Raw genomic sequence first — 144,179 nt, forward strand, 5'->3', positions numbered from 1 at the left:
TTCGTTGCGAGGTTTTGACCTCTATATGAGACGTTTTTCAAAGACTGCATTCATTTTTAAACAAACCATAACCTTTATTTCATCAATAAAGGTTTAAAAAGCTTTACGTAGATTATCAAATAATGATAATCTAAAATATCCTGTTTACACACGACCATTACATAATGGTTTACAATACAAATATGTTACAACAAAATAAGTTTCTTGAATGCAGTTTTTACACAATATCATACAAGCATGGACTCCAAATCTTGTCCTTATTTAAGTATGCGATAGCGGAAGCTCTTAATAATCACCTGAGAATAAACATGCTTAAAACGTCAACAAAAATGTTGGTGAGTTATAGGTTTAACCTATATATATCAAATCGTAACAATAGACCACAAGATTTCATATTTCAATACACATCCCATACATAGAGATAAAAATCATTCATATGGTGAACACCTGGTAACCGACAATAACAAGATGCATATATAAGAATATCCCCATCATTCCGGGACACCCTTCGGATATGATATAAATTTCGAAGTACTAAAGCATCCGGTACTTTGGATGGGGTTTGTTAGGCCCAATAGATCTATCTTTAGGATTCGCGTCAATTAGGGTGTCTGTTCCCTAATTCTTAGATTACCAGACTTAATAAAAAGGGGCATATTCGATTTCGATAATTCAACCATAGAATGTAGTTTCACATACTTGTGTCTATTTTGTAAATCATTTATAAAACCTGCATGTATTCTCATCCCGAAAATATTAGATTTTAAAAGTGGGACTATAACTCACTTTCACAGATTTTTACTTCGTCGGGAAGTAAGACTTGGCCACTGGTTGATTCACGAACCTATAACAATATATACATATATATCAAAGTATGTTCAAAATATATTTACAACACTTTTAATATATTTTGATGTTTTAAGTTTATTAAGTCAGCTGTCCTCGTTAGTAACCTACAACTAGTTGTCCACAGTTAGATGTACAGAAATAAATCAATAAATATTATCTTGAATCAATCCACGACCCAGTGTATACGTATCTCAGTATTGATCACAACTCAAACTATATATATTTTGGAATCAACCTCAACCCTGTATAGCTAACTCCAACATTCACATATAGAGTGTCTATGGTTGTTCCGAAATATATATAGATGTGTCGACATGATAGGTCGAAACATTGTATACGTGTCTATGGTATCTCAAGATTACATAATATATAATACAAGTTGATTAAGTTATGGTTGGAATAGATTTGTTACCAATTTTCACGTAGCTAAAATGAGAAAAATTATCCAATCTTGTTTTACCCATAACTTCTTCATTTTATATCCGTTTTGAGTGAATCAAATTGCTATGGTTTCATATTGAACTCTATTTTATGAATCTAAACAAAAAAAGTATAGGTTTCTAGTCGGAAAAATAAGTTACAAGTCGTTTTTGTAAAGGTAGTCATTTCAGTCGAAAGAACGACGTCTAGATGACCATTTTAGAAAACATACTTCCACTTTGAGTTTAACCATAATTTTTGGATATAGTTTCATGTTCATAATAAAAATCATTTTCTCAGAATAACAACTTTTAAATCAAAGTTTATCATAGTTTTTAATTAACTAACCCAAAACAGCCCGCGGTGTTACTACGACGGCGTAAATCCGGTTTTACGGTGTTTTTCGTGTTTCCAGGTTTTAAATCATTAAGTTAGCATATCATATAGATATAGAACATGTGTTTAGTTGATTTTAAAATTCAAGTTAGAAGGATTAACTTTTGTTTGCGAACAAGTTTAGAATTAACTAAACTATGTTCTAGTGATTACAAGTTTAAACCTTCGAATAAGATAGCTTTATATGTATGAATCGAATGATGTTATGAACATCATTACTACCTTAAGTTCCTTGGATGAACCTACTGGAAAAGAGAAAAATGGATCTAGCTTCAATGGATCCTTGGATGGCTCAAAGTTCTTGAAGCAAAATCATGACACGAAAACAAGTTCAAGTAAGATCATCACTTGAAATAAGATTGTTATAGTTATAGAAATTGAACCAAAGTTTGAATATGATTATTACCTTGTATTAGAATGATAACCTACTGTAAGAAACAAAGATTTCTTGAGGTTGGATGATCACCTTACAAGATTGGAAGTGAGCTAGCAAACTTGAAAGTATTCTTGATTTTATGAAACTAGAACTTTTGGAATTTATGAAGAACACTTAGAACTTGAAGATAGAACTTGAGAGAGTTCAATTAGATGAAGAAAATTGAAGAATGAAAGTGTTTGTAGGTGTTTTTGGTCGTTGGTGTATGGATTAGATATAAAGGATATGTAATTTTGTTTTCATGTAAATAAGTCATGAATGATTACTCATATTTTTGTAATCTTATGAGATATTTCATGCTAGTTGCCAAATGATGGTTCCCACATGTGTTAGGTGACTCACATGGGCTGCTAAGAGCTGATCATTGGAGTGTATATACCAATAGTACATACATCTAAAAGCTGTGTATTGTACGAGTACGAATACGGGTGCATACGAGTAGAATTGTTGATGAAACTGAACGAGAATGTAATTGTAAGCATTTTTGTTAAGTAGAAGTATTTTGATAAGTGTATTGAAGTCTTTCAAAAGTGTATAAATACATATTAAAACACTACATGTATATACATTTTAACTGAGTCGTTAAGTCATCGTTAGTCGTTACATGTAAGTGTTGTTTTGAAACCTTTAGGTTAACGATCTTGTTAAATGTTGTTAACCCAATGTTTATAATATCAAAAGAGATTTTAAATTATTATATTATCATGATATTATGATGTACGAATATCTCTTAATATGATATATATACATTAAATGTCGTTACAACGATAAACGTTACATATATGTCTCGTTTCAAAATCATTAAGTTAGTAGTCTTGTTTTTACATATGTAGTTCATTGTTAATATAATTAATGATATGTTTACTTATCATAATATCATGTTAACTATATATATAACCATATATATGTCATCATATAGTTTTTTTACAAGTTTTAACGTTCGTGAATCACCGGTCAACTTGGGTGGTCAATTGTCTATATGAAACCTATTTCAATTAATCAAGTCTTAACAAGTTTGATTGCTTAACATGTTGGAAACATTTAATCATGTAAATATCAATCTCAATTAATATATATAAACATGGAAAAGTTCGGGTCACTACATTGAGGACCTTTTGGACCGACTTACTTGCTTGCTTACCTCGTATCGACTTTTACCGCACTTTCACTGTGAGTTATAGCTTCCCTTTTTACTTATACTATTTTTGGGACTGAGAATACATGCGCTTTTTATGTTTTACTTACTAGGTACGAGTACTTAAACTTTTTATATGTGTGGGTTATATAACGGCATAAACTTTCCCCTTAGCTCGGTAACGTTTAGTCATTGGTTTTTGAACCAGTGAACGCGAATCTTAGATATGGATCCATAGGGTTTGACATCCCCACTCGAGCTAGTCGCGCTAGCATTTAACGGGTGTTTAATACTTCAAGAACATACGCACTCGCCAAGTGTACGTTTAGGGGGTAATATTACGTTAAGTTAGTTACCGGGTGCCCAAGGATAAGCATATACTTTATCATATTGATTTGAAATAATGATTTGAAATGCTGGTTGAAGCACTGAAATCTCGTGGTCTGCATTACATTATTGTTTACAAACATGATGGAATTCAACATAATAACAAGTTGCTTAATGTTAACTTAATCATGAAACCAATTCATTTAGAGTTGTAACAAGCGGAAGCATAATTATTAAGAAAACAAGTTTATATGTTAAACCATTTAATTGAATTCCATGTAATATCAAGTCTTGAAATTATGCTTACAAATTTAAGAACAAGAGGAGAAGATTTGCATTTACCTCCTCAAGCTAGTTGAGGGTTGTTTAACACAAGGAGATGATGAACAAGTGTGTTAAAGCTCCAAGCTTTTGATGCACCAACACCACCCTTGAGCTTAGTTATGTATTAGACACTTAATCACCTTTAAACTTAGCTTGGAACCCACTTCTCTTGCACCCTAAAAACTGGACAGCAGCTTAAGAAAAGATGAAGGTGAATGGAGTCTCAAAACAATGAAACCTCAAGAGATGATACCCCAAACTTGTACCCAACACCTAGTGCTTTGGTTAGGATTTAATAACACTTGATTATCACTTGAAAAACCAAGCTTGGAACCCTCTTTTGCTGCTCAAAAATCACGGCCAGAAACAGCAGGTTTGGAGCAGTTTTGTGCTTGGTTATCTCACTAGAATATGTGTGTTTGCATGTTGTTTTAAGTCTCCAACAAGTCCTACCTCTACCTCCCATGCTCATAAGGAATTGTGCTACTTAAAAGCAACAAAAGACTAAGCATGAGTGGACTTCTTGGAGTCCCAAAATCTGCCCACTATGTGACTATTATAACATTATTGTAATTGTTTTATAAAACTAGTTAATACAATTACAAACTTGTTAAATAAAACATGCATTATTTATGTTACTTACATTTTATAAACCTTTTATAAAATATAACATAATATAATCATTTAAACCTATAAACAATTATATATAAATCATCCAAATAATTTATCTCAAGTGATAATACTTTAGAAAACCGATTTTCTAAATTTCAAGTGTCGCGTATTTATTTAACGATCCAACCGTTAAGATTAAATACTTATAAGGTGTTGGTAAGTTTGTTATTGGGTATGACCCGACTTGGATCATAACACGTTAGCCACGTTAATTTAATATGTCTCTCGGGCATACGAAATACCTTCAATCTCCCACTTGCACGAGAAACATAAGAAATTAATGCAAGTGATGGATACAGCCTAACACACCGTCCATCACCCCTAATATGTTATGACTTTGTGCCATTCAATAACATCATTCCTTTCGAGTTCCCATCTCGAATATGATTAGGTGAATCTTTCATTATATCCTTTCATCCTAGATGTCATGTTAAATCCAAGAGATATAGAGTGATCACTCTCTTATAGATTTAACTTTATCAGGCCTTAGACATCTGACTCTCAACGAATAAGAGGGACAAATTCCATCTTGATTACATACGTCCTAGACACTACACTTCATACCATACCTGAAGTCTCCCTTATGAGCTACCATTTTCAGAATAGCGAAGGAAAGAATCAAGGCACAATATTTGGTGAATATCTGAACCCTATATGTATCTCAGGTCAGAGGATACATTGATATTCTCCTTTACTCAAGATTACATGTGATCAACCACAAAGGCTCCATACAGTAAATCTTGAGAGCGGGTCTTCCAATATTTGTATCCCACAAATATTTATGAACCTTGGTAGCAACCTTGCCCCACATTCAGTCCATGAATGTTTACCAATCCAAGTTCATAATAGTCTAAACCTCACATTCATTCCCACAAATGTGATCGACTACGGAATTTAGAATAATAGCTTATTCATGGATAAAAATATGCAAAATAGGAACATGACTCAAATAAATAAACACCATAGTTATATTAATGAGTTTGAACCACTTTGTTCCGTTACAATACTTAAAACAGATCATGACCAATCACTAGAATATCGAAGCCCTAATGCACAAACATGTCCTTCATGTTTTGCTCCATGTAAGAGCTTCGTGAGTGGATCCGCTATATTAAGATCTGTGTGAACCTTGCGAATACATATCTTTCCCTTTTCAACTTCATCCCTTATGTAGTTGAAACTCCGCTCAATGTGACGGGTCTTTTGGTGAGCACGAGGTTCCTTGATTTGAGCAATCACACCCTCGTTATCACAAAAGATCTCAAGAGGGTCCTGAATGGAAGGGACCACTCCTAAGTCGTCGATGAATTTCTTCATCCATGCAGCTTCCTCAGCTGCCAATGAGACGGCGATGTATTCTGATTCTGTAGTGGATAAAGCAACAACATTCTATTTTTAACTCTTCCAAGAGACCGCACCTTTAGTTTGGAAGCTCGCGTCCACGTAACCTTTTACAGCGAGTTCCTCCTCACCAGACCCGTATATATGAAACATATCCTTAGTCCTTCTAAGGTATTTCAATATACTTTTAACCGCAGTCCCATGACTATTTCCCAGTTTATTCTGGTATCTACTTGTCATGCTAAGAGCGCATGACACATCCGGTCTAGTGCATATCATCGCATACATGATTGACCCAATAGCAGACGCATATGGGACATTCTCATGCTTTCTTGTTCATCTTTAGTGGTGGGGCACTGAGATGAACTGAGAAGCGCTCCTCTTTGAAAAGGTACCAACCTTATCTTAGAGTTCTCCATCTTGAACCTTTTAAAGACCTTTTCAATGTATGCACTTTGATTCAAACCTATCAATTTCTTGGATCTATTCCTGTAGATCCCAATCCCCAAAATGTATTTTGCTTCTCCAATATCCTTTATGGAGAAGCAGCTACTTAGCCAAGTCTTAACTCCTTGCGTTTGTGGAATATCATTTCCAAATAATAATATATCATCCACATACAGTACAAGGAACATGACAGTGCTCCCACTAGCTTTCTTGTATACACAAGCTTCATCACCATTTTTAATGAAGCCAAATTTCTTGGCTTCCTCATTAAAACGATGATTCCACATTCTAGAAGCTTGTTTCAGTCCGTAGATTGACTTCTTTAGTTTACATACTTTGTCAGGATGTTTTGGATCAACAAAACCTTCAGGCTGAACCATATAGACATCTTCCTCAAGATATCCATTTAGGAAAGCGGTTTTGACATCCATTTGCCATATCTCATAATCATAATGTGCAGCAATGGCAAATAATATCCTGATAGACTTTAGCATTACTACAGGTGAAAAAGTTTCATCATAATCAACCCCTTGAGTTTGAGTGAAACTTTTGCTACAAGTCTAGCTTTGTATGTATCTAAGTTTCCATGTATGTCGGTTTTCTTCTTGGAAATCCATTTACAATCAACTAACTTGGAGCTAGTAGGTTGTGTAACCAATTCCCAAACTTGGTTGTCATACATGGATTGCATTTCAGCTTTCATGGCTTCCAGCCATTTATCTTTATCAATCCGTGATAAAGCATCTTGGTAGTTTGTTGGTTCATCCAAATCAACTGTATAGCAACCATCTATGAGATACCCATATCTCTCAGGAGGGTTACTAATTCTACCAGATCTACGAATGTTTTGTATACCTTGATCACCCATGTGATCATTCTCAACATTTTCATGTTGAGTGCTAGTGTCAACCAATTGTGTATCATCTACTTGATCTTGAACCTCTTCAAGATCTTTCTTCCTTTCACTATTTCCTTCCAGAAGGAACTTAGTTTCAAGGAATTCAGCCTTCCGAGCAACAAATACATTCTGCTCGGATGGATCATAGAAATAATATCCCATATCATCCTTGGGATATCCTATGAAGATACACTTTGTGGATCGAGCATTCAATTTATTAGGGACGTAACGCTTAGGGTAAGCTTCACATCCCCATACCTTTAAGTATGATAGAGATGGAGGTTTTCCAAACCACATCTCATGAGGTGTTCATTCCACTTTCTTGGTTAGGGCCATGTTTAAAATACGAGCCGCGGAGCATAGACAATAACCCCAAAATGATAGAGGTAACGAGCTTCTTGACATCATAGATCGAACCATATCCATTACGGTTCAGTTTCTCCTTTCGGACACTCCATTAAGCTAGGGTGTTCCGGGTGGAGTAAGTTGTGAGATAATCCCACAATTTCTAAGATGATCCTGGAAGGCATCGCTGAGGTATTCACCTCCTCTATCGGTACGAAGTACCTTAATTGTCTTGTTGAGTTGATTTTGTACTTCGTTTTGATATTCTTTGAATGCTTCAAAAGTTCCATCCTTGTGTCTTAATAAGTAGACATATCCGAAACGACTGAAGTCATCAATGAAAGTAACGAAGTATCTTTCACCATTCCTAGTCATGGGCTTAAAAGGTCCACATACATCCGAATGTATTAATCCTAATAAGTCTTTAGCCCTTTCATAGGTCCCTTTGAAAGGTGCTTTAGTCATTTTGCCTTGTAAACAAGATTCACATACATCAAACGAATCCAGCTCACTTGATTTTAAAAGACCATTCTTTTAAAGTGTATGCATTCGATTCTTGTTTATGTGACCAAGGCGACAATGCCGTAAGTAGGAATCACTCAAATCCATTTTGAGTTTCTTGGTGCTTGCTTGGTATATTGAGCTATCGAATGATGTGTTATCATGAACCAATTCATAAATACCATTCAAAGGCGAAGCCTTAAAATAGAACATATCATTCAAGAAAACATGGATATCATCATTAATAAAATTAAGATTAAAACCACATTGTGTTAAACGGGAAACAGAAATAATGTTTCGTGTTAAATCAGGTGCATACAAAACATTTTTCAATATAAGCTCCAAACCACTTGGTAGCTTTAAAACAAAGTCTCCTTGAGCTTTTACGTGCACCTTTGCACCATTTCCCATATAGAGACTTGTTGTTCCCGCATTTAGTTTACTTCTTACGAACCCTTGCAATGAATTGCAAATATGAGTTCCACATCCTGTGTCTAATACCCATGTATTAGAAGAAGTAATACTAAGCTCAACGTATATCATGTATACATTACCTGAGGTTTGCCCTGCATCCCTCTTTGCATTCAACTCCTTTAGGTAGACCGGGCAGTTGCGTTTCCAGTGACCTATCACACCGCAACCAAAGCACGGATCTTCCTTGGGGTTTGCTTGTCTGGCAACCTTTTACGATTTAGTGTTGTTGGTTGGGGAAATCAACTTCCCTTTTCCTTTGCCCTTGTTGGTGGGTCCTTTCTTCTTAGCCACCATTGGCTTGGAAGAGGATTCATCCTTGGATCCACCTTCTTTGATCATGAGCATGGGTGAAGCCTTTTTACCCATGCTTTATTCATCCGTCCTTAGCATGGCATGTAATTCGCCAATGCTCTTATCCCAATCATTCATGATGTAATTCAACACGCATGTGTCAAACCTCTTTGACAGAGAGTTGTGGATAAGGTCCGTGGTTAATTCATTAGACACGGGACAGTTGAGACGGTGCAATCGATCAATGAGGCTTTTCATCTTTTATACTTTAGATGAAACGGATTGGGAGTTATTTTCTTTTTCGAGGATGGACCTCAATGATAGGTTATTAAAGTTGATTGGTGCGTTTTGGAATGTTGTTGTTATTGGCGGCCATCTACAAAATTTACAAAGTTCGTTTAAGTATCGATTTTAATTTAACAATCAATACCCTTTAAATCCAATTGAATTATTAAATTCTAGAATCTAACGGTAAACCAAATTTCGGTTAGGTGACCTTTATCCCGCAATTTGATTTAGCTAGGTAGTCAATAAATGACAATTGCAATCCATTTGCAACTTCTAGAGTATGGGATCATGCAATCCTTTTGCATGGCATATTTATCCCATCAACGCCTATTTGTTCCTCATGCTTCGGTGACCCTAAGTTCATGATTCCCAAATCAAGTCGTCCTACTTGTATAGACTTGTAAATTTAACATACAAGTGGTTAGGTGACCTTTATCCCACAAGCATGCGAAATTTACCTTAATCATATTAGCTTGCTCATAACGGTTAGGTGACCTTTATCCCATCATGAGTTTCGTAATACTTTTAAGTGTCACACAATAGGATGGCGTTTAAACTTGTTTACCTTGTTTGTAAAAGGGATTTTAAGTTTTCGTTAATTCTAGTTTAAGAAAACTATTGTACCATACACCAACATGCATTTAGTGTATGGTTTATTTGAAAATTCATTTTTCATGTCATGTAATAAATCCAATATCATCACTTTGATATAAACCATTTTTATATGTGTGATCCGTTCTTGTTCTTTAATAACCATTTATTAATGTCTTTATCCATTTCAATTTAACCGATTAAATTGTAGTTTGGTACATTTCATGTTGTAAATAATTTAACCAATTAAATAGTAGTTTTGCTTGTTGTTAACTTGTGTGATAACATGTTGTAGTAACATACACAATCCACAATCATACAAGAATTTAAACAACCACGCATGCAAAACAAATGTTCACAATCAATCCTTTTGGTAGACATTTTGTTTAGCCGAAAACAAAATGCCACCGGTCAATGGGTAAAACACAAAGTAAGAGGTTTTAACCTCCCACTTAACTTTGCATCCTTATGCTTCTTGTGTTCTTCCTTGTGATCTTCATGCAATTTCATCTTGTTACAAAATATATCCTAATACATTTTGTCTAGAAAATGAAATACAACCTAATCTACTTTACATACCAAATATAAAATAGATTACATAACCAAATGAATGAATATTACAACCAAATGAATAAATTATTATTACATACCAAATGAATAATACAAATCATTCAAACACACAACCAAACAAACACAAGGTCTAGGCATTGATTGTGAACAACAACATAGAATAAAATTGACCAAATGACAAGTTCCAAACCCTTTTTGGAACCCCAATAATTCGGCCAACTTACCAAACCCACCCAAACCCGAACATTTTTACATTCCATATTCATGCATGTACTTGGAATGCAAATATAGTGGGTTTAAAGACAATATACGAAGCATAATCCATAGACTTCGGCTCTAGATACCATTGATGGAATTCAACATAATAACAAGTTGCTTAATGTTAACTTAATCATGAAACCAATTCATTTAGAGTTGTAACAAGCGGAAGCATAATTATTAAGAAAACAAGTTTATATGTTAAACCATTTAATTGAATTCCATGTAATATCAAGTCTTGAAATTATGCTTACAAATTAAAGAACAAGAGGAGAAGATTTGCATTTACCTCCTCAAGCTAGTTGAGGGTTGTTTAACACAAGGAGATGATGAACAAGTGTGTTAAAGCTCCAAGCTTTTGATGCACCAACACCACCCTTGAGCTTAGTTATGTATTAGACACTTAATCACCTTTAAACTTAGCTTGGAACCCACTTCTCTTGCACCCTAAAAACTGGACAGCAGCTTAAGAAAAGATGAAGGTGAATGGAGTCTCAAAACAATGAAACCTCAAGAGGTGATACCCCAAACTTGTACCCAACACCTAGTGCTTTGGTTAGGATTTAATAACACTTGATTATCACTTGAAAAACCAAGCTTGGAACCCTCTTTTGCTGCTCAAAAATCACGGCCAGAAACAGCAGGTTTGGAGCAGTTTTGTGCTTGGTTATCTCACTAGAATATGTGTGTTTGCATGTTGTTTTAAGTCTCCAACAAGTCCTACCTCTACCTCCCATGCTCATAAGGAATTGTGCTACTTAAAAGCAACAAAAGACTAAGCATGAGTGGACTTCTTGGAGTCCCAAAATCTGCCCACTATGTGACTATTATAACATTATTGTAATTGTTTTATAAAACTAGTTAATACAATTACAAACTTGTTAAATAAAACATGCATTATTTATGTTACTTACATTTTATAAACCTTTTATAAAATATAACATAATATAATCATTTAAACCTATAAACAATTATATATAAATCATCCAAATAATTTATCTCAAGTGATAATACTTTAGAAAACCGATTTTCTAAATTTCAAGTGTCGCGTATTTATTTAACGATCCAACCGTTATGATTAAATACTTATAAGGTGTTGGTAAGTTTGTTATTGGGTATGACCCGACTTGGATCATAACACGTTAGCCACGTTAATTTAATATGTCTCTCGGGCATACGAAATACCTTCAAAACAAACTATAGCTCACCAACATTCGTGTTGACATTTTTAAGCATGTATTTCTTAGGTGCTTAGACGTTGATGTTAGACTTGCTGTTATAGTCTTGATGTTATAGACTTGTTGTTACAGACTCGCTGTGTTAGACTTCCGCTGCATTGTTTAGAGATGTCTCAATCATGGAACTTTTATTTTGCATTCACAACTTATGATATTTACGAGCTATGGTTTGTAATGACCTTTGTGTCACGTACTTATATTAATGCTTTCTATTCGTAGAAGCACGTAAAACATTTGACGTTGATAAAGACTTCACCTTTTGTAAAACATTTGACGTGGGTAAAAACGTTACCTTTTCATGAATGCAAAACTTGTTTTAAAACAGCATATAGTATTGTAATCTTGTAATGGACCTATTGTTGATGATCCGTACACATTGATTTTGCACGGGGCGTCAAACAAACTGGTCTTAACCACATGATAAAATAACACTAAACATTTAATTAAAAAAAAGTATAATAATCACACAATTATGCATAAGAGCGAAAAGGTTATCTACATCTATGCCCGATCTGAGGATGTTACACACATCCTCAAAATTCACACTCAAAAATTGTACACAGATTACTTTTAACTCCACCCTTTGTTCCATGTTCACCGTTGTTTTTCCTCGCTTCCATTACTATCGCTCTTGGGAAATCGCGATCAAAAACGATATAATTTTGTAGTAACTCAGCCGACTCCTGCAATGCAGGCGTCAATTTTGGACACTTATCACGAGTACTAACTCTTACGTCACACGGTTGCATTAAAGAGGGAAATAAATCTTTATCGACCCAGAAAAATTTATGTTGCCAATGGTGAATATTCCCTTTAATACCCGTAAAAATGGCACCCCGCCCCTTTCGCACACAAAAATTAAACCATTCCCCGAAGGCAGAGAAGCCATAAAAATAACGAAACACCTTTAACTCAGGTTCTATATGAAGAGCACCACAAAGCAACTCGAAACACAATATTCTACGATAAGCGTTAGGGTGAAGTTGGGATATATGAAAACCATATTGTTTCAAAACATCTTTTAAGAGATTAGAAGTTGGAAAGCAATAGCCGGCATGTAAAAAATCTAAGTAAAAACCCACCTTGTCTGACGGAGCATCAATAATAGTCTGATTCTTCTTAGGAGCTTCCATGTTTAAAAAATCAAGTTCATATTTATTACTTAAAAATGCTAAGGCAAAAGGAGTTAATTTTGACACACATTTACTTCTAAGCTTCATTTTTACCGCATACAAACAATCTAGTTTTAAATACACATAAAAATAAATAAATAAATAAATAAATAACGAAAACAATAAATAAATAAATAAAAAGTAAAAATGATACAAGTTCAAAAGGGAAAACTTACAGTCTAAGGAAGAAGATGGAGTAATGGTAAAAAGAGGGTGAGATATAGTGAATAAGAAAGGGACTTAAAATATACACTTGACAACACACAATATAGACATGCCGCCCAACCTATGAACTTCTATTACCATAAAAGTTAGATGGCCCACACCCACATATACGAACACAGTATCACTTTGGGTAACTTTTTATAAAAAGTCTATTATAAATTTAGACTTAATAAGAATAACATTACTTATAACATTTGTAACACATATAAATAATAAAAATAATAAAATATATATATATATATATATATATATATATATATATATATATATATATAAAGACTATGCATGTATATGATAAAAGTTAATACATATAAAGTCTAGGGGACTTAATAGAGTTAGTATAATTAATAGTAATAAAATACATTGATGATACAACTTTGGGTTAGTATAGTTGGTATTAACAAAATATATTAATGATACAAAAACATCTTTTTTTATTTTATTTTTTTTTTTGAAAAGCAAACTTTTATTAAATTCTCAAAAATAAGTACACAAGAGGAAGCCAACAAACAAAGGCAACCCCAAATAACAATCACAAAAATGTACAAAACAAGATGCTAAGATGGCATCAAAAGACTAAGGCTAATTACATAAGAAAACTAGAAGGGTTATGAAACCAATTATGCCAATCAAGAACCTTTGTTTGAAAGCGCTTCGCAACCCATTCGTAGCTTATTATTTGTATCTCACTCAACGCATTTGGAGTACTCCAACTTTTATTTTTAAATGTCACTTGATTACGATTCTTTCAAATAAGATAGCAAGTAATCCAAACCACCGCTTGCCAAATGTGTTTACCTTCAACCGACCCATGTTGCATCGCACCATCTTGGAGAAGATCATCTAGATTCGTAGTCGACGAAGAGCATAATCCCCACCAAGAAAAGACTTTTTTCCACACCTCCTCAACCTTTTTGCATCCAAATAACGAATGATCAACCGACTCGACCTCATCATCGCATAGAGGACAAAGAACCGAATTAAGATCGACCCCTCGTTTATCAAGCTCAAATCGCACCGGAAGCCATTTTTTCCTTGCTCGCCAAATAAAAACCTCCACTTTTTTCGGAACTAAATTGTTTTTTAAAGTCTTCAATGCGTTTGTACCCGCACAAAGCGTCTTCTCATTTATAAACATTGTAAGATTGCAAGTAGTGAACCTCTTGATATTATTACCTGTCCATTCCCATGAGTCACCCCTTGAAGGGTTCATAGGAATCGATCTCAGCAAGGAGTCAAGAGCCGAAACCTCACCCAGGGATCGACCCGTGGGCGGTCTGATCCAATAGAAAGAAGGGATCGTAGATGATCCATCCCATTGAATTCGGTCACCAACACTCATATCCGGGTTAGTTTCCAATCTCGCAAGCCTTTTGAATCTTTCTTTGAGTGTAGTCTCACCAAGCCAAACGTCGTTCCAAAAAGAAATAGAAGAACCATCACCAATCACCCGAGCAAATAGATTTCTGAAATTCACTCCCAATGATTCGAGATGATTACCTGTATCAATCACATTTGCCCAAACAGTTTTGTATGACGAAAAAGGGCATCGAAAACCAACATCAAGACCCCCAGAAGGACCATAGATGCTCGAAATGACCCTAACCCATAAGGAGTCGGTCTCGGTTTTAAACCTCCACCACCACTTACCGATTAGGGCCAAGTTTTTATTTTTAAGAGACCCCAAGTTTAACCCACCCAACCCAAAATCAAGTAAAACATCTTCCCATTTAACCCATGAAATAAAAGATTTTTTTCCCGAACCCCCCCAAAAAAAGGACCGTCTTACACTCTCAAGTTTTTTGATCACACATGGTGGGGTACAAAAAAGCGAGAAGAAGTACAACGGCAAACTATTCAACGCGGATTTTACCAGGGTCAAGCGTCCACCATAAGACATCGAACGTGCTCTCCATTCGAACAATCGTTTCTCAAACTTATTAATCACCGGCATCCAACTTTCATGTTTATTAATTCTACCTCCAACCGGAATCCCAAGATAGGTGAATGGTAGCATTCCGGAGTTACAACGGAAATATCTAGCCATGTTCTCAACAATAGTTTTATCAACACAAACACCATAAAGAGTACTCTTTTGATAGTTTACTTTGAGCCCCGAAGTGAGTGCAAAGCATTTTAGGATCAACATAAGATTACGAAGGTTTGACTCACACCAATCACCAAAGAAAATGGTGTCATCCGCATATTGAAGGTGGGAAATATGAACGTTATTGCCACCAACATCGACACCCCTAAATAAGTTATTTCTAATCACCATTTTTGAAAGAACATTAAGACCTTCACCCGCAAGAATGAAGAGGAAAGGGGATAGGGGGGCCCCTTGCCTCACCCCACGTTCAAGTTTGAATTCGGATGTCGGAGAACTGTGACGACCCGGAAATTTCCGATCAAATTTAAACTTTAATCTTATATGGTTTCGACACGATAAGCAAAGTCTATTTAATTAAGTCTCAATTTGTGGAACAGTTTACATGAATTCTTTTGACCTTTGACTATTACCGACGATTCACGAACCTTTAATCGTAAATAGAAATATATATATATATATATATATATATATATATATATATATATATATATATATATATATATATATATATATATATATATATATATATATATATATATATATATATATATATATATAAATAATTATATATTATAAAATAATTATATTAATGAAATATTATGTGCTTTAATTATATTGAAGGAAAACTTAAACATATATAATTGAAAATGAAGAAGTAAATCGAATGTATAAAAATTATCAATATTAACTAAGTAACAAATGTTATACTTTGAGATTAATTGTTTAAACTATATCTAATGAATTTATTAAAATGCGTCGACGTCATAATATTTATATATATATATATATATTTTTGATCTGATGTAAATGTCCATAAATTTAGTGATACAAGCACGGATTATACATGGGTCTGTGCCACGTACTTGAAGAATATGGTTATACCATTTGCCTATTAACAATATGATTATAATTCACGTATATGTGTGTATACTCCACATAAATCACAATCAAATGGAGAGCACTTGCTTTCTCTTTTCTCTCTTTAGTGTCGACTAACAAAATACCCAAGGAGTCCCACAAGACTATTCACATCACAATAAAAACAAATAAATTTTTCACTTGAATGCTAAGGTAGATATTTCAAACCAAAAACAAAATATGGGTAGCTTTGTGTCTGCATATTGAAATTCATGTACATATAATAGTATTCTCAATCAATAAACACACTACTAAAACATCTATGATCAATAAACCATTCTCATTATTTTCCTGCCATACAACCACCACTAGTTTCCTGTTTACTAAATCGAAACCACCCCAAACCTGCCACACGGCTTGTTACAATCTAAGGCTACTATTCTCTTCTACTCTCAACCCAACCTCAATCACCTGCGACTGATGTTAGTTAACTCTGCTAACCTATTATCGATCACTCCTTAATACTTCATGTCCTCTGCCTGATCACAACCAACCCGATCACCATATATTAAGTTGCTTCTGGTTCACCATAACCACAACACCATCATTCAACCACCACAAACCGCTATATGCTACTGCTTACCACCATTTGCTGGTCGAAACCAAAAGTCAAAGATATATGTAGCAATCGACACAATTATTGTATCGTAGTTGTTATGATGAAAATGAAGAATAAAGATCATGATAATATATTGATATTGATATAATTATGATTATGAATAATGAATATGAATACGTTACTTGTTTCGGTTATGCCATGGCTATCTCAAAAATCATTAACTCGAATCAACAACCACCCTTTTAGCTAACACTTGATCCTGTTTTCCAGCTTCTGCTTGATCTTGTTCTACCTGCAATACTTACCCAACAAAACTCTATCATATTGTTAATACCATCGAACACCAAACCCAAATTCACCACGAACTGCTACTAATCATGCTTCTACTTCTTTTCTGTTCGAATCCCTCTCTGCTCAAAACCCCATCAAACGCTTGCACCTGCTGCCAAATTGTTGCAGCCCAAATCACCATCGATCAACCTGTTTCTGTTTTGGGTCTGGTTCCACACAAACAAACAAAAACCTGCAAAATGTTCCAAAATCTTGTTTCTATTCAATTAGACTCGAGACCAAACCATAACTAAATACCATCAAACTATCTTACTATTTTTTCTATTTCTGTTTCGAATCAAAACACAAACCAAATACATTAACTTTGTTTACCTACTCCTAATTAGATTATCCAATTGCTTCTCTATTCGAAAGTACAGACCAGGTGAAATTTGGTACCGTTTTGAATCAAGGTTCAAAACCCCAAATTCAACTGCAATCCAATTAAATAAACAAAATTGTCATACCTAATGATAATGATGATCAACGATGGTGACTGAGAATGATCAAACAAGGAGGATGACAATTAGATGACCTGCTTGCTGCTTGATTGATCTATTAATGATTAAGATGAACGATGAATTTTTACTGCTACTGCTACGAGTTGTTTTGCAGCCCTTCTCTAATTCTTGTCGAAACTGTATGTTTCTGCTTAGATGTATATCGCGAAGAAGGAGATAATTGATGGTGATTTTTACAGTGATGAACAATGGACGAGATTATGATGATGGAAGGTGCTGAATCATTGGATGATGAGGAAACCGTCGGTGTTTGTTTCCTTTTGGTGGGCCGAATCAAACACTAAACCCTTAATTTTTTTTTATATTTAAGGTATATTTATATTTATTATTATTATTATTATTATTATTATTATTATTATTATTATTATTATTATTATTATTATTAGTAAATCAGTATTATCAAAACTATCATTTTTAACAAGATAAATATTTTGTATATAAAAATATACTTATTACATATACTATAACTATATTAGTATTTCATATAACGTTATATCAAACCTATTAACATTATTTAACTAAATGAATGGATATTAATCATTTTAATATATATATATATATATATATATATATATATATATATATATATATATATATATATATATATATATATATATATATATATTTAAATGCCCCGTCCTAATCCATCTGGACGAAGTCTTCAACAGTTGGTCCCATTGCGAGGTTTTGACCTCTATATGCCATAAACGACTCCATGTAATATGAACAAATGCACAGCAGAAGATTTCTTTCATACCTGAGAATAAACATGCTTTAAAGTGTCAACCAAGAGGTTGGTGAGTTCATTAGTTTATAGTAATCATTTCATTTTCATCATTTTAATAGACCACAAGATTTTAAATATTATAAAATGTACAGAAGTCCCATTCCAACTGTACAAAAAATATCTTTCATATGAAGAACACCTGGTGAGGTTTCAAAATATAATAGTAACCATCTGTGCCGGTCTTTCACCCCACGGCTGAATACATGTGCCTTCAAAATATAGAACCTCTGTGCCGGTCTTTACACCCCACGGCTGAACACATGTTTATAAAATATAGGACAACCGGTGCCAAAATGTCATAAATAATAAACTATCCACCCGGCTCGGGATCTCATACGCTCTAACTTAAACCGGGGGCTAATGCGTGTCATAATAATCAACCCCAATCCCAGATAATTCTATCATAGAATGCAGTTAAGGTACTTGTGTCTATTGTGTCAAACATTTATAAAAGTGCATGTATTCTCAGTCCCAAAAATGTAAAGAGTAAAAAAGGGAATCAAATGAAACTCACCTAATGTATTTTGGAGTAAAAATACATATGACTATATTGAACAACTGAACAATGCAGGGTTGGCCTCGGATTCACGAACCTATATCATTTATATATATTAACACACATAAATGTAATCGAACAAATTTATATATCGATTTTAGCGATATAATTGTTTTATGCTTCGTTAGTTCCTTTATTAATATTAATAAAAATAATTTGTTATTAAGGTAGTTTAATAATTTATTTATAAAAATAAGAACTTTACATTAGTGTCTTTATGATAAAAATATATAGTTTAATTAATAATATTTTATTGTTAGAATATAGTAATATGTAATATTGATATAATTGTAAAAAAAATATCTATGTGTAATAATACTAATAAGAATGATAATAATAATGATAGTAATACTAATATTAATATTAATTTTTAAAATGATAATTTTAATAAAGATAATAACGATAACCTTTATAATAATGATGATAATATTAATTTTATGAATAGTACTAATAATTATATTTTTGATATTTGTAATATCCTAATAATTATAATAATAATTAATGATAACAATAATAATAATAATAAAAATAATAATAATAATAATAATAATAAGTATACTACCTTAAAGAATAGTTTCCTAAAAAGATGTCGCAGGCCAGGCTCGAACCCATGACCTCTCGCGCACACACAACACTCCCTAACCATCGGACCATTTCTGTTTTCTCTGAATTAAACCACAACTTTATTTATTTAACCTGTATTTTTCTTTTTCAAGCCCAATCACAAACACTTGGCCCAACTGTAACTAGATTAACATATATTAGCCCAATCCATGATCAAATCTTCACAATCCCTCGATAAATGATTCGGCAAGTAAAACCCTCGAGCCATTAGTTCACCCACGATTATGGCCAGTCACAAAATACGCTGCTTTTACCTTTGATTTAGGTTACAGGATCATCATCATGTATCATTGCGTCATCACATCATACGATCCTCCATATCTCCGGTTCATTAATATATTATCGAATTATTATTAATCCTTTGATCACTATCATTATTCTAAATTTTGTTATCCATCATTATCACGAATTACCATCTAGTGGGTTTCGTTCATCATCCACATCATAAACATAACCATAATCGAATTATCATCATCATTTGGCATTACTTATATCGTTCCCTAGCTATATCATCTATATCATCGTTATCAAGTGCCATCCATGGCCCAAGTAACAAATAACGGACCAACTTCCTGTTTGTTTACACGACTCAAAGGAATATCAAAAAAAAGAATTTGAAACAGCTCATGAATTCATATCATGTGGGGTTTGTTTGTAGGTTGTCGGCCACAAAGGGGGAAAACTAACATGCACCCAACACTAGTATATGTTTATTAGCAAATGGGTTTGGAAAATAAAAGCAAAAAAATTGGCGGTTAGTTGGGGTTTATTTGGCAATCGAATAAGACATGAGCTGCAGTAACAAGTCGACATGTAACAAAGCTAGCCCGAAGGGTTCTTGGTAATAGGAGTGGAAATAAAGGGTTTCGTTTATGGGGTTATAATAATAAAAACTTTTGAATACACATGCTAGTGTTTGTTTGGGTGATTTTAGAATAATACGAAAACAGAAAAAGAATAATACGTGTGATATTGGTGGTCTTCCCTGAGGTTTGAGATAGAAAAAGAATGATACTCTTGACCCAACATACAATCCTCGGTCCAACGTACCAATTCAAGCTCGTGGCCCAAACGACATCATTACTCTCGGTCCAAAAGGTTGGTTAAAGAATTTTACAGTTATAAATCTGTAGTAGTACTTGAGTTTAATTATTGTGTCAATTGGGGTAGTGGGCCATGAATCATGTGATCACAAGAAGTGTATGCGCTGAATAATCATTTACATCACCACCTTTACAGCTCATGAAAATAATGTATTCCTTATTTATATCACCGAAATTCCTTGTTTGTTAACTACTCCATCACCATTTATATTTATATTTATTATAATAGAAGCAAAGAAATATCAGTTACAGGAGATTGCTTCCTGATCGAGACGGAAAGAACAAAAGGGTCGTGTTTTTCGGTTGTATTGGTGACTGCTTAAAAGTAACAGCGAGAAGAGAAGAAAATAATGGGTGTTGGGTTTGTTGTGATCAAAACAGGAACAAAAGAAGGAATAAAAGTAGTAGTAGTGAGGTGATTATGTGTTAATGGGTGTTTGAGTCCTGGTGTTTGATCAAAAGAACGAAACATAAATTTTGAAGGTGGTTTGTAAAGGTGGTAATTCTTGGTGGTGATGAAGATCAAACAAAACAGAATTTGAGTAGTTTGAGCCGTTTGAATGTGGTGTCGAGTTTTGTTTTGGGATGTTTGTGATTGAGGTTTTATAATGGAAGGTCGACTGTTATCAATTAACACTGAATGTGATCGCTTATAATATGAATTGAGGTTGACAGAATGATTCCCACAAGAAGATAAAACAAAGAGCAAAAGAAAAATAAACAGATAAAGATATCGATCGTTAACAGCTTATTGGATTATTCCCTTGGTTGTATTGTGATTGGTACTAATTTTGGAAATCAAAAATAGTATGATAGCAATGTGAAACAAATTTGAGACACAAACAAATTCATTTACAAGCAGATAGTGATGGACAATGAATTGTAACAAACTATAAGCGTAATTTATTTGTCATTGTAATTCTGTTTTAAATCCTTAATTATTATAAATTTACTGATTATGTTATTAAATCAAACATACTGATTTGTATATTGAATCAGTATATAATACATACATGTGTATATATATACATATTAGTATATAACTGTAATTATATAGCTATATATATATATATATATATATATATATATATATATATATATATATATATATATATATATATATATATATATATATTTTGTATAATATAACTAATCTTATTAATTTATAAATATAACTATAATATTAATACTCTTAATGTTATAATTAATAATAATAACCATTTAGAATAAAACTAATAATATTATTGAAAATAATAATATCTATAAGATTTATAATAATATTATTATTAAAGATAATAATATTAAATACTAAATAATATTAATATTATTAATGATAGTAATAATGAATTGTATCATTTTAATAATAATAATAATAATAATACAATAATACTTAATAATGATATTACTAGTAATAACTTTAATAACAATAATATATATTTCTAATTTATATTTCAAATTATTATTATATATTCATATATTCAAATATATATGTATTTAATTACAAATATTGGTTCGTGAATCGTAGGGCACAGTCAAAGGGTAATTGATTACATGAATATAATTCAAAGTTTTCGAGACTCAACATTATAGACTTTGCTTATCGTGTCGCAAACATATAAAGATTAAGTTTAAATTTGGTCAAAAATTCTCGGGTCATCACAGTACCTACCCGTTAAAGAAATTTCGTCTCGAAATTTGAGTGAGGTCGTCATGGCTAACAATAAATATGTTTTCCTGACGAATATGAGTTGATAAAAGAGTTTTATTACTATAGAGTAATATGGATAAGATAATTCGATTACTCAAAAAAATATTAATGAAGCTATCACTACATGGTGAAACGAGAAGGACTAGTTTCATCATAACTTCTGACTAGTCATGGTTGGATTTAGAAAATAAGATGTATTTTAACTTTTGACGTTGTCTTGGTTGAATTCCGGAATTCAAGGGATTTAAATAAATCTTCAAAATCTGAGAGATTTGATTCTTCGGTGAATAAGGAGATTAAGATCTCTATAATTAAATACGGTGATCTGTCTCGATTACTCTGTCTGATATTTCCATTATAAATTAAATTCCTCCGTTCCATTATTCTCACCATTCCTATACTTTCTTTCTTAGTTCTTTCATCCAAAAGATTGTGAAAATGTTTAGTCTAGTTCTAATTCTGAATATTATTCTGGTCATTACAACAATAATTCTTCTTTTTCATTTGCCACCAGAAGAATCTGTTTACTTCTATTACGCTCTAGGGATTATTGTATTCCTAATCCTCCCGTGTCTTTATCTTGCTATTCGCATAGACATACGCAGTTTATGATCATTCTTGTTTGCTGCGATTTATACTCCAATTTGTATTTCGAGGCTCCATGTTTTTGTTTTCTCCCTGACCTGAAGTAAAGCGATTAAGATGTCTCAAATTCGTACGTATAAAATTTCGAATGAACATAACTTAATGTTCTAAGCGGAAAGGAAAGGTAATAGCACGATTTAATTTGTTAAATTACCAGAAGTTACGGAACAGACATAACCATTAAGAAAATATTTTCTTGATATGTTTAGAGGTTAAGTAGAACGAAAGAATCGTGTAACATGGCACATAATGATGGTACTGTGAATCATCACATTCCATTAGAAACTCAGCATGACTTACTGTAATATAATCACGTTGATCAAGTGTCATTATATTATACTAACTCATGCATCAGTTCCCAACATTACTTCAATAACATTCATATTTTAAGCTCGAAAGTTTACAGAATATAGAAACTAATAGTTTCTATATGATGTAATACTGATAGCACGAAAAGATTAATGATTTTAGATAAGAATAATTATAAAATATCTCCAGAAATATGGAGGATATTTATAATGAAAGATACGATAATATCTCGGAATATATAAGATCAGAGGATGATAGAAACTATTATCTGCAAGGGTTTAGAGTAAGGAGCAAGATATTCACTAAAGACATTAGCAGATATTGAATCATTTGGATTCTTTGAAGTCAAACTTATTCTTTGTGATTTGTCCACGGCTTTCTTCATAGTTTCGCATAATCTGCTTTTCGGTACAAAATTCTCTAAAGATTTCAACGGATCCAGAATTACCTGAACCCTTTGAATATAGGGTTTGGTCTTTGTATTTGTCCTTGGTCTCCTTCATGGGTAGTTCAATCTGTTTTTTTTTTCAATACCCAATTTTCTATCGAGCATTCCTAACACTCATTTCTTTCATCAAACTTTTGGCCATTTAGACCATCTACCATTTTTCTATCTCCTCTGTATTTAATGCTATGATATCTGAATCATTGGTTATTAATCCGAGGTGGTTTCAGGAGAATTGTGTTTTTAGTTGATTAAACGTCGATGGTAATATGGTGGAATATGAAAGGTTCCCTAGTAACAATACAAGAGCACACATATAAATAAAGGTTATAATAAGGTTGTTTCGAACGAAAAGTCGAAGTTGATTTGCTGGAGCTGTGACAAAATTAGCTACCTCGAACAGGAGTTGTAAGGTTATTTTCGGTAATAATAACGCTAAAGAAGCTAGCACAGATACGTGTTAAACGTTTACTCAGGCTTCGAGTATTTTCAGGTGCATGACTATATGCATCAATCTTTTCTTCCGTAGATGAAATGCGATTGATTCATTCTCTCGATTGAGATGTTTTCAAGAATCATGAAAGGTTTGAACGCAGATTGTAATTGTCAAGATACAAATGAGGTTTAAGATGAAATCAAGTGGCAAACTTGAAGAATTGTTTAGTTTCATATGTTATAATCAATATTTTAATTCATTTTAATTGTCCATTGTTGGTAGTCCTCAGTTGATTAGTCCACAGTTACCTAGGAACAGTTAGCTAGGATTTTGTTAGCGTGGATTCTTAACAAAATTTCTCATAATTAATTTGTTTGTTTCTAACAAATTTTATTCCATTAAATGTTTTCTTCATTATGCCACTTGTTGGATTCTGATAGGTCAAAATCCAAATATGAAATTTGAATGGAAATGGTTATTCTGTGGTGAACGGATTCATTTATCTGTGGATGTAAGTAGGATAGGAAATGACTGTTGAATCAGATTTGAAGAATGCACAGTGTAACTTATCAATGTGAAATCTTAAATATTCCTCGGGTATTACCTACCCGTTAAAATATTTTCATCATTAACAGTTTGTACGAAAGAATTTTTAATCACAATCTTTATGAAAATATATTTACATATATATTTTCTTCAGATGTAATCATGGATTTATTGAGTTAATATGATATTAATCTCATTTGGTTTACCGTTAGAACTAGAATACATAATCTCTAAAACATTAGAGATTACTTAATCGCCATAAAGAACGAAGATAATTGTTGTAGAACGATGATTATACTCGAGGTACAGAATGAGATGTTGAGGCATGTAATGTTGAAACTTGGGTTGTTGGTGGTAATGGTATTGATGTTAGTGGTACTGTTGGTGCCGGTGATTTTGTTGAAGCTGGTACGTTTTGCACCATATTTTCCAGGGCTACAACTCGGGCGCGAAGCTCGTTAATTTCTTCTATTACACTGGGGTGATTGTCGGTCGGAACGAGTGGATGAATGAGGTTTAGAATTTTGATATAGTATATGATCGTGATGAGATACTCTGGAAGTGAGAGAAAAAATGGTGTCTCGAACAGGTCCGCCGGTAAGCGCCTCAGGTTCATTGTCAAGAGGTGAATTTGGTTGGTGGAAGGGATCGCCTTCTTCGCGTCTCCATTGATTAAGTCGACTACGAACTCAGCCCCATTTCATCCAGAATTGATGATGGTTGATTGGTTGATTCGTTCCGGTGATGCTGTTTCCGGAGCTTAGGTGAACATCCATGTCGGAATAGCTGTCGGAATAACTATCGGAATATCTATCGAAATCTAAGGGACTCGAACTGGTTGAGTGATTCATCTCGTACGATCAGATGAAGGATTTTTGATAAGAAATAGATTATAGGATGTAGATTAGTACCCTGCAATACATAATTTACATATGCATATATAATACTAAAATCCCATAAATTACGGAGGAATCTACGGAAGTTGTCAGGCAAAGTTACAATAACAGATACGCTAAGATATGAAGTAGCAGATACGCTAAGATATGAATTTTATCTATACACTATTCATGCAGTCAATGCAGTAAAATGTGTCTAGACTAATAATGATAAGCAAATGATTCTCTAAGAATGATAAGCAAGTAATTTTTGACACGAAATGATAAGCAAAACTTTTGACATGCAGACACGGTCGAAGTCCAGACTCACTAATGTATTCAAATAACTATCAGTTAGACACACTAAGGCAAGACCTGGTTCGCTAAGACCAACGCTCTGATACCAACTGAAATGCCCCGTCCTAATCCATCTGGACGAAGTCTTCAACAGTTGGTCCCATTGCGAGGTTCTGACCTCTATATGCCATAAATGACTCCATGTAATATGAACAAATGCACAGCAGAAGATTTCTTTCATACCTGAGAATAAACATGCTTTAAAGTGTCAACCAAGAGGTTGGTGAGTTCATTAGTTTATAGTAATCATTTCATTTTCATCATTTTAATAGACCACAAGATTTTAAATATTATAAAACGTACAGAAGTCCCATTCCAACTGTACAAAAAATATCTTTCATATGAAGAACACCTGGTGAGGTTTCAAAATATAATAGTAACCATCTGTGCCGGTCTTTCACCCCACGGCTGAATACATGTGCCTTCAAAATATAGAACCTCTGTGCCGGTCTTTACACCCCACGGCTGAACACATGTTTATAAAATATAGGACAACCGGTGCCAAAATGTCATAAATAATAAACTATCCACCCGGCTCGGGAGCTCATACGCTCTAACGGAAACCGGGGGCTAATGCGTGTCATAATAATCAACCCCAATCCCAGATAATTCTATCATAGAATGCAGTTAAGGTACTTGTGTCTATTGTGTCAAACATTTATAAAAGCGCATGTATTCTCAGTCCCAAAAATGTAAAGAGTAAAAAAGGGAATCAAATGAAACTCACCTAATGTATTTTGTAGTAAAAATACATATGACTATATTGAACAACTGAACAATGCAGAGTTGGCCTCGGATTCACGAACCTATATCATTTATATATATTAACACACATAAATGTAATCGAACAAATTTATATATCGATTTTAGCGATATAATTATTTTATGCTTCGTTAGTTCCTTTATTAATATTAATAAAAATAATTTGTTATTAAGGTAGTTTAATAATTTATTTATAAAAATAAGAACTTTACATTAGTGTCTTTATGATAAAAATATATAGTTTAATTAATAATATTTTATTGTTAGAATATAGTAATATGTAATATTGATATAATTGTAAAAAAAATATCTATGTGTAATAATACTAATAAGAATGATAATAATAATGATAGTAATACTAATATTAATATTAATTTTTAAAATGATAATTTTAATAAAGATAATAACGATAACCTTTATAATAATGATGATAATATTAATTTTATGAATGGTACTAATAATTATATTTTTGATATTTGTAATATCCTAATAATTATAATAATAATTAATGATAACAATAATAATAATAATAATAATAATAATAATAATAATAATAATAATAATAAGTATACTACCTTAAAGAATAGTTTCCTAAAAAGATGTCGCAGGCCAGGCTCGAACCCATGACCTCTCGCGCACACACAACACTCCCTAACCATCGGACCATTTCTGTTTTCTCTGAATTAAACCACAACTTTATTTATTTAACCTGTATTTTTCTTTTTCAAGCCCAATCACAAACACTTGGCCCAACTGTAACTAGATTAACATATATTAGCCCAATCCATGATCAAATCTTCACAATCCCTCGATAAATGATTCGGCAAGTAAAACTCTCGAGCCATTAGTTCACCCACGATTATGGCCAGTCACAAAATACGCTGCTTTTACCTTTGATTTAGGTTACAGGATCATCATCATGTATCATTGCGTCATCACATCATACGATCCTCCATATCTCCGGTTCATTAATATATTATCGAATTATTATTAATCCTTTGATCATTATCATTATTCTAAATTTTGTTATCCATCATTATCACGAATTACCATCTAGTGGGTTTCGTTCATCATCCACATCATAAACATAACCATAATCGAATTATCATCATCATTTGGCATTACTTATATCGTTCCCTAGCTATATCATCTATATCATCGTTATCAAGTGCCATCCATGGCCCAAGTAACAAATAACGGACCAACTTCCTGTTTGTTTACACGACTCAAAGGAATATCAAAAAAAAAGAATTTGAAACAGCTCATGAATTCATATCATGTGGGGTTTGTTTGTAGGTTGTCGGCCACAAAGGGGGAAAACTAACATGCACCCAACACTAGTATATGTTTATTAGCAAATGGGTTTGGAAAATAAAAGCAAAAAAATTGGCGGTTAGTTGGGGTTTATTTGGCAATCGAATAAGACATGAGCTGCAGTAACAAGTCGACATGTAACAAAGCTAGCCCGAAGGGTTCTTGGTAATAGGAGTGGAAATAAAGGGTTTCGTTTATGGGGTTATAATAATAAAAACTTTTGAATACACATGCTAGTGTTTGTTTGGGTGATTTTAGAATAATACGAAAACAGAAAAAGAATAATACGTGTGATATTGGTGGTCTTCCCTGAGGTTTGAGATAGAAAAAGAATGATACTCTTGACCCAACATACAATCCTCGGTCCAACGTACCAATTCAAGCTCGTGGCCCAAACGACATCATTACTCTCGGTCCAAAAGGTTGGTTAAAGAATTTTACAGTTATAAATCTGCAGTAGTACTTGAGTTTAATTATTGTGTCAATTGGGGTAGTGGGCCATGAATCATGTGATCACAAGAAGTGTATGCGCTGAATAATCATTTACATCACCACCTTTACAGCTCATGAAAATAATGTATTCCTTATTTATATCACCGAAATTCCTTGTTTGTTAACTACTCCATTGCCATTTATATTTATATTTATTATAATAGAAGCAAAGAAATATCAGTTACAGGAGATTGCTTCCTGATCGAGACGGAAAGAACAAAAGGGTCGTGTTTTTCGGTTGTATTGGTGACTGCTTAAAAGTAACAGCGAGAAGAGAAGAAAATAATGGGTGTTGGGTTTGTTGTGATCAAAACAGGAACAAAAGAAGGAAAAAAAGTAGTAGTAGTGAGGTGATTATGTGTTAATGGGTGTTTGAGTCCTGGTGTTTGATCAAAAGAACGAAACAGAAATTTTGAAGGTGGTTTGTAAAGGTGGTAATTCTTGGTGGTGATGAAGATCAAACAAAACAGAATTTGAGTAGTTTGAGCCGTTTGAATGTGGTGTCGAGTTTTGTTTTGGGATGTTTGTGATTGAGGTTTTATAATGGAAGGTCGACTGTTATCAATTAACACTGAATGTGATCGCTTATAATATGAATTGAGGTTGACAGAATGATTCCCTCAAGAAGATAAAACAAAGAGCAAAAGAAAAATAAACAGATAAAGATATCGATCGTTAACAGCTTATTGGATTATTCCCTTGGTTGTATTGTGATTGGTACTAATTTTGGAAATCAAAAATAGTATGATAGCAATGTGAAACAAATTTGAGACATAAACAAATTCATTTACAAGCAGATAGTGATGGACAATGAATTGTAACAAACTATAAGCGTAATTTATTTGTCATTGTAATTCTGTTTTAAATCCTTAATTATTATAAATTTACTGATTATGTTATTAAATCAAACATACTGATTTGTATATTGAATCAGTATATAATACATACATGTGTATATATATACATATTAGTATATAACTGTAATTATATAGCTATATATATATATATATATATATATATATATATATATATATATATATATATATATATATATATATATATATATATATATTTTGTATAATATAACTAATCTTATTAATTTATAAATATAACTATAATATTAATACTCTTAATGTTATAATTAATAATAATAACCATTTAGAATAAAAATAATAATATTATTGAAAATAATAATATCTATAAGATTTATAATAATATTATTATTAAAGATAATAATATTAAATACTAAATAATATTAATATTATTAATGATAGTAATAATGAATTGTATCATTTTAATAATAATAATAATAATAATACAATAATACTTAATAATGATATTACTAGTAATAACTTTAATAACAATAATATATATTTCTAATTTATATTTCAAATTATTATTATATATTCATATATTCAAATATATATGTATTTAATTACAAATATTGGTTCGTGAATCGTAGGGCACAGTCAAAGGGTAATTGATTACATGAATATAATTCAAAGTTTTCGAGACTCAACATTATAGACTTTCCTTATCGTGTCGCAAACATATAAAGATTAAGTTTAAATTTGGTCGAAAATTCTCGGGTCATCACATATATATATATAACATATAATTTAAGATATAATATATGTTTTTAAATGGAATTTAGTATAAATTCTACATAACTACAAAAATATATTTAAATTACAAAACTTAATTACATTAATATTTCTATATATAAAAATGAAAATATATAAATAAATAATGAAACTTATAAATTATTAAATATAACAAATATATCATTAATAATAATATATAGAATTATTCGATTACAAGAATATGTTTTAATATATAAATGAATGATATAGGTTCGTGAATCCGAGGCCAACCCTACAATTGTTCAATGTCGTCATATGTATTTTTACTACAAAATACAGTACCGTGAGTTTCATTTGCTCCCTTTTTAAATGCTTTTGCAATATATATTTTTGGGACTGAGAATACATGCACTGCTTTTATAAATGTTTGACGAGATAGACACAAGTACTTAAAACTACATTCTATGGCTGGATTATTAAACCGAATATGCCCCTTTTTAGTCTGGTAATCTAAGAATTAGGGAACAGACACCCTAATTGACACGAATCCTAAAGATAGATCTATTGGGCCCAACAAGCCCCATCCAAAGTACCGGATGCTTTAGTACTTCGAATTTATCATGTCCGAAGTGAGTCCCAGAATGATGGGGATATTCTATATGCATCTTGTTAAGGTCGATTACCAGGTGTTCACCATATGAATGATTTTTATCTCTATGCAGTTTGCGAAATGCCTGATACGAGATGTATATTTATGGAAAAATTGAAATCTTGTGGTCTATTAAAATTATGGAAATGATTGATTATGATAAACTAATGAACTCACCAACCTTTTGGTTGACACTATAAAGCATGTTTATTCTCAGGTATGAAAGAAATCTTCCGTTGTGCATTTGCTCATTTTAGAGATACTACCTAGACTCATTCATGACATATTTCAAAAGATGTTGCATTCGAGTTGTTGAGTTCATCAAGATTATTATTAAGTCAATTATAATTGGATATATTATGAAATGGTATGCATGTTATCAACTTTCGATGTAATGAAAGTTTGTCTTTCAAAAACGAATGCAATGTTTGTAAAATTTATCATATAGAGGTCAAGTACCTCGCGATGTAACCAAATGTAATGTATTCGTCCAGATGGATTAGGACGGGTCACGACATGAACCATTAACAAGAACCGAAACTGTGGCGATATTTAAACAATAAAGAATCCACTTAATCCACCTTTTCCCAAAACCGATAATCGACATAATCTCTTCCAAGTATTCCCAATTTAGACAATCAAATGTCTTTTCAAAGTCAACTTTAAAAACAAGACTCTTCCTACGATTATTCTTTAAAAATGAAATAGTTTCGTTCGCAATTAAGGCACCATCCATAATGTTCCTTCCCTTGATAAACCCACTTTGCTCAAAATTAACTAGGTTAGGAATAACTTTTTTGAGAAGATTTGAGAGCAACTTCGCAAGGATCTTGTAAAAACTTCCAATTAAACTAATTAGGCGATATTCTTTAAGATAAATCAGATCCGAAACTTTAGGAATTAATGTGATAAATGAAGCATTACATCCCCTAGATATTTCCAAGATTCCCAAAAACTTTGAATTGCAATCACAAGGTCGTCTTTTATAATACTCCAGAATTTTTTGAAGAACCCAATATTAAACCCGTCCGGTCCCGGCACTTTCGAACTCCCACAATCATTAATAGCACCCCAAATCTCTTCTTCACAAAACTTGGCCTCTAAACTCTCAGCTTCCTGTTTACTAATTCGATTAAGGGATGTATGATGATTCGTATCAGAAGCAGAATTAGAAACAGACCCGTTAGCAGGGGGTGCAGGCCTAGGAGGCCCAAAAGGCCCATTATCTGAGTAGACTGGCAAGTGATAACCACCCAGGTCAGCAGGCCCAGTGGATACAGGCCCAGAAGGATCAGGCCTACCTAAACAGTTGATAAAATTAGGCCTGTTAAAGTTCTTTTCTTTAAAAACATCTCTAAAATACTCCATTATAAATGGTTTCACAACATCCGAATTTTCGCACCATGACCCGTTGATATTTAAACCTCTAATATTACATTTGGAATACTTTCTCCGGATGGATGAATGGAAATATTTCGTGTTTTCATCACCCTCTAAAATCCACTTGACCCGAGCTTTTTGACGCAACATGTTTGACTTAACCTTTTCTTTATCTAACCACTTCTTCCTAGTATCCAACCAACACTTCCTTTGATTACTATCTAACCCACCTTGTTCGGCTAATAACTCCCACTTATTCACTTCAAGTTCGAATTGTTTGATTTCATTGTCGATATTGGAGAATTCACCTTTACACCAAGATTTTAGATCATTCTTCACATTCTTTAATTTATCTCTAAACGAACAATCATTTTTCCAACTAGACACACTTTTTCCCCAAGCATCTATGATAATCTTATCTACCCCTTCTTTATTCCACCACTCATCCAAAACCTTGAATGGTTTTGGACCATAGTCAATAATTTTGTCTCTAAGGACAAGAGTACAATGATCCGACGCCCTTCTATCCAAAGCAATAAACGAAAGATCTTCCCACAAAATCATGAACCCCTCATTCGCAAGAAACCGGTCAAGTTTACTAAATTTTATCCCATTGTCACAAATACGAGTGAATCACTTCCCATTGATCGAGATGTCAATCAACGAATTCCGATTCATAAATTCATTGAAAAGACGAACCCGAGAGGGATTAAATACACTATTCAAATGTTCCGAACTAAAGCTCAACTCGTTGAAATCTCCACATAACAAACAAGGTAAGATATTGTCTCTAAGAAGGTTATCTAACGAATCCCAAAACTCCTTTTTATCTCTATCATTATGAGGCCCATAAATGTTAACAATCATGGACTCTAAACCCGATCCCACCCATTCCCCTTTTACCGTAATAAAAAAATAATTAGCCATCGCATTATTTGAAGCGACCCATCCTAATCCATCTGGACGAAGTCATCAACATTTGATCCCAGAGCGATGCTTGACTCCAAGTAATGTCCTTAAATGAGCAAATGTACAGTGGAAGATTTCTTTCATACCTGAGAATAAACATGCTTTCAAGTGTCAACCAAAAGGTTGGTGAGTTCATTAGTTTAACATAAATAATCATTTCATAATTTTAATAGACCACAAGATTTCATATTTCCATTTCTCATAAACATACGTCCCATACATAGAGACAAAAATCATTCATATGGATTGAACACCTGGTAACCGACATTCACAATATGCATATAAGAATATCCCCATCATTCCGGGATCCTCCTTCGGACATGATATAAATTTCGAAGTACTAAAGCATCCGGTACTTTGGATGGGGCTTGTTGGGCCCGATAGATCTATCTTTAGAGTTCGCGTCAATTAGGGTGTCTGTTCCCTAGCTCTTAGATTACCAGACTTAATAAAAAGGGGCATATTCGATTTCGATAATTCAACCATATAATGTAGTTTCGATTACTTGTGTCTATTTCGTAAAACATTTATAAAAGCAGCGCATGTATTCTCAGTCCCAAAAATATATATTGCAAAAACATTTAAAAAGGGATTAATGAAACTCACGCATATAAATATTGTAAAACAGTTATTAAAACAGTGCATGTATTCTCAGTCCCAAAAATGTAAAGAGTAAAAGGGAGCAAATGAAACTCACCATACTGTATTTTGTAGTAAAAATACATATAACGACATTGAACAATGCAGGGTTGGCCTCGGATTCATGAACCTATATCATTTATGTATATATTAACACCCATATTGTAATCGAACAAATTTATATCATTTTTATGTTAATAACCTATATGTTTTCATATATTCATTTTATGTATTTAAAATAAATAAAAATATAAATTTTGTTATGTTACGTGTATCAAATATATATTTTTTTTATATATTTATATTACAATAATACTAAAATAATATTAGTAATGATAAAAATAATAATAATGATAATAGAGTTAAAATTTATACTTTTAGTATTAATAATAAAGATGGTAACTTTAGTAAAAATGATACTTTTAATTAAAATGTTAATTTTAATAATAATGAACACTAATAATAATAACTATAAAAATAATAATTTTACTAATAATAATAATGATACTTTTAGTAACACTAGAAATTTTATGAAAAGATAAGTTTAATAATAATGATACTACTAATAGTTTTACTAATATCAATAATCCTAATCATATTACTAATAACTCTTACTCTAATACTAGTTATAATAATAATAATGATAATAATAATACGAAATAATAATACTTGATACTAATAATAATAATCATAACATTATTAATAATTAACAATAATAATAATATAATAATTAATAATAATAAGATAACAAAATTACTACCTCACATAAAATAGGCTTCAAAAAGAATGAAATAGCATTGCCCGGACTCGAACCCTCGACCTCCCGCTTAACCCAAAACACCACTAACCATCTGTCTATTTTTGGTTTTCTAATTAATGTCACTACCCATATCTATATAAGCTGTTTTTTCTCCCAATCATAACTGGATCCTAGCCCAATACTGCAAACGAACCCACGGCCCAATCCTCTTTACATAAGCCCAATAGATTCGATAGCCACAACCTTATTATATACGGCCCAAGTTGTTGTAGTTTAAGAAAATAAAAAAAAATTATGCAGATAGGGATTGAACCCACAACCTCTAGCTTAAACACAACACCCTGAACCATTGTTCTGCTGACTACATTTCTGTTTTAAACTCACAGTTTATATTCATATAACTCGTATTTCTGTTCCTTGTTCTTCTTCACCTTCATAAAACAAAACCCGGAACTATTCATCATCATTAACATCTTCACAAACTCGTCATCTCAGTTTCATTTCACCATCATCCAACCGTAACCATCATATTTATCATCGTCTTTATCACATCTTCATCTTGAATTCATGATCAAGTATCGCCACCTTTATCAAGTAATCACGTCATCATCTTCGTTTTCATTTCATATCATCATCGTCAATCATTAAGAATCACCATCACCAACTTCATTATCTCGTAAGTCTATCACATCATCTTTCCCTCGTCGTTGTAACAGTAATCATAAACAGAAAAAAAGTTCTTACAGCTGCAGTAGCAGCTGATTAACCAACAACGAAGGAAAAAAATATAAATAAATTAGCGATTTTTCCAATATTGGGTGTGGGTTTGTCCGGCAATAGCTACAGCGAAACAGTAATAACCAGCGAGTGTACGATCTATTTTCGACATGAAGTATCATCTTTAAGCTTTCATCATCAAAATTTATCACGCTGTATGTATCATTATCAACATCTCGTCTTCCTCGTTCTCGCTTAATTAGTAACAGAAACAGAAAAGAAAACGAGGTAAGAATAGCGGTTACAGGTTGTTCGTAGGTTCGAACAGCGGGTTTGTAGAAGTAAGAGAGAGAACAAAATGGTGAGTATGGTGATTCTTGTATGGTGGTTTAAACGGGTTTAACAAAGAGGAGAAAGAAAGAGTTATAGAGAGAGAAAAGAATTGTTGGTGATTACGGGCGTGGTGGTGATGAGGAGAGTGGCCGGTGGTTGTGATGGGTTGTCGATGGGGGTTGAACAACAGAAGCAAACAATGATGGAGATGGTTTGCGTTGGTGTTTGAAACCGAACCAAAACATAAAGAAAGAAAAGATCAAGAAAAGTGGTGCTTGATGGTAGATGACGATGGCATGGTGGTGGTTTCTGTGCACGACACAAGACATAGGAGAAAAAGAGAAATAGTTCACTAAATGGCTTATGGTTGTTGTAGAAGGTGGTCACGGTGATGAGGACCGTAGGTGATGGAGTTAGGGTGGTAGCGGGTGTTTGTTGAACCGAACAAGAAGTAGAAATAGGCGTGAGTAGTAGTAAGTATTGCAGGGATTGGGTTGGGTCACTTATACATGCACAAGAGATAAAAGAAGTAAATTGCTTGTGAATTATTATGAATCAGTCAAGAAAAAGAAGCAAGTGGCATTTTTGTGGAGTATTATAATTCATGTGCATGAATATGCATATATAAAGTTGTGATGAACTTTAAACACAGTACACATATAAATAATATAATATTACATCTCTTTAATATAAACGTGTGCCAACAGGTAGCCATCAAATTATTTGGATTGTTTCTACCGACAGTTTCACGGGGCGTGTCCATTGCTAAACAGTTAACGTATAAAAATGTTCCTAAAAATCCTAAATTTTTAGGTTAAATATAATTAATTATTTCACTCATTAACTGTTTGAAACCTGATCAAAAAGGTTCGAAAATTATTTATTTTCTGTTTCGATTTATATGTACGGAGTACTAATATTTAAACTTAAAAAGGTAAAAATACATTTAACAAATCTAAAATTTTTGTAATCGATTTACAGTTCAACTTTTATTTTAATCCATCATAAACATGTACAATATCTATATTAAAACTAACAAAACATCAACCGAGTGTTACTGACGTTTACTAATTAAGCTCGAAATCAATTATTTTTAATATATTCTCTTTCTATATATAAAGAGTTTTAAATAGCAAGTTTTATTACACAATTGAATATATTAATTATATATGTTAAGTAATTTAATATAACAATATATATATACAAGTAACATTCATATATATATATATATATATATATATATATATATATATATATATATATATATATATAATAATAGTTTATTAATTTAATTCAAGTTATTATATATATATACATGTACATATATTTACAAGCAATGGTTCATGAATCGTCGGGAATAGTCAAGGTCAAATGATTTCATGAAACAGTTTGAAAATTTTAAGTCTCAGTTTAACAGTCTTTGCTTATCGTATCGAAATCATATAAAGATTAAGTTTCAAATTTAGTCGGAAATTCCCGGGTCGTCACAGTACCTACCCGTTAAAGAAATTTCGTCCCGAAATTTGAGTGAAGTGGTCATGGCTAACAATAAAAATGTCTTCATGACGAATATGAGTTGATAAATAAAGTTTTATCATCATTGAGTAATATGGATAAAATAATTCGATTATTCGAAGAGCACAAATGAAGCTATCACAAAAGAGTGAAATAGGAAAGCAAAGATTCATCTTAACTTTTGACAGAGTTAGGGTTGAATTCAGAAAATAAGGTACATCTTAACTTTTGACGTTGTCTTGGTTGAATTCCGGAATTCAAAGGATTAAAGAAAATCTTCGAAATCTTTATAAGATTTTATTCTTCGACGAGTAAAGAAATTAAGATCTCCATTATTAAATACAGTGATCTGCCTCGATACCCTGTCTGATATTTTCATTATAAATTAAACTCCTCCGTTCTATTATTCTCACCATTCTTATACTTTCTTTCTTAGTTCCTACATCTCAAGATTGTGAAAATGCTTAATCCAGTTCTAATCCTTGATATTTTTTTAATTATCATTTCTGTCATCCTTCTTTTCAATTCTTCCATCAAACAAATCTGTTTACTTTTACTATTACTTTAGGGTGATACTATTCTTAATTCTACAGTGTCTTTATATTGCTATTCGTATTAATATCCACGGTTTATAACTTCCGTGTTGTTATTGGGCTTTATATTTTCTCTTATATTTTGGAGCTCTTTGCCCTTTTATTATCCTCCCGATCTCTAGTAAAGCGAGTAACGGTCCAGAATTCGTAAGTATGGAATTTCGGATAAACATCATGTTCTAAATAAGAAAGAATGTATTAGCACGATTTGATTTGTCAAATTATCAGAATCACTGAGAATAGAACTATCAAGAATATATTTTCTTGATATGTTCAGAAGTTAAGCAAAATGAAAGAGTTTTGTAACATGTCACATGATGACGTTATAATCTGTGAATCATCATGTTGAATTTTAGAAACTCAGCATGACTTACTGTAATATACTCACGTTGATCAAGTGTCATTATATTATACTAACTCATGCATCAATTTCCAACATTACTTCAATAACATTCATATTTTAAGCTCGAAAGTTTACAGAATATAGAAACTAACAGTTTCTATATGATGTAACACTGATAGCACGAAGAGATTAATGAATTCAGATAAGAATAGTTATGAAAATATCTTCAGAAATATGGAGGATATTTATAATGAAAGATACGATGCTATCTTGGAATTTCTAATATCGAAGGATGGTGAAGAAAATTTGTCCGCAAGAGTTTGGAGTCAGAAGTAAGGTATTCACTAAAGATTTCATCAGAAACAGAATCATCAGGATTCTTAATGTACAAGTTTAGTCCTTGTGATTTGTTCATAGACTCCTTCGTAGTTAGCTCAATCCGTTTTCCAGTTCCAACGTTTCTGAGCTTTTCCAACATACTAATCTTTATCATCAACTTCCGATGATTAAGGTCGTTTACGGTTGTCTACGGTTTCTGCTGCTTCATTACTCTTTTTCAACATTCAGAGTATGGATTTGTAGACTGAGTGTTTTTCAGGATTTCAGATGAAAGATCCTAATTCTAAGAGATGAATGTTATACATATAACTGTTGATGTAGATATGCTGTGAGTTTTCAAAGTACAGATTACTGATTCCCGGTAATTGGTATGTCAGTTCTCGTTACAAGATGCGGATGAGTACATGATGAGACTTCAATAGATAAATATAGTGATTTGTCGGAGAGATTTAAACCAAGGAGCAACGAGGTTGCTGGTACATCTTCTGGTAATATAATGGAATATCAAAGGTTTCCTGGTACAATAAAAGAGCACGCATATATTATAATAAGGTTGTTTCGAACGAAAAGTCGAAGTTGACTTGTTGGAGCTGTGACAAAGTTGGCTAATTTGGAAAGAGATTTGAAAAGTTATTTTCAGTAATAATACATTAAAGGAATTAGCACAGTTGCGCGTTACACGTTTAGTCAGTTTCCGAGAGTTTTCATGTGCATAATTATATGCACCAATCTTTCCTTCCCGTAGATGAAGTGCGGTTGGTTTATCCTCTCGATTGAGGTGTTTTCGAGAATCATGAAAGGTTTGAACGCAGATTGTAATCGTCAAGATACAAATGAGGTTTAAGATGAAAATCGAGTGGCAAACTTGAAGAATTGTTTAATTTCATATATGATAATCAATATTTTAATTCATTTTAATTGTCCAATGTTATTAGTCCACAGTCGATAGTCCACAGTTGACAGTCCAATAATTCATATATAATTTAATATATAATATTCGAATTAATTAATACATATCGTGACCCGTGTACATGTCTCAGACTCGATCACAACTCAAAGTATATATATTATTATAGAATCAACCTCAACCCTGTATAGAGAACTCGATCATTACTGCATATAGAGTGTCTATGGTAACTCCAAATAATATATATATGCGTCGATATGATATGTCAAAACCTTGTACACGTGTCCCGATATTTAAAGTGCGTAAAATAAATAACAGAAATTAAATGACGATAAATAAAGTGCGTAAAGTAAATAACAGAAATTAAATGATGATAAATAAAATTGCGAGAATGTAAATTGCGATAATTAAATTGCGATAAATAAAATGTAATACGGAATTAACAGTTAGCTAGGAACAGTTAGCTAGGATTTTGTTAGCGTGAATTCTTAACAAAATTCCTCATAGTTAATTTGTCTGTTTCTAACAAATTTTATTTTGTCAAATGTTTTCTTCATTATGCCACTTGTTGGATTCTGATAGGTCAAAATCCAAATATGAAATTGAATGAAAATGGTTATTTGGCGGTGAACGGATACGTATATCAGTGGATGTAAGTAGGATAGTAAATGACTGTTGAATCAGATTCGAAGAATGTACAATGTAACTTATTAATGTGAAATCTATATATTCCTCGGGTATTACCTACCCGTTAAAATATTTTCACCATTAACAGTTTGTACTAAAGAAATTTTAATTACCATCTTTATGAAAACATATATACATATATATTTTCTTCAGATGTAATCATAGATTTAATGAATTAATATGATATTAAACTCATATGATTTTCGGTTTGAGCTAGAATAAGTAATCTCTAAAACTATTAGGAACCACATATTCTTCGCAGAATATTTATGAAGTTATGGATCGATACTTCATCGTTAACTATTGTTGTTGGTACTCCTTGGTATCTATGGTGCGTATGATGTTGATGTTTGTGGGACAGAATGTGATGTTAAGGTGTGTGTTGTTGTGGTTTGTGTTGTTGCTGGTGGTACTATTGATGCCGTTGATGTTGCTGAAGCTGGTATGTTTTGTACCATATTTTCCAAGGCTACAACTCGGGTGCGAAGCTCGTTGACTTCTTCCATAATTCCGGAATGATTGTCAGTTGGAACGAATGGATGAATAAGGTTGAGAATTTTGGATATCATATTATCATAGCGAGATATCGTAGAAATAAGAGTGAATATAATGTATCGAAGTGGTTTACCGGTAAGTGCATCAGGTTCTTCGCCAAGAGATGAATTCGGTTGGTGGAAAGGATCGCCTTCTTCGCATTTCCCTTAATTAAGTCGACTACGAATCCATCAGGTGAATTGGGGATGGATGATTGATTGATTCATTCTGGTGACGCTGCTTTTGGAGCTTAGGTGAAACTCCATATCGAAATAGTTGTCGGAATCCGAGGAATTCTAACTGGTTGAGGGACTCATCTCGTACGATCAGATGAAGGATTTTCGATAAGAAATAGATTATAGGATGTAGATTAGTACCCTGCAATACATAACTTACATATGCATATATAATACTAAAATCCCATAAGTTACGGAGGAATCTACGGAAGTTGTCAGGAAAAGTCTACAGTAACAGATATGCTAAGATAAGAATTAGCAGATACACTAAGATACGAATTTTTGCCTATACACTATTCATGCAATCATTGCAGTAGGATGTGTCTAGACTAAGAATGATAAGCAGGTAATTTTCTAAGGATGATAAACAGATGATTTTCGACTAGAAATGATAAGCAAAACTTTTTGACATGCAGACACGGTCGAAGTCCAGACTCACTAATGCATCCTAACGACTATCAGTTAGACATACGAATGCAAGACCTGGTTCGCTAAGACTACCGCTCTGATAACAACTGAAGCGACCCGTCCTAATCCATCTGGACAAAGTCATCAACATTTGATCCCAGAGCGATGCTAGACTCCAAGTAATGTCCTTAAAATGAGCAAATGTACAGCGGAAGATTTCTTTCATACCTGAGAATAAACATGCTTTCAAGTGTCAACCAAAAGGTTGGTGAGTTCATTAGTTTAACATAAATAATCATTTCATAATTTTAATAGACCACAAGATTTCATATTTCTATTTCTCATAAACATACGTCCCATACATAGAGACAAAAATCATTCATATGGATTGAACACCTGGTAACCGACATTCACAATATGCATATAAGAATATCCCCATCATTCCGGGATCCTCCTTCGGACATGATATAAATTTCGAAGTACTAAAGCATCCGGTACTTTGGATGGGGCTTGTTGGGCCCGATAGATCTATCTTTAGAGTTCGCGTCAATTAGGGTGTCTGTTCCCAAGCTCTTAGATTACCAGACTTAATAAAAAGGGGCATATTCGATTTCGATAATTCAACCATATAATGTAGTTTCGATTACTTGTGTCTATTTCGTAAAACATTTATAAAAGCAGTGCATGTATTCTCAGTCCCAAAAATATATATTGCAAAAACATTTAAAAAGGGAGTAATGAAACTCACGCATATAAATATTGTAAAACAGTTATTAAAACAGTGCATGTATTCTCAGTCTCAAAAATGTAAAGAGTAAAAGGGAGCAAATGAAACTCACCATACTGTATTTTGTAGTAAAAATACATATAACGTCATTGAACAATGCAGGGTTGGCATCGGATTCACGAACCTATATCATTTATGTATATATTAACACCCATATTGTAATCGAACAAATTTATATCATTTTTATGTTAATAACCTATATGTTTTCATATATTCATTTTATGTATTTAAAATAAATAAAAATATAAATTTTGTTATGTTATGTGTATCAAATATATATTTTTTTTATATATTTATATTACAATAATACTAAAATAATATTAGTAATGATAAAAATAATAATAATGATAATAGAGTTAAAATTTATACTTTTAGTATTAATAATAAAGATGGTAACTTTAGTAAAAATGATACTTTTAATTAAAATGTTAATTTTAATAATAATGAACACTAATAATAATAACTATAAAAATAATAATTTTACTAATAATAATAATGATACTTTTAGTAACACTAGAAATTTTATGAAAAGATAAGTTTAATAATAATGATACTACTAATAGTTTTACTAATATCAATAATCCTAATCATATTACTAATAACTCTTACTCTAATACTAGTTATAATAATAATAATGATAATAATAATAATACGAAATAATAATACTTGATACTAATAATAATAATCATAACATTATTAATAATTAACAATAATAATAATATAATAATTAATAATAATAAGATAACAAAATTACTACCTCACATAAAATAGGCTTCAAAAAGAATGAAATGGCATTGCCCGGACTCGAACCCTCGACCTCCCGCTTAACCCAAAACACCACTAACCATCTGTCTATTTTTGGTTTTCTAATTAATGTCACTACCCATATCTATATAAGCTGTATTTTCTCCCAATCATAACTGGATCCTAGCCCAATACTGCAAACGAACCCACGGCCCAATCCTCTTTACATAAGCCCAATAGATTCGAAAGCCACAACCTTATTATATACGGTCCAAGTTGTTGTAGTTTAAGAAAATAAAAATAAAAATGATGCAGATAGGGATTGAACCCACAACCTCTAGCTTAAACACAACACCTTGAACCATTGTTCTGCTGACTACATTTCTGTTTTAAACTCACAGTTTATATTTATATAACTCGTATTTATGTTCCTTGTTCTTCTTCACCTTCACAAAACAAAACTCGGAACTATTCATCATCATTAACATCTTCACAAACTTGTCATCTCAGTTTCATTTCACCATCATCCAACCGTAACCATCATATTTATCATCGTCTTTATCACATCTTCATCTTGAATTCGTGATCAAGCATCGCCATCTTTATCAAGTAACCACGTCATCATCTTCGTTTTCATTTCATATCATCATCATCAATCATTAAGAATCACCATCACCAACTTCATTATCTCGTAAGTCTATCACATCATCTTTCCCTCGTCGTTGTAACAGTAATCATAAACAAAAAACAAGTTCTTACAGCTGCAGTAGCAGCTGATTAACCAACGATGAAGGAAAAGAAATATAATTAAATTGGCGATTTTTCCAATATTGGGTGTGGGTTTGTCCGGCAATAGCTACAACGAAACAGTAATAACCAGCGAGTGTAGCGATCTATTTTCGACATGAAGTATCATCTTTAAGCTTCCATCATCAAAATTTATCACGCTGTATGTATCATCATCAACATCTCGTCTTCCTCGTTCTCGCTTAATTAGTAACAAAAACAGAAAAGCAAACGAGGTAAGAATAGCGGTTGCAGGTTGTTCGTAGGTTCGAACGGCAGGTTTGTAAAAGTAAGAGAGAGAACAAAATGGTGAGTATGGTGATTCTTGTATGGTGGTTTAAACGGGTTTAACAAATAGGAGAAAGAAAGATTTATAGAGAGAGAAAAGAATTGTTGGTGATTACGGGCGTGGTGGTGATGAGGAGAGTGGCCGGTGGTTGTGATGGGTTGTCGATGGGGGTTGAACAACAGAAGCAAACAATGATGGAGATGGTTTGCGTTGGTGTTTGAAACCGAACCAAAACAGAAAGAAAGAAAAGATCAAGAAAAGTGGTGCTTGATGGTAGATGACGATGGCATGGTGGTGGTTTCTGTGCACGACACAAGACATAGGAGAAAAAGAGAAATAGTTCACTAAACGGCTTATGGTTGTTGTAGAAGGTGGTCACGGTGATGAGGATCGTAGGTGATGGAGTTAGGGTGGTAGCGGGTGTTTGTTGAACCGAACAAGAAGTAGAAATAGGCGTGAGTAGTAGTAAGTATTGCAGGGATTGGGTTGGGTCACTTATACATGCACAAGAGATAAAAGAAGTAAATTGCTTGTGAATTATTATGAATCAGTCGAGAAAAAGAAGCAAGTGGCATTTTTGTGGAGTATTATAATTCATGTGCTTGAATATGCATATATAAAGTTGTGATGAACTTTAAACACAGTACACATATAAATAATATAATATTACATCTCTTTAATATAAACGTGTGCCAACAGGTAGCCATCAAATTATTTGGATTGTTTCTACCGACAGTTTCACGGGGCGTGTCCATTGCTAAACAGTTAACGTATAAAAATGTTCCTAAAAATCCTAAATTTTTAGGTTAAATATAATTAATTATTTCACTCATTAACTGTTTGAAACCTGATCAAAAAGGTTCGAAAATTATTTATTTTCTGTTCCGATTTATATGTACGGAGTACTAATATTTAAACTTAAAAAGGTAAAAATACATTTAACAAATCTAAAATTTTCGTAATCGATTTACAGTTCAACTTTTATTTTAATCCATCATAAATATGTACAATATCTATATTAAAACTAACAAAACATCAACCGAGTGTTACTGACGTTTACTAATTAAGCTCGAAATCAATTATTTTTAATATATTCTCTTTCTATATATAAAGAGTTTTAAATAGCAAGTTTTATTACACAATTGAATATATTAATTATATATGTTAAGTAATTTAATATAACAATATATATATATATATATATATATATATATATACAAGTAACATTCATATATTTATATATATTTATATATATATATATATATATATATATATATATATATATATATATATATATATATATATATAAAATAGTTTATTAATTTAATTCAAGTTATTATATATATATATATATATATATATATATATATATATACATATATATATATATATATATATATATATACATGTACATATATTTACAAGCAATGGTTCGTGAATCGTCGGGAATAGTCAAGGTCAAATGATTTCATGAAACAGTTTGAAAATTTTAAGACTCAGTTTACAGACTTTGCTTATCGTATCGAAATCATATAAAGATTAAGTTTTAAATTTAGTCGAAAATTCCCGGGTCGTCACATTATTGACCTTAAATCTATTTCTATCCCATATGATTAAGAAACCCCCGGAATACCCAATTGACCCTTTTTGAACAAACCCGAAATCATCATTCCCCCATAACCCTTGAACCCATCTATCTTCAAGAAGGCTACACTTTGTTTCCTGAAAGACCGCAATATCCGGATGTTCCCCACAACACAAATTTTTAACCCAACCGAATTTACCCTCAACCCCGAACCCACGAATATTTAAAGATAAAATCTTCATTGAAAACGGAATACAAACTAGGATATAAATACGACTTACTGGGAATTGGGGTGGTCATTAGGCCACCTCAATCCAATCTTCTCACCGAACTCTTTGATCTCCACCTTTTTAAGCCACTAGATGATAAGAGACTAAGGAATCTAGTGGAAAGATATGGAAAGATATGTGAGAAAAACCTACTGACAATTAATATGTTTTCACTCTGTCCATTTTGCCTATTCACATGCCTATATAAAAAAGACAATAAATAATAACAAGGCATATCACTTTCTCTATCCAACAATACATCTATACACACATGTAATAAACTCAAGCTACTGAATAACCAATTTCATATATAATCTCAAAAGGCCAATAAATCCAAGCCCTCTCAGTCACTTTCATTCGGTTCTTTATTAGAATGAGTGGCGTAAAATCGATTGCTCTTCAAATGCAATGTGAGTTATTAAATAGGGAACCGCCACCCGATGTGATAAATCCTTAATAAACCTCTATAATAAACCAAAAAACATAACCCTCTTCCATGAATGATACCAATAAATAAGTCAACTAATATGGTCATCACAGATCATATTAGCATCTTATAATTTGACGTATCATCAACTTCTACATAGTTATGTGACTTATTGTGATGGTGATCGATCACAACAATGATATTAGAGCATGGTCTTTCCAAGTATAACACATATAACTGAAGAACGTTCACTAAATGGGAAACTAAAAAACATAGTTCATATTATTGTTTAATGAAAATACTACTTAATGTTAGGTAGATTGACTACCTTTAAAGACATAAAGTTATAAACCAACAGATGATAAGATAAGAAATGATAATTTTTGGTTCAACACATCATATTCACAGTTAGAATTAATATAATAGAAAGTTGAAACAAAATATTAACGCTTATCATCTCCCAAACTCCCATAATGCAAATAACAAACATACAACAAATTCCAAGTGTAAATAAATCTATAAAACATAAACCCCGACTTAAATATGCTAAATACTACCAATAGTATCAGTCCACATCATTCGAAAATGCATTGATGTGCGTTAAATGTCTCGTTTGAGAGTAACTCAACCATGTGTTGCTCCAGCCTTTTAGCACCTGAACCAGGTTTCAAAACATCAGCATCACCCCAAAGGGAGCAAGCGTCTTCATTAGAGTCACCTAAACACCAGCCACCTGGAACCGGTTTACCCTGACCACGGTTCAGTAGTTCTTGGTCAATGCGGTCAAGAACTGGATCATCAACAAGAAACGGAGAGGCAAAAGCTGTACCGCTGTTGATTAGATCATTAAAGTCGTCTGAGTTGAGTGTCCGTGGTTCGTGTTTGGTCACGTATGCAGAATATTGCAAATTGTGGTTTACAACCGTTCGGTTTAATCGAGGTGAATTGCATAGAACGGTTGGGAAATAAACAGATTGCGAAGATAGACTGTTAGATAAGTACATAAGAAGGGTCCTGGGTAAGTTTTCTGTTCCTAGGATGCAAAACTCCACAAACTTTCGGCTCAATATATATTTAACATATATATTAGACATATTTAACATATGTATATAGGGCATTAAATCTGACCATAAGAACAATTAAAATTTTGACCTCACTTTGACCAACCTTAATTTTCACATCTCAGACTGACTTTGACCTGACTTTTTAGAGTTGACCGACTAATTAGATGTTTTTTTAGCAAAACAGGACGGGCTAGTCACCAAACCGACTAGTCGGCTGAGACGGCCACTGTTTACAACACTGCTATCATTTCACACATCGCAGTAAGGTTTTTAAGCGACAATTGAAATACAAGGATCATGACAAAACGATAATTGATAAATAGTCAGAAGCTTTAAAGGAACATTTTACACAATCATCACTTCAAACCTGCTTTTACAAATCTACTTACTTTTACAGTATATAATTGATTAGACAAACAAAACGATAAGCAGTTCTGCCAGACACTCTTAAACTGACAGTTGCAAGTGATAAGAACTATATAAGACATACATATCACTTAAGATCTTATAATGAATATACGAGTAGCAAGTCATTCAGGATGCAGAACTGTGTTCTCACAAGGATTATGGAGCTCACATCAGGATTAATTCTATCACATAGAGGGTTTTTCGGATTTTACTATATCAAGATGCCAAAACAAGTTTTAACTTTCAGATTATACACGAGTTTACACCAATACTTGTAAGTTATCATGCTCACAAGAAGATGCATAGTATGCCCAACATGATATTCATAGCTAAATCTGATTTTGACCTACCGACATTGACAAATTAATTACTCAAATTTTGGAAAATCGGCTCCGCCGATTCCTAAAAAGGAGTACTCGGCATTAATCAGGGAGTTAAACAACACGAATGACATCTCAATAAATTGGAAGAACTGAATACTTTCCTGTGAACAACCGATAAGCATCTGGCAAAGGCCGTTTTTGAGTTCCATAAAAGATCTCACTTGGCTCATTAAGAAAAAGCCCCGGGTCAACCACCACAGGTTTCAACATCCGTGACCTGTAAACCATGAAATATACATATAATAAACCTCCCTAATAATACCTACTTAATAAATAACCCATATAAATTATGTAAAAGTGACTTTGCCATACTCTTTCCAGCCAATGTAGCTTGTGTGATTCACAAAGTTGAGATCTTTAGGTACGTATGATAGAATGTGCAGAAGATCTACAATAATAAACAAAACACGAAAACATATGCAACATTGGTAAAGTTTATGAAGCAAATGCACAAAACATCAATGTATACACATAAATGACATATCAAACATTGTGACTATAATAACAAAACATACATTACATAGATATAAACCAACAAAACAACCAAATTAACAAAGGTGGTGATCCGTACACCATACACCACTCAACATGCTTTATAATGTTGTACCATACAACCCTTTAAAGCATACTTAGTGGTGTACAGATAAATTCCGGTGTTCCTCATCAATAAACACCAAATTAGTGGCTCAATTCAATTCAAACTCATTAAGTACTCTAAAAACACACAATAGTAAATAATTTTTAAGTCAGAATTAGCAATGTAACTTAGTAGACCAGTAGAATACCCACAAACATAAATCATTAGAAGATTGATAGTTTGTGAAAATACTTTTAACAACCCAAAATTGAAGTAGTTTGCATTTTTGGAGTATATATGCATACATGTCACGTTAAAAAAAAATAAACAAAAAAAAAAAAAACAACTTGCAACTCATGTGATATTTGATCTCGAGCCAGGACCCATGATATATTTTTGGTTTCATCTTGCCAACATGAAATTTTGTATTTATTTAGATCCCGTGTATGTCACGGATCGCTATTTTATGCTCATAATAATAATTAATGCTAAAAAGGAATATAAAAATTCCATAATTTAGAATAATGTTAAAATATTTATTTTTGTTATGACATCTAAGAAATGAGTTGTAACGAGTGTACCCATGTTTAAAATACTTTATACATTTGTGTTAAGAAAAACTGATCACTCAAAATGTCATATATAAAATTTAAAAAAAGTATATTAATTATATTTATAACAATATTTAAGTTTTAAAATTAGTTAACCAATAAATAAATAAAAATATACTCAGTTAAATCACTCTTGTCAAATATATTAAATGTGGGAAACGTAAAAAAATGTTAAGAGCTAAAATTAATTTAACCATGAGTATTAAAAAAGAGAAATGGAAAGTCACTGAGAATTAATGTCAAAGATTTTAGATAGGCTGATTATTTGGTCTACCTCTTCTAAAAAGGATGAGAAACTAAGAGTCTTAGCTTAATAAGTAATATATAATAATGCATACTATCATTGTAAAAGATTAACGATTTATTCTTTTATTTTATTTATGAACGGTTGTTCGTGAATCATCAAAATGGTCAAACGGGTATATAAATGTATGAGAACATTTTAAATGCAACACAATCATTTGTTTATCTTGTCAGAATATAAGAGTTTGAGTTTAAATTTGAATAGAAATTTTCGGGTCGTGACAAAACAAGTAGCGTGTCAGCTAATTAATACTCTATCCGGAGATAGACACACTCACCGAATACCAGCAACTAGCTCAGATAATCTATCATTGAGCTGCTTCCTTATCCTTATCACCTGAACATAAGGCAAATCAAGTTAGTTTCTGTCCGTTAGCACGAGACAGCAAATCAGTATCAAAAGTGCCACCAAAAGTCTACTTAACACTTATGCATTTTTAGAATTTACATTCTGATTATCACAAGACACGCGGGCAGTATAACGGCTAGAAAACAGTCAAATTAAACAACAATGTAGTACTGATCTACATCTGTACTGTGACGACCCAGAAATTTCCGACCAAATTTAAACTTAATCTTTATATGTTTCCGACACGATAAGCAAAGTATGTAATGTTGAAGTCTCAAAAATTTTAAACTGTGTTCATACATTCATTTAACCTCGACCAAATTCCAGCGATTCACGAACCATTATATAAATGGATATGATTATATGTGTATATATATATATATATATATATATATATATATATATATATATATATATATATATATATATATATATATATATATATATATATATATATATATACGTGTATATATTATAACTTGAATATGTTAACAAAGTATTAAACATATAATACTTTACATGAACGTATTTGTTTCAATATGTTTATCGATGAAATTAGAAGATAATATTAAATGATTGAATTAACAGATTCATTTTGATATTATTATAAGTCTCTGTTACGAGGTCCACATTGATTTGAGAAATTATTCCTTTTTAACGATATTCGGAATAATTGGTAAAATGATTTACATGTAAGAACAAAAGTGTCAATTAATGGGAACTAGACAAGGGTTAGTGGAGATTCCTGTTTCGTTTTCAATACATGCTTTACGATATTTTTCCTCGTGATTTTTATAAGATAACTATTTTAATTTTCATATTATTTAACAAGATTATGAAATATGAATAACTTAGAAAATAGATATCGTTTTACTTTAAAAGGACTTCATACGTTTATCTAACCTTTGAACTTTATCTTACGCTTCACCCGCAAACGGTAATTTAAAAACTTGCAAATCTGTTATGAATTATATACGATCTTACCTTTCTAAAACATTTTATGATATAACGATCTTCCATTATTTTAACCTTTTAAAATAATTCTTAAATATATTTAGTTTTGGAAAAAAAATTATCATATTTATTTGGTTGAGTTTCAAACATACAAAATGTTTTTAGTTTAAAAAGAACTTTATTATTAAAATACTTAATAAGATAATGTGTTTATGAGTTTTGAAAAACTTAAGCTTTGTATTATATATATATTTTTATTGTTTCTAAGAGATAAATGTAATACTAAATAATAATCACGAAACGATTTTAAACTATATAAAGAACTTTGAAATATAATTAGTTTTGAAAAAATATATAATAAATATTTCAAAATATCTTTCGAAATGAAAGTATATATATATATATATATATATATATATATATATATATATATATATATATATATTTACAATATAATAAGAATTAGTATAAATTTAGTTATAAAATGTTTTATTTAAATAAATGCTATTATATATATATATATATATATATATATATATATATATATATATATATATATATATATATATATATATATATATATATATATATATATATATATATATATATATATATATATATATACATACATATATACATATGTATATATAACGGGACGTCAATTTATAGAAGCAAATGAGCAAAACATTCAAAAGTTCAGGTTACATTTAGAATGATATAGTTTATTGGCAATTTAAGTCTATTTATTGATAAAGGTACATGTCGCGTATCGTTTAGTACAAGTTTTCTAAGTGTACGAAAAAGCGTTCGAAAAACCGAAACCAGGATATAAGTCGAGTGATAACGTATAATTCATCGGAACTAAATTTACGAATCATCTATACTCATAAATATAATTTAATATAAATATAATTATATAAATTAAATATATATTATTATTTATTATAAAACGAGTGTCGGCAAAGAAAAACAAAAGATTGTGAGCTGTAAGCGAGCCCCATGCGATCGCATGGGAAAGTGGCTTGGCAGCCATGCGGTCGCATGGCTGTTGGTTCCAGGAAAGGTCTATAAAACGCGTTCGTTCCTGACTCTGATCATTCTATCTCTCTATCTCGATACATCACTCTCTACATATTTATATTTATTATTATTATTATTAATATTATTATTATTAATTCCAATATTATTATTAGTAGTATTAGTACTATTATTAGTATTATACATAAAATACTACGACTAGGTCATGAGCGTGTTATTTCAAAATGGGTTTTTCGAGCGGGATAGAGCTACAGAAATTATGGGTTATAGCTATGGAGTTTATGGGTATGGATCGGGGGTATAGCTCGTGAGGTCAAACTAGTTTTATCATCTCCGTCGCGTCTACGTACTTTCCTGCAATATTGAATCACAATATTGATACCTGAGCATTCATATCTTATCTTTTTATATATTAATGGTGTATCCCTGACTAGTGCTCGAGTATATAGGATTATGCATGCTTGTACGTTTATTATTGTCGTTAGATAGTTTATGATGAATCCTGAATTTAATACATATGCTACTGAGATAAGGTATATGATATGCATGTCGTTGCAAAGCTGGCAAAAAATTAATAACTTTTCATTTATAAAGCGTATAGTTTTGATGAACGGATTAAAAGATATAGTCAATTGGATTATCTATAATTTTAAGTATTATTGTTAAAATGATTATTATTATTACTATCGTCGTTATCGTTATCGTTATCGTCGTTATTATCGTCATTATTATCTAATAATCAATATTATTATTATTATTATTATTATTATTATTAAAATAATTAATATTTTTATCAAAACTATCATTTTATTATTTTTATCGTTATCGTTATTATTATTAAAAGTACCATTAATATTAAAACTATCATTTTCATTAAAATTATGATTTTAATAGAAATATCATTGTTATTATTAAATATCATTATTATTATCATTTTAGTATTATTATTATTAAAAATTATCATTTTGAATAGAATTATTATTTTTATAAAATATTATTATTATTACAGTTAATAGTAAAAAGTATCATTAATATTAAAATTATCATGATTAGAATAATCATTTTATTATAATTAATATCATCATTAGTAAATATAAATATTGTTATTGTTATTATTAGTAGAATAATAATAATTATTATTATTATTACAAAATGATACAACTTTTACTCATTATTATTATTATCAATATTATTTTATCGAATAAATATGTGATACAAAGATATTTTTACCACACGTAATATAATTACATTAATAATACATTACCACTATATTTTTTATGATATTAAGTGAACTTAATAAATTATATTACTTGAGATATATAAAAATATATTTTTATCGTATATAAATTTTAGACTTAATAATGCCATTAGTCCTTAAAGTTTACCTTTTGTTTCATCCTGGACCCTAAACTTTTTTATTTTCATGCCAACCCTTAAAGTTCTAATTTGATTTCATTTTGGTCCCAAACACTAACATCTGTTAACTCAGATATGTTAGTATCTTATCATGTGCAACCCCAACGAGGGTAAAAAAGTCATTTTAAGTTTTTGTCTATTACGGAGTATAAGTTTATATAACCTATCGACACCCCAAATCTAAGTCATACGTATCATAAAGAATCTCAACCAGATTTTCATACTCCATCTTAAACCCTAATCCCCAAATTTTACATACATACACTAGTCCAAAACCGAAGAACATGCTTAAATTAAAACTCAAGACTGAAGAACGAAAAAGTAGACGTCTTCAGTTTGTATTAATATTTTTATGTTTAGCAATCTTGATCCATAGTAGCAATTTTGACCCAAAGTAGCAAACTTGACCATCATTGACTTTGACCGGTCTTGACCCTAGCATTAGTACAACGTCTCTTGTTATGCCCAGGTTGTTTACAATTACCACAACGATAAATACCACCATTCTTTTGGCAATGAAACACAATTAATTTATTTACCATGAAAACTTACAATATACAATATCCAAAGTTTTTGTATCCACGCATGTATACTCAATTCGTATTGTGTACGTTAGAACATTCATGGGTTAATTCATTGGATTCAAGATACTAGGGTTTGAAGATACTAGAGTTTGAATGTGGAGTCGAAGATGAAAAATCTAGAACTGTGGGAATAAACTGAATAATACGTGGGAATATATGTGGGTTAGAATTTTAATTAGGCAGCATGTTTGAATGTAGGTTTGTTTACCACACATTACACATTAAATTAAAAAGACCGAATTAGCCTTGGTTAAAAACTGTAACATCCCAACCCGTTAACCAACCAAAAACACGGAATAAATTTTTTTTTAAACTGGACAGAAGGGTGCGCGGCGCGCACCACTGCCTGTGCGCGGCGCGCACAAGGCCTGTGACAGTTCTGATAAAAATGTCCATTTTTCGCGAAAAGATCTTCGACTTCCCGACACTTTTAGACCAAACGCTTTTCACAACAATTTATATTAGTTAAAACTAACACGTTCCAATAATAAAATGAGTTTTACGAGACCAGGCACACATCGGCCGTTTTACGACTTTCGTACAAAATACAAGTTTCGACCACATGATTTTTAACACAAAATAAAGACCGAGCATGGCGATTGGGGATACGCTACCCAATCCTAATCAATCCAAAAGCAAGATCTTCTAAAGCAACTATGCGAGTCCACTAGTCCCCGTTTACCCGAGCCACCGCATCCATGCAATCTATAAAAATGTCAACAACGAGAGGGTAAGCTAATGCTTAGTGAATGATAATATACTACATACATATATATGCATAAAATGGACACGCCACTAAATAACAAATACCGCATACCGAAGCATCCATATATAAGGCACTACATTAAGCATACCGTACGATCTCTAAGCAACGAGCTAAAGATACAACAACAATTATAAGTTCACCAACGACGATGTGAACAAAGCCAAGAAGCTACCCCCGGAGGGTTAGCTACACCACAACAATACATTAATATATAACATATATATATATATATATATATATATATATATATATATATATATATATATATATATATATATATATATATATATATATATATATATATATAACGCACAAGGTTAACCCCTTAACCCAATACCGAGAACCAAGTACCACAATGAAGATTGGCCGAACTACACGAGCCTTAGTAATCCGAAACTACACGAGATTACTATCTCCACATCATCGAGGTTGGCCGAACTACACGAGCCTTAGTAATCTGAACCACACGAGATTACTACCTCAATAAGATGACCGAACTACACGAGTCACCATGAATCCGAACTACACGAGATTCATTTGATAAGATGACCGAAACCACACGCGTCATCGTGAATCCGAAACCACACGCGATTCACTTCTCAACATTAAACCCTTCGCCATTGGGGTTATATCAACCACATCATAGCCACGTGTGATAATGTACACGCGAACGCGTACTTCGCCAAAGATGGTCAACCAAAACGCACAACCATCCTACACATCCTACACATACATATGCACATAGGATATTAACACTCACCTTGTCGCCTTGATGAATGCTTCCAAGTAAACCGCAACTCGCCAATGGAAAGTACCAATTCCATTATCACAAATTCAACAACACACTTAGATTGGATTTACAAACCAACCCAATTTGACACTTAGTGCAAATTCGACCCAAATGCACTTCCAAGTACAAACCGCGCCCAAAATTAACCAATAATCACTAACACAAGTGAGAATGGTCCTAACACGCCAATTAAACTCGAACACAAGTGTTAAACACTTACAAATCTCCAAATTGCCCATAACCCCTAATTTTGACCCATAAGGTCAAAATCTCACCATTTACAAGTTTTGACACCAAAACACCTTTAACTCGATTTTATACTTCAACTTAATCCATTTTAAGTTTATAAACCTCATTAAATCGCCAATTGGGTCATAATCATCACTAAATCCTAATTTTGACCCAAAGTCAAAACTAGTCAACCAAATAACCCTAAATGGGTTTCAATACTTCCATAATCACTAACTTAAGTGATTAAACCCAATTTCAAGTCCTAATCATGGCCAATTAGTTCACCAACCCATAATCCACCAACAATAGCAATAAACCCGATTACTAGCATCACTAAACTCATTTCAAGAGTTTAAATGGGTTTCTCATCAATTTAAGTTCAAACCCTAACTTGATTATCAAAATCAAACAATGAAATTCGGAGTTAGAACTTACCACAACCACCAAAACGTAGCTAGGAACGAGGTGAACAACTTTAAAACCCGAGACTTTGATTAATTCAAGCTCCTTCTTCTCCAAAACCCCAAATCTCTCTCTAGAAATCTCCCTTTCTCTCTCTTAAGATACTTGAGAGTGTTTGTGGATGTGAAATATGATCCAAAACTGAATCCAACCAGCTGATATGGCCTCACATCCAGCCTCAAGTGAAAAGACCAAAAAGCCCCTCATTAAACTCTAATTTGAAAAAGTCAGATTTCTGTCGCAGACCAGGTGCGCGGCCCCCTCACCTCAAGGTGCGCGGCGCGCACAACCCTCTGAACAGGTTCTGAGCTTCTATTCCATACCACGCTTCAGCTACGATACGTACATCATTTAAAACTCTGTGTAAAATAAATATTGGGGTCTTACAACTCTCCCCCACTTATAATCGATCACGTCCTCGTGATCCTTATCACATAACCAAACGGACCACACTCCACGGTCCTCAAGCCTAAGTCCCAATCTGACTTTCCTAAGCAATCCTTCCCAATGAATCGCCTTTAAGCAACTAAATCGTCACACGCGATTTATCAAATCACAATACGAGCACTATAACCATGCACATTCCCTCACATCGGGAAAACTCGACCAAATCTCGTACTGAGATATAGATCTCTTAGCGTACACTTACCGAGTAAAACGCTAAAAACAACCAAGTCTGAACCTAAGGTCAACAACCCGAAACGATGAAGACCGAACCAAACGAACCCTTACGGATTACACCAATCACCAAACATCCCTTGTAGTGCGCCTTACGACCTATACGCAACTACCGTAACATCATAATCCAACGGCTAGAACCGATAGCGCCCAAAACGACTATGGAAACGCAAAACCCAAGGTGTACGAAATCAACCATCGTCACACCCGTAACAAACATGTGAGCGAAACACGGCTAACGCATCACTAAACATACAACATGGTCCTCACGACCCCACCATCAGTGTATCAAACAACCGATAGATCAAACAACACGGTCCTTACGACCTCACCATTGGTGTATAAAACAACCAATAGATCAAACATCCCGGTCCTTACGACCCCACCATCGGTGTATAAAACAACCGACGGATCATGCAACACACGAAGGCTGGCTGAAAACACACGCGCCTTAGTGAATCCGAACTACACGCGACTCACTACCTTCACTACAACAACAAACGGGAATGGCCGAACTACACGCGCCATAGTGAATCCGAACTACACGAGAGTCACTATCCCAGAGGAATGACCGAACTACACGAGTCATTTGTGAATCCGAACTACACGAGACTCACTCCTCCACACAATGACCGAAACCACACGAGTCATTTGTGAATCCGAACTACACGAGATTCACTTCCACAATAAGATGACCGAAACCACACGCGTCATCATGAATCCGAAACCACACGCGATCCACAACCATGATGAAGTCAGCGGACCCGAAGATCATGCTTCACCAATCTCGACACCGGATGAAGTCAGCGGACCCGAAGATCATGCTTCACCGATATAACACCACGCTCATGATGAAGTCAGCGGACTCCGAAAGTCATGCTCCACCAATCACGTACTCCCATGATGAAGTCAGCAGACCCCAAAGGTCATGCTCCACCAATCAACCATACCATAATGAAGTCAGCGGACCCCGAAGGTCATGCTTCATTAATCACAATACCATGATGAAGTCAGCAGACTCCGAAAGTCATGCTTCATCAATCAACAATACCACGATGAAGTCAGCGGACCCGAAGGTCATGCTTCATCAATCACATACGCACCTTCGGCCTCAAACAACGAGTAGTGCAACATCGCGCTCTGCTACACTATAGTGAACCCTAGCGGACCACTAACCATCCATAATCGAGCAAGAACCACCTATATCAAACATAGGTACCGAACAATAATTCTCCAAAAGAGAACCCGACACACACCTCCCTTAACCGAAGGATTTCACCTTGCTCGCCAAACACGTCCATTATCTCTCAACGAGATTCACCAACTTACCACCTCGGTGATAATTTACAAATACCAAACCATAAGGACAATTTATCCGAAATTGTACTCTACCACATATCGACCAAAAATTTCCGGATCTACCAAAAGTATCTTCCGAAATCTCCCACTAAAGCCTCCTCGTGCGGGAGTGTAACTCCCCCACTTGGAATTACGTTCCAATGTCACAACTCGTACAACTGCACAATGCTACCAAAGGTAGACTTTACCAATAATTTGGGCTCACACGACCCATCACTACATCTTGCTCCAACCTTGAGCACACGAAGGATTTTAACCAATCCTTAAACACTTTGAACGAAAAGTGTACTGCAACACAATCGGAGTCGAACACCACGCTAGTAGGTATAAAAGAGGCACGTAGTGTCGCGTCACGTAGACTCCTTTAAAAATATACATCGAGTTCAAACACTCGATCTTTTTCGGGTTCCAATCCACCCAACGAACCTCTTGGTTCATCAACTTCAACACGAAAGCGAACACGCGCTTAACAATCGAACACCAAAACCCACTTCCATGGTTTGGTAGAAATATTTCCCAAATACTAAGGAATGCTTGGTTGCACCAAGTCTTACGCCCTTTGCCCGTCAATCAAACATCAACATATGGTACTTCCTTTAGGAACGTCACCCACAACAATAACATGCGCAACAAAAGGCATACTACACAAACTCAAACGGCACTTAATAAATAATCAAAAGACATATTTATTAAATTAAAACGAACCTTAGCGTCTCCTTGCCGCACCCGTCCCCGCTAACTTGGGACATTCCGACTTACGATGTCCTTCCTTTTGGCAATTGAAGCACACCATACCATCACCCTTTGGTACCGAACATTCCCAAGACTTGTGACCCCTCACGCCACAATTGTAACATCTAGCCACACTAGAATCCGACATACCCGTTCGCGTACCACCCGTGCTCACACTCGGACCCTTAGCCCTCTTTCTCGGAGCACCATAAGAAAGGACCCTTCATTCACTTGAAGGTTCACCCTTTTTCGATCGTGAATACGACTCGAAACCTCTAGCCAAGTCGAATAATTCCGAAAACGATTTCGCTTGACCCCGACTAATTTTACTTTTCAAGTCATCATTCAAGGCCCGATAGAAATCCCCCATCAACAAACGATCATTCTCCAAATACTCCGGACAAAAACGAGCCTTCGCCATAAAGGTCATCTTGAGAGTACTCAAATCCATAGATCCTTGTCGCAAATTTCGCAACTCATTACGCAATTCCCACAAATCGGCCGAAGTCCGGAACTCCTCGAAGAATTCCTCCTTAAAGTCGTCCCACGATAAAGCCATAAACGTCTCGCCACCGACAAGATCAATTTTACCATCCAACCAATCCCTTGCCCAACCCCGCAACAAACTCGTAGCGAGTCTCGTCTTTCTCTCGGGAGGGCAATCAATAGTACGGAAACACCCTTCGACGTCTGAAATCCAAGTTGTGCTTACCAGAGGATCCGGTTTCCCGTCATACATCGGGGGTTTAGTCCTCATGAAACTCTTAAGATAACGCTCCATTTCACTACTACCTTGAAGTTCGGAATACCTCCTTTCCATTCTTTCTTCCAACGCACCCATTTGCTCCGCAACGGCGGCCGCAACTCTAGTATTAAACTCCTCATCATTCATCTCGATCTCATTTCGCGTCGCCATTCTAAAGAATGCAAAACGATTAGTCCATGAACGTATAAAACCATACGCACCACACCGCCCCATCTTGCTAAACACTCATCGTACATCACTTGTTAGACACAATTTGCACCCGTAATAAGGTTTGCAAGTCCTTATTACGCACACACGCCGCATCAACTCGTTAGTACAACAACCGCCTCGTTCGATGATATAAACAAACACAAACAGAATTCTATGCGATATAAACACACGCGAGAATTACACCACAACACAAATAATATATTAACAATATCCGCATTACTAATATAAACGTTAGTCCACCTACGATCAAGGCACTAACTATAACTCATTCCGACCCGTAATCCTACAAGTCCCGCAACAAATTAAGCACGCGCAAAAGTCTAAGTCTAGGCACCTATCTCAAGTCACCTAAATCCCTTAGACCATGCTCTGATACCACTTGTAACATCCCAACCCGTTAACCAACCAAAAACGAGGAATAAAATTTTTTTTTAAACTGGACAGAAGGGTGCGCGGCGTGCACCACTGCCTGTGCGCGGCGCGCACAAGGCCTGTGACAGTTCTGATAAAAATGTCCATTTTTCGCGAAAAGATCTTCGACTTCCCGACACTTTTAGACCAAACGCTTTTCACAACAATTTATATTAGTTAAAACTAACACGTTCCAATAATAAAATGAGTTTTACGAGACCGGGCCCACATCGGCCGTTTTACGACTTTCGTACAAAATACAAGTTTCGACCACATGATTTTTAACACAAAATAAAGACCGAGCATGGCGATTGGGGATACGCTACCCAATCCTAATCAATCTAAAAGCAAGATCTTCTAAAGCAACTATGCGAGTCCACTAGTCCCCGTTTACCCGAGCCACCGCATCCATGCAATCTATAAAAATGTTAACAACGAGAGGGTAAGCTAATGCTTAGTGAATGATAATATACTACATACATATATATGCATAAAATGGACACGCCACGAAATAACAAATACCGCATACCGAAGCATCCATATATAAGGCACTACATTAAGCATACCGTACGATCTCTAAGCAACGAGCTAAAGATACAACAACAATTATAAGTTCACCAACGACGATGTGAACAAAGCCAAGAAGCTACCCCCGGAGGGTTAGCTACACCACAACAATACATTAATATATAACAATATATATATATATATATAACGCACAAGGTTAACCCCTTAACCCAATACCGAGAACCAAGTACCACAATGAAGATTGGCCGAACTACACGAGCCTTAGTAATTCAAAACTACACGAGATTACTATCTCCACATCATCGAGGTTGGCTGAACTACACGAGCCTTAGTAATCCGAACCACACGAGATTACTACCTCAATAAGATGACCGAACTACACAAGTCACCATGAATCCGAACTACACGAGATTCATTTGATAAGATAACCGAAACCACACGCGTCATCGTGAATCCGAAACCACACGCGATTCACTTCTCAACATTAAACCCTTCGCCATTGGGGTTATATCAACCACATCACAACCACGTGTGATAATGTACATGCGAACTCGTACTTTGCCAAAGATGGTCAACCAAAACGCACAACCGTGCCAATTGGACTCATACAAAAGCCCATCAAATCCATCTATATGTGAAGTGAGCTCTATAGCCGAGAATCACTTCACCCGACCCGCACCCATCCTACACATACATATGCACATAGGATATTAACACTCACCTTGTCGCCTTGATGAATGCTTCCAAGTAAACCGCAACTCGCCAATGGAAAGTACCTATTCCATTATCACAAATTCAACAACACACTTAGATTGGATTTACAAACCAACCCAATTTGACACTTAGTGCAAATTCGACCCAAATGCACTTCCAAGTACAAACCGCGCCCAAAATTAACCAATAATCACTAACACAAGTGAGAATGGTCCTAACACGCCAATTAAACCCGAACACAAGTGTTAAACACTTACAAATCTCCAAATTGCCCATAAACCCTAATTTTGAACCATAAGGTCAAAATCTCACCATTTACAAGTTTTGACACCAAAACACCTTTAACTCGGTTTTATACTTCAACTTAATCCATTTTAAGTTTATAAACCTCATTAAATCGCCAATTGGGTCATAATCATCACTAAACCCTAATTTTGAAACAAAGTCAAAACTAGTCAACCAAATAACCCTAAATGGGTTTCAATACTTCCATAATCACTAACTTAAGTGATTAAACCCAATTTCAAGTCCTAATCATGGCCAATTAGTTCACCAACCCATAATCCACCAACAATAGCAATAAACCCGATTACTAGCATCACTAAACTCATTTAAAGAGTTTAAATGGGTTTCTCATCAATTTAAGTTCAAACCCTAACTTGATTATCAAAATCAAACAATGAAATTCGGAGTTAGAACTTACCACAACCACCAAAACGTAGCTAGGGACGAGGTGAACAACTTTAAAACCCGAGACTTTGATCAATTCAAGCTCCTTCTTCTCCAAAACCCCAAATCTCTCTCTAGAAATCTCCCTCTCTCTCTTAAGATACTTGAGAGTGTTTGTGGATGTGAAATATGATCCAAAACTGAATCCAACCAGCTGATATGGCCTCACATCCGGCCTCAAGTGAAAAGACCAAAAAGCCCCTCATTAAACTCTAATTTGAAAAAGTCAGATTTCTGTCGCAGACCAGGTGCGCGGCGCGCTCACCTCAAGGTGCGCGGCGCGCACAACCCTCTGAACAGGTTCTGAGCTTCTATTCCATACCACGCTTCACCTACGATACTTACATCATTTAAAACTCTGTGTAAAATAAATATTGGGGTCTTACAACTCTCCCCCACTTATAATCAATCACGTCCTCGTGATCCTTGTCACATAACCAAACGGACCACACTCCACGGTCCTCAAGCCTAAGTCCCAATCCGACTTTCCTAAGCAATCCTTCCCAATGAATCGCCTTTAAGCAACTAAATCGTCACACGCGATTTATCAAATCACAATACGAGCACTATAACCATGCACATTCCCTCACATCGGGAAAACTCAACCAAATCTCGTACCGAGATATAGATCTCTTAGCGTACACTTACCGAGTAAAACGCTAAAAACAACCAAGTCTGAACCTAAGGTCAACAACCCGAAACGATGAAGACCGAACCAAACGAACCCTTACAGATTACACCAATCACTAAACATCCCTTGTAGTGCGCCTTACGACCAATACGCAACTACCGTAACATCATAATCCAACGGCTAGAACCGATAGCGCCCAAAACGACTATGGAAACGCAAAACCCATGGTGTACGAAATCAACCATCGTCACACCCGTAATAAACATGTGAGCGAAACACGGCTAACGCATCACTAAACATACAACATGGTCCTCACAACCCCACCATCAGTGTATCAAACAACCGATAGATCAAACAACACGGTCCTTACGACCCCACCATTGGTGTATAAAACAACCAATAGATCAAACATCCCGGTCCTTACGACCCCACCATCGGTGTATAAAACAACCGACGGATCATGCAACACACGAAGGCTGGCCGAAAACACACGCGCCTTAGTGAATCCGAACTACACGCGACTCACTACCTTCACTACAACAACAAATGGGAATGGCCGAACTACACGCGCCATAGTGAATCCGAACTACACGAGAATCACTATCCCAGAGGAATGAACGAACTACACGAGTCATTTGTGAATCCGAACTACACGAGACTCACTCCTCCACACAATGACCGAAACCACACGAGTCATTTGTGAATCCGAACTACACAAGATTCACTTCCACAATAATATGACCGAAACCACACGCGTCATCGTGAATCCGAAACCACACACGATCCACAACCATGATGAAGTCAGCGGACCCGAAGATCATGCTTCACCAATCTCGACACCGGATGAAGTCAGCGGACCCGAAGATCATGCTTCACCGATATAACACCACGCTCATGATGAAGTCAGCGGACTCCGAAAGTCATGCTCCACCAATCACGTACTCCCATGATGAAGTCAGCAGACCCCAAAGGTCATGCTCCACCAATCAACCATGCCATAATGAAGTCAGCGGACCCCGAAGGTCATGCATCATTAATCACAATACCATGATGAAGTCAGCGGACTCCGAAAGTCATGCTTCATCAATCAACAATACCACGATGAAGTCAGCGGACCCGAAGGTCATGCTTCATCAATCACATACGCACCTTCGGCCTCAAACAACGAGTAGTGCAACATCGCGCTCTGCTACACTATAGTGAACCCTAGCGGACCACTAACCATCCATAATCGAGCAAGAACCACCTATATCAAACATAGGTACCGAACAATAATTCTACAAAAGAGAACCCGACACACACCTCCCTTAACCGAAGGATTTCACCTTGCTCGCCAAACACGTCCATTATCTCTCAACGAGATTCACCAACTTACCACCTCGGTGATAATTTACAAATCCCAAACCATAAGGACAATTTATCCGAAATTGTACTCTACCACATATCGACCAAAAATTTCCGGATCTACCAAAAGTATCATCCGAAATCTCCCACCAAAGCCTCCTCGTGCGGGAGTGTAACTCCCCCACTTGGAATTACGTTCCAATGTCACAACTCGTACAACCGCACAATGCTACCAAAGGTAGACTTTACCAATAATTTGGGCTCAAACGACCCATCACTACATCTTGCTCCAACCTTGAGCACACGAAGGATTTTAACCAATCCTTAAACACTTTGAACGAAAAGTGTACCGCAACACAATCGGAGTCGAACACCACGCTAGTAGGTATAAAAGAGGCACCTAGTTTCGCGTCACGTAGACTCCTTTACCAACATACATCGAGTTCAAACACTCGATCTTTTTCGGGTTCCAATCCACCCAACGAACCTCATGGTTCATCAACTTCAACATGAAAGCGAACACGCGCTTATCAATCGAACACCAAAACCCACTTCCATGGTTTGGTAAAAACATTTCCCAAATACTAAGGAATGCTTGGTTGCACCAAGTCTTACGCCCTTTGCCCGTCAATCAAACATCAACATATGGTACTTCCTTTAGGAATGTCACCCACAACAATAACATGCACAACAAAAGGCATACTACACAAACTCAAACGGCACTTAATAAATAATCAAAAGACATATTTATTAAATTGAAACGTACCTTAGCGTCTCCTTGCCGCACCCGTCCCCGCTAACTTGGGACATTCCGACTTACGATGTCCTTCCTTTTGGCAATTAAAGCACACCATACCATCACCCTTTGGTACCGAACATTCCCAAGACTTGTGACCCCTCATGCCACAATTGTAACATCTAGCCGAACTAGAATCCGACATACCCGTTCGCGTACCACCCGTGCTCACACTCGGACCCTTAGCCCTCTTTCTCGGAGCACCATAAGAAACGACCCTTCGTTCACTTGAAGGTTCACCCTTTTTTGATCGTTAATACGACTCGAAACCTCTAGCTAAGTCGAATAATTCCGAAAACGATTTCGCTTGACCCCGACTAATTTTACTTCTCAAGTCATCATTCAAGGTCCGATAGAAATCCCCCATCAACAAACGATCATTCCCCAAATACTCCGGACAAAAACGATCCTTCGCCATAAAGGTCGTCTTGAGAGTACTCAAATTCATAGATCCTTGTCGCAAATTTCGCAACTCATTTCGCAACCCATGATGAAAAAAAGGTAAACTTTAAGGACTATAGGCTCAATTAAGTAAATTTTAATATAAATTTTATTAATAAATGACTTGTATTATCTACTTTAATAAAATCTGATAAATATATTTAAATATATAAAACGACTATATTTAAGTTATATAATAAACATAAATAGATTTTGGAAGTCATTTTTGGATTAGATGAATTTTGTTGACTTTTGCATAATAATTTCGAGCATTAGGATTGTGATACACTATGACCGTACCTAAATTGTTAGACAGATATTGACCTACATATAAATAAATAAATAAATATATATATATATATACACACACACACTTAATATAGGTTCATGAATCTGAGGCCAACCCTGCACTTGTTCAGTGCCGTCATATGCATATTTGCTACGAAATACAGTATTGTGAGTTCCATTTGCTCCCTTTTTAAATGATTTTATAATATATATTTTGGGACTGAGAATACATGTGCTGCTTTTATAAATGTTTTACGAAATAGACACAAATACTTGAAACTACATTCTATGGTTGAATTATTATACCGGATATGACCCTTGTTAGCTTGGTAGCCTAAGAATTTGGGAACAGACCCCCAAATTGACGCGAATCCTGAAGATAAATCTATGGACTTTGACACATCCCATCCGGATTACAGATGCTTTAGTACTTCGATTTTATATACAGATGAGTGTACCTGTATATTTGGGGATATTCTAGATGCATTTGTTAATGTCGGTTACCAGGTGTTCACCATATGAATGATTTTTGCAGATGAGTGTTCCTGCAGTTAACTATGAAAATGAAATCTTGTAGTCTATTAAAACTATGGAATGATTGGTTACGATAAATTAATGAACTCACCAACCTTTTGGTTGACATTTTTAAGCATGTTTATTCTCAGGTATTAAAGAAACATTCCGCTGTGCATTTGCTCATTTTAAAGATATACTTGAAGTCATTCATGGCATATTTCAAAAGACGTTGCATTCGAGTCGTTGAAGTCAACAAGATTATTATTAAGTCATTTATAGTTTGGATATATTGGGAAATGGTATGCATATTGTCAACTATCGTTGTAATGAAAGTTGTCTTTTAAAAACGAATGCAATGTTTGTAAAATGTATCATATAGAGGTCAAATACCTCGCAATGTAACCATATGTTTTTGTATTCATCCTTATGGATTAGGACGGGTCGCTTCACGTACGGTTGCAGATGCATCCGTACGGTTACAAGTCCATCTATACGGTTACATCATGTATCCGTACGGTTGCATGCTCACTGGCCGGTTGCACCAACACCGCTGCATCCGTACGGTTGCACATACACCCGTACGGTTGCATATTGTATCCGTACGGTTGCAAGATACATCCGTACAGTTGTGTTCATCGAGCAGCAGCAGCAGTAACTGACGGTTTTCGAACCAAAATCACTCAATCTCTATTCCAGACATGTTTTTGACCCAAAATCCATACACAACCTGTTAGGAAAACATTTAGGGACTTAAACCCTCTAGTTTCAAGCATTAACAACACCAACTTAGCTAGATTTGACTAAAAATCCAATTTTGACAAAACCTAACTTAAAACCATATAAATCCCCCAATTTGAAACTGAATTGCATGTATTGTTACCTTGAAATGATCACAAAAATAGTAGTAACAAATCTCACAACACAATTGTAAATCTAAAAACGAGATTAATATTATTAGGGTTTTCAAGTGTAGGAGTTTAAGTGTTGGTGAAGTGAAAATGAAGATTCTGGAAAAAGCATCAAAAATGAGCTGGTCCAAGGCTTATATTAGTGTTAAAACACAATATCCCATCACACACGGGTATTTATCAGTTATCTGATATCTTTCGTACTTAATTTGACAACCTTAACGGAGTTCAAATTAAATAAATGAACTTGTTCTGTGACCCTTATCACAAACTGGTCTTAACCACATGATAAAATAACACTAAATATTTAATTAAAAAAAGTATAAAAATCACACAATTATGCATAAGAGTGAAAAGGTCATCTACATCTATGCCCGATCTGAGGATGTTACACACATCCTCAAAATTCACACTCAAAAATTGTACACAGATTACCTTTAACTCCACCCTTTGTTCCATGTTCACCGTTGTTTTTCCTCGCTTCCATTACTATCGCTCTTGGGAAATCGCGATCAAAAACGATATAATTTTGTAGCAACTCAGCCGACTCCTGCAATGCGAGCGTCAGTTTTGGACACTTATCACGAGTACTAACTCTTACACCACACGGTTGCATTAAAGAGGGAAATAAATCTTTATCGACCCAGAAAAAATTATGTTGCCAATGGTGAATATTCCCTTTAATACCCGTAGAAATGGCACCCCGCCCCTTTCGCACACAAAAATTAAACCATTCCCCGAAGGCAGAGAAGCCATAAAAATAACGAAACACCTTTAACTCGGGCTCTATATGCAGAGCACCACAAAGCAACTCGAAACACAATATTCTACGATAAGCGTTAGGGTGAAGTTGGGATATATGAAAACCATATTGTTTCAAAACATCTTTTAAGAGATTAGAAGTTGGAAAGCAATAGCCGGCATGTAAAAAATCTAAGTAAAAACCCACCTTGTCTGACGGAGCATCAATAATAGTCCGATTCTTCTTAGGAGCTTCCATGTTTAAAAAATCAAGTTCATATTTATTACTTAAAAATGCTAAGGCAAAAGGAGTTAATTTTGACACACATTTACTTCTAAGCTTCATTTTTACCGCATACAAACAATCTAGTTCTAAATACACATAAAAATAAATAAATAAATAAAGAACAAAAACAATAAATAAATAAATAAATAAGTAAAAATGATACAAGTTCAAAAGGGAAAACTTACAGTCTAAGGAAGAAGATGGAGTAATGGTAAAAAGAGGGTGAGATATAGTGAATAAGAAAGGGACTTAAAATATACACTTGATGTGACGATCGCTCCAAATCCATATGGACGAACACGTCATTCATCAATTTTATTGCGAGGTATTTGACCTCTATATGATATGTTTTGTAAACATTACATTCTTTTGAAAAGGCACACCATAAATGAATATTTAAATCAAAGGTTTTCGACATCTGATGATTTCTACATATAGACAATCACCGAAAAATAATAGTTTACAATGATACTTCCATTGACAATGCAGTCAAAATAAGATACATGGTGATGATTTGGTGAATGCGACGTTTCCTTGAAAAATATGCCATGTATGACTCCATGCACATAGCTTGTCTAACATATAAGTAAACAGCGGAAGACTTCTAGTAACCTGAGAATAAACATGCTAACAAGTGTCAACACAAAGGTTGGTGAGTTCATAGTTTTAATGTTGCGCATAATCTGTATATAAAGGTGGATCACAAGATTTCAGTTGTTTCATCCAGAAACGTTTATCAAAATATTCTATGAAATTGAGCACCCTGGTAACTAAACTTAACGTATATATAATTTATACCCTTTGTATAATCATCTTAATAATACACGCAAACCAACGTGTACGCTTCTCAAATAGCATACGTCCGTTAAAAGGCTAGTGCTCTAGCTCGGACGGGGATATCAAGCCCTATGAATCCATATACAACTACTCGCGCCCACCAGTTCTTATAACTGGCAGTAACTAGTTACCAAATCTAAGGGATTTTCGGTTCAAACTCAGTGTAGAATTTACTATGTACTTGTATCCATTGTGTTTAAAATAAAGTGAATGTATTCTCAGCCCAAAAATATATAATGCAAAAAGCATTTAAAAAGGGAGCAAATCAAACTCACCTTAGCAGCATATAAAGTCGTTCACCAAAATGTGACCGAAACTCGGATTACCAAATAACCGTAAATCTCAACCTAGAGAACATATGTTGGTCAATAAATGTCTATCAAGCTAGGTTAGGTCATAGTGTATCACAATCCTAATGCTCGAGATCGACATACGAAAGTTATCCAAAGTCATTTTAAAAAGTCAATCTGATTCAATACTATAGTTTTTATAAGGCTTTAAAATTTGATAAAATAATCAATTTTGACAATTGTTCAACAAAACAAGACGTGCCTTATATAAGGATTCATTTACTCGGCTAATAATATTCAAAAATCCAATTTATCAATCTTATAAATAAGTTGTTTAAGTATCAATTGCGGATTCAAAAGCAATTCCAATTAACGTCAATCATAATTCAGTTGACCATATCTTTTAATTCGTTCATCGAAATTACGCGATTTCTAAATGAAAAGTTATTGATTTTTCGCCAGCTTTCCAAAAACATGCATATCATATACCTTTTATCAGTAATATATGTATTTAATTCGTGATTCATCATAAACTGTTTAACGAGGAAATTTAGCATACAAGCATGCATAAATATATATACTCGAGCACTAGACATGGATACACAATTAATATATAAAAGATAAGATATGAATGCTCACATATCAATATTGTGATTCAATATTGTAGGAAATTACGTAGACGCAACAGAGATGATAAACACTAGGTTTGACTCACAAGCAATACTCCCGAACAATACCCATAACCTCCATAGCTATAAATCATAGTTTCCTTAGCTCTATCTCGCTCGAAAACCCATTTTTGAAAGTGACACGCTCATAACTTCGTCGTAGTATTTTATGTATAATACTAATTAATAATACTAATAATAATAAGATTAATAATAATAATAATAATAATAATAATAATAATAATAATAATAATAATAATAATAATAATAATAATAATTAATAATAATAATAATAATAATATAAATAAGTAAATAATTACGGAGTATATGAAATGAATGAGACCAGAGCCAATTCGATCAATTTATAGGACTTGGCCTGAAATGCGATCGCATGGCTGTAAAATCCAGCTCACAATGTTTTGTTTGCTAGTTCGTCGACATCAAATAGTGTTTACTGCAGCAATAGTGTTTACTGTAGCAAATAGTATTTACTGTAGTACTGTAGCAAATAGTGTTTTACTGTAGCAAAGTCGTTTTTACTGTAGCAAATAGTGTTTTACTGTAGCAAGTCATTTTTACTGTAGCAAATAGTGTTTTACTGTAGGAAAGTCGTTTTTACTATAGCAAATAGTGATTTTCGAAAACATTGTAGCTTTTCGGGTACTGTAGCAATTCGAAAATACTGTAGTAAATTAGTGTTTTATTTGTTCATCTTAAACGTTTAACTTATCTAAATATCAATCGAATCAATAATCAAATGTTACTATCGTTTACTAAATAACTTGAAATTATATATATATATATATATATATATATATATATATATATATATATATATATATATATATATATATATATATATATATTGTTCGTGAATCTTCGAAAACAGTCAAAGAATAATTGATTACATGAATATAGTTCCAAAACTTTCGTGACTCAACATTACAGACTTTGTTTATCGTGTCGGAAACATTATAGATTAAGTTTAAATTTGGTCAGAAATTTCTGGGTCATCACAGTATCTACCCGTTAAAGAAATTTCGTCCCGAAATTTGAGTGAGGTCGTCATGGCTAACAATAAAAATATTTTCATGATGAATATGAGTTGATAAATAGAATTTTATCACCGTTGAATAATATGGACAAAACAATCCGATTACTCGAAGCGTATGAGGGAAGTTATCGTAATAGAGTGAAATGGAGAATAGAGATTCGTTTTAACTCTTGACGTAGTAACGATTGATTTTTGGAATTTAAGAAATAGAAAATCTTCATAATCTAAATAAGATTTGATTCTTCGGTAATTGCGGAAATTAGGATTTCCTTTGATTAAATGCGTAATCTGCCTCGATTTCTATGTCTGATATTTCGCTATAAATTAACCACTTCCGTTTTATTATTTTCACCATTCCTACATCTTCTTCCTTATTTCATACTTCCAAAAGATTGTGAAATGCTTCATCCAGTTCTGATTCTTGATATACTCCTAACTTTTATATCTGTCATTCTTCTTTTTCATCTACCACCAGAGGAAGTTATTTTCTTCTACCATTACCTTGGGGTTATAGTATTTTTCATTCTCCCGTGTCTTTATATTGCTATACGCATTGATATACACGGTTTGTAATTTCGGGGTTGTTATCGGGCTTTATATTCTCCATTATATTTCGGAGCTTCATGCTTTCATTTTCTCTTCCCGACCTTAAGTCAAGCGAATAATGGTCCAGAATTCGTAGGTATGGAGTTTTGGATGAACATAGTTAATGTTCTGAGAAGGTAATCGTAATGGCACGATCTTGATTTGTCAAATAAACCAGAATATCCGGAAAAGACCGAATCATCAAGAAAAATATTTTCTTGATATGTTTAGAGGTTAAATAGAATAAAAGAGTTATGTAACATGGTTCATGATGAGGGTGTGATATGTGAACCTTTATCACGTTCCATTAGAAACTCAGCATGACTTATTGTAATATAATCACGTTGATCAAGTATCATTATATTATACTAACTCATGCTTCAATTCCCAACATTACTTCAAACATCCATTTTTCTAATTTTTTAGATTTTTGAAACTAAAATAGTTTCTTTTATGATGTAACACAGATAGTGCGAAGAGATGAATGATTTCAGATAAGAATAGTCATGAAGATATCTCCAGAAGTATCGAGGATATTTATAATGAAAGATACGAGGATATCTTAGAATTTCTAATATCGAAGGATGATGAAGAAGATTTGTTCGTAACGGATTTTGAGTCAGGAGCAAGGTATTCGTTAATGACTTCAGCAGATACTGAATCATTTGGATTCTTTGAAGGCAGATTTGGTCTTTGTGATTTGTCCACAGCTTCCTTCATGATTTGCTCAATCCGTTTTCCAACACCAAACTTTCTTTTTTTCGTGCTTTTCCAACACACTACTCTTTATCATTAAACTTTCGACTACTAAAGTCGTTCACAGTTTTTGCTGCTTCATCAGCATTTTTCCAAAGTTCGGAGAACTAATTTCGCAGTTTGGGGTGTTTTTCAGAAACTTCACATTCGAAGTAAGTAAGTCTAGGAGATAGACATTATATGTATATATATAACTGTTGGCGTAGAATTGCTGCAAAATTCGAAATACTGATTGCTAATTCCTGGTAGTTGGAACGGCAACTATTGTTACAAGATGTGGATGAGTACATGATAGGGTTTCAATGAATAATTATAGTGACTTTTCGAAGAAACTTAAGTCACAGATTAATGAAGTTGCTGGTAAATTTACTGCTAATGTGGTGGGACATGAAAGGTTCCCCTATAACAAGAACGTATATGTCCAGATTACAATAAGGCTAATCTGAAAAGTCGAAGTTGACTAGTTGGAAGTGTGGTAAAACTGGATACTTTGAAAAGGGATTGCAAGATTATTTTAGGTAATAACAATGCTAAAGAATCTTGCACAGTTTTGAAGTCAAAGTAAAGCTTTGAAAGATGTAGAGATCTAAGAATGATTTCACTGGTTCAGAGTTATGACTTGGATTCTGATCCGTCAATATCAGAATATGTAATTGAATTTGTATGAAATGATTGTGTATTACTGTGAAGATAGTGAGTATAGTTAATGATTTTTGAATCAAAGTTGAAGAATGTACAGTGTAACATATTAATTGTGAACTTATATATTTCCCGAGTATTACCTACCCGTTAAAGATTTCATAATTAATACTTTGTACAAAAGAATTTTTATTACCGTCTTCATGAAAATATATGTATGTGTATTTTCTTCAGATGTAATACAGATTTAATGAGTTAATATCATAGTAAGCTCATTTAATTTTTGGCTTGAATTAGAAATGAATAATCTCTAAAACATTAGAGATTACATAATCTTCGCGGAGTATTTCACTAATGAAATCAATACTTCATTATTTATTCTTATTGATATTTCTCGGTGAAGGATGTTGATGCTCGTGGAATTCTTGTGAACCTTACAAGGTACAGATGATGTTTTCTGAAAAGTTTCGAGTACATCGAAAATGAAAATATAAAATCAATTATGTAATTGAATAATACACTTTGTTTATTATGAAATGGCATTCATTGAGTTGAAATAGAGATTGTAGTTAACTATGGTTAAGTTGTTAATGAAGGATGTACATCATAGCATATTAGTAATATGAATTTAACCGAGTAATATTTACCCTTTTTTTTAATTCATACATAATAGCTTAGTACGAAAAGATTTATGATGGTTTTAAAATTTATACATATAAGATATACATGTAAATTCTTTAGAGGAATTGAGTTATTACTTCATAACTCATTGATACAATATACTCGTTGTTGACTCGTAATGATGTCCACGGTGCTTTCTTGAACTGGCGGAGCTTGTGATGTTAGAGGCGATGTTGACAGCACTGACTGTGCTGGTGAGGCTAAGGGTACTGTTGATGTTGTTGGTAAAACAAGTCTAGCTTGTAAATCGTGCACCATTCCGGTCAGGGTTTCTACTCTTCCTTCTATCATTTCGGTCCACTTATATGATTTACAGTTACGGCTGGAATAGATTATCTCTAAGACTTTAGAGATTACATATTCGCCGCAGAATATTTCTCCAATGAAGTTATGAATCAATACTTCATCGGTTATTTTTGTTGGTACTCCTTGGTATCTATGGTGCGTATGACGTTGATGTTCAAGGTACATATTGTGATGTTGAGGCTTGCGGTGCGGATGTTGTTGGTGGTGGTAATAGTACTGTTGGTGTTGTTGTCGGTGGTACTGTTGATGCCAGTGATTCTACTGGTGCTTGTAACCTTTGCACCATATTCTCCAAAGCCACTACCCGAGCGCGAAGCTCGTTGACTTCTTCTACTACACTGGGATGATTGGCGGTTCGGACGAGCGGATGAATAAGATCCAGAATTTGAGAGAGTATATGATCATGACGAGATATTCTGGAGATGAGAGAGAAAATGGTATTACTAACAGGTTCGCCGGTAAGTGCTTCAGGTTCTTCGCCAAGAGGGCAGTGTAGTGGATGGAAGGGATCGCCTTCTTCTTGTCTCCAATGATTAAGTAAGCTACGAACCCATCCCCAATTCATCCAGAATAGGTGATGGCTGATTGGTTGATCCATTCCAGTTACACTGTCTTCAGAATTCAGGTGAATATCCATATCGGAATAGCTGTCAGAGTTTAAGGAATTTGAACTAGATGCGGGATCCATCTTGTATAATTAGGGAATTGATTTTTGATATGAATTAGATTATAGAACTTAGATTGATATTCTTCAATACATAATTTACATATGTATATATAATACCAAAATCCCATAAATTATTGAGAAATTTTCGGAAGATGTCAGGAAAAGTTTACAGTAACAGATACGCTAAGATATGAATTTTTGTCTTTACACTATTTATGCAATAAATGCAGGAAAACGTGTCTAGACTTAAGAATGATAAGCATGTAATTTTTGACAAGAAATGATAAGCAAAACTTTTGACATGCAGACACAGTCGAAGTCCAGACTTACTAATGCATCCTAACAACTATCAGTTAGACACACTTATGCAAGACCTGGTTCGCTAGGACCAACTCTCTGATACCAACTGTGACGATCGCTCCAAATCCATATGGACGAACACGTCATTCATCGATTTCATTGCGAGGTATTTGACCTCTATATGATACGTTTTGTAAACATTACATTCTTTTGAAAAGGCACACCATAAATGAATATTTAAATCAAAGGTTTTCGACATCTGATGATTTCTACATATAGACAATCACCGTGATATAATAGTTTACAATGATACTTCCATTGACAATGCATTCAAAATAAGATACATGGTGATGATTTGGTGAATGCGACGTTTCCTTGAAAAATATGCCATGTATGACTCCATGCACATAGCTTGTCTAACATATAAGCAAACATCGGAAGACTTCTAGTAACCTGAGAATAAACATACTAACAAGTGTCAACACAAAGGTTGGTGAGTTCATAGTTTTAATGTTGCGCATAATCTGTATATAAAGGTGGATCACAAGATTTCAGTTGTTTCATCCAGAAACGTTTATCAAAATATTCTACGAAATTGAGCACCCTGGTAACTAAACTTAACGTATATATAATTTATACCCTTTGTATAATCATCTTAATAATACACACAAACCAACGTGTACGCTTCTCAAATAGCATACGTCCGTTAAAAGGCTAGTGCTCTAGCTCGGACGAGGATATCAAGCCCTATGGATCCATATACAACTACTCGCGCCCACCAGTTCTTATAACTGGCAGTTACTAGTTACCAAAGCTAAGGGATTTTCGGTTCAAACTCAGTGTAGAATTTAGTATGTACTTGTATCCATTGTGTTTAAAATAAAATGCATGTATTCTCAGCCCAAAAATATATAATGCAAAAGCATTTAAAAAGGGAGCAAATCAAACTCACCTTAGCAGCATATAAAGTCGTTCACCAAAATGTGACCGAAACTCGGATTACCAAATAACCGTAAATCTCAACCTAGAGAACATATGTTGGTCAATAAATGTCTATCAAGCTAGGTCAGGTCATAGTGTATCACAATCCTAATGCTCGAGATCGACATACGAAAGTTATCCAAAGTCATTTCAAAAAGTCAATCTGATTCAATACTATAGTTTTTATAAGGCTTTAAAATATGATAAAATAATCAATTTTGACAATTGTTCAACAAAACAAGACGTGCCTTATATAAGGATTCATTTACTCGGCTAATAATATTCAAAAATCCAATTTATCAATCTTATAAATAAGTTGTTTAAGTATCAATTGCGGATTCAAAAGCAATTCCAATTAACGTCAATCATAATTCAGTTGACCATATCTTTTAATTCGTTTATCGAAATTACGCGATTTCTAAATGAAAAGTTATTGATTTTTCGCCAGCTTTCCAAAAACATGCATATCATATACCTTTTATCAGTAATATATGTATTTAATTCGTGATTCATCATAAACTGTTTAATGAGAAAATTTAGCATACAAGCATGCATAAATATATATACTCGAGCTCTAGACATGGATACACAATTAATATATAAAAGATAAGATATGAATGCTCACGTATCAATATTGTGATTCAATATTGTAGGAAAGTACGTAGACTCAACAGAGATGATAAACACTAGGTTTGACTCACAAGCAATACTCCCGAACAATACCTATAACCTTCATAGCTATAACCCATAGTTTCCTTAGCTCTATCTCGCTCGAAAACCCATTTTTGAAAGTGACGCGCTCATAACTTCGTCGTAGTATTTTATGTATAATACTAATTAATAATACTAATAATAATAAGATTAATAATAATATTAATCTTAATAATAATAATAATAATAATAATAAGTAAATAATTACGGAGTATATGAAATGAATGAGACCAGAGCCAATTCGATCAATTTATAGGACTTGGCGTGAAAAAGTACCCCATGCGATCGCATGGGGTTTGTACTGGTTTGCCATGCGATCGCATGGCTGTAAAATCCAGCTCACAATGTTTTGTTTGCTAGTTCGTCGACATCAAATAGTGTTTACTGTAGCAAAAAGTGTTTAATGTAGCTACTGTAGCAAATAGTGTTTTACTGTAGCAAAGTCGTTTTACTGTAGCAAAGTCGTTTTTACTGTAGCAAGTAGTGTTTTACTGTAGCAAGTCGTTTTTACTGTAGCAATAGTGTTTTACTGTAGCAAAGGAGTTTTTACTGTAGCAAATAGTGATTTTCGAAAACACTGTAGCTTTTTGGGTACTGTAGCAATTCGAAAATACTGTAGTAAATTAGTGTTTTATTTGTTCATCTTAAACGTTTAACTTATCTAAATATCAATCGAATCAATAATCGAATGTTACTATCGTTTACTAAATAACTTGAAATTATATATATATATATATATATATATATATATATATATATTGTTCGTGAATCTTCGAAAACAGTCAAAGAATAATTGATTACATGAATATAGTTCCAAAACTTTCGTGACTCAACATTACAGACTTTGCTTATCGTGTCGGAAACATTATAGATTAAGTTTAAATTTGGTTAGAAATTTCCGGGTCATCACACTTGACAACACACAACATAGACATGCCGCCCAACCTATGAACTTCTATTACCATAAAAGTTAGATGGCCCCCACCCACATATACGAACACAGTATCACTTTGGGTAACTTTTAAAAAAAAGTCAATTTTAAATTTAGACTTAATAAGAATAACATTTGTAACACTTATAAATAATAAAAATAATATAATAATATATATAATATAATAATATATATATATATATATATATATATATATATATATATATATATATATATATATATATATATATATATATATATATATATATATATATATATATATAAAGACTATGCATGTATATGATAAAAGTTAATACATACAAAGTCTAGGGGACTTAATAGAGTTAGTATAATTAATAGTAATAAAATACATTAATGATACAACTTTGGGTTAGTATAATTGGTGTTAATAAAATATATTAATGATACAAAAACATCTTTTTTTATTTAAGCCACTAGATGATAAGAGACTAAGGAATCTAGTGGAAAGATATGGAAAGATATGTGAGAAAAGCCTATTGACGATTAGTATGTTTTCACTCTTTCCATTTTGCCTGTTCACATGCCTATATAAAAAAGACAATAAATAAACAAGGCATATCACTTTCTCTATCCAACAATACATCTATACACATATGTAATAAACTCAAGCTACTGAATAACCAATTTCATATATAATCTCAAAAGGCCAATAAATCCAAGCCCTCTCAGTCACTTTCATTCGGTTCTTTATTAGAATAAGTGACGTAAAATCGATTGCTCTTCAAATGCAATGTGAGTTATCAAATAGGGAACCGTCACCCGATGTGATAAATCCTTAATAAACCTCTATAATAAACCAAAAAACATAACCCTCTTCCATAAATGATACCAATAAATAAGTCAACTAATATGGTCATCACAGATTATATTAGCATCTTATAATTTGACGTATCATCAACTTCTACATAGTTATGTGACTTATTGTGATGGTGATCGATCACAACAATGATATTAGAGCATGGTCTTTCCAAGTATAACATATATAACTGAAGAACGTTCACTAAATGGGAAACTAAAAAACATAGTTCATATTATTGTTTAATGAAAATACTACTTAATGTTAGGTAGATTGACTACCTTTAAAGACATAAAGTTATAAACCAACAGATGATAAGATAAGAAATGATAATTTTTGGTTCAACACATCATATTCACAATTAGAATTAATATAATAGAAAGTTGAAACAAAATATTAACGCTTATGTCACAAGAGAAAACTAATCACAAACTTACAATTGAAAAACGCAGATAATCATGAAAAAAGACCCTTACAATCTTAATGTATTGGAAGTTTGGAACAGCACATGTATTGCCTATTAGGGTATTAAAAAAGGAAGAAAAAAAAATAAAAATAGAATACTCTGATACAAAAGACAAGGAATTGAAGCAGCTATGTTATGTACTTGATGAATTTGCTAACAAGAGTGTGAAAGAGCAAAAGTCGAGAACTTATCATCTCCCAATCTCCCATAATGCAAATAACAAACATACAACAAATTCCAAGTGTAAATAAATCTATAAAACATAAACCCCGACTTAAATATGCTAAATACTACCAATAGTATCAGTCCACATCATTCGAAAATGCATTGATGTGCGTTAAATGTCTCGTTTGAGAGTAACTCAACCATGCGTTGCTCCAGCCTTTTAGCACCTGAACCAGGTTTCAAAACATCAGCATCACCCCAAAGGGAGCAAGCGTCTTCATTAGAGTCACCTAAACACCAGCCACCTGGAACCGGTTTACCCTGACCACGGTTCAGTAGTTCTTGGTCAATGAGGTCAAGAACTGGATCATCAACAAGAAACGGAGAGGCAAAAGCTGCACCACTGTTGATTAGATCACTAAAGTCGTCTGAGTTGAGTGTCCGTGGTTCGTGTTTGGTCACGTATGCAGAATATTGCAAATTGTGGTTTACAACCGTTCGGTTTAATCGAGGTGAATTGCATAGAACGGTTGGGAAATAAACAGATTGCGAAGATAGACTGTTAGATAAGTACATAAGAAGGGTCCTGGGTAAGTTTTCTGTTCCTAGGATGCAAAACTCCACAAACTTTCGGCTCAATATAGACGTTGGTGAACCTGCAGGAACATATAACAAACATTTTACATTCATATATTTAGTTTACTGACGTTGACTTTTAGTAATATATATTTAACATATATATTAGACATAAATATATGTCAAACATATGTATATAGGGCATAAAATCTGACCATAAGAACAATTAAAATTTTGACCTAACTTTGACCAACCTTAATTTTCACATCTCAGACTGACTTTGACCTGACTTTTTAGAGTTGACCGACTAATTAGATGTTTTTTTAGCGAAACAGGACGGGCCAGTCACCAAACCGACTAGTCGGCTGAGACGACCACTGTTTACAACACTGCTATTTATAGTAATGGTCATTTTTATTTCACACATCTTGGAAAATTGTTTAGCAGCAAGGTTTTTAAGCGACAATTGAAATACAAGGATCATGACAAAATAAATAGTCAGAAGCTTTAAAGGAACATTTTACTCAATCATCAACTTCAAACCTGCTTTTACAAATCTACTTACTTTTACAGTATATAATTGATTAGACAAACAAAACGATAAGCAGTTCTGCCAGACACTCTTAAACTGACAGTTACAAGTGATTAGAACTATATAAGACATACATATCACTTAAGATCTTATAATGAATATACGGAGTAGCAAGTCATTCAGGATGCAGAACTGTGTTCTCACAAGTCACAAGGATTATGGAGCTCACATCAAGATTAATTCTATCACATAGTAAGTTTTTCGGTTTTTACTATATCAAGATGTCAAAACAAGTTTTAACTTTCAGATTATACACGAGTTCACACCAATATTTGTAAGTTATCATGCTCACAAGAAGATGCATAGTATGCCCCGCATGATATTCATAGCTAAATCTGATTTTGACCTACCGATATTGAAAAATTAATTACTCAGATTTTGGAAAATCGGCTCCGCCGATTCCTAAAGAGGAGTACTCGGCATTAATCAGGGAGTTTTACAACACGAATGACATCTCAATAAATTCAGATAACTAAATTCAATATTAAAAGCATATAGATTAGAATAGTAAATTGGTAAAACTGAATACTTTCCTGTGAACAACCGATAAGCATCTGGCAAAGGCCGTTTTTGAGTTCCATAAAAGATCTCACTTGGCTCATTAAGAAAAAGCCCCGGGTCAACCACCACAGGTTTCAACATCCGTGACCTGTAAACCAAGAAATATACATATAATAAACCTCCCTAATAATACCTACTTAATAAATAACCCATATAAATTATGTAAAAGTGACTTTGCCATACTCTTTCCAGCCAATGTAGCTTGTGTGATTCACAAAGTTGAGATCTTTAGGTACGTATGATAGAATGTGCAGAAGATCTACAATAATAAACAAAACACGAAAACATATGCAACATTGGTAAAGTTTATGAAGCAAATGCACAAAACATCAATGTGTAATGACATATCAAACATTGTGACTATAATAACAAAACATACATTACATAGATATAAACCAACAAAACAACCAAATTAACAAAGGTGGTGATCCGTACACCATACACCACTCAACATGCTTTATAATGTTGTACCATACAACAAGCATATTTAGTGGTGTACAGATAAATTCCGGTATTCCTCATCAATAAACACCAAATTAGTGGCTCAACTCAATTCAAACTCATTAAGAACTCCAAAAACAGACAAAAATAAATAAATTTCAAGTCAGAATTAGCAATGTAACTTAGTAAACCAGTAGAATACCCACAAACATAAATCAGTATAAGATTGATAGTTTGTAAAAATACTTATAACAACCCAAAACTTAAGTACTTTGCATTTTTAATTAACACTGATAAACCCTAGAACAATAATTATGAAAAAAAATATACAGAATTGCAAGTAACAAAACATACCATCTTGAGTAACAAGTGGGTAATCAGCAGCAGAGAGATTAATAAACCAATCCCAGTCAGCTGAAAGCTTTAATAAAATAGCAGCACCATGTAAAGTAGATGAAATAGTTGAAGATCCTTTATGTGAAACTAGATCAGATTTGCCAATAACATTCACATTTTGTGCTGCCCAAATTACCCCAATTGATTGAATACTTAGTGCTAATAAATCACGTTCCTTTTGAGGGGCAGAACGGTCAAGATGTAACAAATACTGGTTTCTTGGATGGTAGATGGATAAAAGCAACCGGATGATCCGACCCGAATGGTTACAGGATCCGGATATGAAATATGCGATGGTGGGTGATGCAGGTGGTGACTGGCCGGTTGTTTTGTTGTTTGTATTGACAAAAAGGAGTTGGTGGTTGTGGTATTGTGCGGTGGAGATACGGTGGGGAAAAAGGTAGGGGTCGGAGAACGACGGCGGTGGCGGCGGCGATGGGAATGGGGAAAAAAAGAAAAGGAGAAAAAGGATGGTGGTTATGGTGATGATGGTGTAAAGAGTGGTGGTTGATGATGGTGATTGTATTGGGTTTTGCATTTCTTGATGATAAAGATTCGAGCTTTATGTGTTTTGTTTAAAGATAAAGATTGGTTACGGTGGTTGTGATGGTGGTTGGTGCCGGCCGTTGTGACGAGAGATAGTGACAGAGTTGTTGATGCTTTGAATTGCCCGTCCACATCCTCAGTTACAAGTTTTGATTCAATTAATCAATCAATCAATCAATTCATTTATGATAATTTAAGTTATATTAGTGCGTGGATCATTGGTGTATGTGTTCGTGTGTGTAGATTATTAGAATAGAATAATGAGGTAACCTAATCAAAATCAAAAGGGAGATGATTCTCACACACACTTTTTTGATCCTCACACACCAATTGAGTATTATTAGAAGAGTAAAAGGTTAAAATAGGTGTGTGAGGATCAAAAAAGTGTGTGTGAGAATCATCCCCAAATCAAAACGTTACCTTATTCCCATGTTCTTTATCATAGTCTTAGTCATAGTTAAAATCAAAAGTTAACTTTTTTTTTAATGAGAAATGATTCGTACACCATATGTTTTTAGCTGTAAACTATCAAACATGCATTATGATGTTATACTGTACAATACTGTAAAGCATAATTGGTAGTGTATGGTTAAAAATTAGTGGTGTACGAATCATCATCCGTTTTTAATAGCTATACTTACAATTTCAAGATTGACGAGAGTGTAACTTTTTTGAAATGCAAGACTTGAACTCAAATTATAGTGTACAAACCAGAGACAAAGCATAACATTGGAATGCAATACCCCAAAACACAACGTCTAATATTTACCAGGGCCGTCTCAACAATTTAAAGGCGGCGAAAATAAAAATGGGCACACATATACATTAAAATATTTTGCTACGCATAAAAAATAATACTTCAATTTTATCTATTTATTTACTTACATTGTATTTAACTATTAAAAACAAGGTATTTTACCTTTAGTTGACACTTTTTTATTTGATTTAATTAAATATATTGAGAAAAATATTTAAATATTCAAATTTTTGGGCCCTTCTAAATTTTTGAGCCCTAGGCAGTTTGCCTAACTTGCCTATGCTCGAAGACATCTATGATATTTACATAGTGAGACGACCCGTCCAAATCCATAAGGACGAATACCATAACATATGATTACATTGCGAAGTATTTGACCTCTATATGATACATTTTTCAAACATTGCATTCGTTTTTAAAAGACAAACTTTCATTTCAACGAAAGTTGACAGGCATGCATACCATTTCATAATATATCAAACTATCAATGACTTAATAATAATCTTGTTGAACTCAATGACTCGAATGCAACGTCTTTTGAAATATGTCATGAATGACTCCAAGTAATATCTCTAAAATGAGCAATTGCACAGCGGAAGACTTCTTTCATACCTGAGAATAAACATGCTTTAAAGTGTCAACCAAAAGGTTGGTGAGTTCATTAGTTTATCGTAAACATTCATTTCCATCATTTTAATAGACCACAAGATTTTCATTTCATTTCTCATAAACATCATGCATCTGCATAAAAAATCATTCATATGGATTGAACACCTGGTAACCGACATTAACAAGATGCATATAAGAATATCCCCTATCATTCCGGGACATCCATCAGACATGATAAAACAACATCGAAGTACTAAAGCATCCGATATAACGGATGGGGTTTGTTAGGCCCAATAGATCTATCTTTAGGATTCGCGTCAATTAGTAGACTGGTTTACTAATTCTTATGCTACCAAGCAAAAGGGGCATATTCGGCTTCGATCATTCAACCATATAATGTAGTTTCCATTACTTGTGTCTATTTCGTTAAACATTTATAAAAACATCGCATGTATTCTCAGTCCCAAAATATATATTGCAAAAGCATTTAAAAGAGAGCAAATGAAACTCACAATACTGTATTTTGTAGTAAAAATACATATGACAAAACTGAACAATGCAGGGTTGGCCTCGAATTCACGAACCTATATCATGTATATATATTAACACATATATTCATAAATCGAGCAAGTTATATATATATATATATATATATATATATATATATATATATATATATATATATATATATATATATATATATATATATATATATATATATATATATATATATATATATTATTTCAATTGTCTATATTTTTATATGTATATACTTTTACATATGTGTCATATTTTAATAACTAACTTTATTGATATAATAATAATGTTACAAATAATAATATTAATGTTAAAAATAATAATAATAATGATTAATAATAATTATAACTTTTATAATAATAATAATAATAATAATAATAATAATAATAATAATAATAATAATAATAATAATAATAATGATGATGATAATTTTATTAAAAAAAATAAAGAGTTACATATATTTTTACTTAAGATTTCAATTATCGTGACCATAACTATAATCGTTCTAATATCTTAATAACATTATTATATCATTTTTTTTTATCATAATAGCCATATTATTTCTTTCTAAAATCATACCATTAATCCATTTATATCATAACTTAACTTTAATCGCGCTTATAATATTATTTGTATCTATAATTTATGCTAATAACCATAACTTAATCTTCATACTTTTAATTATCTTAGTTTGTAATGTTAATAACTAAAATGATCATATTACTATTAATAATAATAATAATAATAAGGATGATAATATAAATAATATGACTACCTTAAAAGGATTAATAGGCTTCCAAAAAGACTAAACTGTCTCAACCCGGGCTTGAACTTGAGACCTCCCGTTTAACCCACAACACCCCAGACCACTTCTCCACTTCTATTTTTCTGATCTGTAGTACACCTTAATTTGTTTAACCCCACAACAGCTTATTATCCCATTTGCCTTTGACTTAGCCCAACTAACTAACCCAATAACATTTGCCTTTGTCTTAGCTCAACTAACTAACCCAATAAAATGATCAAATTTGTCTGATGGTTTTGTGTGTGTATGGTTCATCTGATAACACAAACGCATTCACAACTCAATCATGTAAATCATCATTTACATAATCATATGATCATTGATGTGCGTGATCGTGTCCTTTTATTTTGAACGGATTTAGATTTAATTTATTACACGAATTGGTTGTGATTAAATGGTTTTTTTATGATTTCGGATTGATTTCACACATATAGGCAACTTTGTCCTATCCGTATAGTAATATTTTATTTGGTAAATCCGGTTCGTTCCACAGGGAAATGGAGTTTTCAGGTGTTTTAATTGTTAAAAGTTAAACTATTAAAATGGGGGGGGGGGGGTTTGGATTAGGCTTTAATTATAACTAAACGCAATTTAAATTTAACTAAAATAAAATAACTAAATTAACGAAACTAAATAAAACTACAATTTATACTAATTTGTAAAAAGTAGAGAAATAAGATTTTTCATGGCAATATAATAAAATAGTAAAAAGTAATTAAGGTTTACAATATGGTAAAAAGTAATACGGTAAAAGTAAATAAAATTTATCTGCGTAGTAAAAAGTGAAATTGATGAGATTTAAAATAAAGTAAAGTAGTGGCTACTAAAATATGTCCCCTCTGGATTATGGATTGTTTTTAAGTCCGATTACGATGTTTTAATATATATCCTTATATTTTATCTTTCGATTTATAAAGATTTAACTAACTAAAATTAAATCTAACTTTCTTTAGATGTTGTTTTAGCGAATTAAATTATACCCCGACTATTCAAATTGAGATTTAATCCGGTTTTAACTTTCGCTAATACCAAAATTATAACGGTCTTCCCTTTTTATAATTACACGATTATATAAACTATAATATTACCCAAACCACCGGATCACACTTCTAAATTGTTGTCAATAATTTGTCCATATGTCCGTCTAGATCACCGAGGTGTTGAAACATAATTTATGTAAATTTATTGCACTTTCGCTTATTAATTTAATAAATTATGTGATAGGGGTAAAAATATTAAATTATATAACAATGGGTCTATGATTAAACTCAATGTTAAAAATAGTCAAAGTTACACCATAATATTGTAAATGGTTCAATCCATTTGTCCAGAGGTTTTACATTTTAGTCACCACTGTGGGTATTTAGTTGGACATTATAACGGCATAAAAATATAAATTATATAAAGTGGACATGGTAACAATAATAATAATAATAATAATAACAATAGTAAAAATAACGATAATAACGATACGTGAAAATAAAGTTGGGACGTGGAGGCTTACAGCGAGTTGGAACGGTAAAAAGTGATATTATTAGCGTAGCGGTACACGGACAGAACTCTGACTTAAAAACCCGTAAATTAAACGTTACAATACCTAAACTAAACTTATCTTAAACTAAAATAATAATTATAAATATAAATATATTTAAGAGACAGAGAATGAAAATGGAAAATGAAATATTATGTTGGTTTTTTAACTCGATCAGAACACAGCCTTTTATAGGCATTTTTTGGATTTTTGATCCCCATGCAAGTGCATGAGGTTTTAGTGTATTTGCCATGCACTTGCATGGGCTTGGTTTTCAGCTCATATTACCTTGGACACTAGCTTATTGACATAGATAAAAATAAATAAATAAATAAATATATATATATATATATATATATATATATATATATATATATATAATTATATATATATTATATTATATTCTTGTGCATAGTTGACTCGTAATTTTGGCTCCGTTGTCTCGTACGTTTACGCCCGGTTTATGTCTCGGTCTCGGTTTCTCGAACGCATTTTCGTAAAATTTAATATCGTGTACTTTGCGTTCCGCGACTTGTACTTTTGTCAATTTTTAGCCGTCATTCATCGATAAATTAAACCACTTGGAGTGTAACTTGTACTTTTGAGCATTTTGGATGTTTTGGTCTTTCAAATCTTCGTTTTCGTCTTTAAATCTTCATTTTCGAGCGATTTGCGTCTTTCGTCTTCGCACTTATTTATTTAAACGATTACAACTAAAAATAAGGAAATTACAATTAAAAACATTACATATTGGAACGATATTGCGTCTAAATATATGATCATTTTAAGCAATATCAAATATCCCCACACTTGAACGTTGCTTGTCCTCAAGCAATACCAAACTTGAAATAAACTTCACTCAAATCACTTCTTTATTCTCACACTTTATACATCAGTGATTTTGATACGGCGGTATGAACAATGATAGTAACGATGTGGTTTACAGTCTCACATGACTATGAAAATTTAGATCCTTAAGGAAATTGGATCTTTATGAAAACTTTTGATCTTTTGAAAATTCAAGCTAGATTTTACCCTAGACAAGTTTTTCGATTTAACCCTTTATCGGTGTTGCAAAATGTTTTTATGGGTTTCAGATTTTTAAATTTTAGCTCAAAACTTGCGGTTTTGTGTCACCCACTTGCTAACCTTGTATTAGGAAAGCACACGCCCAATATACTTGCTCCGTATATTACCTTTCGGTAAACTACCGTCCGGTTGTAAAGGAAAGCGTTGAACAAGCAGCTGTTAAGGCAATGTCTAATGACATGCATTTGATTATGGTCCAAAAACGTGTCGGATGCAATTATTATCCTTTGTAGGAGAAATAGCAAAGATCACCCTATAATTTTTCGGTCTGGCACAAGGTCCTGTCTTTGACCATACTATGCAACCACCGTTCTTACGGTTGACACCCGATTTGGTTCAGGTGACCTAATGAATTCTGATGAATTCTTAGGATTTTACGTTCAATGGTAATGAACGCGTTGAAAATAGGTTTTCAGAAAAAAAATCGGTTTTAATTTGATCAAAATATTTTCTCGTTCAAGCTCGAGTTTAGATATCATTGAATTCCATGAGTTTGTAATTCTCAATCTTTAATGTCAATCTCAAGGATTGAGTAATATCAGGCTTAAAAGCTGATTTATAATCTTTAAGGAGATTATCCTTTCTGGGGGTCTGATTCATTAGTATTATCAAGCTAATTTGCACGGCGCCCTCCCTATTTTATGAGATAGATCCTCTCATGGATAGGATAAGTCTGACCACTTGGCAACCCTGTTTGATGCTGAGGTCCGTAGATTTCCAGCTGATTTTCGAGAAAACTTTTCAAGGTTTTTCGTAGACTCTACAACTGGTCTGGACGACAACTTCCTGACCTAAATCAAGAAGCGTGTTTCTTTTTCTGAAGACTTTACTTCATTTTAATGATGGAATTGATTCATCGTGTAGATCCATATTTTCTTTAATTTTTCAAATTTAATGGGTAAAACAAATTTATACAGCCCAAAGCAAAAGTACCTGCAATAAACTTCACACAAACATGTGATTCTCCCCACACTTAGCTTTTTTCTTGAATCTTTTTATTTCTGATTTAATCAAATAAATTCATAAATTTGGTAGTTTCTCAGTTTATGTTCTCCTTGAGGTAACAATAATTTCAGTATTAACACCTAGTTTTATCGTTCATAAACATATTAAACAAGATTTGAATTCATTTAGTTAAAAATTTTTAAAATTTTCACAAAATTTAGAAAATAAGTCAAGTGTATAAACCCGAGAGAATTTATAATCCCTCCCCACACTTGAGATCATGCAATGCCCTCAATTGCAATGAAATCAGAAATGATAAAATTCAGGAGGGCAATTAGTATAGAAAGGGAGTTAAAACCTCTTTAATTAAAAAGCTGTAACTTAATACCAGTCTTTGAAAATGCATCTTTTACCCTTATATAAACTACAAACATATATACATATTTTTGAAGTTTGGTATATTACCCCACATTCATATAATATTTTTGGCATACTTTAGATCAATAATATTAAAATAATGATAACAAAATTTTTCGCCCCGTCCTTGGGTAAAGCAATTTCGGTTCTACGACCTAGTGTTTAACTCACGACGAATTTTAGAAATTATTTTTTTAAACTTAAAGAAATAAAGTAAATTTTATTTTTAAATTCACACAAAACTTAAATTTAAAAAGCATATTAATTTCATACAAAACTTAAAAAAAATTCAGAATGGAGGGAGAAGACTAGTTCTTTAGTGTCTGCTAGGGAAAGACCAATCGGGCTCCACTCTCGAAATATTTTGAAACATTTTAAGAAGGCGAGTGTTTAGCTAAAATTACCTTGTATTCATTTGTCCTTAGGGTAGAATGTGATGTCATCTCTTTCAGTGTTGTTGAACCCTTCATAATAGAATTTAAGTCTATGACCATTCACATTAAAAGTACCACCATTCTTGCCATATAACTTTACGTATCCAGATGGAAATGCATTTTTTACTTCATACGGTCCCGTCCATCGGGACTTAAGTTTCCCAGGTGAAAACTTAAAACGTGATTGAAAAACTAGAAATTTGTCTCCCGGTTCAAATGCTTTCTTCTCTTTTAAGCGAGCATCGTGCCATTTCTTAGTTTTCTCTTTGTAAGATCTCGAGTTTTCATATGCTTGAAGTCTTAGCTCGTCTAATTCATGCAATTGTAAGAATCAATTTTCTCCGGCTTCCACAAGGTCTGTATTACATTCTTTTAGTGCCCAATACGCCTTGTGTTCAACCTCGACAGGTAGATGACATGCCTTACCATATATTAATCGGAAAGGAGTGGTACCAATGGGCGTTTTGAATGCGGTTCTAAATGCCCACAGCGCATCATCTAGCTTTCGATGCCAGATTTTTGGATTATTCTTAACCGTTCTTTCTAAAATTCGTTTAAGACCTCGATTTGTGTTTTCAACTTGGCCACTCGTTTGAGGGTGGTAAGAAGTTGAGAAACGATGATTAACTCCGTACTTTTTCAGCACTTTCTCGAGTATTTGATTTGTAAAATGAGTTCCACGATCACTGATTAATGCTTTTGGAATCCCGAAACGCGAGAAAAGGTTTATAAGAAAGCTGACAACAACTCGAGCATCGTTAGTGGGTAGGGCTTTTGATTCAGCCCATTTAGAAACATAATCGACTGCTACGAGAATGTATTTGCATTTGTTAGAAGCGGGGAATGGACCCATGAAGTCAATACCCCAAATGTCAAATACTTCGCATACTAGGATGCTTTGTTGTGGCATTTCGTCTCTCTTGGAGATATTTCCAGATCTTTGACAAGCGTCACAGGTTTTTACCATATTGTATGCATCTTTGAAAATTGTAGGCCAGTAAAAACCTGAGTCAAAGACCTTCTTAGCTGTATAGCTTGGTCCGAAATGTCCACCAGCCGGTCCTTCATGACAGTGCTTTAGAATTTGTTTAGCTTCTTTGCCATATACACATCGACGAATAACTTGATCTGCTCCTATACGAAAGAGATTAGGGCTTTCCCAAAAGTAAAACTTCAGATCAGCGAAAAATTTCTTCTTTTGCTGGTAAGTTTGATTTTTAACAAGAATACCTGCAGCTAGATAGTTGGCAAAGTCCGCAAACCATGGAATTTCTTCTTCCGTTTCAATTTTCATTAGGAACTCGTCCGAAAAAGTATCGTGAATGACAGATTCGTCGAGAGTTTCTAAGTTAGGATTTTCAAGACGGGACAAGTAATCCGCAGCGAGATTTTCAGCACCCTTTTTATCTTTGATTTCAATGTCGAATTCTTGTAGGAGAAGAATCCAACGAATGAGTCTAGGTTTAGCATCTTGCTTTTTGAATAAGTACTTTAGGGCTGAATGATCGGTATAAACAATTGTTTTAGATAACACTAGGTAAGATCTAAACTTATCGAAAGCAAAAACTACTGTAAGAAGCTCCTTCTCAGTAGTTGTGTAATTCAACTGAGCTCTTGTAAGTGTTTTACTTGCATAGTAGATTGGTTGAAATTTGTTATCTTGACGTTGACCTAAAACAGCTCCCAGCATGAAATCACTAGCATCACACATTAGCTCGAAAGGTTTGGACCAGTCGGGTGATACCATAATAGGTGCATTCGTAAGTTTCTCTTTCAGAATGGAGAAATCATTTAGACATTCGTCGTTGAAATCGAATGTACTGTCTTTCTCAAGAAGTTTAGTCATGGGTCGAGCGATTTTGGAAAAGTCCTTTATGAATCGCCGATAGAATCCCGCATGACCAAGGAAACTACGAATTCCCTTGACATTGGTTGGAGGAGAAAGTTTTGAAATAACGTCGATCTTAGCTTTGTCTACTTCCATTCCAGCTCGAGAAATCTTGTGTCCTAAAACAATGCCTTCCTTCACCATGAAGTGGCATTTCTCCCAGTTTAAAACAAGATTTGATTCTTCACAACGAATTAGCATTCGTTCAAGGTTTGAGAGACATGAGTTGAAGGAGTCTCCAAAAATAGAGAAATCGTCCATAAAGACTTCTATACTTTCTTCAATCATGTCATGAAAAATTGCCATCATACACCTTAGGAAGGTGCCTGGTGCGTTGCATAATCCGAATGGCATTCGTCGGTAGGCAAAAGTACCAAATGGACAAGTAAATGTGGTCTTGTCTTGGTCTTTTGGATCAATTGGAATTTGAAAATAACCGGAGAATCCATCAAGGAAACAGTAATAATCTTTTCCCGCCAAACGTTCTAGCATTTGGTCGATAAATGGTAGCGGGAAATGATCTTTCCTTGTAGCGTCGTTTAGACGACGATAGTCTATACAGACTCTCCACCAGTCACTGTTCTTGTAGGAACGAGTTCGTTTTTATCATTTAGAATAACAGTCGTACCCCCTTTCTTGGGTACTACTTGCATAGGACTAACCTATGGGCTATCGGATATAGGGTAAATTAACCCGGCATCAAGTAATTTGATGACCTCCTTTTTGACAACTTCTTTCATGTTAGGGTTTAACCTCCGTTGCCTTTGTACCACGAGTTTAAAATCTTCTTCCATTAGGATTTTGTGAGTACAATAAGTAGGGTTAATCCCAGGAATATCAGATGTTTTCCAAGCAATTGCCTTTTTGTGAGTTTTTAAAACAGACATTAACCTACCCTTTTCGTCATTGGAAAGTTTTGATGAAATTATGACGGGTAATTGTGACGTTCCTTGGAGATAAGCATACTCCAAATGTTCCGGGAGTTCTTTAAGCTCCAAGGTGGGTGGTTCTTCCAAGGAAGATTTTATCCGGAACCTATTACCATTGGTAATTTCTTCAAAAGGTTCATCTTCCCTAGGAATTTCTTCTTCTACGTATTCTTCATTAGTGAATACCTTCAACAGCTTGTCTAACTCTATATCGACATCAAAATCTTCACCTTCATCCATCGGGGTGAAATCTGAGGTGTCGATATTTAATAGTTCTTGTAGTTCTTCCTCAATACAACAATCAACAATGTCTATTTGGAAACATTCGTCATCAGGAGACATAGGGTGTTTCATAGCCTTATCTATGTTCAATATAATTCTATCCTCTCCCACACCTAAGCTAAGATTTTTCTCTTTTACGCGCACAATTGCATCTGCAATATTTAGAAAGGGACGCCCTAGAATTAGTGGAACCTTACTATCTTCTTCCATTTCAAGAACAACGAAATCAGCAGGAAAGATTAAGTGATTTACTTTAACCGGTAGGTTGTCAGCAATGCCAATAGGATAGTTGTAAGTTCTATCAGATAATCGTATACACATCCTGGTTGGTTTTAAATCACCTAAGTTCAATTTTAAGTACAAAGAGTGAGGCATAAGATTAATGCTTGCTCCTAAATCAGCTAATGCATCGTACATTACTGAATCTCCCATCAGACAAGGAATGATGAAACTTCCAGGATCTCCAAGTTTTGGTGGCAAATTTTGCTTTTGTAAAATTACCGAGCATTCCTCATTAAGGAATGTGGTTGACACTTCTGCATATTTTCCTTTGTCTGCTATAAGATCTTTGATAAACCTTCCATAATTCGGCATACCCACAAGAACATCTACAAGCGGTACATTTATACAAATTTGCTTAATCATTTCAACAAACTTGTTGTACTGTTCTTGTAATTTATCTTTCTTTAAGCGTTGCGGATATGGAATTGGAGGTTTGTATACCTTCAATGGTGGTTGATTTTGAGTCTTTGGTGCGTTTGTGGTTGGCATCATATTTTCTTCCACCACAGGTTCTTTGTCTTTTGAAACAGGAATATGAGCATGAGGGTTTGGAATATCTGGCTTAATGGTTAACCCACTTTCCGTAGTTATGGAATTAACTTGCGAAAAATTACTTGGATTTTGAGTTTCCTTACCCTTAGGGTTTGGTTGTGTGTTGGATGGTAAAGTTTCTGATTGTCTTTCAGCAAGCAATTGGGATATTCTTCCCATATCTCTTTCAAGGTTTTGAATTGACACTTGATGATTCCTTTGCACTTGCTCATTTCCCGTTTGGACTTGATGTAATTGTCTCTTCACTTGCTCATTCGTTTCTGATTGACTTTTGACAAAATTCATCATAACTTCTTCAAAGTTAGATTTCTTCTCTACTGGTTGCGTGTTATGATTTTGTTGTTGATATGGTAATTGAGGTAACGGTTGTTGTTGTAAATTTTGTTGAGGTGGAAATGGAGGTTGGTTTCTATTGAAAAAGCCAGGTGGTCCATTTCTTTGAAAAGAAAAATTCTTCGGGTTTTGATATCCTGGGTTTGCAGGTTGATAATTAGAATTCCCTCCTTGAAAATTGCCTTGTCTTTGATTGGCCATAAAATTAACTTGTGCTACTGAGTTCATTGACCGATCATTGATATCACAATCTTTCGTGAAATGTGGCTGTCCACAGATTTCACAGCCTACTTGCAATGCTAAAACTGTTGAATTTAGTTTCTCTATTTCTCTTCCAAACTTTTTGAATTGATTCGACAGTGAAGCTATGGTTGTGTTGTTGTCTTCATTTTCTTCAAGGCTTGCCACCGTCCTTCTAGGTTGTTGATCTCTAGACGGTGTCCATTCAAAAGTATGAATGACATGTCTTCTAACATGTCATACGCTTGATTTGGTGATTTGTACATAAATACTCCTCCAGCGGAGGAATCTAACATACCACGAGTATGTTCATCAATACCACGATAAAAAGTTTGTACTATTTGCCCTTTTTGCAATCCGTGTTGCGGACAATTTCGTAACATTCTTTTTAATCTTTCACATGCATCATAAAGAGTTTCATCCGCCTTTTGTTTAAAAGTGGCGATTTCAGTTCTAAGTCTTTCGGCTTTTGCCGGTGGAAAAAATCGGGTAATGAATTTATCTCTTAATTCGTTGAAAGTTGTGATAGAATCAGGTTTTGATGCTTTCAACCATGCTTTTGCGTCTCCGATTAACGAGTATGGAAAAGTTCTTAACTTAAATGCATATGAAGAAACATCTTTGTTTTTATACAGTTCACATAAATCTTCAAAAGCTTCTAGATGTTCTATCGGATTATTATTAAGTCTTCCATCGAATTGGTTCTCACGAACCCTGTGCATAAATTGCCCCTTGACTTCCCAGTTTTCAGCCTCAATTTCAGGTCTTCTTATAGGTGCAAGAGCGAGAGGGGGAGCAGTTTGTCTGGTATTCCACATTGGTAGATCATTTGGATCAGGTATTACTTCAGCCATTTCTTCTTTAATGACGATGGTTTCAGGTTCAGTTTTGATTTCTGGTTGACCACTAATGTTTCCTACTTGTTTTTTGATATTTTTAGGTGTTTTCGGTTTACTAGTACTACCTATTTTTTTTTGTTTTTCCTGTTTTAATCTTTTGATCAAGCCTCTTTCAGGTTCTGGATTAAGTGCAACGAGTTTAGGATTTCCTGAACGGGTCATACAATTACTAAATTGTATGTAGTCTTAAAGGATTTATTCACTAAGTGTATAAACATTGAACTTTCTTGAAAATAAATTTTCACGAAAGGATCGAATAACATAAAAACAATGATAAAAACCTTTAAACAAACAGATTTTCCTTCTGATTTTGCCCACGTTTCGAATAGCCAAAAGATGCAGCAGAGGGGCAGGATTCGTTTGGTCCCAATATAATTGGGTACTGTTTGGCTCCAATAACCCAGTCCACGTACAAATCCAACTACTACTACGAATCAGAAAAATTATCTATTTATTTAACTGCCAACTTTTCCCCGGCAGCGGCGCCAAAAAGTTGATGTGCGTGATCGTGTCTTTTTATTTTAAACGGACTTAGATTTAATTTAGTACACGAATTGGTTGTGAGTAAATGGCTTTTTTATGATTTCGGATTGATTTCACACATATAGGCAACTTTGTCCTATCCGTATAGTAATATTTTATTTGGTAAATCCGGTTCATTCCACAGGAAAATGGAGTTTTCAGGTGTTTTAATTGTTAAAAGTTAAACTATTAAAATGGGGGGGTTTTGGATTAGGCTTTAATTATAACTAAACGCAATTTAAATTTAACTAAAACGAAATAACTAAATTAACGAAACTAAATAAAACTACAATTTATACTAATTTGTAAAAAGTAGAGAAATAAGATTTTTCATGGCAATATAGTAAAATAGTAAAAAGTAATTAAAGTTTACAATATGGTAAAAAGTAATACGGTAAAAGTAAATAAAATTTATCTGCGTAGTAAAAAGTGAAATTGATGAGATTTAAAATAAAGTAAAGTAGTGGCTACTAAAATATGTCCCCTCTGGATTATGGATTGTTTTTAAGTCCGATTACGATGTTTTAATATATATCCTTATATTTTATCTTTCGATTTATAAAGATTTAACTAACTAAAATTAAATCTAACTTTCATTAGATATTGTTTTAGCGAATTAAATTATACCCCGACTATTCAAATTGAGATTTAATCCGGTTTTAACTTTCGCTAATACCAAAATTATAACGGTCTTCCCTTTTTATAATTACACGATTATATAAACTATAATATTACCCAAACCACCGGATCACACTTCTAAATTGTTGTCAATAATTTGTCCATATATCCGTCTAGATCACCGAGGTGTTGAAACATAATTTATGTAAATTTATTGCACTTTCGCTTATTAATTTAATTAATTATGTGATAGGGGTGAAAATATTAAATTATATAACAATGGGTCTATGATTAAACTCAATGTTAAAAATAGTCAAAGTTACACCATAATATTGTAAATGGTTCAATCCATTTATCCAGAGGTTCTACATTTTAGTCACCACTGTGGGTATTTAGTTGGACATTATAACGGCATAAAAATATAAATTATATAAAGTGGACATGGTAACAATAATAATAATAATAATAATAATAATAATAATAATAATAATAATAATAATAATAATAATAATAATAATAATAACAATAGTAAAAATAACGATAATAACGATACGTGAAAATAAAGTTGGGACGTGGAGACTTACAACGAGTTGGAATGGTAAAAAGTGATATTATTAGCGTAGCGGTACACGGACAGAACTCTGACTTAAAAACCCGTAAATTAAACGTTACAATACCCAAACTAAACTTATCTTAAACTAAAATAATAATTATAAATATAAATATATTTAAGAGACAGAGAATGAAAATGGAAAATGAAATATTATGTTGGTTCTTTAACTCGATCAGAACACAGCCTTTTATAGGCATTTTTTGGATTTTTGATCCCCATGCAAGTGCATGAGGTTTTAGTGTATTTGCCATGCACTTGCATGGGCTTGGTTTCCAGCTCATATTACCTTGGACACTAGCTTATCGACATAGATTAAAATAAATAATATATATATATATATATATATATATATATATATATATATATATATATATATATATATATATATATATATATATATATATATATATATATATATAATTTATATAATTATATATATATATTATATTCTTGTGCATAGTTGACTCGTAATTTTGGCTCCGTTGTCTCGTACGTTTACGCCCGGTTTATGTCTCGGTCTCAGTTTCTCGAACTCATTTTCGTATAATTTAATATCGTGTACTTTGCGTTCCGCGACTTGTACTTTTGTCAAATTTTAGCCGTTATTCATCGATAAATTAAACCACTTGGAGTGTAACTTGTACTTTTGAGCGATTTGCGTCTTTCGTCTTCGCACTTATTTATTTAAACGATTACAACTAAAAATAAGGAAATTACAATTAAAAACATTACATATTGGAACGATATTGCGTCTAAATATATGATCATTTTAAGCAATATCAATCATCACCACATTCATCATCATTCTTATTTACGTTCACCATCTTATGTATAATCGTAGTACCACCTTAAGCATCGTCACCAAAACAACCATCAACTCCATCATACATATTGATATATATGAAGTACTTCACAAAATCAAACCCAAATTCTTTAATACCCCTTTCCATCATATTCCTAGTTATTAATTTATAAAAGGGCTTCTAATACATACCTTAATAAATCAATATGGGATCTTTTGTTTGTGTATTTTATGTTACTAGAAGAGTTCCTATCCGTAATTCAGTGTTGTTGGTTGTGTCTGAACTAACAGCAAAATTGACCCAAGTTTTTTATCACAACAATAGTTTGCGGTTTTTAATACTTTCCTAATTTTGTTTCGATTGAACACAGCACCCATCAAGGCTTTATCATCATGAATATATAACTAAAAAGCGACCTGTCACTTTGAATAACTTAATTATGGTCGGCTATGTAGTGACCCAAGTTGACGTATTGTTTCATTTACGATGAAGGAGTAGTGGAATTTGGAATCCAATAAAGCGTCCCCATCTTGTCCACTTGCATCGAATTATTGGTTATATAAAGTGAGATATTATAATATCAAATACCTCCCAAATTCCTCCCAGCATGTTCCTATCATTATCTTTCAGTTTGAAAGGAATACAAACACAACAGCAGCGGCATTTGATCAAAGCAGATGTGAGGTGTTCGAATGACGGTTTAAACAAACGTGGAGCTGCAGCAGTAATTTACGATGGTGATGGAATGTGGTTTATGGTGATCTGAAAAATAACTGAAACAAAATAGATGGTTGTTGTTTGATCATGAGAAGTAAAAGAGAAACCCAATTGGGTTTGGGTTCCTTTGACAATTCGATGATCATAAACAGAAAATAAGTCGGTTCATGTGGTGGTTAAGTGATTTCTGAATTTATAGTGTTTGAAGGTGATAAGGGTATGGTGTTTGGGTTTGTAATTAAAACAGATGACAGAAAGTAATACTGACTGATGGTTCTTGTTGTAGTTGGGTTTGGTGATGATTGAGCTGTGATGGTTCACGATAGGATATAGAAAGAGAGAGAGGTGTAGGGTGGCGGATGACTTGGAAGTTGGTGAGGAAGATGATCGATGATGGTGATGTAAGGTCGATGACTGAAACAGAAGAGAAAATATGTACCGCAGGTTTTTCTTGGTTTATATTAGATCAGGAAAAGATGTAACAAAACGGGTTATGTTGGTGTGGTGATGGTTGATAAAGATGGTGGTCGAAAAAGTTTTGAGAGTGGTGGTGATAATCAAGTGAGTTTTCGTTTTGTTAATTTCTGTTTTTTTTTCCCTTTTCAATTGCATTGTGAAGATAGAATTATATGTAGCTTGTAATCGAATATTTGATGCAGTACACTTGATTGTTTGTATTGTAAACTGATTTGGACGCGTAACAATAGCAGACATGAAGTACGAGTATTCTGTATCAGATGGAGAAAAGAATTAAAAGTTGAATATGACTTGCAACAGAATTTTTGTTCGTGTCTGTAAGTTGGAATTGCTCAGTACAAGTTTACAGAAAGGATTCTTAATTTGATGTTGATTAAAGAAGATTTGATAGTCGACAGGATATTGATCCAGTACACAAGAAAAGTATAAATAATTAAAAGGAGAAAAGGATTTTTAATAGAGTTTGAAGTCTTGTGATTGTTTAGAATCAAATTGTACTGGTTTCATACAGAAAGCAAAATTACCTATTCTAACGACCCGTTCTAATCCATCTGGATGAATACATTACATTTGGTTACATCGCGAGGTACTTGACCTCTATATGATACATTTTACAAACATTGCATTCGTTTTTAAAAGACAATCTTTTTTACATCGAAATTTGACGGCATGCATACCATTTCATAATATATCCAACTAATATTGACCTAGTAGTAATCTTGATGAACTCGACGACTCGAATGCAACGTCTTTTGAAATATGTCATGAATGACTCCAAGTAATATCTCTAATATGAGCAAATGCACAGCGGAAGATTTCTTTCATACCCGAGAATAAACATGCTTTCAAGTGTCAACCAAAAAGGTTGGTGAGTTCATTAGTTTAACATAAATAATCATTTCCATCATTTTAATAGACCACAAGAATTTCATTTCCAGTTTTCATAAATATACGTCCCATGCATAGAGACAAAAATCATTCATATGGTGAACACCTGGTAACCGACATTAACAAGATGCATATAAGAATATCCCCTATCATTCCGGGAAATCCTTCGGACATGATAAAAACGAATTCGAAGTACTAAAGTATCCGGTACTTTGGATGGGGTTCGTTAGGCCCAATAGATCTATCTTTAGGATTCGCGTCAATTAGTAGATCGGTTTACTAATTCTTAGGTTACCAAGCAAAAGGGGCATATTCGGCTTCGATCATTCAACCATATAATGTAGTTTCGATTACTTGTGTCTATTTCGTAAAACATTTATAAAAATTGCGCATGTATTCTCAGCCCAAAAATATAAAGGGTAAAAAGGCAAATGAAACTCACAATACTGTATTTTGTAGTAAAAATACATATGACGACATTGAACAATGCAAGGTTGGCCTTGGATTCACGAACCTATATTAATTATATATATATATATATATATATATATTAACACATATAAAGATAATCGAATAATTTATGTATTATTAGTGTATTAATTGTTACTTTAATTATGTTTTTCATTAATAACTTAATTAATTACAATTATTAATATTTATTGTAAAAATATTAATATAGTTATGTTATATGTAGTAAATATGAATTTTATATAACTATTAGTTATTTGATAAAATAATATTGATAATAATAGATAAAAAGTCGTTTCATCCTATAATAATAATAATAATAGTTATAATAATAATAATGATAAAAATAATACTTTTAATAATAATGATAGAAAATTGATAATTCTAATAATACTTTTAATAATAATAATAATAATAATAATAATAATAATAATAATAATAATAATAATAATAATACTAATAATAATAATAATAATAATAATAATAATAATAATAATAATAATAATAATAATAATAATAATAATAATAATAATAATAATAATAATAATAATAGGAATAATAAGTATACTACCTTAAGGAAATAGCTAAAAATATAGTGTCGCAGCCCGGACTCGAACTCAAGACCTCTCGTTCAATCACACACATACCAAACCACAGCTCTGTTATATTGTTTCTGAATTAATTAGGTTTTTTAAATCCTTTAAACTAGTTGATCTGTCATAATCATAATCCATAAATCATAATCATAACTTATAATCACAATCATAAATCATACGATCATCATCATAATCGTAGATCATCATGAACCCTTATCATCTTCACTTCATAACCTGTCATCATCATCATCATCATCATCATCATCATAATAACAATGTTATTAACGAGCTATGATCCTAATCATCTTCATCACCTTAATCAACATCGTAAACATCAAGTTGATTTCGCTTGTTATGGGTTTCGTACAGTAATAATGAAAACAGCCCAATCAAGTTTAAATGAGCCCAAACCCAATGTTCTCAGCACCATAACAAAAAAAAAAAACCATACATATAGTTTGAAAATGATTGAGAACTGATTACGTCCAAATTCTGTGTTTATATTATATATATAATGTATTTATATATACATATTTATATACCTGTATATACATATATAATCTGTATATATCTTGTATATCTGATTATCTAATTAAATATGTATTCTGCATCTTAAAGAATCATAATATAATTAATAATACAAACTTTATTATTTAACATTAATATTAACCATAATAATAAAACTAATATTAACAATAATATAAATAATAATAATATTAATGATATTATTATCATAATAAGAATAATGATAATGATAACTTTAAATAGAATGGAAATTTTAGTAATAAAGTTAATAATAATACGTTTATTAATCATAATAATAACTAAGATTACTAATAACAATGATGATAATAATATTAATATTAATAATATTAATAATAATATAACAAATTACATGTATCAAATTTTCATATTTATATATTTTAATTAATAATACCAATAATACTGATTTTATTATGAGTATTAATATTTATTTTAATAATAATGATAGTAATAATAACAATATTTTAACTTAGGATTACTTTTAATATTTTAATATTACAATTTGTTAGTTATGTAATGTTTAATAATTACATACTATATATGATTGAATTCTTATACATTACAATATACATATAATCATATTCATATATAAAAATCATATATTTTTACCTATAGATTTATTTTAATTACAACTTTATTATTTTATATATTATTTTACATATTCAATTCAAATGATTAAATTTATTTATATTATTTCAATTTATTATATATACTTAGGTTTATATATATATGTATATATATATATATATATATATATATATATATATATATATATATATATATATATATATATATATATATATATATATATATATATATATATATATTTACATGTTTATTTACACACAATTGTTCGTGAATCGTCGGGTATAGTCACAGGTTAATTGTATTTATGAACACAGTTCAAAAATTTTGAGACTCATCATTACAGTTTTTGCTTATCGTGTCGAAATCATATAAAGATTTAGTTTAAATTTGGTCAGAAATTTTCGGGTCGTCACAGTACCTACCCGTTAAAGAAATTTCGTCCCGAAATTTTAGTGGGATCATCATGGCTGACAATAAGTATGTTTTCATGACTCATATAAGCTGAAAATCAGGGTTTTATCATCAGTCAGTAATATGGTTAAAACAATTCATTTATGTGAAGAGTATGAGTGAAGCTATCACAAAAGAGTGAAATGAATAATTGCATGTTCATCTTAATCGGTGACGTAGTCACGGTTGATTTCTGGAATTCAAGGAATTTAGAGAAAATCTTCGAAATCTGTATAAGATTCGGTTCTTCGGTAATTAAGGAAATTAGAATCCTCCTTGGTTAAATACGATAATCTGTTTCGATTGCTCTGTCAGATATTTCACTATAAATCTACTTCCTTCGTTTCCTTTATATCTTGGAGTTCCATACTTTTGTTTTTTTTTCTTCCCCAATTTAAGTCAAGCGAATAATGATCCGGAATTCATAGATATAAAATTCGAAATGGACATAGCTAATGTTCTAAGAAAAAAATTGTAATAGCACGATCTTGATAGGTTAAATTATCAGAATTCCAGAGAAAAGATAGAACTATCAGGAAGATATGTTCTCGATCTGTTTGGAGATTTGGTAGAATGTAAGAGTCGTGTAACATGGTACATGGTGACGTTATAGTCTGTGAATCATCACATTCCATTAGAAACTCAGCATGACTTACTGTAATATAATCACGTTGATCAAGTGTCATTATATTATACTAACTCATGCATCAGTTCCTAACACTACTTCAAAAACATTCGTAGTTTAAACTTGAAAGTTTACAGAATATAGAAACTAATAGTTTCTTATATGATGTAACACTGATAGTGCAAAGAGATAAATGATTTCAGATAAGATTAGTTATGAAAATATATTCAGAAATATCGAGAATATTTATAATGAAAGATACGATGATATCTTGGAATTTCTAATATCGAAGGATGATGAAGAAGATTTATCCGTAAGGGTTTAGATTCAGAAGCAAGGTGCTCGTTAATAACTTCAGCAGACACTGAATCATTTGGATTCTTTGAAGGCAGGTTTAGTCTTTATGATTTATTCATAACCCCTTCATGGTTTGCTCAATTCATTTTTCAGTACCTAATTTTCTTAGCTTTGCCAACATACTATTCTTTATCATTAAACCTTTGATAGTTACGGTTGTCTATAGTTTCTGCTGCTTTATTCAGCTTTTCAAAATTCAGTGTATTGATTCGTAGACTGGGTGCTTTTCAGAATTTCAGAATGGAAGATCATAATTCTAAGAGATAAATGTTATATGTATACATATAACTGTTGATGTAGACATGTTGCGAGATTTCAAAATACTGATTGCTAATTCCCGGTAATTTACAAGATGCGAATGAGTATATGATATGGTTTTAATGAACATATATAATGGTTTTTCGGAGAAACTTATACCAATGAGTAATGAAGTTGTTGGTAAGTGATAAGGCTAAAAAGGAACATATATTTCATAGCAATATCCCTCCTAAATATTAGGTTTTCATATGTAATTGTATTATATTTTCATTGTAATTGTTTAAATAAATAAGTGCGAAGACAAAAGGCGAAAATGAAGATTTGAAGACACAAACGTCCAAAAAGCTCAAATGTTCAAGATACAATTCAAAAGGTTCAATTTATTGATGAAAAACGTCTAAAAATGACAAGAGTACAAGTTACAAAACGCAAAGTACAAGATATTAAATTGTACGCAAGGACGTTCGAAAATCCGGAACCGGAACATGAGTCAACTATCAACGCCCGACGCAACGGACCAAAAATTACAAGTCAACTATGCACAAGAATATAATATAATATTTAAATAATTATATAAATTATTTATATATTATATATATTTAAAAATTATGTCGACAAGCTATGAGACAAATGATCCTGAGCTGGATTTTCAAACTCCGCGACTCGCGGAGTTTGAAGGCTAAAAACTCCATGACTCGCGGAGCTGTCAGAAATCAAAATTCCTATAAAAGGTCACGAATTCTGCGAGTAAAAAATAAATAATAATAATAATACTAAATAATAATATATATATATATATATATATATATATATATATATATATATATATATATATATATATATATATATATATAGTATAGGGTAGTTTTATATTAGATTAGTTCGGGTTATGTAAAGGTTATTTTACGGGTTTTGAAGTCAAAATTCTGTCCGTGTACCACTACGCGATAAATAATCAATGTAAGCTATGTTCTCCTTTTTAAATTAATGTCTCGTACTTAAGTTATTATTATGCTTATTTAAGACGAAGTAATCATGATGTTGGGCTAAAATACTAAAATTGGGTAATTGGGCTTTGTACCATAATTGGGGTTTGGACAAAAGAACGACACTTGTGGAAATTAGACTATGGGCTATTAATGGGCTTTATATTTGTTTAACTAAATGATAGTTTGTTAATTTTAATATAAAGATTTACAATTGGACGTCCCTATAAATAACCATATACACTCGATCGGACACGATGGGCGGGGTATTTATATGTACGAATAATCGTTCATTTAACCGGACACGGGAATGGATTAATAGTCTATGGAATTATTAAAACAGGGGTAAAATTATGTACAAGGACACTTGGCGTAATTGTTAACAAAGTATTAAAACCTTGGGTTACACGCAGTCGATATCCTGGTGTAATTATTAAACAAAGTATTAAAACCTTGTTACAGTTTAAGTCCCCAATTAGTTGGAATATTTAACTTCGGGTATAAGGATAATTTGACGAGGATACTCGCACTTTATATTTATGACTGATGGACTGTTATGGACAAAAACCAGACGGACATATTAAATAATTCAGGACAAAGGACAATTAACCCATGGGCATAAAATTAAAATCAACACGTCAAATATCATGATTATGGAAGTTTAAATAAGCATAATTATTTTATTTTATATTTCATCGCACCTTTAATTATTCGTCATTTATATTTTGTGTTATTTATTTTATTTTGTTAATTAAATTTACTTTACGCTTCGCTTAAAATATAAAATTGACAAACCGGTCATTAAACGGTAAACCCCCCTTATATATATATATATATATATATATATATATATATATATATATATATATATATATATATATATATATATATATATATATATATATATATATATATATATATATATATATATATTTTTGTACAAATATAGTTGTTTAAAAATATAGTGTAACCGTCTCCCTGTGGAACGAACCGGACTTACTAAAAACTATACTACTCTACGATTAGGTACACTGCCTATAGTGTTGTAGCAAGGTTTAGGTATATCCCATTTGTAAATAAATAATTAAAACTTGTGTAATTTGTAACGTATTTCGTAGTAAAATATAGTACTATCACGTACCCCCACGCTACGACATCAAGTTTTTGGCGCCGCTGCCGGGGACTTGGCGAAACGCTATATTTTTAATATATATTTGTATAAATATATTTTTAGAAAAACAATATCAAAAAAAAAAAATATATATATATAAATCTAGTTTTACGATTTTTATTTATAAAATTATAAAGTAGTTCTATTTTTATTTTAGTTTTTAAATATAAGTTTTTATTATATAAATATTTAGATTTTAAAACAGAAAAAAAAAACACGTCGAATTAAAAACTGTACCAGAGTTGAATTTTAGAACCCCGCGACTCGCGGGGTTTGCTGCTTAAAATACCGCGACTCGCGGAGACACTCTGACACACGTGACAGAACCCTAATTTCACATTAATTACGGATTTTATTATTATTATTATTATTAATAAACCCTAATTAGTTTAATTATTATAATTAGTTTAAGTTTTTTTTTTAATTAAATTGTATTTTAAATTTTAATTAGTTTTATTATATGTAAAATTAATAGTTTTAATAAATAAATAATATAAAAATAATATTTTTATAAAAATTGTACTTTTTACAACTTTTTGTATATTTTTATATTTTGTCCCTTTTTAATCGTTTTAGCGTAATATTTGTATTTTTAGCTCATATTTAGTTTTAAACTTAGTTTTTGCCATAGTTATTTTTACTTCTAGATTTTTAGGCTTTGCCGTAAAATCCCTTAAGTGCTTTTTCTTTAGACTAAGATTTAGGTGCTTTAGAATTTTGCGACGCCGTTTTTATATTTTAGTATCTTTTTAAGTTATTACCATTTGGGATATAGTTTTTCTTTTAAGCTTTAATATTTTTAGACGCAACTTTTAATTCTTAGTTTTTAATTCCTTTTTAAGTTACGACGCGCTATTTTCTTATTTTTATTTTTCGACGTTTTTCGACGCGCATTCTTTTTCTTTCTTATTTCTCGACGCTTTAGTTTTTAGGACTTAGAAATTTTCTCTATTTCTTATCTAATATCTCAAACAGAAAGAAAAATTATTTAAGTGGTTAAATTAATGGACGTTGACAATTTTCTGCTTCGTAGTAATAGTTGGATTTGTTAGTGGCTGAGTTGTGAGCTTCCGATTTAAAGGGTTCTGGCTCCCTGCTGCATCTTTTGGCTATTCGAAACGTGGGCAAAAGCAGAAAAGTCTATTAATTGGACAACTTATATAAGTTTTTCTATTTTTATAACTAATAGGATAATTAGTAAATGCACCACATTATAGCTAAAATTTGGCCATCGCAATAAAATGGAAAATTTTGAAAACAAGGCTATGGAAACTCTTTTTGATATCCAAAATCAATTAAATCAATACTCTCAAACGAATGTTGATGACAATTCGTTCGGTCAATCTTGGATCACGAATGACGAAACAATAACTGGTTGTGAAATCTGTGGAGATTATCACTCAACATGGGAATGTTATTATTACGTTCCTATGAAAAATTACGCACCCACGGAACCTGAATGGAATGATTATGAAGAATACAATTCAAATTGGGATTATTCCCAAGAATATATCCAAACTCAACAACCAGTAGACGAGGAAAATTACGTGTCTGAAAATTTATTAGACAATATGAAAATCAAACTCGAAGAACTCAATGCTCAAAATGAACAAATGAGAGAGTTTGTAAACCGGCAAGCTGAAACTCTATCAGACTACACACCCGTTGATCTGAGGAGTCGTGTGCAAGAAAATCTCATATCATCGAATTTTGATGAATTCGAGAGCTCCGAAACCACCAACTATCCCGATGATACTTTTTATTCAGTCTTACCAATTTCACAACATATCGACACATTACCCTCTACCGACGAAATCATCGATCCATCAATGGATAAAGAAGAAGTAAGGGTAACAAATTGGTACTCTTGGGAATACGATAACGTTGAAAATTTTACCCCCAAGGCCAAACCGAACTTCACCATTCCACAACCTTCGAACCCAATATTCTCAATAGACGAGTCATCCACCGGAAATGAACTACGAGTTGTAATAGATAATGACACCCCGAATTTCACCCAATTGGGTAATAGAGGTGAAAACTTTGACGTCGAGAATAAAAGGAAGGAAACGTTAGAAATTATCCACCCTATAATATGTATGTCGGTGTATATCGATCCATTTGACCAAGAACCAGAAAAGAGACATATCCATTTACTAAAAGCTACACCTAAAAAAGAATTAAGTAGTGACAATCGGGCGAGTCTAAACTTTAAACCCATTGATATATTATACACCACCCGAGATGTAAATAACTGGCTCACTACTCTAATTCGTGGAACTTATTCTACCGACTTCACATGTCGTCAGCTAAGTGTGGGGAAGTTTAACCCCACTTAATGTTAAATTAGGGGTTCGGGTTAGTGCATAACTCGTTAACAAAAATGCATGATAAGTTAGGATAAAAGACGTTTTTTCAAATATTAGTAAACAGTTCAGAAAAGCAACCATTTTTGAAGAAAAACATGTGTGATAAAACAAGAAGGAATGAACGATGAGGTGCACCATCTATCATCCTGCAATTTTATGGTATCTTTAACTACTTTCTACACTAATCACCCTCATGAATTTATAATTAGAGTCTGATTTCATGCAAATGAGGGCATTGCATGATCTTAAGTGTGGGAAAAGGTTATAAATTCTCCCGGATCTATTCTTGGCTTATTTTCTAAATTTTTGTGAAAATTTTTAAAAAAAAAAAAAAAAAAAATTTCAACTAAATGAATTCAAAATCATGTTTATACATATTTATGAACGGTAAAAACTAGGTGTTAATACCGAAATTATCGTTACCTCGGAAAGGACATAAATTGAGAAACACCCTAAAACGATTGAATTAATTTAAAATGGAATAAAGGAGAATAAAAAGGAAAAGAAAGAAACTAAGTGTGGGGAGAATGTACCAAGTTATTCAATTAAAAACTATATATCACATGTTTCTGTAAAGTTATTGCAGGTGCTTTTGTTTTGGACTAAATTAACTGTTTTACCCGATTTACTGTAATATATTTGAAAGAAAAGATGGATCTACACGATGAATCAATTCCATCATTAAAAGGAAGTAAAGTCTTCTGAAAAAGACACGCGCTTCTTGATTTAGGTCATGAAGTTGTCGTCCAGACCAGCTGTAGGTTGACGAAAAATCTAGAAAAGTCATCTCTAAAATCAGAAGGAAATCCACGGACCTCAGCATCAAACAGGGTCGCCAAGTGGTCAGATTTATCCTAACCATGAGAAGGATTTATCTCGTACAATGGGGGGGCACCGTGCAAATTAGCTTGATAAGACTAATGAATCAGATCCCCAGAAAGGATAATCTCCTTAAAGATCAAAAATCAGCTTTTAAGCCTGATATTACTCAATCCTTGAGATTGACCTTAAAGATTGAGAATTACAAACTCATGGAATTCAATGATATCTAAACTCGAGCTTGAACGAGAAAATATTTTGATCAAAAATAAAACCGATTTGTTTTCTGAAAACCCATTTTCAATGCGTTCATTACCTTTGAACGTAAAATCCTAGGAATTCACCTGGAATTCATTAGGTCACCTGAACTAAATCGGGTGTCAACCGTAAGAACGGTGGTTGCATAGCATGGTCGGAGACAGGACCTTGTGCCAGACCGAAAAATCATAGGATGATCTTTACTATTGCTCCTACAAAGGATAGTAATAGCATCCGACACGTTTATAGACCATAATCAAAAGCAAGTCATGGAACATTGCCTTAACAGTTTCTTGTTCATCGCTTTCCTTTACAACCGGACGGTAGTTTACCGAAAGGTAATATACGGAGCAAGTATACTGGACGTGTTGCTTTCCCAATACAAGGTTAGCAAGTGGGTAACACAAAACCACAAGTGTTGAGCTAAAATTTTCAAATCTGAAACCCACACAACCCACAAAAATAATTTGCAAACACCGGTGAAGGGTTATTCCGGAAAACTTATCTAGGGTAAAAACTAGATTGAATTTTCAAAAGATCAAATGTTTTCATAAAGATCCAATTTCCTTACGGATCTAAATTTTCATAGTCATGTGGGACTGTAAACCGCCTTTCAAATGTGCACTTTGCTTTGGAAACCGAAAGTAAATCGGCTATTTGATTGCAAGTGTCGTTGACCTAAACCCGAGGCAACTGTGGATGACACACCCACCTTTAACCATGGTTCTATCGTTACTATCATTGTTTATACCACCATATCAAAATCACTGATGTACAAAGTGTGATGAATAAAAAAGTGATTCATGTATGTTTTTATTTCAAATTCTGTATTGCTTGAGGACAAGCAACGCTCAAGTGTGGGGATGTTTGATAAGGCTAAAAAGGAACATATATTTCATAGCAATATCCCTCCTAAATAATAGGTTTTCATATGTAATTGTATTATATTTTCATTGTAATTGTTTAAATAAATAAGTGCGAAGACAAAAGGCGAAAATGAAGATTTGAAGACACAAACGTCCAAAAAGCTCAAATGTTCAAGATACAATTCAAAAGGTTCAATTTATTGATGAAAAACGTCTAAAAATGACAAGAGTACAAGTTACAAAACGCAAAGTACAAGATATTAAATTGTACGCAAGGACGTTCGAAAATCCAGAACCAGGACATGAGTCAACTATCAACGCCCGACGCAACGGACCAAAAATTACAAGTCAACTATGCACAAGAATATAATATAATATTTAAATAATTATATAAATTATTTATATATTATATATATTTAAAAATTATGTCGACAAGCTATGAGACAAATGATTCTGAGCTGGATTTTCAAACTCCGCGACTCGCGGAGTTTGAAGGCTAAAAACTCCACGACTCGCGGAGCTGTCAGAAATCAAAATTCCTATAAAAGGTCACGAATTCTGCGAGTAAAAAATAAATAATAATAATAATACTAAATAATAAATAAATAAATATAATATATATATATATATATATATATATATATATATATATATATATATATATATATATATATATATATATATATATATATATATATATATATATATATATATATATATATATATATATATATATATATATATATATATATATATATATAGTATAGGGTAGTTTTATATTAGATTAGTTCGGGTTATGTAAAGGTTATTTTACGTGTTTTGAAGTCGAAATTCTGTCCGTGTACCACTACGCGATAAATAATCAATGTAAGCTATGTTCTCCTTTTTAAATTAATGTCTCGTACTTAAGTTATTATTATGCTTATTTAAAACGAAGTAATCATGATGTTGGGCTAAAATACTAAAATTGGGTAATTGGGCTTTGTACCATAATTGGGGTTTGGACAAAAGAACGACACTTGTGGAAATTAGACTATGGGCTATTAATGGGCTTTATATTTGTTTAACTAAATGATAGTTTGTTAATTTTAATATAAAGATTTACAATTGGACGTCCCTATAAATAACCATATACACTCGATCGGATACGATGGGCGGGGTATTTATATGTACGAATAATCGTTCATTTAACCGGACACGGGAATGGATTAATAGTCTATGGAATTATTAAAACAGGGGTAAAATTATGTACAAGGACACTTGGCGTAATTGTTAACAAAGTATTAAAACCTTGGGTTACACGCAGTCGATATCCTGGTGTAATTATTAAACAAAGTATTAAAACCTTGTTACAGTTTAAGTCCCCAATTAGTTGGAATATTTAACTTCGGGTATAAGGATAATTTGACGAGGATACTCGCACTTTATATTTATGACTGATGGACTGTTATGGACAAAAACCAGACGGACATATTAAATAATTCAGGACAAAGGACAATTAACCCATGGGCATAAAATTAAAATCAACACGTCAAATATCATGATTACGGAAGTTTAAATAAGCATAATTATTTTATTTTATATTTCATCGCACCTTTAATTATTCGTCATTTATATTTTTTGTTATTTATTTTATTTTGTTAATTAAATTTACTTTACGCTTCGCTTAAAATATAAAATTAACAAACCGGTCATTAAACGGTAAACCCCCCTTTTATATATATATATATATATATATATATATATATATATATATATATATATATATATATATATATATATATATATATATATATATATATATATATATATATATTTATATATTTATATTTATATTTATATATTTTTGTACAAATATAGTTGTTTAAAAATATAGTGTAACCGTCTCCCTGTGGAACGAACCGGACTTACTAAAAACTATACTACTCTATGATTAGGTACACTGCCTATAGTGTTGTAGCAAGGTTTAGGTATATCCCATTTGTAAATAAATAATTAAAACTTGTGTAATTTGTAACATATTTCGTAGTAAAATATAGTACTATCACGTACCCCCACGCTACGACATCAGTAAGTTTACTGCTAATGTGGTGGAAATATAAACGATTCTCCGGTAACGATGGTGAAATGACAACGTATATATCGAGGTTATAATAAGGCAAATTCGAATGAAAGTTGAAGTTGATTTGCTGGAGCTGTGACAAAATTGGCTAATTTAGAAAGAGCTTGCAAAGTTATTTTCGGTAATAACAATGCCAAGGGAGCTAGCACAGATACATGTTAAACGTTTACTCAGATTCAGAGTGTTTTCAGGTGCATAACTATATGCATCAATCTTTTCTTCTGTAGATAAAGTGAGGTTGGTTCATCCTCTCGATTGAGGTATTTTCAAGAATCATAAAAGGTTTGAACGCAGATTGTAATCGTCAAGGTACAAATGAGGTTTAAGATAAAATCAAGTGGCAAACTTGAAGAATTGTTTAGTTTCATATGTTATAATCAATATGTTAATTCATTTTTAATTGTCCAATGTTATTAATCCACAGTTGATAGTCCATAGTTAGCAGTTCAATAATTCATATATAGTTTAATATATTATATTCGAATTAATTAATACGTGTCGTGACCCGTGTACATGTCTCAGAATCGATCACAACTCAAAGTATATATATTATTTTGGAATTAACCTCAACCCTGTATAGCTAACTCGATCATTACTGCATATAGAGTGTCTATGGTTATTCCAAATAATATAGATAGATGCGTCGATATGATATGTCAAAACCTTGTATACGTGTCCCGATATTTAAAGTGCGTAAAATAAATAACAGAAATTAAATGAAGATAAATAAAATTGCGAGAATATAAATTGCGATAAATAACTTGCGATAAATAAAATGTAATCAGTTACCTAGGAACAGTTAGCTAGGAACAGTTAGCGTGGATTCTTAACAAAATTTTTCTCATAGTTAATTTGTTTGTTTCTAACAAATTTTATTTTGTCCAATGTTTTCTTCATTATGCCACTTGTTGGATTCTGATAGGTCAATATGAAATTGAATGAAAATGGTTATTCTGCGGTGAATTGATACGTATATCTGTGGATGTAAGTAGGATAGTAAATGACTGTTGATTCAGATTCGAAGAATGTACAGTGTAGCTTATTAATGTGAAATCTAAATATTCCTCGGGTATTACCTATCCATTAAAATATTTTCACCATTAACAGTTTGTACAAACGAATTTTTTTTAATTACAATCTTTATGAAAATATACTTTCATATATATATTTTCTTCAGATGTAATATAGATTTAATGAGTTAATATAATATTAATCTCATTTGGTTTATTGTTAGAACAAGAATATATAATCTCTAAAACATTAGAGATTACATAATTGCCATGTCGAACGAAGATAAATGATGTAGAACGTCATGTAGAACGATGATTATGCTCGAGATACAGATTGTGATGTTGAGGCGGGTGATGTTGAAACTTAGATTGTTGGGGGTACTGATATTGATGTTGGTGGTACTGTTGGTGCCGGTGATGTTGCTGAAGCTGGTACATTTTGCACCATATTTTCCAAATTGATTACTCGAGCGCGAAGCTCGTTGACTTCTTCCATTACTCCAGGATGATATTCGGTCAGAATGAGCAGATGAATAAGATCTATATTTGTGGATAGAATATAATCGTGACGAGCTACTCTAGAAATGAGGCTAAAAATGGTGTTTCGGATAGGTTCGCCGGTAAGTGCTTCAGGTTTTTCGTCAAGAGGGTAAATTGGGTTGTGGAAAGGATCGCCTTCTTTGCGTCTCCATTGATTAATTTGACTACGAACCCATCTCCAATTCATCCAGAATAGATGATGGCTAATTGGTTGACTCATTCCGGTTACACTGCTTTCAGAACTCGAGTGGAAATCCATATCGGAATAGCTGTCGGAATAACTATCGGAATAGCTATCGAAATCTGAGGGACTCGAACTGGTTGAGGGATTCATCTCATACAATCAGATGAAGGATTTTCGATAAGAAATAGATTATAGGATGTAGATTAGTATCCTGCAATACATAATTTACATATGCATATATAATACTAAAATCCCATAAGTTACGGAGGAATCTACGGAAGTTGTCAGGCAAAGGTAACAATAACAGATACGCTAAGATATGAATTTATCTATACACTGTCTATGCAATAGAGGTAGTAAGACGTGTCTAGACTTTAAGGATGATAAGCAAATAATTTTTCGACACTAAATGCTAAGCAAAACTTTTGACATGCAGACACGGTCGAAGTCCAGACTCACTAATGCATCTAAACAACTATCAGTTAGACACATTAATGCAAGACCTGGTTCGCTAAGACCACCGCTCTGATACCACATGTAGCTCATGTGGGGACAAACACCATCCCACCCAGTGCCTTAACCGACGACCACTGAGTGTACCTCAGATACTGATTTTAGGGCCTGCCTCTCGGCTACTGCCAACCCTCATAAGGGGTCGCAAGGAGTAAGAGCCAATGCTTCGCCACAGGTCACACTGTGAGAACCTCCTTTACGACTAACCCGCCACACATGGACGCGGTTATACCAGCTCTGATACCACCTGAGATGACCCGTCCAAATCCATAAGGACGAATACCATAACATATGATTACATTGCGAGGTATTTGACCTCTATATGATACATTTTACAAACATTGCATTCGTTTTTAAAAGACAAACTTTCATTTCAATGAAAGTTGACAGGCATGCATATCATTTCATAATATATCAAACTATCAATGACTTAATAATAATCTTGTTGAACTCAATGACTCGAATGCAACGTCTTTTGAAATATGTCATGAATGACTCCAAGTAATATCTCTAAAATGAGCAATTGCACAACGGAAGACTTCTTTCATACCTGAGAATAAACATGCTTTAAAGTGTCAACTAAAAGGTTGGTGAGTTCATTAGTTTATCTTAAACATTCATTTCCATCATTTTAATAGACCACAAGATTTTCATTTCATTTCTCATAAACATCATGCATCTGCATAAAAATCATTCATATGGATTGAACACCTGGTAACCGACATTAACAAGATGCATATAAGAATATCCCCTATCATTCCGGGACATCCATCGAACATGATAAAACAACATCGAAGTACTAAAGCATCCGCTACAACGAATGTGGTTTGTTTGTCCCAATAGATCTATCTTTAGGATTCGCGTCAATTAGTAGACTGGTTTACTAATTCTTATGCTACCAAGCAAAAGGGGCATATTCGGCTTCGATCATTCAACCATATAATGTTGTTTCGATTACTTGTGTCTATTTCGTAAAACATTTATAAAAACAGCGCATGTATTCTCAGTCCCAAAATATATATTGGAAAAGCATTTAAAAAGGGAGCAAATGAAACTCACAATACTGTATTTTGTAGTAAAAATACATATGACGAAACTAAACAATGCAGGGTTGGCCTCGGATTCACGAACCTATATCATGTATATATATATTAACACATATATTCATAATCGAGCAAGTTATATATAAATATATATAACTTGCTCGATTATGAATATATATATATATATATATATATATATATATATATATATATATATATATATATAGATATATATATATTTATATATATATGATTATATATATATATATGATTATGTAAATGATGATTTACATGATTGAGTTGTGAATGTGTTTGTGATATCAGATGAACCCTACACACACAAAACCATCGGACAAATTTGATCATGTTATTGGGTTAGTTAGTTGGGCTAAGACAAAGGCAAATGTTATTGGGTTAGTTAGTTGGGCTAAGACAAAGGCAAATGGGATAATAAGTTGTTGTCGGGTTAAACAAATTAAGGTGTACTACAGATCAGAAAAACAGAAGTGGAGAAGTGATCTGGGGTGTTGTGGGTTAAACGGGAGGTCTCAAGTTCAAGCCCAGGTTGAGACAGTTTAGTCTTTTTGGAAGCCTATTAATCCTTTTAAGGTAGTCATATTATTTATATTATCATCCTTATTATTATTATTATTATTATTATTATTATTATTAATAGTAATATGATCATTTTAATTATTAACATTACAAACTAAGATAATTAAAAGTATGAAGATTAAGTTATGGTTATTAGCATAAATTATAGATACAAATAATATTATAAGCGCGATTAAAGTTATGTTATGATATAAACGGATTAATGGTATGATTTTAGAAAGAAATAATATAGCTATTATGATAAAAAAATAAAAATAAAAAAATGATATAATAATGTTATTAAGATATTAGAACGATTATCATTATGGTCACGATCATTGAAATCTTAAGTAAAAATATATGTAACTCTTTATTTTTTTAATAAAATTATTATTATTATTATTATTATTATTATTATTATTATTATTATTATTATTATTATTATTATTATTATTATTTCTATTATTATTATTATTATTTTTATTATTATAAAAGTTATAATTATTATTAATCATTATTATTATTATTTTTAACATTAATATTATTATTTGTTACATTATTATTATTACAATAAAATAAGTTATCAAAATATGAAACATATGTAAAAGTATATACATATAAAAATATAGACAATTGAAATAATATATATACATATATATATATATATATATATATATATATATATATATATATATATATATATATATATATATATATATATATGTAGCGACCCCGACAAATCGTCAAGTGACGGCGTCGGCTACGTGGGTCCCATTACCTGATTATAAGTCTTTAAGATAACGTTTGACCAAAATATGTCGCCTTCATTTCAAAATAAAGATTGTTTCAAAGTTTACAAGAATTGTTCAACCAAAAGTTAAGTTACAACGTTATAAGTACGATTGAAATCTAGGCGACACGGTTTAAAGTAAAGTCAAAAGACGCTCCATGAAAAGCATGTATACTCGACATCCAAAGCAAGTATCAAATAATGAGCGGAAGCATGTATCACATATCGTGCAAGACCTGAGAAAAACATAGAAATCTGTCAACGAAAAACGTTGGTGAAATCATAGGTTTAGTAAGTAAATTGTATTGAACCACAAGGTTCTTTAAGAATTGCTCAACCAGAATCATTCACATTCCAAAATAGTATTTGTATCACGAGCACCCAATTATCAAGGCTTAACCGAATCTTCCCTCTGAATTTTGAATTTAGTGTTAGAACTTACACTATACATTGTTGAAATTATATTTCACTCACTAACGGTAGCGAACCGTCTGAATGAGGGTTTGTTAAACCCGTATGGCCACACAACATAATTACACGCTTACACTTACACCCTGCAAGTGGAACTAATGATAATTGGATTGAGGACTTTTGTTCAAACTCGTATGCATCTTTGTATTCGTATTTGTTCACAATGTAAAAGCATGAAAAGTATATAAGTATGAAATGTATGTGTTTCTCAGCCCACGATGTAAAGAATAAAAGTGATTGAAAAAGTGGGACTATGATCTCACCTTGAGTGCAAGAGTTAATAAAGTACTTCAACAAGTAAACGTGTGCATGAAAGTTGCTTAGCCTTGACCTAAACAAGTAAGTTATATCAATTAACCGGTTACGAGACAAGGTCGGGTGAAATGTGTTCAATTAGTCCTATGGCTCAATACGACTCGATTAAATATAGCATGTGAATCACGTTGTCAAGTTTCATACAAGAAACAAGTATAAAAGCATGTTAGAATGATTGTATAAAAGTTTGGTTAAGTTTGACTAAAAGTCAAACTTGGTCAAAGTCAACGAAAAAGTCAACGCGTTCGGGTCGGGTCCCGGACTATTTTTCTATGCTAAATATTCATATACAAGTATATTAAAACAAGTTTCATGTGAATCGGAGGTCGATAGCTAGTCAAACATTTTGCGTGAAAAGTGACAAAGTGAGCAGAATTCTGGCCAAGCCAATCCGCGCGCCGCGCGGGGATGGGGCGCGCCGCGCAACCATCTGGGCAGAGATTTCTGGTCAGTTTTTCAAAGTATGCACGAACCAAACATCAAACATTCACCATTTATGATCCGCAAACAACCAAAACATGTATCTTATATCCTCGGAAAGGTATTTTGACGAGCAATACAACTAACCACATATCATCAAACAAAAACATCATTTACAATAATCGAAAACTCGTCAATTGATCAAGAAAGGTTTATTTTCAAAGTTTCAAGTTCGTAAAACGTATTTTATGATTCGGGAATCCAATTTACACATACGATATGCCGTTTCGAAGGTAATTAAGTATACATTGCATCTAAACACTTACTAACAACATTAACAAGCATTCAACGCATCAAAAGATCATTTCAAAGTCTATCAAACCCTAGTCAAACATCACAAAATCCTTAATCGGGTTTTTGAAGTTTTCTTAATCAACCTACACATCAAAATGTAGCTAATGATACTAGTAACACAATTAAAACATGAACTTTAACAATTAAACAACTTTAACTCATCCAAAATCAAGGATTTAGCACACCCATTTCAAATGTTCAAACTAGTTACTCAAAACAACGAATCGAGCAAACAAAACATATATTCATGTTATACACGAGCCATAGACACTAACTAACACCATTTCAAGTCAAAAACAAGAATTTAGAGAAATCTAGAGTTTTAGAATTGTTACCCAAAATCGATGAAGTTAGTATCAAATCGTAGAGAATGAAGAGAGGATCACGAAAATGTAATTTGTTTTGTTGTAAGCCTCCTAGATCGAATTTAGATGATGATTTTATGAAGTTGGGGTTTGTGTGTGTGTTCTTGCTAGAGAGAAAGAGAGAGAGAGGGAGATGGTTGAATGGTGGTGATTGGGGTGGACTAGTTGACCTAGTCAACTAGTTTGCCCCGTGTCAATTTTAGTCCCTCGAGTTTAGAAGCGGGTGCGGGATTTAACCGATCGTATATTTTTAAAACGCAAGTTAACGAGAGATGTTATAATTAAATAACGAGAATATTATGAACGTTCGTCAACGGAGTCGACGAATTTAAATACGAAAGATATTATTTTAAAAAAAAAAAGACGGTGTTAAAATAAATTTAACGGAAAAACGCGGGATGTTACATTATCCACACCTCAAAAGAAATTTCGTCCCGAAATTTAGTTGGAAGTAGTAGTCGATATCTCTTACTCGAGACTTTACGTTGTTCATAATATGAATAAGTGTAGGTACGTCCTTGAGTGTTCTCATGAATTTGGATAGTCAGGGTTTTACGTTGTATTAAGGTTTGGTTTTACGATCCCCGATTTCAACTGGTTTTCCTATGAAGAGAAGTTTGTCATCGATAGTTGATGTACCTAGCAGGATTGCACGTTCCTGTTCCACAGAACACGTTTCTAAGTTTGTTACACGAAATGTAGGATAAACGGAAACTTAATTGAGTCTGAAGTTCTAAACGATAGGAAGCGGTTCCAATACGCCCCAAGGTTTCAAAAGGTTCGATATTGCGGATATAGCCTTTCTCGATTTCCCAAATTGGATTACACCTTTCCAAGGTGCGGTTTCTCAATATTACGCGGTTACACACTGGGATTTGTGAGGTTTTCATCTAAGTTTGGTATGACTCTTTTGGGCGACTACGGGTCGTCTCGAGCCCTTCTCGGACTTGGATTATCTCAATTGTTGTTTCTTGGATGAGTTAAGATTCGGTGTTTTGTTTGCCACATGCTTTGGTCCAACGAATAGGGGTATGACATTAGCGGTCATATAGGGTTTCGGAAGGTGCGTGTGAACACACGAGTGGTAACTACTGTTGTAAGAGGGATCTACTAAAAGCGACCATGCAAGTTTGAAACATGTCTTTTGAAGACGTAAATCGTTCGTTTGTTCGGTTCGTCTGTTTGTGGGTGGTACGCGGTACTCATGTCTAAGCGGGTCTCCAAGGTTTCTTGTAAAACTAGAGGCGAAACGAGTATTTCGATACGGGATATTTGACAAAGATACTCCGTGTTGGAATAGAATCTCTTAAGATATGTTTGAACAAGTCAGTTAGGGTTCGAAAAATGTTCGTTAGGACTATTCACCCTCGTGGCGAATACTAATATAATATGAGGAATTTCTCTATCCATGGAGAAATGTCACAAGGAGTTTCCTTAAACGGAAATGCGAGCGATAAAGATAGGAGTGAAATGAGGACTGAGAATAGGATGAGCTTACATCTCGAGGTTGCCATAACGCGCCTCTAGTTGTCGAAAATTGAATTCTGGAAGAGAAACAAGATAGTACACGTAGTTGTATAGTTCGGGGTTGAATAATAGTTGGCCGATTATCAGAAACACAAGGACGTTAAGTCAAAGAAGAGTGAAGTATCGTTGGATTGTGTGTTATCTTAAATTCCAGTAATATCAGACAGTAACGGTGAAATAACAGAGGTATGTGTGTGGTACGTGATGACGAGAAAGTTGATCGGATCTACAGTTTAATATTCGAATTCTTCGTGCAAAATAACGAATTTTAGTTACGTTAATTTTGAGTCGAGAGAGTATGCCTTTCGGCGTTCATGTAGAAATATTTCCATGTTTGAGTTCCATCTGTTGCTATACGATTTTAACTAGAAATGTTGGTGTGAAGAATCACGCTCAAGGTTCGAACACGGAGAGGTTTAAAGTTTTCCCTTAGTGAGTTAACGAGTGTAAAAGTCGGGCAACACGAGAAAAGTCAGAAATGAATCTTCGGTGATAACAGGCGAGATCTAAGATTTTACGAATACAAGTCTGAGTTGGGAGAGTTTCCTGATTACATGTGGCTTGATTTCGAGATTGATTGTAATGCCTTGACCATTAACATCATGGTCTAGAAAATTGGACTTCGTTCAACAGAAATTCTCACTCGGAGAATTTGGTATAAAGTTGCTCTTTTCTCAAAAGTTCGAGCGTAAGATGGTGATGTTGTTCGTTTTCCTTCTTTACTTAAATAAGTTAAGATGTCATCTATAAATACGATAACAGATTAGTCTATATGAATTTGCATACGCGGTTCAAGAGGTTTATGGATACGGGCGAGCCCTAAATAAATCAAACGGTACTAAGAGAGTTTTACAACTAACGTTGCGAGTTCGGAAAGTGGCTTAGGAGACATCGTCTCACTTAACCCCCAATTGATGATAACCGGAACGGAGGTCGATTTGGAACATACGGGATTCGTGCAAATAATCATGAGGTCATGGATGCGAGGGAGAGGGTATCGGTTTCCAACCGAAAATTACTCAGTTCACAATAATCTATACAAGATGATGGGAAAATTTTTTTTTTTTTTTTTTTTTTTTTTTTAACGAATAGGTTCCGAGCTCCCTAGTTCTATAGGTGTCAAGTCAAAAGTCTTAACGTATATCATCCAATAAAATTTATAGGCACACAATATTTTCCGTCGGTCACTTAAATTGCCTAAGTAGTGTCTAGGGGAAAAAGGTGAAGTGCAAAGAGTATGAGTCAGAGCCTTGTTTATAAAGCGTCTAACGGTAATCGAATCGAATAAACATGAAACGTGAGAATTTCGAGAAGAAACATACCCGTGACTAGTCCATCGTCGTCTCGGGCATCCTAGGCGTTGATGTTGAAAGTTTAACGGCGTGCGTTGGGGTTGATTTTCTTATTTGGGCACGCACTCCTAAAATGACCCGGTTGGCCACATTCAAAACAAACACCCGTCTTGGGTGCATTGGGCTCCTTTTGAGCGACGGGAGCGGTATTCCTACAATCGTGGGCTACATGGCCACTTCTTTGACACTTCAAGCAAAATGGTTTGCCACATTCGCCTAAATGATGTTTGTAGCACTCGTTACAATACGGTAGGTATCCGGTATAACCTTTCTTGCCGTTGGGGATGAAGGGCTTCTTGGCGAGGTTGTTGTAATTGCCTGATTGGGGGGCTTCCCATTTTCTTTTGTTGTCACCCGACTTATCCTCGGCTTTAGGTGCCGGCACTTCAATCTCGTCCACTGTTTCAATCAATTGGCGGGCCATATTCAAAGCCTCTTGGTGGTTAGCGGGTTTGGATGACATTACTCCTTGTTTGATGCTCTTGGGGAGACCATCCATGTAAAGTTCAACCCTTAAAGATTCGGGGTTCACAAGATTTGGGCACATCAAAGCAAGTTCGGAGAATCGTTGATTATAGGCCTTAAGGTCGTTCCCGACCGCTTTCAGAGCTCTTAGTTCTTGTTCGAGCCTTCGGGTTTCTTCGCGAGGAAAATATTCGGTGATCATCTTTCCTCTTAAGTCGGCCCAAGAGAGAGCGTGGGCTTCGTGGATACCCACCGATTGTACATACGAATTCCACCATGTGAGAGCGATACCGGCGAAGGTGTGAGTGGAATATCTAACCTTGTCTTGGTCTCGACAACCGCTTATGCTAAAGACGGCTTCCGTTTGCTCAAACCATCGGGTGAGCACAACCGGTCCCCCGGTTCCATCGAAAGTGTGAGGTTTGCACCCCATGAAATTCTTATAGGAGCATCCTTCGTTGGAATTTCCGGCTCCATTGTTGTTGTTGTTGTGATGATTGTTGTTATTGTTGTTGTTGGAGGAGTGACCGGCCATGGCCGCATCCACGGCAGTGGCTATCATACGTTGGAGGGCTTGTTCGGGAGTTTCGGGAGGAGCGCGTCGACGAGCCATTGTTCCTTCATGACACGAGAATATCGTTGGTTAGTATTTTCAACAATACTAACCGGAGTATGGATTAAGGATAGAGAGAAAATTTTCCTTGACTCGCCCTAAATTCTTTATGTCATAATGTCGGAACGTCCATGTGAATCACCGTAATATAATCCCGGAAATTATATTACCCTGATTCTCATGTGCATTTAACATTACTTCATAAAGTCAAGGTGGCGCATCAACAAAATTTATCAACGTAAGATCAAGATCGAATACGAGTTAGATATGATAGAAGAGTTCGAGTATAAATGCACAAATAGTCAAGTAATTCCTACTTCAGTCTATATGCCGGTTGTAGTCTAGATTCACCTATGTACCTTATGACTCGGGGTGGACACAAATGAACTCTAAATCCCTACAACCAAGGCTCTGATACCACTTGTAGCGACCCCGACAAATCGTCAAGTGACGGCGTCGGCTACGTGGGTCCCATTACCTGATTATAAGTCTTTAAGATAACGTTTGACCAAAATATGTCGCCTTCATTTCAAAATAAAGATTGTTTCAAAGTTTACAAGAATTGTTCAACCAAAAGTTAAGTTACAACGTTATAAGTACGATTGAAATCTAGGCGACACGGTTTAAAGTAAAGTCAAAAGACGCTCCATGAAAAGCATGTATACTCGACATCCAAAGCAAGTATCAAATAATGAGCGGAAGCATGTATCACATATCGTGCAAGACCTGAGAAAAACATAGAAATCTGTCAACGAAAAACGTTGGTGAAATCATAGGTTTAGTAAGTAAATTGTATTGAACCACAAGGTTCTTTAAGAATTGCTCAACCAGAATCATTCACATTCCAAAATAGTATTTGTATCACGAGCACCCAATTATCAAGGCTTAACCGAATCTTCCCTCTGAATTTTGAATTTAGTGTTAGAACTTACACTATACATTGTTGAAATTATATTTCACTCACTAACGGTAGCGAACCGTCTGAATGAGGGTTTGTTAAACCCGTATGGCCACACAACATAATTACACGCTTACACTTACACCCTGCAAGTGGAACTAATGATAATTGGATTGAGGACTTTTGTTCAAACTCGTATGCATCTTTGTATTCGTATTTGTTCACAATGTAAAAGCATGAAAAGTATATAAGTATGAAATGTATGTGTTTCTCAGCCCACGATGTAAAGAATAAAAGTGATTGAAAAAGTGGGACTATGATCTCACCTTGAGTGCAAGAGTTAATAAAGTACTTCAACAAGTAAACGTGTGCATGAAAGTTGCTTAGCCTTGACCTAAACAAGTAAGTTATATCAATTAACCGGTTACGACACAAGGTCGGGTGAAATGTGTTCAATTAGTCCTATGGCTCAATACGACTCGATTAAATATAGCATGTGAATCACGTTGTCAAGTTTCATACAAGAAACAAGTATAAAAGCATGTTAGAATGATTGTATAAAAGTTTGGTTAAGTTTGACTAAAAGTCAAACTTGGTCAAAGTCAACGAAAAAGTCAACGCGTTCGGGTCGGGTCCCGGACTATTTTTCTATGCTAAATATTCATATACAAGTATATTAAAACAAGTTTCATGTGAATCGGAGGTCGATAGCTAGTCAAACATTTTGCGTGAAAAGTGACAAAGTGAGCAGAATTCTGGCCAGGCCAATCCGCGCGCCGCGCGGGGATGGGGCGCGCCGCGCAACCATCTGGGCAGAGATTTCTGGTCAGTTTTTCAAAGTATGCACGAACCAAACATCAAACATTCACCATTTATGATCCGCAAACAACCAAAACATGTATCTTATATCCTCGGAAAGGTATTTTGACGAGCAATACAACTAACCACATATCATCAAACAAAAACATCATTTACAATAACCGAAAACTCGTCAATTGATCAAGAAAGGTTTATTTTCAAAGTTTCAAGTTCGTAAAACGTATTTTATGATTCGGGAATCCAATTTACACATACGATATGCCGTTTCGAAGGTAATTAAGTATACATTGCATCTAAACACTTACTAACAACATTAACAAGCATTCAACGCATCAAAAGATCATTTCAAAGTCTATCAAACCCTAGTCAAACATCACAAAATCCTTAATCGGGTTTTTGAAGTTTTCTTAATCAACCTACACATCAAAATGTAGCTAATGATACTAGTAACACAATTAAAACATGAACTTTAACAATTAAACAACTTTAACTCATCCAAAATCAAGGATTTAGCACACCCATTTCAAATGTTCAAACTAGTTACTCAAAACAACGAATAGAGCAAACAAAACATATATTCATGTTATACACGAGCCATAGACACTAACTAACACCATTTCAAGTCAAAAACACGAATTTAGAGAAATCTAGAGTTTTAGAATTGTTACCCAAAATCGATGAAGTTAGTATCAAATCGTAGAGAATGAAGAGAGGATCACGAAAATGTAATTTGTTTTGTTGTAAGCCTCCTAGATCGAATTTAGATGATGATTTTATGAAGTTGGGGTTTGTGTGTGTGTTCTTGCTAGAGAGAAAGAGAGAGAGAGGGAGATGGTTGAATGGTGGTGATTGGGGTGGACTAGTTGACCTAGTCAACTAGTTTGCCCCGTGTCAATTTTAGTCCCTCGAGTTTAGAAGCGGGTGCGGGATTTAACCGATCGTATATTTTTAAAACGCAAGTTAACGAGAGATGTTATAATTAAATAACGAGAATATTATGAACGTTCGTCAACGGAGTCGACGAATTTAAATACGAAAGATATTATTTTTAAAAAAAAAGATGGTGTTAAAATAAATTTAACGGAAAAACGCGGGATGTTACAATATATATATATATATATATATATATATATATATATATATATATATATACTTTTACATAATCATATATATATATATATATATATATATATATATATATATATATATATATATATATATATATACTGTTACATAATCATATATATACACATATATATATACACATATTTATATATATATATATATATATATATATATATATATATATATATATATATATATATGATCATCACCACATTCATCATCATTCTTATTTACGTTCACCATCTTATGTATAATCGTAGTACCACCTTAAGCATCGTCACCAAAACAACCATCAACTCCATCATTTATATTGATATATACGAAGTACTTCACAAAATCAAACCCAAATTCTTTAATACCCCTTTCCATCATATTCCTAGTTATTAATTTATAAAAGGGCTTCCAATACATACCTTAATAAATCAATATGGGATCTTTTGTTTGTTTATTTTATGTTACTAGAAGAGTTCCTATCCGTATTTCAGTGTTGTTGGCTGTGTCTGAACCAACAGCAAAATAGACCCAAGTTGTTTATCACAACAAAGGTTTGCGGTTTTTAATACTTTCCTAATTTTGTTTCGATTGAACACAGCACCCATCAAGGCTTTATCATCATGAATATATAACTAAAAAGCGACCTGTCACTTTGAATAACTTAATTATGTTCGGCCATGTAGTGACCCAAGTTGACGTATTGTTTCATTTAAGATAAAGGAGTAGTGGAATTTGGAATCCAATAAAGCGTCCCATCTTGTCCACTTGCATCGAATTATTGGTTATACAAAGTGAGATATTATAATATCAAATACCTCCCAAATTCCTCCCAGCATGTTCCTATCATTATCTTTCGGTTTGCAAGGAATACAAACACAACAGCAGCGGCATTTGATCAAAGCAGATGTGAGGTGTTCGAATGACGGTTTAAACAAACGTGGAGCTGCACAGTAATTTACGATGGTGATGGAATGTGGTTTATGGTGATCCGAAAAATAACTGAAACAAAATAGATGGTTGTTGTTTGATCATGAGAAGCAAAAGAGAAAGGGTTTGGATTCCTTTGACAATTCGATGATCATAAACAGAAAATAAGTTGGTTCGTGTGGTGGTTAAGTGATTTTCGAATTTATAGTGTTTGAAGGTGATAAGGGTATGGTGTTTGGGTTTGTAATCGAAACAGATGACAGGAAGTAATACTGACCGATGGTTTTTGTTGTAGTTGGGTTTGGTGATGATTGAGCTGTGATGGTTCATGATGGGATATAGAAAGAGAGAGAGAGGTGTAGGGTGGCGGATGACTTGGAAGTTAGTGAGGAAGATGATCGATGATGGTGATGTAGGGTCGATGACCGAAACAGAAGAGAAAATATATACCGCAGGTTTTTTTGGTTTATATTCGAGCAGCAAAAGTTGTAACAAAACGGGTTATGTTGGTGTGGTGATGGTTGATAAAGATGGTGGTCGAAAAAGTTGTGAGAGTGGTGGTGATAATCAAGTGAGTTTTGTTTTGTTAATTTCTGTTTTTTTTTTCCTTTTCAATTGCATTGTGAAGATAGAATTATATGTAGCTTGTAATCGAATATTTGATGCAGTACACTTGATTGTTTGTATTGTAAACTGATTTGGACGAGTAACAATAGCAGACATGAAGTACGAGTATTCTGTATCAGATGGAGAAAAGAATTAAAAGTTGATGTAACGACCCGTCAAAATCACTATTGACGCGGCACGTTAATCATTGATTCCACAGTGAGGTTTTGACCTCTATATGATACGTTTTGATAAAATATTGCATTCATTAAAATAAGTGACTTTCTAAACATAGAAAGTTATAAATATGTGGGCGAGTGCTTAGGTATAAGCAAAACCCCAAAATACATAAGTCTTTAATTTATAGGTTGACATCACAGTCCAATTATTTATTACACAACGCAGTTTTATTTTGAATGCAAAAAACTTTGTACAAAGCATGAGAGACTCCATGCAGGCAACAAGCACATCACATCGGAAGCAGTCTAAGGACCTGAGAAAAAAACATGCTAAAAAGTCAACACGAATGTTGGTGAGTTATAGGTTTAATTGCTCGAGTCATAAACATATATAAAGATAGACCATAAGATTTCATCAAAAGTTTATCAATAGATTCTACGTAACAGAGCACCCTGGTAACTAAACTTAACGCTATAGTGATAATTACCCCATTCGTTTTAATACACGCAAACCAACGTGTCTTAAACTCAAATAACATACGTCCGTTAAAAGGCTAGCGCTCTAGCTCGGATGGGGATGTCAAGCCCTATGGATCCATATACAATTATTCGCGCCCACCAGTCCATATCCTATGTACTGGCAGCTACTAGTTACCAAAGCTAAGGGATTTTCGGTTTAACTCAGTGTAGAATTTAGTATGTACTTGTGTCTTATTGCGTTTAAAATAAATTGCATGTATTATCAGCCCAAAAATATTTAAAGTATTTAAAAATGGAGACTATAACTCACAGTTCAATATTGAGACTCAATATTGTAGGCAAATTGCGTAGACGTAATGATGGTAGACGACTGTATGGTTGACCTTGGATTCAAGAACAATACCCCGAACAATACCCAATATTTCCTTAGCTTAAAGCGGTTTGAAACCCGAATTAAAAACACCCTCGTATATACCTTATTATTATTAAAATTAAATTTAAAATTATAATTATAATTTAAATATAAATTTTGATTACTGAAAAAGTTGTGAAGAATCCGTCGAGAAAACAGGCGTATTTATAATACATTTTCATTTACTGTAGCTCATGCGATCGCATGAGTTTTCAATGTTTTTGCCATGCGATCGCATGGCCGCCTTTTTCGTTTTTGTTTGCTAGTTCGTCGACATCAAATAGTGTTACTGTAGCAAATAGTGTTTTACTGTAACAATAGTGTTTACTGTAGCAAATAGTGTTTACTGTAGCAAATCACTATAGCAAAGTCAGCAAATACGGTTTTCACTGTAGCAAATAGTGTTTTACTGTAGCAAATAGTGTTTTACTGTAGCAAATAGTGTTTTACTGTAGCAAAGTCGTTTTTACAGTAGCAATTAGTGTTTTACTTGTACATCTTATAATATATATATATATATATATATATATATATATATATATATATATATATATATATATATATATATATATATATATATATATATATATATATATGTATATTTACATGATATTAAATCATATAGAGAATTGGTTTAAATTAGTCGAAATTTTCCGGGTCATCACATAACCTCCCCGTTAAAGAAAATTTCGTCCCGAAATTTTGAGTAGTACCTGTTTTATGAGCGATATCAGTGAACAAATGTGGATACTTTTATTTCATTTGATCCTCACGTTCCCATGTAAACTCGGGTCCTCGTCTAGCGTTCCAACGAACCCTAACTATCGGTATTTTGCTTTGTTTTAATTGTTTGACCTCACGGTCCATAATTTCAACAGGTTCTTCGATAAAATGGAGTTTATCATTGATTCGTATTTCGTCAAGAGGAATTACGACATCCTCTTCAGCTAAACATTTCTTTAAATTTGACACGTGAAATGTGTCATGAACACTACTAAGTTCTTGCGGTAGCTTTAATCGATAAGCAACTGCTCCAATTCTTTCAGTGATTTCAAAGGGTCCTACGTACCTAGGACTTAACTTTCCTCGTTTACCGAATCGTACAACGCCTTTCCAGGGTGACACTTTCAACATGACTTTGTCGCCCACTTGAAATTCTAGCGGTTTTCTTCTTACATCAGCATAACTCTTTTGGCGACTCATGGCCGTTTTCAATCGCTGTTGTATTTGAATGATCTTGTCAGTGGTTTCATGAATATTTTTTGGTCCAGTAAGTTGTCTTTCTCCTAATTCACTCCAACAGATAGGAGATCTGCACTTTCTACCGTAAAGTGCTTCAAATGGCGCTGCGTTGATGCTCGTATGATAACTGTTATTGTATGAAAATTCTGCCAACGGTAAGTGTCGATCCCAACTGGTTCCAAAGTCAATCACGCATGCCCGTAACATGTCTTTCAATGTTTGTATTGTTCTTTCACTTTGACCATCTGTCTGTGGGTGATAAGCGGTGCTCATATCTAATCGAGTTCCCAATGCTTTTTGTAATGACTGCCAAAAACGTGATGTGAATCGGGTGTCGCGATCAGATATGATAGAGATGGGTACACCATGCCTGGAAACTACTTCCTTAAAATATAGGCGTGCTAATTTCTCCATACTGTATGTCTCCTTTATTGGTAGAAAGTGAGCTGATTTAGTTAGACGATCAACTATCACCCAAATAGTATCATGACTACTTGCAGTCCTTGGCAATTTCGTAATGAAATCCATGGTTATTCTTTTCCATTTCCACTGTGGAATTTCTGGTTGTTGCAGTAATCCTGACGGCTTTTGGTGCTCAGCTTTGACCTTTGCACACGTCAAACATTTGCTTACATAATTAGCAATTTCTGTCTTCATATTAGGCCACCAATAGAACTTCTTGAGATCGTGGTACATTTTCCCGTTTCCTGGATGAATTGAGTACCTCGTTTTGTGTGCTTCATCCAGTACTAGTTTCCTCAGGTTACCATGTTTTGGTACCCATATCCTACCAGCAAAATACAGGGTTCCATCGGCTTTTACTTCAAGTTTTTTTTCTAATCCTTTGCTCATTTCACCTTTTTCGTTTTCTTCTTTTAAGGCCTCTAACTGTGCTGCTTGAATTTGCTTTGTGAGATCAGTACGAATTGTAATATTCAAAGCTCAGACCCTAAGATGTTTTACTCTTTCTTTCCGACTTAGGGCATCAGCCACAACATTAGCCTTTCCGGGGTGGTAACGGATTTCACAATCGTAATCGTTTAACAACTCTACCCAGCGACGTTGCCTCATATTGAGTTGTTTTTGATCAAAAATATGCTGAAGACTCTTATGGTCAGTGTACACTGTACACTTGGTGCCATATAGATAGTGTCTCCAAATTTTGAGTGCAAAAACTACTGCTCCAAGTTCCAAATCGTGCGTCGTATAGTTTTTTTCATGAATTTTTAGTTGTCGTGAGGCATATGCGATAAATTTTGTGCGTTGCATTAATACACCTCCTAAACCTTGGGTCGAAGCGTCACAATAGATCACGAAATCATCATTCCCTTCTGGTAATGACAAAATGGGTGCAGACGTTAACTTCTTCTTTAATAACTGGAATGAGGATTCCTGTTCCGTGGACCAATCATACTTCTTTCCTTTTTGAGTCAATGCAGTTAAGGGTTTGGCGATTCTAGAGAAATCTTGAATGAATCTTCGGTAGTAACCAGCAAGACCTAAGAATTGGCGGATTTGTGTTGGAGTCTTCGGTGTTTCCCATTTACTAATGGCTTCGATCTTGGTGGGGTCAACTTTAATTCCATGTTTACTGACAACATGGCCCAAAAACTGTACTTCTTGTAACCAGAAATCACACTTCAGAAATTTTGCGTACAGTTCTTCTTTCTTGAGTATCTCTAGTACCAGTCTTAAGTGTTGCTCATGTTCTTCCTTGTTCTTCGAGTAAATCAATATGTCGTCGATAAAAACAATGACAAATTTGTCTAAATACGGTCTACAGATGCGATTCATTAGATCCATGAATACTGCTGGAGCATTAGTCAATCCAAAAGGCATGACTAAAAATTCATAGTGACCGTAACGGGTTCTGAATGCGGTTTTAGGAACATCTTCTTCCTTCACTCTCAGCTGATGATATCCGGAGCGTAGATCAATCTTGGAATAAACACTTGATCCTTGCAATTGATCAAACAAATCATCAATCCTCGGTAATGGGTACCAATTTTTGATCGTTAATTTGTTTAATTCTCGGTAATCTATGCACATTCTCATAGATCCATCCTTCATCTTGACGAACAGAATAGGAGCACCCAAGGTGAAAAACTGGGACGAATAAATCCACGGTCCGATAATTCTTGCAACTGGTTTTGTAATTCTTGCATTTCTGAAGGTGCAAGTCTATATGGAGATCGGGCTCAGGTGCAGCTCCTGGTATGAGATCAATCTGGAATTCTACACATCTGTGTGGAGGTAGCCCCGGTAATTCTTCTGGAAATACTCCGGGATATTCTCTTACAACCGGCATGTCATCAATGCTTCTTTCTTCAGTATCGATCTTCTTTACATGTGCCAGAATAGCATAACAACCTTTTCTTATAAGTTTCTGGGCCTTCATACAGCTGATAAGGTTTAGCTTCGAGTTGCTCTTCTCCCCATAAATCATTAATGACGTTTCATCCTTATGAGGGATGCGGATTGCTTTCTCAGCGCAAATAACTTCCGCTCTTGTTTTGGACATCCAGTCCATGCCAATGATTACGTCAAAACTTCCTAATTCTACGGGTATCAAATCGATTTTGAAGGTTTCACCAGCGAGATTTATTTCGCAACTATGGCAAATTTTATCGGCTTTTATCAGTTTACCATTAGCTAATTCAATAGTATATTTATCATCTAGAGGTAATGATGCACATTTTAGTTTAGAACTAAAGTCTTTACACATATAACTTCTATCAGTACCCGTATCAAACATAATAGAAGCTAGTTGATTATTAACGGTAAACGTACCCGTGACAAGATTAGGATCCTCACGTGCTTCACTGGTACTAACATTAAATGCCCTCCCATGTGCGGGTTCTTTGTTCTTCTCCTTATCAGGGCATTGATTTATAAAGTGACCAGACTTCCCGCATCCAAAATATTTCTTGACATCGGTCGGTTTTGTCTTTACTTCAGAAACGGTGGCATAACAATCTTTCGCCACATGTCCTTTCTTGTTGCACTTATCACAGACCACTTGGCAATAACCTGCATGATGTGTGTAACATATTTTGCAGAACGAATGGGGTCCCTTATAGTTTGGACTTGCAGTTGCCCCATCTTGTTTACCTTTAAAAGTTTCTTGTTTCTTCAGGTGAGTACTTTTGCCCTTATAGTCTTCCCATTTCCTCTTTCCTTCAGTTGTCTTGACTTCAGTAATTGGTGCCTTAATCGAACTCTCTGTGATCTGGTCCATGAGTTGGTGTGCCATTGTCATGGCTTCCTGCATCGTATTCGGTTTGGACGATGTAACATTTCCTTTGATATTGATCGATAAACCATCAATATACATTTCTATCTTTCGTTTCTCGTTTGGAACCAATTCGAGACACAACAAGGCTAGTTCCATGACACTCTTTTCATAGTTATTGAGATTCGCGTCGAAAACCTTCAGATTACGTAACTCAGATTCCATTTTTCTGATCTCGTTTCGAGGACAGTACTCCTCGATTAGCATCTTTTTCAGTTCTTCCCAAGAGATATCATATGCCGTATCTACTCCTTCTGCTTTAGCATAATTGTTCCACCAAGTAAGTGCACCGTCTTGCAACGTGCACGAAGCATACTTTGACTTGTCTCCATTCGCACAATTACTGATTTTGAAAACGGACTCCATCTTTTCAAACCATCGGGTTAGACCGACTGGTCCCTCGGTTCCACTAAACGTCTGTGGTTTGCATCCTTGAAAAGTTTTATATGCGCATCCATTTCGTGAGTTTGTGTTTACGGCTGCTGCTTTGGCTGCTGCTTCAGCTGTTGCTTTTGCTGCCTCAGCTGCAGCAATTCTTTCATTCACACGTTTCTCGATTAGTTCCTCAAACTCAGCATCCGACATTTGAGACATGTTTCTTCAATAAACACAACAGAGATAATTTAATCATATAGAATATTATAGGTAAAATGAGTTGTCAATAGTTAATCGTAGCATATTAATAATATGAACCAATTATTATAAAAGCTTTTTCTTCTTATTAGCATTTTATAATTATTTCTAGGGTATTACCTACCCGTTAAGTTCATACATAATAGCTAGTACAAGGAATTAACTACTAAAATTCTAATAATATTCCACTATGAAAAATTATAGCGAGTTACTACGTTATCATGTAATAATAATAATAAGAAGTAGTAATAATACAAATAATCATTCCATGCATTTATTATTAATAAACCAAAATAATACAATACCATACAATACCGATATTTTACATATGCTTATTTTACATAACAAGATAGAGTAGCACACATAAGTAATAGAATAGCGCATGGAAGATTTATAGTTGCGAGGTCGTTTATTCAGAACTATCAGAAACTTCTTCCCATTTGGTTCTCTCTGCCAACTGTTTGTGTGCACATGGTCCGACAGACATTCTGGCAGTGTATTTAATTTTTGGTTGGGGTTTTGAGGTACCCGTTGCCCCAGTGGGTTTAATACAATAAGGGTGGTTACGGATCGAATGGTCCTGTTCCTTTTTAATAATTAAGGTCTTTTTATTACTGTGGTTGTTTTTATTATCTATAGCAAGTTGGAATTTCTCCTTAGTGACTTCTTTTATTTCATTAGTGAAATCCTCTTCCTCACCGATCTCGTCTGATGACGAACTGTCTGAGTCATGTGTAGGAGAATATGATGACGAACTATCAGCATCATGTGTACGAGAATATGTACCGGTGGTCATGAACCGAAATCTGCCAGGCGTAATATTCACAACCCGCCCGTCGGCGGTGTATCTGGCCCAATCTCCATGTTCGTTTAGAAATGGACGATCCTCGTTTACTCCAGGGATCATGGGTCCATGCCAACGATACTGTGGCTCCGGAAAACTAAAGCTGGGTGGAGCTGGGACCTCCTCTGGGTTAACCTGAAGTTGAGATTCCCCGGCTAACACAATTTCTTCTTTAATAAGTATTGGAATGCCCTTTTCAGTTGTGGATATAATAGATTCAGTGTCCGATTCCGAGTCGTACAAAATGATAGGATTAGAAGAAGTCATCTATCACATAATTGAAATAACAATTACGTTAGCATATAAATATATCACATATAATGTTTTTGACCAAATTATAAGCAAAAATCAGTAAAAACAGATATGGTCATAGTCCAGACTCACTAATGCATCCTAACAATTACCAATTAAACACACTAATGTAATTTCTGGTTCCCTATGACCTCAATCTCTGATACCAACTGTAACGAACTGTCAAAATCGCTATTGATGCGGCACGTTAATCATTGATTCCACAGTGAGGTTTTGACCTCTATATGATACGTTTTGATAAAATATTGCATTCATTAAAATAAGTGACTTTCTAAACATAGAAAGTTATAAATATGTAGGCGAGTGCTTAGGTATAAGCAAAACCCCAAAATACATAAGTCTTTAATTTACAGGTTGACATCACAGTCCAATTATTTATTACACAACGCAGTTTTATTTTGAATGCAATAAACTTTGTACAAAGCATGAGAGACTCCATGCAGGCAACAAGCACATCACAGCGGAAGCAGTCTAAGGGCCTGAGAATAAAACATACTAAAAAGTCAACGCGAATGTTGGTGAGTTATAAGTTTAATTGCTCGAGTCATAAACATATATAAAGATAGACCACAAGATTTCATCAAAAGTTTATCAATAGATTCTACGTAACAGAGCACCCTGGTAACTAAACTTAATGCTATAGTGATAATTACCCCATTCGTTTTAATACACGCAAACCAACGTGTCTTAAACTCAAATAACATACGTCCGTTAAAAGGCTAGCGCTCTAGCTCCGACAGGGATGTCAAGCCCTATGAATCCATATATAATTATTTGCGCCCACCAGTCCATATCCTATGTACTGGCAGCTACTAGTTACCAAAGCTAAGGGATTTTCGGTTTAACTCAGTGTAGAATTTAGTATGTACTTGTGTCTTATTGCGTTTAAAATAAATTGCATGTATTCTCAGCCCAAAAATATTTAAAGTATTTAAAAAGGGAGACTATAACTCACAGTTCAATATTGAGACTCAATATTGTAGGCAAATTGCGTAGACGTAATGATGGTAGACGACTGTATGGTTGGCCCTGGATTCAAGAACAATACCCAATATTTCCTTAGCTTAAAGCGGTTTGAAACTCGAATTAAAAACACCCTCGTATATACCTTATTATTATTAAACTTAAATTTAAAATTATAATTATAATTTAAATATAAATTTTGATTACTGAAAAAGTTGTGAAGAATCCGTCGAGAAAACAGGCGTATTTATAATACTTTTTCATTTACTGTAGCTCATGCGATCGCATGAGTTTTCAGTGTTTTTGCCATGCGATCGCATGGCCGCCTTTTCCGTTTTTGTTTGCTAGTTCGTCGACATCAAATAGTGTTACTGTAGCAAATAGTGTTTACTGTAGCAAATAGTATTTGCTATAGCAAATAGTGTAGCACTGTAGCAAAATACGGTTTTACTGTAGCAAATAGTGTTTTACTGTAGCAAATAGTGTTTACTGTAGCAAATTGTGTTTTACTGTAGCAAAGTCGTTTTTACAGTAGCAATTAGTGTTTTACTTGTACATCTTATAATATATATATATATATATATATATATATATATATATATATATATATATATATATATATATATATATATATATATATATATATATATATACACACACACACACATAATATTAAATCATATAGAGAATTGGTTTAAATTAGTCAAAATTTTCCGGGTCATCACAGTTGAATATGACTTGCAACAGAATTTTTGTTCGTGTCTTTGATTTGGAATTGCTCAGTACAAGTTTACAGAAAGGATTCTTAATTTGATGTTGATTAAAGAAGATTTGATAGTCGACAGGATATTGATCCAGTATACAAGAAAAGTATAAATAATTAAAAGGAGAAAAGGAGTTTTAATATAATTTGAAGTCTTGTGATTGTTTAGAATCAAATTGTACTGGTTTCATACAGAAAGCAAAATTACCTATAGTTTGAAAATGATTGAGAACTGATTACGTCCAAATTCTGTGTTTATGTTATATATATATATAATGTATTTATATATACATATTTATATACCTGTATATACCTGTATATACATATATAATCTGTATATATCTTGTATATCTGATTATCTAATTAAATATGTATTCTGCATCTTAAAGAATCATAATATAATTAATAATACAAACTTTATTATTTAACATTAATATTAACCATAATAATAAAACTAATATTAACAGTAATATAAATAATAATAATATTAATGATATTATTATCATAATAAGAATAATGATATTGATAACTTTAAATAGAATGGAAATTTTAGTAATAAAGTTAATAATAATACGTTTAGTAATCATAATAATTTCTAAGATTACTAATAACAATGATGATAATAATATTAATAATATTAATAATATAACAAATTACATGTATCAAATTTTCATACTTATATATTTTAATTAATAATACCAATAATACTGATTTTATTATGAGTATTAATATTTATTTTAATAATAATGATAGTAATAATAACAATATTTTAACTTAGGATTACTTTTAATATTTTAATATTACAATTTGTTAGTTATGTAATGTTTAATAATTACATACTATATATGATTGAATTCTTATACATTATAATATACATATAATCATATTCATATATAGAAATCATATATTTTTACCTATAGATTTATTTTAATTACAACTTTATTATTTTATATATTATTTTACATATTCAATTCAAATGATTAAATTGATTTCTATTATTTCAATTTATTATATATACTTAGATATATATATATATATATATATATATATATGTATATATTTATTTACATGTTTATTTACACACAATTGTGCGTGAATCGTCGGGTATAGTCACAGGTTAATTGTATTTATGAACACAGTTCAAAAATTTTGAGACTCATCATTACAGATTTTGCTTATCGTGTCGAAATCATATAAAGATTTAGTTTAAATTTGGTCGGAAATTTTCGGGTCACACATAGTTAATACACGAATTTTGACTAAGATAAGATGCCTGGTGGATATCAAGATATGATGGCGGATTTGATAACCACACGAGCCAATCAAATTTATAACCTTTCAACTTCCGCGATATCCACTCGAACGTTTTAACATGAATTTCGTTGAATAATACCGGAGCACTCGAGTCTTTATATTGATAGACTTTCATGTTCTGGTTCTTCTAAATTAAATACGCACTCACCCATTCCACCGCTTGTCAAATTTTCGAGCCAAGAGGAGACATATGACGCGAAGCTTTTTCTCGGAGAATTTTGCCCATACTCAGATTTGAAAAGTTACCAAGATTCCACCAATTGTGCACTCTAGACCAAATATCCATGGAAAAGTTACAAAATATCATCTACCGTTTCGAGGTCATCATCACAAATAGGACATCTAACAGTATGTAAGTCAATCCCTCTTTTATCCATTTCAACAAGAACCGGAATATCTTTCAATAGAGCTCTCCATACAAACAATACAATCTTTTTGGGAACAATGTTATTTTTCATCGTTTCTTCTCGTGATGTACCTGAGATATTGAGGACTTCTACATCGATAGCATCAGTTATTTTTTTAACAGTAAAAATGCCATTCGATGCAATAGTTCATCGAAATGAGTCCTGATTACGTATGTCAAGAGTTACTGTAGCAAACTGCTCACAAAGGTTTTTGAATTCAGTTTGCGTCCCGCCACCAGGTGCTCGATCCAATCCCACATGAAACTGATGTCAGTTGTCGAAGAAGAACACACACGATCCTTGACTTTAAAATTTTTTTCCGCTTCCAAACCGAATAATCTCGGGTATATGATACATAATCGATCAGAACAGCACCAATGATCATTCCAAAATGAAGTTGTACCACCATCACCAATGACTTTTTTAAACGAGATTCACATAGGGAATGTGCAGCTCATTAATTTTTGAACCTGCAATCACAATGTTATTCCAAATGCCAACAGTCAGAACATGAGCAAGCCTACAAACAGGCCGAAGGCCGCCGTCAATTTCATAAATACTACGTATAATTTTAGCCTACAAGCAATCGGTTTTGGTTCTAAACGTCCACCACCACTTACCCAAAAGTGTGAGATTCTTACTTTTTAATGGGTCCACTTACCCAAAAGTGTGAGATTCTTACTTTTTAATGAACCAATATTTTGACCCCCCACCCCCGTAAGGTGAAATTGTATGTTCCCATACCCACGAAATTTTTGAACTCGAAGAACTCCGCCCAAAGAAATTTCGTCTCACAGTCGCAAGTAATTTAAGGATACAAGGCGGTGCACGAAACAACGAGAAGTAATACAGCGGAAGACTATTGAGGAGCGATTTAATGAGCTTTAATCTACCACCAAAAATTACACTAAAAATTAAAATACATTAAATTTTATAACTACAATAAAATTATAAAAAAAACTATTCTTCGTCTTCGTCTTCGTCTTCGTCTTGATCTTCTCGTTCTTCGACTCGATCTTCTTCATCTTCGTCATCGGAAATGTGTGAAGGTCCGCTTCATCTTGATTGTTTGGATTTGTTGTCGGATACGATAATTAAGTGGAAAACTCCACACGTGTTCCAAGAGGATATTTCGTAGTAGTCGATGAATGCCCACATCTCTTTTTTCTGCATCCACCCGAAGATGCGGATCAACCCTTTCTTGGATTGTTCCTCATATACGTCGAACCGGAAGATAATTCTCCTCGAGTCCACTCAGTTATCATATTATTTCGTATCACACATGTTAACATAATTCTTCTAATTTTGCGGATATAATATGGTCTTGCCGGATGTTGAACAATGGTCCATCGGCCTTGTAGTATTCCAAATGTTCGTTCTATATCTTTTCTTTTCAATTCTTGATACTTGTTGAAATTTGATTGTTTCGGGTCTATCGAATTTTTGAACGACTTCACTAATGTTGACCATTCCGGATAAATTCTATCTACCAAATAATAACCCTTGGTAAACGTACACCCATTAACCGTAAACGTACATGGTAAAGCTTCACCATGTAATAAGTCGCTAAACAAATCGGTTTGATTAAGTACGTTGATATCATTATTTGATCCCCGCGGTTCCAAAAAAGTGTGCCAAAACCATCCATCATATGAGGCTACCGCTTCAAGCATGATAGTCAGGACACCATGGTCACCTCGTGTATAATGACCCTTCCAACGTATCGGACAATTTCTCCATCCCCGATGCACACAATCCAAACTTCCTAATCCCTAGAAAACCATGTATTTCAGCATGTTTAGCGGTCAAACGTTGCACATCTTGTGCAGTTGGTTTTCTCAAATATTCAGTTGCGTACAAGTGAAAACACATTTGAAAAATTTGTTTAAACAATCATATAAGATTTTTTTCACCCATATTTAATCACTCATCAAAAAGATCGGCCAAAGCAGCATATGCTAGTTGACGTATGACGGATGTTAATTTTTGAACGATAATAAAACTAAGTAATTCGGTACAATCACGTTATTGATGAAAATAACTAAAATATGAAAGAATCGGGTGTAACGACCCAACCCGTTATCAAACCAAAAACGCGAAATAAATTTTTTTTTATTCAGTAAGGGTGCGCGGCGCGCAGCCCCATCTGTGCACGGCGCGCACAAGCCATTTCAGGTTCTGTCCAGATTTTCCATTTCTCGTTTAATGATCTCCCACTTCCCGACACTTTTAGACTAAATGCTTTTCACAACATATTATGATATGTAAAACTAACACGTTTCAATAATAAAACAAGTTTTACGACACCTGGCTCACATCGGCCGTTTTACGACTTTCGTACAAAATACAAGTTTTCGACTACATGAGTTTAAGCTCCAAACAAAACTACGAGCATGATGTTTGGGGATAAACTACCCAATCCTAAGTCAAAACCAAAAGTAATCCAACCAAGCATCAAAAGGGAAATCATCTAATCTCGAGCATACCCTTGCTACGTCCGCCTCCGAACCTAAAAAGGTAAACAACGAGAGGATAAGCTAATGCTTAATGAATGCAATACTTATACGCATACATACATAATTCAATCACTTGCATACACCTACATAAACAACGCAATAACATTAGTAAACAGCAATAAACGTATAATCGTACGTACAACAAGTCAACACCATTAGCATAGAGATCTCAACAATAATACGTGCCAATAACAAAATACGTATAATGCTAGTGAAACTTACACACCCCAACAAACACAATGTCGACATTCGACTCGATGGTGGCCGACGAAGAGCGGTAGTTCAAATACGTTAACCACTCACCACCCATCGCAACGCGTACGTGGCCGACGAAGAGCGGTAGGTCAAATACGTTAACCACTCACCACTACGCACCATGTGTAGTGACCCGAACTTTTCCATGTTTATATATATTAATTGAGATTGATATTTACATGATTAAATGTTTCCAACATGTTAAACAATCAAACTTGTTAAGACTTGATTAATTGAAATATGTTTCATATAGACAATTGACCACCCAAGTTGACCAGTGATTCACGAACGTTAAAACTTGTAAAAACTATATGATGACATATATATATGGATATATATATAGTTAACATGATACTATGATAAGTAAACATATCATTAAGTATATTAACAATGAACTACAAATGTAAAAACAAGACTACTAACTTAATGATTTTTAAACGAGACATATATGTAACGATTATCGTTGTAAAGACATTTAATGTATATATATCATATTAAGATATATTCATACATGATAATATCATGATAATATAATAATTTAAAATCTCATTTGATATTATAAACATTGGGTTAACAACATTTAACAAGATCGTTAACCTAAAGGTTTCAAAACAACACTTACATTTAACGACTAACGATGACTTAACGACTCAGTTAAAATGTATATACATGTAGTGTTTTAATATGTATTTATACACTTTTGAAAGACTTCAATACACTTATCAAAATACTTCTACTTAACAAAAATGCTTACAATTACATCCTCGTTCAGTTTCATCAACAATTCTACTCGTATGCACCCGTATTCGTACTCGTACAATACACAGCTTTTAGATGTATGTACTATTGGTATATACACTCCAATGATCAGCTCTTAGCAGCCCATGTGAGTCACCTAACATATGTGGGAACCATCATTTGGCAACTAGCATGAAATATCTCATAAAATTACAAAAATATGAGTAATCATTCATGACTTATTTACATGAAAACAAAATTACATATCCTTTATATCTAATCCATACACCAACGACCAAAAACACCTACAAAAACTTTCATTCTTCAATTTTCTTCATCTAATTGATCTCTCTCAAGTTCTATCTTCAAGTTCTAAGTGTTCTTCATATATTCTACAAGTTCTAGTTACATAAAATCAAGAATACTTTCAAGTTTGCTAGCTCACTTCCAATCTTGTAAGGTGATCATCCAACCTCAAGAAATCTTTGTTTCTTACAGTAGGTTATCATTCTAATACAAGGTAATAATCATATTCAAACTTTGGTTCAATTTCTATAACTATAACAATCTTATTTCAAGTGATGATCTTACTTGAACTTGTTTTCGTGTCATGATTCTGCTTCAAGAACTTCGAGCCATCCAAGGATCCGTTGAAGCTAGATCCATTTTTCTCTTTTCTAGTAGGTTTATCCAAGGAACTTAAGGTAGTAATGATGTTCATAACATCATTCTATTCATACATATAAAGCTATCTTATTCGAAGGTTTAAACTTGTAATCACTAGAACATAGTTTAGTTAATTCTAAACTTGTTTGCAAACAAAAGTTAATCCTTCTAACTTGACTTTTAAAATCAACTAAACACATGTTCTATATCTATATGATATGCTAACTTAATGATTTAAAACCTGGAAACACGAAAAACACCGTAAAACTGGATTTACGCCGTCGTAGTAACACCGCGGGCTGTTTTGGGTTAGTTAATTAAAAACTATGATAAACTTTTATTTAAAAGTTGTTATTCTGAGAAAATGATTTTTATTATGAACATGAAACTATATCCAAAAATTATGGTTAAACTCAAAGTGGAAGTATGTTTTCTAAAATGGTCATCTAGACGTCGTTCTTTCGACTAAAATGACTACCTTTACAAAAACGACTTGTAACTTATTTTTTCGACTATAAACCTATACTTTTTCTTTTTAGATTCATAAAATAGAGTTCAATATGAAACCATAGCAATTTGATTCACTCAAAACGGATTTAAAATGAAGAAGTTATGGGTAAAACAAGATTGGATAATTTTTCTCATTTTAGCTACGTGAAAATTGGTAACAAATCTATTCCAACCATAACTTAATCAACTTGTATTGTATATTATGTAATCTTGAGATACCATAGACACGTATACAATGTTTCGACCTATCATGTCGACACATCTATATATATTTCGGAACAACCATAGACACTCTATATGTGAATGTTGGAGTTAGCTATACAGGGTTGAGGTTGATTCCAAAATATATATAGTTTGAGTTGTGATCAATACTGAGATACGTATACACTGGGTCGTGGATTGATTCAAGATAATATTTATCGATTTATTTCTGTACATCTAACTGTGGACAACTAGTTGTAGGTTACTAACGAGGACAGCTGACTTAATAAACTTAAAACATCAAAATATATTAAAAGTGTTGTAAATATATTTTGAACATACTTTGATATATATGTATATATTGTTATAGGTTCGTGAATCAACCAGTGGCCAAGTCTTACTTCCCGACGAAGTAAAAATCTGTGAAAGTGAGTTATAGTCCCACTTTTAAAATCTAATATTTTTGGGATGAGAATACATGCAGGTTTTATAAATGATTTACAAAATAGACACAAGTATGTGAAACTACATTCTATGGTTGAATTATCGAAATCGAATATGCCCCTTTTTATTAAGTCTGGTAATCTAAGAATTAGGGAACAGACACCCTAATTGACGTGAATCCTAAAGATAGATCTATTGGGCCTAACAAACCCCATCCAAAGTACCGGATGCTTTAGTACTTCAAAATTTATATCATATCCGAAGGGTGTCCCGGAATGATGGGGATATTCTTATACATATGCATCTTGTTAATGTCGGTTACCAGGTGTTCACCATATGAATGATTTTTATCTCTATGTATGGGATGTGTATTGAAATATGAAATCTTGTGGTCTATTATTATGATTTGATATATATAGGTTAAACCTATAACTCACCAACATTTTTGTTGACGTTTTAAGCATGTTTATTCTCAGGTGATTATTAAGAGCTTCCGCTGTCGCATACTTAAATAAGGACGAGATTTGGAGTCCATGCTTGTATGATATTATGTAAAAACTGCATTCAAGAAACTTATTTTGTTGTAACATATTTGTATTGTAAACCATTATGTAATGGTCGTGTGTAAACAGGATATTTTAGATTATCATTATTTGATAATCTACGTAAAGCTTTTTAAGCCTTTATTGATGAAATAAAGGTTATGGTTTGTTTTAAAATGAATGCAGTCTTTGAAAAACGTCTCATATAGAGGTCAAAACCTGGCAACAAAATCAATTAATATGGAACGTTTTTAATCAATAAGAACGGGACATTTCACCATGAGGCCGACGAAAAGTGCAACCGAAACGTTAATACTTACCTCAATCACAAGGATGCCCGACGAAAAGCGTAACCGCTTACCATCCTACGATAAGTGGCCAACGAAGAGCGAATCCCTAAACGGATAACACTCGCCACTTACCCCAACACACATATGTGGCCGACGAAGAGCGATAGGTCAAACATTAATCACTCGCCACATAACCAAGCAAACACATGTGACCGACGAAGAGTGATAGGTCAAGCATTAATCACTCGTCACATAACCAAACGCACACATGTAGCCGACGAAGAGTGATAGGTCAACCGTTAATCACTCGCTACATAACCAAACACACACATGTGACCAACGAAGAGCGATAGGTCAAACATTAATCACTCGTCACATGCCTCACCTCAAATCGTGGTCGACAAAGAGTTATTCCTTCCGGATATCAATCACCACATATCGCAACCAAATATTTCCAACGAAGAGCTATCCATACGGATATCACACTATATTTTCCAACCCAATTGTGGTCTCCGAAAAGTGAATACTAACGG

At 33.4% G+C, this 144,179-nt stretch overlaps 3 protein-coding genes and 1 non-coding gene across 4 annotated transcripts; 1 reads left to right on the forward strand and 3 right to left on the reverse strand.

Moving 5' to 3' along the window:
- Positions 1–31,326: 31,326 nt before the first annotated feature.
- LOC139897209 (uncharacterized) lies at positions 31,327–32,771 on the reverse strand. The gene is made up of 2 exons (XM_071879878.1): positions 31,840–32,771; positions 31,327–31,756 (listed from the first exon to the last, which is right to left on the reverse strand). The coding sequence occupies exons 1-2, from the start codon at positions 32,769–32,771 to the stop codon at positions 31,327–31,329; spliced, it is 1,362 nt and encodes a 453-aa protein (XP_071735979.1).
- A 13,766-nt stretch (positions 32,772–46,537) lies between these two features.
- Positions 46,538–68,061, reverse strand: LOC139897218 (beta-glucuronosyltransferase GlcAT14A-like). Its single transcript, XM_071879889.1, has 4 exons — positions 67,497–68,061; positions 48,242–48,317; positions 48,019–48,146; positions 46,538–47,146 (listed from the first exon to the last, which is right to left on the reverse strand). The coding sequence occupies exons 1-4, from the start codon at positions 68,059–68,061 to the stop codon at positions 46,650–46,652; spliced, it is 1,266 nt and encodes a 421-aa protein (XP_071735990.1). The 3' UTR covers positions 46,538–46,649.
- Positions 68,062–78,835: 10,774 nt separating this feature from the next.
- On the reverse strand, positions 78,836–82,315 carry LOC139869108 (beta-glucuronosyltransferase GlcAT14A-like). Its single transcript, XM_071857436.1, has 4 exons — positions 81,488–82,315; positions 80,876–80,951; positions 80,664–80,780; positions 78,836–79,618 (listed from the first exon to the last, which is right to left on the reverse strand). Exons 1-4 carry the CDS (start codon positions 82,065–82,067, stop codon positions 79,111–79,113), a joined length of 1,281 nt encoding a protein of 426 aa, XP_071713537.1. The 5' UTR covers positions 82,068–82,315; the 3' UTR covers positions 78,836–79,110.
- An 11,744-nt stretch (positions 82,316–94,059) lies between these two features.
- LOC139886689 (small nucleolar RNA R71) lies at positions 94,060–94,166 on the forward strand. The gene has a single exon (XR_011772563.1). It is a non-coding gene; the product is annotated as a small nucleolar RNA R71 (small nucleolar RNA).
- The last annotated feature ends 50,013 nt before the right edge of the window (positions 94,167–144,179 follow it).

Source organism: Rutidosis leptorrhynchoides, chromosome 1, assembly GCF_046630445.1.
Source record: "Rutidosis leptorrhynchoides isolate AG116_Rl617_1_P2 chromosome 1, CSIRO_AGI_Rlap_v1, whole genome shotgun sequence".
In the NCBI taxonomy this organism is placed as follows: domain Eukaryota; kingdom Viridiplantae; phylum Streptophyta; class Magnoliopsida; order Asterales; family Asteraceae; genus Rutidosis; species Rutidosis leptorrhynchoides.

Excerpts from the sequence above, each read along its gene's own strand:
- LOC139869108 (XM_071857436.1), bottom strand. The coding sequence starts at position 82,067 with ATGCAAAACCCAATACAATCACCATCATCAACCACCACTCTTTACACC. Across the intron at positions 80,952-81,487 it reads CCCACTTGTTACTCAAGATG|ATCTTCTGCACATTCTATCA; the intron begins GTATGTTTTGTT and ends TTATTATTGTAG. Across the intron at positions 79,619-80,663 it reads GCTTATCGGTTGTTCACAGG|TTCACCAACGTCTATATTGA; the intron begins AAAGTATTCAGT and ends TGTTCCTGCAGG.
- LOC139897218 (XM_071879889.1), bottom strand. The coding sequence starts at position 68,061 with ATGGAAGCTCCTAAGAAGAATCGGACTATTATTGATGCTCCGTCAGAC. Across the intron at positions 48,318-67,496 it reads AACAAAGGGTGGAGTTAAAG|ATCTTCTGCACATTCTATCA; the intron begins GTAATCTGTGTA and ends TTATTATTGTAG. Across the intron at positions 48,147-48,241 it reads AGCTACATTGGCTGGAAAGA|GTCACGGATGTTGAAACCTG; the intron begins GTATGGCAAAGT and ends CATGGTTTACAG.
- LOC139897209 (XM_071879878.1), bottom strand. The coding sequence starts at position 32,771 with ATGATTTTGTGGGAAGATCTTTCGTTTATTGCTTTGGATAGAAGGGCG. Across the intron at positions 31,757-31,839 it reads CCGGACGGGTTTAATATTGG|GGGATGTAATGCTTCATTTA; the intron begins GTTCTTCAAAAA and ends GGAAATATCTAG.